Source organism: Cavia porcellus, unplaced genomic scaffold, assembly GCF_034190915.1.
Source record: "Cavia porcellus strain 051 isolate PalLab524CR breed Dunkin Hartley unplaced genomic scaffold, mCavPor4.1 scaffold_1, whole genome shotgun sequence".
Taxonomy (NCBI): Eukaryota; Metazoa; Chordata; class Mammalia; order Rodentia; family Caviidae; genus Cavia; species Cavia porcellus.
In genome coordinates, this window is record NW_026947484.1 from 35,144,956 (window position 1) to 35,268,872 (window position 123,917).

The 123,917-nt window shown below is 41.9% G+C and overlaps 6 protein-coding genes and 1 long non-coding RNA gene across 10 annotated transcripts; 4 read left to right on the forward strand and 3 right to left on the reverse strand.

Annotated features, from left to right (window-relative positions):
* The first annotated feature begins 35,236 nt into the window (after positions 1 to 35,236).
* Positions 35,237 to 36,694, forward strand: LOC100732394 (heterogeneous nuclear ribonucleoprotein A1-like). Its single transcript, XM_063227731.1, has one exon. It carries the CDS (start codon positions 35,418 to 35,420, stop codon positions 36,375 to 36,377), a length of 960 nt encoding a protein of 319 aa, XP_063083801.1. The 5' UTR covers positions 35,237 to 35,417; the 3' UTR covers positions 36,378 to 36,694.
* A 1,238-nt stretch (positions 36,695 to 37,932) lies between these two features.
* Positions 37,933 to 58,141, forward strand: Gemin2 (gem nuclear organelle associated protein 2). The gene is made up of 10 exons (XM_063246810.1): positions 37,933 to 38,110; positions 38,498 to 38,582; positions 41,458 to 41,547; positions 41,752 to 41,811; positions 43,166 to 43,276; positions 46,019 to 46,063; positions 48,264 to 48,332; positions 50,959 to 51,069; positions 51,969 to 52,027; positions 57,673 to 58,141. Exons 1-10 carry the CDS (start codon positions 37,941 to 37,943, stop codon positions 57,710 to 57,712), a joined length of 840 nt encoding a protein of 279 aa, XP_063102880.1. The 5' UTR covers positions 37,933 to 37,940; the 3' UTR covers positions 57,713 to 58,141.
* A 1,069-nt stretch (positions 58,142 to 59,210) lies between these two features.
* On the reverse strand, positions 59,211 to 80,948 carry Trappc6b (trafficking protein particle complex subunit 6B). Of its 4 annotated transcripts, none has more exons than XM_003471908.5 (6): positions 80,759 to 80,948; positions 72,540 to 72,607; positions 70,323 to 70,440; positions 67,915 to 67,998; positions 65,271 to 65,364; positions 59,211 to 64,312 (listed from the first exon to the last, which is right to left on the reverse strand). In XM_003471908.5, exons 1-6 carry the CDS (start codon positions 80,837 to 80,839, stop codon positions 64,281 to 64,283), a joined length of 477 nt encoding a protein of 158 aa, XP_003471956.1. In that variant the 5' UTR covers positions 80,840 to 80,948; the 3' UTR covers positions 59,211 to 64,280. The 4 variants fall into 4 exon arrangements, with proteins under 4 accessions (XP_003471956.1, XP_023421672.1, XP_023421670.1 ...); XM_023565904.2 differs by lacking the exon at positions 80,759 to 80,948 and adding an exon at positions 80,571 to 80,698; XM_023565903.2 differs by lacking the exon at positions 59,211 to 64,312 and adding an exon at positions 67,255 to 67,338.
* Positions 80,949 to 81,372: 424 nt separating this feature from the next.
* On the forward strand, positions 81,373 to 82,276 carry LOC100713941 (phosphatidylinositol N-acetylglucosaminyltransferase subunit P-like). The gene has a single exon (XM_063246839.1). The coding sequence runs from the start codon at positions 81,508 to 81,510 to the stop codon at positions 81,910 to 81,912; it is 405 nt and encodes a 134-aa protein (XP_063102909.1). The 5' UTR covers positions 81,373 to 81,507; the 3' UTR covers positions 81,913 to 82,276.
* Positions 82,277 to 82,938: 662 nt separating this feature from the next.
* On the reverse strand, positions 82,939 to 87,971 carry LOC134475669 (uncharacterized). The gene is made up of 2 exons (XR_010046852.1): positions 87,500 to 87,971; positions 82,939 to 83,287 (listed from the first exon to the last, which is right to left on the reverse strand). It is a non-coding gene; the product is annotated as an uncharacterized LOC134475669 (long non-coding RNA).
* Pnn (pinin, desmosome associated protein) lies at positions 87,320 to 95,149 on the forward strand. Its single transcript, XM_003471913.5, has 9 exons — positions 87,320 to 87,523; positions 88,094 to 88,165; positions 88,752 to 88,820; positions 89,595 to 89,667; positions 90,070 to 90,164; positions 90,302 to 90,377; positions 91,747 to 91,902; positions 91,980 to 92,118; positions 92,637 to 95,149. The coding sequence occupies exons 1-9, from the start codon at positions 87,411 to 87,413 to the stop codon at positions 94,067 to 94,069; spliced, it is 2,226 nt and encodes a 741-aa protein (XP_003471961.1). The 5' UTR covers positions 87,320 to 87,410; the 3' UTR covers positions 94,070 to 95,149.
* A 14,926-nt stretch (positions 95,150 to 110,075) lies between these two features.
* LOC100732951 (heterogeneous nuclear ribonucleoprotein A1-like) lies at positions 110,076 to 114,222 on the reverse strand. Its single transcript, XM_013154580.2, is given in 4 exon segments — positions 110,076 to 110,966; positions 110,969 to 111,388; positions 111,391 to 111,473; positions 113,831 to 114,222. Coding segments are annotated over 4 exon segments (1,323 nt in total). The 3' UTR covers positions 110,076 to 110,538.
* Between the last annotated feature and the right edge of the window lie 9,695 nt (positions 114,223 to 123,917).

A 123,917-nucleotide genomic window follows, 5' to 3' on the forward strand; every position in this document is an offset into this window, starting at 1 on the left:
GTGAAATGAGTCACATTGTACCATCCTTCAGTTCCTTGTTTTTAGGGTAACATGAGGCTGATTTACTATATTCTCCAAAGGAAAAAGATACCTTGCTAATAGTAGAGGAGGGTACAAAGGTGTCATTCTTTGGAAGCACATTCTTCTTTCTGCATGTCCTTCTTTTTTTTTTGCACCAGAGATTGAACTCAACCTCACTCTTGCCAGGCAGGTACTTATGCCACTGAGCTAAATCCCTGGCCCTTTTTTTTTTTTTTTTCCAGTACCAGGAATTGAACTTGTGACTGCGTGCTTGCAAGGCAGGCTCTTATGCCTTTGAACTAAATCCCCAACCTCTTCATCTCTTTTTTAAAGGTCAGTCATATTTATAAAGATTTGTTGAAGCTGAATGTGATGTAATGCCAGCACTCAAGAGACTAAGGCAGGATGACTTCACGTTCAGCCTGAACTACAGAGCAAGACCTTTACACAAAGAGAGAGAGAGAGAGAGAGAAGAAAAGAAAGAAAGAAAGAAAGAAAGAAAGAAAGAAAGAAAGAAAGAAAGAAAGAAAGAGAAAAAGTAAGCTTCATTTTGGCGAATGGGTATAGAAAGTGAAAGGTCAAGAGGCCACATCAGGTGATGACCTTGCTGGCAGGGACATCATGTGGTAAGAGACTAGGAACACGTGTATGTCTCCAACCTTTAGTTTTCTTTATGCAAAGTACTAAGCAGCTTTCACTGCATCATACTTTGACCTTTCATTACACCTAGTTAAGAATTCAGAATTCAAAAGATCAATGCAACAAGGCAGAGGGCAGCATTCTTGATCCCAATGATAAGCATGAAATCCACGGGTCTTTAGTGATCATATTCTAGATGAATTTCCAAAACTCAAAACCAATAATGAAAAATGAATTCTTCAAAGTAAAATAGGAAATATGATATTATTCTCATCATGTTATTCAACAGGAAGAACTTTATGACAAGGTTTTTGAAGAATCTGATTATTCTGCTTAAGAGCATGAATTACAAAAGTCTTTCATCCTCTACAATATTTTATGTATAAATTTATTTGTTATGATTCTTAAGTGGATGAATATCAGTGTCAGTTATGCTGTGAAGATGATTGGAAATACATGATCTAGAAGTTAAAGTTTATTTGGATCAATCACCTATAAAATTTAAATCAAATGTTTTACACATATGAGTCCTCAAAGGTTATAAAACAGTATTCAGATCTTGTGTTCTGATGATGTTAATGCAAAACAAGTAAGAATTAACAATAAACTGGGACCTGGTAGTGATGTGTTTAAAACGTCCATTATTTTTTAATTATTATTTTTATCAGTACATGTTTGCTGTATATGATTACATTCTTCATGGGAGATTAGTACACATGCATAAATTATACTAGAAATGTAATTTGGGGCTGGGGATTTAGCTCAGCGGCATAAGCGCCTGCCTTGCAAGCAGGCAGTCGTGAGTTCGATCCCTGGTACCGATAAAAAGGAAAAAGACAAAAAAGAGAAACGGGGACTGGGCCAAGTAGGCAGCAACATCTCATTCCCAATAAATTGAAGAGGTAAGATCTTGCGATAGACTCAAAACCAAAAGCCAGCTATATCTGGAAGACACTTCTGAAAAGTAGTCATTTCTTAAGGATTCTAAATACTACCAATGAAGCTACTTGCTACAAGCAATTTATAAGCATCAACCCAGGAGATAAACTAAAAAAAGAAAAAAAAATGAGAGGACACTTAAGAAAGATGCAACCTCAGACTTCTAGCTCACCAAAGGCAAACCATGGGAGCAATGAGGTGGAAAAAATCCAAAAACCATCACCTAGACTCTCCCAAGTGCTAGAATTACAGATATGCACCATCATATCTGGCTCACAAACAGAGATTTTGACCTGAGGATGCATAGAAACAGAATGGAAAATATTTTAAGCTCCTGAGAGAAATCAGACTGAAAAGTATAAAACGAGTGGACTCTTCAAAAACAACCTTCTTTGGCTTTCTAAATTAATTTAGAAACAAACCAAGACCAAAGCATTTGAGATCAATCTGTGAATCGGAAGGATATTTGTTGTTAAGTATTTCCCTGATGATTATACACAACTGATTATAATTGTTTGCTTAGTTACAACTCCTGAGCAAGTTCTGCCACAAAATAATTGTTCTTTTTTATTTTTTTATTTTAAGAAGAATAAAACAAAGCAGAGCAGAGCAGAGTAAAACAATGCAAATAACAGGATTTCAGAAAGAGACAGCAGGAAATCAACAATGGCTTACCATAAACTCTCTTGTTTTCTTCAAAATAGTTGTTCATAAAATGACTGTTCTCTTAACTATTCATGAATGAGCATAAACACATAGAAGAAATTTTATTACCATCTTTACATTTTAAAGGATTGGTTGTAAAATATCCAAGTTCTCTCTTCTAGAAATTTTTTTTAACGAATTGCCCTTAAGATCATTACTTTTTCAAACCAGTCATTTCTCAAAATTGTGATGAATAAAAAAGTAAAGAAGGAAAGCCAGGCGTGGTAGCTCACACCTGTAATCCCAGCATTTGGGAGACTGAGGAGGAGGACCGTTGCAAGTTCGAGACCAGCCTAGACTATAAAGTGAGCTCAAGGCCAGCCTGAACTGCATAGTGAGATCCTGTCTCAAAAAGACAAAAATAAATAAAGAGGGAGAGGATCTATAAGTCTAAAGTAAAATAAAGTCAAGAAACACCAAGTTAAATTGTGTAAAATAGGCCTCTGCACTTGCCAGGAGTTTAAACATGCTGATATTCACTGTGAATTTGCGAGGGTAGCATTTAAGTGTACCTCCCAAAAATATTCAATCTTCAAACTTTTCTTTGCCAAGAACCATCTTAGTGCAACTATTGTAAACATCCTATGAAAGACTTTGTCTTTTACCATTAATTACTTTAAATATTCCTTAACATAGAACAAAACCCACAGTTGTGTCTAAATCGCTGGATTCAATATTGCAACTATAAATACCTGATAAATTGTGTTAACCACCAGATGGCGCTTTCATCTCCACTTTTTTTTTTTTTTTGATTACTGTTACCGGTCCTTTTTCTTAGAGATTCTCCGCCATTTATTCTTATGGTAACAGACTAAGGCAATACACAATTATTTCTGGAGTATTCACTACAAAAAGTTGATGCTCTTCTAATTTTGAGTTTTCAGCATTAAAACTGGATCGAGTTAAATGGAAGGGGAAAGACATAAATGACAGGAAAGAGATTGAAATCAATTATGTTTCATACTAAGCCCCATCATCTTGTAATATTAAGATGCATTACTAAAATATAATTTTAAATTGTGTCGAATCATATATATAGGCAAATATATGATATTTGCTGTTCTAGTCTGCATTCCCCATAAGAATAATTACATTAGATGTAAAAATAAAGAATTGGTTAATAAATGCCATGTGAAAATCATAAATTCTAAACTCAAATAAGACTTTAGTGCTCATGTAGTCTAGTCCTGTACACGAATTATGCATGAGGACAAGAATCGGGTAGTATAAAAGAGGTCTTTTCCTCTTAAATGGTGACATGACCAGGCATTGAATTTTTTAACTCTTTGTTCAAATAGCAATTCTCTTTTTCAGAGTTTATATAGTAGCAGACATGAATATCTCTTCCTTTTGTCATTCTTACCAATTGTAGAATTATTAGTAAGAGTTCCTTTACTAAAACTAAAGAAATTATATCCTTCAATCAGCTCTTAAATGATTAACAAAAGAAATTAAATCCTTCAATCAGCTCTTTTTTTTTTTTTTTAATCGGTACCAGGGATCGAACTCACGACTGCCTGCTTGCAAGGCAGGCGCTTATGCCGCTGAGCTAAATCCCCAACCCTTCAATTAGCTCTTAAACGATTAACAAAAGAAATTAAATCCTTCAATCAGCTCTTAAACGATTAACCAAAGAACAAAATATGGTCACCTACTGGTAGTTTTTTTCTTATGTAACATTTATTTGACTTGTAAAAAACATATTAATGTTTTTTAGTGGCACTAGAGATTGAACCCAGAGAGTCACACATGCTAGGCAAGTACTTTACCACTGAGCTACATCTCCATATTTTTTATTTAGTTAAATTTTCAAAATATGATTATACTTTGTTATGACTTGTACCTAGATGTACTTCTCCAAGCCTCAAACATTCATAGGTAGGGTTTTAGAGGTTGTTGAATCTAGGGTCTGTGAATGTAGGTTAAGGTGTGATACTAGGTTAAGTGTGTGTGATACTGGTTTAGTCTATTAATTGGTCTATCGTAGTTCTGTGTGTGGGCTATGGGAAGCCCCAAACTGGAAGTCTGTGGCACCACCCGACAGATTTGTAACCTGGGTGGGATAAAAGTGAAAGGGAGGCTTGCTGCTGTTGCTTGTTGCTTGCTGCCCTCTTCCTGCCCCACCATAAACTGTTTCTCCTCTGCTCTACTCCTCTGCCATGCTTCCCTGCCTTGGAGGCAGCCAACTATGGACTAAAATCTCTGCAAACTGTAAGCTAAAGTAAACCCTTCTTCCCTTAACTTTGGGTGTCTAGTGTTTTGTCTCAGTGATGAGAAAATAACTAAGAACTACTTTGTTACTCACCTCTTCTTTTGGAAAATAATTTATTTCCTAGGACAAATTTTGTCCCATTCTTCTATTTAGTTCTGACACCTAGCTATGCAGAGAATCTGATGTTAAGCAATATTCCATTGGCAGCTGGTTGACTATTTAATCACCTTTTATTCCCCAAGAAAAGTGCAGGAAAACTGCTAATAACTTACAATTTCAAAAACATAAAGTATTTATGGCCAGGAATGCTGATCATGCTCATAATCTCACCATTCAGAAAGCTGAGACAGGATGACAGAAAGTTTGAACATACCCAAGGCAACTTGGTAAGACCCTCTCTCAAAAAAAAAGGCTGGAGGGTAGAGTATGTAGCTCAGTGGAAAGACCCTGTGTTCAATCTTCAGTATTCCTGAAAAAGAATTCGTCAGAAAATCCAGAAATGAAGGCACATCTACTTTTTCAATTTTTTTCTTTTTAAATAACTTCTTCCTGCATATTCTGAGCTGGTCTCTGGTTTCCACTCCCTGCATAAGTCTCTTGAGTGCTAGGATTTTCAATTTTTTTCTTGATTATCACCTAAATTTGGGATGAGAGTATTTCTGCATATTTTTTAAGTTTGTTTGTGTTGTACTCTAAGAAAGTAGCTTCATCATTTTGTGTATTATAGCAAACCTGTACCGCGGCTTACTAAATGTTTTCTTTTCTTAACTGATATGTTAAGTGACCCAATTGATATGTTGAGCAATACTCTCCCCTGTAAAGAATTGCAAGAATTTCACTTAATTGAAATGTTAATCACGGAGCGGCCCTCTACAAACAAGAAGAGTGGTGCTAAAACAAGCTAACAAGGGCTGTTAATCACGGGTAGGCGCCTCTAGTCTTCGCTAAAGAACTAAAGAAGACAAGAAGGCCCACTAATTTACACATTGTTTGAAGTAGTGTGTTTATATGCAGGGAGATTTGCCCATGAGTTTAACCTTTTTACCTAACCTTAGTTACTCTTCCCACAAGATAGATACTCGCCGTTTTCCTGTTCTGTAGCGCGCCTTATTGCCTCCCCCCACCCACCTATCTGGGCCATAAAGAATTTGGGTTTCTGGTGACCTCTCCCCGACCTGGTGATGATCTGTCATAAAATGAGCCTGCCCCAATTTTAAGAACTGTTTAGCTTCAAAGAAATTACCGGGAAATACTGTGGCCCAAACCCCGATCGGTGCTTTCCTTTTGTTCTGTATGTACCAATGGGTTAGATATCAGATCTTTGTAAAACTTAAGTTCCAGCATCTCATAACTCGTGACCCCTTCGCACTCACTGGCGAAGACAAGCTGTCCTAGGATAATTAACTCTCCACTTTCTTCCCCAAATATTGCTGCAGATGTGCCACTCTGAGATAATGTCAGTCTGCAGGATGGGAGTAATTTGAGCAACACCAGGAACTCCCGGGACTGTCAGAGCTAAGTGGACAGCAATACAGTTTCCAGATGCGGGTCAACAGGTTTAATGGCCTTACAGGTTTCCTCCCCACTTTCCCTTACTTTTAAAAACCCCTTTCCCCAGTCTTGGGCGCGCAGTCTTTGGTTTGATCTAGGAGAGACTGTGCCGCCAGGACTGGCTCAATAAAGCCTTTGCCACTTAAGTTTTGGACTCTTGTTTCCGTGGACTTTATACCGGGGCCCACGTTATAACATTTGGGGGCTCGTCCGGGATGGAAGCAAGACTCCAGACTCATTTCCGAACATCTGAAAGTAAGTGCTCTGGAGGTTTTGTTTGGGCCGCGGTCAATTTGTAATTTTGAGGGGACGCCCTCAATTTGGGAGTGGGAACCACCCGAGGACAGAGTCAGTTGGTTTGTCGGACAAATTCTGTCCATCTGTGAATCTGCCCCGGGTGAGGAACCACTCCGTTCGGAAGGGGACGCCCTTAATTTGGGAAGTGAAGCCCCCGAGGATGAAGTCAATTGGTTTTTGCCATTTGTGACTCCGCCTGGGTGGGGAACCACTTCATTAGTTAAATTTGTTAATTCCTCCAGATCCCAAAATTTGACTAATTTTTGAGCAAAGGCCATTCTGCTGCAGCTTGTCTTGTCCTGTCTCGTCTTGTGTGTCGGTCTGTGTGTTCATTTGTTCTAATTGTTCCCCTTTTTGGTCACCTAACTCTAACAGAGCCTTCTTTCTTAGGAGCTCCTTCCTGGAATTCGGAGTGGGCAAAGGTGATTCCGACCGTTTGCCTAGTCTCTGTAGTTTTTCTGTTTAACCCTAACTTTGCCTTTTAAGTTTTTTTTCCAGCAAAACCAGCGACACCACCAGCTATGGGTCAGAACGAGTCCATTATGGGTCGGAACGAATCTGTTCCCAGCACTCCCCTTAGCCTTGTCATTGACCACTTTAAAGAATTCCAGAGGCGAGGTGGGAGATATGGGGAAAGGGTTCGCAAAGCCAGACTAACAACCTTTGTCACACAGGAGTGGCCCCTGGGGACCCAAGGAGTCTGGCCCCCTTTTGGGTCCTTTGATATGGAGACAGCTCGAGCGGTCCGCCAGTATGTATTTGGGCCCCCCGCTCACCCCGATCAGATTGTCTATATCCAGGCTTGGATAGATACAATCTATGATGCTCCCCCTTGGATTGAGCCACTTCCGAATGGAGTCCTAGCAGCCCTCAAACCGAAATCCAAGGCTGAAGAGGAGACCTCCAAGCCCAACGCACCTCCAGTCTTACCTCCGAGCGAAGACTTCTCCGACCCGCTAGACATCCTTCCCTTACCCCCTCCCCCGTATCCTGCCCCTGAGCCACAACCTGACTCCACCTCGCCCTCCCCGCCTCGGCCCATTCGAACCCGCCGCCACGCTCGACCAGAGGGACCTCTGGAACAGGGCCACGAGGCAGCGCCACTGTGTCCTCTGCGGGAGGTCCCAGCCCCGAGTGGGGGCTCCATGTTTGTGTACACCCCCTTTTCTTTCTCTGACCTCTATAACTGGAAAAGTCAGAACCCCCCTTTCTCGAAGGACCCAGAATCTCTGATTAGCCTTATAGAGTCTGTTTTCTCCACCCACCTTCCCACTTGGGATGACTGCCAGCAGATCTTACGCATCCTTTTCACGGCTGAGGAAAGGATGCGAATCTGCGCTTTGGGGCAAAAGGGAGTCCGAGAACCGGATGGATCTCCATCCACTGATCGGCAACGAATTGAGCACTTGTTCCCCTCCTCCCGACCCGAGTGGGACCCTAACACGGATGCAGGTAAGAAGGCTCTCGATGAGTATCGCCTGAGGCTCTTAGATGCACTTCGTGCGGCTGCTAAGAAGCCCACCAACCTTTCCCGAGTGAGTGCAGTGCAGCAGTTAGCCGATGAGTCTCCAGCGGTGTTCTTAGAGCGCCTTTTAGAGACCTATAGATTATATACTCCAATCAATCCGATGGCACCCGAGAACGCACGAGCAATTAATATTGCTTTCGTGTCCCAGTCGGCCCCTGATATTAGGAGAAAGTTACAAAAGCTTGAGGGATTCGAGGGAATGCCTCTCAGCCAGTTGGTCGAGGTCGCACAAAAGGTTTTCAACAATAGGGAAACCTTGCAAGAAACAACAACCAAAAGGATGACTAAAGTACTGGAATTACTTTGCGAAAAAGAAGCCAAGAGGTCAGCTAACCCTAGGAAAAAGGAAGCTCGAGGTAAGCGACCTCCTCTAGACAAAGAGCAATGTGCGTACTGTAAGGAGATGGGACATTGGCGTAAGGATTGTCCAAAGTTAAAGCCTAAGACAGAACGAGAGACTAAGGCCCTGTTGTCTCAGAAATGAGGAGGTCAGGGCTCGCCGCCACCCCCCGAGCCCCGGATAACTCTCCAAGTGGGGGGGCAACCGGTGGACTTCCTAGTCGATACAGGAGCTACCTATTCTGTGCTGACTCAACCATTAGGAAAACTGACCAAGCAATCTGTCAATGTGATAGGAGCTACAGGGGGCCGAAAATCGTACCCAAAGGTGACAGCTAGTCTGGCTCGACCTGGACATAGACTGGTCCAACATGATTTTCTCTGGGTCCCTGAGTGCCCGGATCCCCTTTTAGGGCGGGACCTTCTACATAAATTACAGGTACAAATTGACTTTGTTACGAATGAACCTAGACTGAAGTTAGGGACTGATACCCCCTCAAAATCAGAGGGTATTAGAGTGTTGGCTCTTGTCCCAGAAGGAGAAAGTTACCGCCTGCTGGGAAGTTTGTCTGGTGCACCCGAGTTGTCACGGACTGACTTAGAATTAGAACTGCTGAACAAATGGAAACAGGAGATTCCAGAAGTCTGGGCAGAAAACAACCCTCCAGGGCTAGCAGTCAACCAAGTCCCCCATGTGGTAGAACTCTTGCCTCAGGCACGCCCCATCTGCTTAAGGCAATACCCAATAAGCCTGCAAGCCCGGAAAGGAATTAAAGTCCACATACAGAGACTAAGAGACAATAATATTCTCATTCCTTGTGTCTCTCCCTGGAACTCGCCCTTGCTCCCAGTTCAGAAACCGGGGACGAATGACTATCGCCCTGTACAGGATCTCCGAGAGGTTAATAGACGAGTGCTGACTCTACACCCAACAGTGCCAAATCCTTACACCCTGCTCAGCCTCCTTAATCCGGAGAACACCTGGTACTCTGTCCTGGACTTGAAGGATGCCTTCTTCACCCTGCCTCTTGCTCCGGTGAGTCAACCCCTATTTGCCTTCGAGTGGACTGACCCAGATACAGGGGTAAAGGAACAGCTGACCTGGACACGTTTACCTCAGGGCTACAAGAACTCTCCCACCCTTTTTGACGAGGCGTTAGCAAGAGATCTCTTAGGATTTAGAGAGGAACACCCCGAGATAGTGCTCCTTCAATATGTAGATGATTTGTTGATAGCCTCAACGTCCCTAGAAACATGTCAAGAGGCAACTGAGGAGTTGTTAAAGACTTTGGGACGATTAGGCTATAAAGTCTCGGCTAAAAAGGCTCAACTGTGTCGCCAGGCCGTGACTTACCTGGGCTATAAATTACAAAAAGGAAAGAGGACTTTATCAAAAGAAAGAATCCAGGCCATATTACAAATCCCATCCCCAGAAACTAAGAAACAGGTGCGGGAGTTTCTGGGAGCTGTCGGATACTGCAGACTATGGATTCTAAACTTTACTGAAATCGCTCGCCCATTGTATGACTCTTTAAAGGGAGAGACTCAAAAGTCGCTCGACTGGACAGATGAGTGCGAGCAGGCTTTCCAACAGCTCAAGCGAGCTCTGACTGAGGCTCCAGCCCTGGGGCTCCCTGATGTTACTAAACCCTTCACCTTGTTCGTAGATGAACTCAGAGGCATAGCAAAAGGGGTTCTGACTCAAGATATTGGCCCTTGGAAGAGACCTATAGCCTATCTTTCTAAAAGACTCGACCCAGTGGCAGGAGGGTGGCCTCCGTGCCTGAGAATTTTGGCCGCTGTGGCAATGCTACTCAAAGAGGCTAAGAAGCTCACTTTTGGACAAAAGATTTCTGTGGTAACCTCCCACAGCCTAGAGACTCTTATTAAAACCCCCCCAGAAAAATGGCTTTCAAATGCCAGAATTCTACACTATCAGGCCTTGCTTCTAGACCCAGAATCAGTAGTTTTCAAGACCTCCTCAGCTCTAAACCCAGCCACTCTCATGCCCGACGATAACCCAGAAAACCAACAGATGCCTCTCCATGAGTGTGCTGACATTCTCGAGTTACAGCAGAACTTGCGAGCTGATCTAACCGACCAGCCTTTTAAGGACGCTTACAATTATTTCACCGACGGAAGCAGTTTCATTCAGGACGGGAGGCGAGTGGCCGGCGCAGCAGTGACCACCGAGAAAGAGGTACTCTGGGCTAAGCAGTTAGAGCCTGGCACTTCTGCCCAAAAGGCAGAGCTCATTGCTCTGACAGAGGCATTAAAGCTAGCCTCAGGAAAGAGGGTAAACATCTACACAGACAGCAGATATGCTTTTGCTACTGTACATGTACATGGAGCTATTTACCATGAACGCGGTCTCTTGACCTCGGCCGGGACTAAGATTAAAAATGCCCCACAGATCCTAGACTTGCTAGCAGCTGTCTGGCTACCTCAGCAAGTCGCTATTATTCATTGCAAGGCACACCAAGTGGGAGATGACCCCATCATCATAGGAAACAATTTGGCCGATCAGGCTGCCCGAAAAATAGCAACCACATCAGAGGGGCCTGCAGAGGAAATGACTGCCCTGATGCTAGTCCCTCAAGCCTTGTCAGAGCCTGTTTATTCGAAGACAGATTTACAGCTAGCATCTCAACTTGGAGCCAAACCCCGCACTCCAGGGGGCTGGTATCAGCTGCCCGACAAGCGAGTGCTGTTACCCGAAGCACTAGGACGAGAGCTTTTGCAGCAAGCTCATCAGGCTACTCATTTAGGAGGAACTAAACTAGCAGAATTGTTCAGAGATCGATTTTTCATTCCAAAGCTCTCCAAACTAACTGCCTCTCTGAGCTCTAGATGTCCACAGTGTTTGTTGGTCAACCCAACCAGGAAACCTCCACTGGAAACCACCCGGTATCGAGGAACCTCCCCAGGAGAACACTGGGAAGTGGACTTCACGGATATGGTAAAACCTGGCTTGCAGGGACACCGCTATCTCCTGGTGATGGTAGACACATTCACTGGCTGGGTAGAGGCCTTCCCCACTAAGTCTGAGTCAGCCCTGGTTATAGTTAAAAAGCTACTACATGAGATTATACCCCGATTTGGCCTCCCATTATCAATGGGGTCCGACAATGGCCCGGCTTTTATAGCCCAAGTTACTCAAAAGTTAGCCCAAGTATTGAAAATCAGTTGGAAACTCCATTGTGCCTATCGGCCACAAAGCTCGGGACAAGTAGAGCGCATGAACCGGACCATTAAGGACGCTTTGACTAAGCTGTCTTTAGAAACTGGTGACAATTGGGTGAGCCTTCTTCCCTTTGCATTGCTGAGGGCCAGATGCACCCCATATATTTCTGGGATCTCCCCCTTTGAGGCTATGTTCGGGAGACCCCCACCTATAGTTCCTAAGTTGTCAGAAGACAAATTAGCCGAAGTAACTAACCAAGATCTCATTAAGTCCTTACAGAGTCTCCAGCCTGTACTGACCTCAATTCACCGGCTGTTCAGACAAAAACATCCGAACCCCCCCTTGGGAACGCTGCCCCAAGCGTCAATTGAGCCAGGAACGTCGGTCCTGGTGCGACGACACCACCGGGATTCGCTTGAGCCGCGCTGGGAGGGACCGTTCACCGTGGTGCTCAGCACTCCCACCTCCGTCAAGGTAGCAGGAAAGACTGCGTGGATCCACCACACACAAGTCAAACCACTGGAAGCTACAGACGACGAAAAGGGTCCCCGATGGACAGTACAACGGACTGGTAACCCATTAAAGTTAAAGTTTGTAAAGGACTCTCAGCCATAAAATTATGTCTGTACTATGGTATTTGGCTTGGTGCTCGATTATAATTGTAAACCCCGGGAATGGGGACTGGATTGTTTCAGACGAGAAAACTAAAAGGGAACTAGGGAGAGCTAAAGGCACGATAAATCAAGTCACCATTGACCTATGTATACTTTTCAATGGGATAATAATTAATGATGACAGCCCAACTGGCAGGGTAGGTGGGTCGGTCCACCGTAACCTCTGCTCGGGCCGTGGGCCTAAAGCTCTGCAAGTTATGTTCCAACTCAAGCAGGCATCCCTGTATGTATGTCCTAAAAACCAGCCTGACCCCAATTATAATGTGTACTGTGCCTCCGATCCAAAACATCAATATTGTTATTCGTGGTCATGTGTCACAGGAGGCCTAGATGGATACTATAACTCTGAAAAGTATCTCGCTGTCAAGTACATAGGAAACAAAAACTGTTATGGTGTTTATACTTGTAACCCAGTCCAGCTGACCTTTCTAAATCCAACGGATTTTAGGTGGCTGGGGCAGGGACTTACTTACGCTGTTAAAATTTATAAATCTGGACATGATCCTGGAATTAGTATCAATATCTTATACAAGCCACCTAGAAAGCCTCCTGTAGTCATTTACAGGAGAGGACGCCGCCCAGTGACAGCCCCCACTCAGAAGGCACCCATTAATTTCCCACTCAGTCGACCCCGGAGGCACACTCCGACGACTAAAGTGACTGAGGCCACATACAATGGGAGCATTTACCACACAGACCAGCCCCAGATAAAGCTGTGTAAATGGAGGGGGGAAGGGGGCATCCCGTACTGGATAGAGATTAGAGTGCCTAGCCTCGATCCAACCTCGATGCAACCTTCAACGAGGGCTACAAAAACTGGTTTGAGAAGGTCTAGACGGGCACAGACTGAGCCCAAAGCCTCCGCCCCACCTTCAATGATAGCGGAAATATTCCAACCTTTGGAAGTAGCAGCTGAGCTACTTAACAGTTCCCTTGATAGCGATTTAAAAATCCCATGCTGGCTGTGCATGTCCCCAGAGCCCCCCTTCTATGAGGGCTACATCACGGTCACTGATAAACTAGCCTCCGATCCCTCTAGATGCAAAATGCTCCTTCCCCAATCGCTATGGAAAGGCACCAGTTTAGAGGGGATAACTGGTACCTGCATATATCATTTTAGCCACACAGCCCCTGAGTATTGCGACCTTTCTCACTCTTATCGCATCACAGGAGCTGGTGACGCTACTCCCCTAATAGCCCCGGCCAGCCATTGGTGGGCTTGTACTTCAGGATGGTTCCCTTGTATGATTTCAAAAAAGTTCGTTGTTGACCAGGATGAGGTGTGTGTACTAACCCAGGTTCTGCCTAGAATCTACTGGCACTCCGAGGAAGAAGGGAACCGGGCTCTCATCTCAGCCAGTCACCAGATCAATAAGAGAAGTCCAGCCCTCCCTATTATGGCTGGGATCAGTGTATTCTCAGCCCTCGGGATGAGTGCTGCGTCCATGGGAGTTAGCATACACCAATACAATATGCTATCTCAACAGGTAGATGAAGAAATAAAAAGAGTCCAAAATGCTATTGAGGCCTTAGAGAGTTCAATGGACTCATTAGCTGAAGTAGCTCTCCAAAATCGCAGAGGACTAGACCTCTTGCTTGCTGAAAAAGGAGGACTGTGCTTGGCCCTGGGAGAGCAATGCTGCTTGTACGCCAATAAGTCTGGGGTAGTTAGACAAAACTTAGCGGAACTCCAAAGAGGCATACAAGAAAGAGAGAGACTAAGACAAGGAGCTCTAGGGTGGGCGGAGCAAATGTTCTCCTTCCCACCGTGGATAACCAACATAATAGCGACCGTAGCCGGTCCTATCATTGTGATTCTAGTGCTAGCCACTTTGGGCCCCTGCATAGTAAATAGGCTGACTGCATATGTCAAGCGTCAGGTACAAAGTATAAAATTAATGATGGTCAGGCAACAAGCGTATGAGCTTGTCCCCAGCAGACCTTAAGTACGGCCAAGGATTTGGCCCAGAAGTCACAACATCAGAGGGGAATGTTGTACTCTAAGAAAGTAGCTTCATCATTTTGTGTATTATAGCAAACCTGTACCGCGGCTTACTAAATGTTTTCTTTTCTTAACTGATATGTTAAGTGACCCAATTGATATGTTGAGCAATACTCTCCCCTGTAAAGAATTGCAAGAATTTCACTTAATTGAAATGTTAATCACGGAGCGGCCCTCTACAAACAAGAAGAGTGGTGCTAAAACAAGCTAACAAGGGCTGTTAATCACGGGTAGGCGCCTCTAGTCTTCGCTAAAGAACTAAAGAAGACAAGAAGGCCCACTAATTTACACATTGTTTGAAGTAGTGTGTTTATATGCAGGGAGATTTGCCCATGAGTTTAACCTTTTTACCTAACCTTAGTTACTCTTCCCACAAGATAGATACTCGCCGTTTTCCTGTTCTGTAGCGCGCCTTATTGCCTCCCCCCACCCACCTATCTGGGCCATAAAGAATTTGGGTTTCTGGTGACCTCTCCCCGACCTGGTGATGATCTGTCATAAAATGAGCCTGCCCCAATTTTAAGAACTGTTTAGCTTCAAAGAAATTACCGGGAAATACTGTGGCCCAAACCCCGATCGGTGCTTTCCTTTTGTTCTGTATGTACCAATGGGTTAGATATCAGATCTTTGTAAAACTTAAGTTCCAGCATCTCATAACTCGTGACCCCTTCGCACTCACTGGCGAAGACAAGCTGTCCTAGGATAATTAACTCTCCACTTTCTTCCCCAAATATTGCTGCAGATGTGCCACTCTGAGATAATGTCAGTCTGCAGGATGGGAGTAATTTGAGCAACACCAGGAACTCCCGGGACTGTCAGAGCTAAGTGGACAGCAATACAGTTTCCAGATGCGGGTCAACAGGTTTAATGGCCTTACAGGTTTCCTCCCCACTTTCCCTTACTTTTAAAAACCCCTTTCCCCAGTCTTGGGCGCGCAGTCTTTGGTTTGATCTAGGAGAGACTGTGCCGCCAGGACTGGCTCAATAAAGCCTTTGCCACTTAAGTTTTGGACTCTTGTTTCCGTGGACTTTATACCGGGGCCCACGTTATAACAGTTTGCCCCCAAAAATTTAACCAAATAACTTTCTAGTTTGACTACAGCCCAGAATTGTCTAAGCCTTTCAATGATCTTATTACAGTTCATAAGCAATAATTGCTTCACTCTTTATCTAAGGACTTTTCTCACTTTGTCTTTAAAGACTTACATTCTAACTTGAAATAATTCCTTGCAAATTATAGGGAGTGCTTTAAAAGAAAAAGCCTTAAAAATAAACATTAGGGCCAAGGATATAGCTCAGCGGCACAAAATGCCTGCCTGGCAAGCACAAGGTCCTGAGTTTGAGTCCTAGTACCAAAAAATAAATGAATAAATACAATTTAAAAATAAATAAATAGAGCTGGGGATTTAGTTCAGCGGTATCAGTGCCTGCTTTACAAGCTTGTAGTCCTGAGTTTGATCCCTGGTACCAAAAACAAGCAAATAAGTAAATAAATAAATAAACATTAAGAAATACAGTAGAGGTCAACTGTATTCACTCAGAGTTTGTTTAGAGAGAATTAGATATATTTCCATTGTTTTCAATTTGTCACCCAACAAATTATCTAATCAATTTTTGCTTTGTTTTCTCATCAGTAAAATGAACGTGATAATAGTACCTAACTCACAAGATTGACCCACTATAATACAGATATTCTTCATTTAACAAACAAATTATGCTCCCATGGGTAGGTCATTAAATGAGTTGGTTGCTAAATGAGTTGTATACAGTATTACACTACAATATTCACAAAAAAGAAATGGTCAAAGGAAACTTCAACCTGATGATTCTATTTTTATTTATGTAATTCTTATATGCAGTACTGTAATGTATAACAGAACATAAAACTACAGTGCTGTATTGTGCAATCAGCAAAAATTAAAGTACTATATAAAAAGCATGCATTATACCAAAAGAAGACACTGAACCTCTATAAACAAGATATGCAGAACTATACAAAAAGAGAGACAGCTCACAAGTCCAAGCAGTGGGTTGTATGTCCACACAGCATGAATTGGTCAATTGCAGCAAGGCCTAGAAAGGGACTCTGCCAGCTTGAATGAGTCCACCCGCCATCTTGGAGGAACATAGACTTCATTTTACTGAGAACACAGAGGACCCATCAGCCGGCGTCAGGCCGCCCTTGAGGACATGTCAGGAGGTTTCAGAGGACACATCAGTAAGTCCACAGGTATGATGAGACCCTATCTCAAAAAGTAAATGAATAAAGTTAAAATAACCTTATATTTACTATAATTCAAATGTTTTCATGTTCTGTCGGGCTTTAAAGGATACTAAAAAGTAGTTGCAGGGAAGGATTACTCCTATAAAACACCATCCATTAAACTTCTCTACATACTAAATTATATATGCAAAAGTTTAAGGAAAATGTTTACTCATAAAAATATTACTCATAAATTGTTTATGTCTATACTAATACTACTTTGCATTTTAATTTTTGGGAGGGTAGTGGGCATCAAACTCATGACCCTGCACTGCCAGTCAAGTGCTTATGTCACTGAACTAAATCCCTGACCCTTTATTTTATTTTATTAAGAATAAAACCATTTAAAACAAGCCAGGGTAAGAGATACAGGACTTCAAAACATTATGAAATCAACAATAGTTACCATAATGCCTCTTGATGTCTTCAAACTAGCTGCAGATAACTTCACACATAGTAAAAATCAAACCGAAAAGAATAGAATAGAAACAATAAAAACAAAACAATAAGGCAATAAAGGACTTCAAAACAAGCCAATAGTAAATCCAAAATTACTACCATAACACATCTTGCTATCTTTGAAATCGCTGCTCCTGCCATCAGATTTGACATAATCAAACAAAACTAAAGAAAATGAAACCCAACGAAACAATGGAAACAATATAGGACTTTCAAAACAAGACCATACAGAATCAATGATGGCTACAACCCTCAGGTGGAGATCCCCCTAGATGCTACACTGTGTACTGATGTCCTCTGAACCTGTGATCAGACCATCAGCCCTAGCCCTGCACTGTTAGTGATACACCAAAGCACCACAAGCATCCAATTGCATTTCACCTCGATAGCTATCATCACAGCCTTTGTTTCTCCAGATGAGCTGGTCACTTATGGTGGCGGGGTGGGGTGGAGAAATGATGCTTCTTGTTTGACAGTCCGTGAACCTGAAGGGGCTGGAGTCTGGCAATTCCTAGTCTGGCAGCAGCCCAAGTGTGGCACTGATTCCCTAACTTGCTTTGTTCTCTCTACTCCCAGTCTGTAAATGGCACTAACTCACGGGAAGAGGCTGAGGTCTGGCTGGCCAGTCCAGCAGCAGCCCGTGTATTCTGGCCAAGTATTTTAAATCCTTATGTTGCAAATTAGAAATGATACACATCTTGGAAAGACAAAACTTCTTTATAGCAACAAATCACCCAAAGGAAAACCCTTCAAAATCACTGCAGACTTCTCAACAAAAACACTGAAGGCAAGGAGAACTTGAGGGCCAGGGACGAAGTTCAGCAGTATAAGCACTTGCCTAGCAAGGTCCTGAGTTCGATTCCTGTACAAAAAAAGCAGTTTGGAGTCAAGTATTTCAAGTCCTAAAAGAAAACAATTTCCAAATCAGATTGATACACCCTACAAAACTATCTTTCAAAATTAATGGAGATAAATACTTCTCCATAACAAAAAACACCTGAAGGAATTGATAACTGTAAAGTTAGCACTCTGAAATGTTCCAAAGAATATTCTACAAAGAGTTAAATAATACTATAGTCCCATGATCCTGAATAAAATGAATCCACCAAGTGAGGCAAGCAATTAAACAGAGGAAAAAAAAGAGGACCCAAAAACAAGAAAATAACACAAGGATAACTCCATACATACCAGTTATAACTGATTCAAACAGTTTCAGTCTAACAGTTTCATAACAGTTATGTAATCAGTTACATATCAATGTAAATGGTCTTAATTCACCAATTGAAAGAAATGGATGGACAAAAATGAATCAAGAAACAAGATCCAACAACATGCTGCATACAAGAAATACATTTAGTGGGGTACAGTGATACATGCATGGAATCTCAGCACTTGGAGAGCTAAGTAAGAAGACTGCTACAAGTTCAATGCCAGCCTGGGCTACACAGTGAGTTCAAGACCAGCCTGAACTGAATAGTGAGGCCCTGCTTCAAAACGTAAGAAAGAAGAACAAAGACAGGCATTTAATTCAAAACAAAATCAACAGGCTCAAAATCAAAGTATGAAAAATAATAGACCATGAGACAGGAACACAGGTGTTATGGGTTAAGAACTGGTGGTCAACTTAACGCCAGCTGGATTATATCAGCATGGCATTGAGTGAAGATGCTCCACCTGAGGAAAGTTGCCAGGATAAATAGATGGAAAAGAAAGGAGGTGTTGAGACATTGAGGCATTAATGCATTGTTGCATTGAGGCATTGTGGGTTCTCCCACGAGTTGCTGTTTGAGCCCCTTGGTTCTCCTGGAGAAGCTCTGGTCTTCACATCGAGCGTTGCTTCTTGGCTCCAGAGGGGAAGATGTGTACTGCTTGGTCTCCAGGATGAACTCATCACTCTGGCTTCCTGGCATGTGCCCAACTGTGCTTGTCATCAGAGGAGACTGGGGCCTCCATGTTGCTGAGGATGGCTGTGGTGCCTTTCAGGACAGCCCTGGTCTTTGTTGTGAGTGTGACTTCTCTGCTCCAGCGTAGAACCCTCATCCCAATAGCACAGCTCCTTCACCCCTCTGGCACAGACTTTCTGGCTTCCACCACTGACCTTTGGGCCTTCCAGGCATGGATTCGTAAAAGAGATGGGCGTGAGTCCTTCTTGTGGGCTCTGGACCTCCAGTTGGAGTTGTAGGAGGCATTGTCATGAGCTCTGGGTTTTTATCTAGATTCATGTGGGACATTGCTGTGAGATTTAGGCTCTTGACTATGTTTTTGGTGTTGTAGATTTCCTGCATTTTCTTGTGTTAACTCCCGGTGACCATTATAAAAATAATATTATAAAATATATAAATAATATTATATAATAATATTATAAAATCCATGTCCTGATCCTAATTGTTCTCTGTGCACAAGCCCTGAATACAACAACAGGAAAAAGAAGGACTAGCTATTTTATTTGCAGACAAAGTAAATTTCAAGCCAAGACTGATCAAGAGAGACAAAGAGTCACTACCTACTTGTTAAGAAAACAGTCATAAATAGTATATATGCACCAAGTACCAACACATTCAACTATATAAAATAAACTACTAATGGATATGAAAAATCAAATAAGCATTTATACAATTATAAAGAGGAACTTCAATACCATGCTGACACAAATGGATCAGATTTTCCATTTCCCAGGGAACAATAAGAGCACCTGCACGCTGGGAGCACCAGAAGAGGATGCAGCCTGGTTGGACAAATCCCAGGAAACCCTTCAGGGAGTGCCTGTATGCCCTGTCTGCCAGGATTTCTTCTGCCAATGTTGTACTTACCTGGCTGCCAGACAAAGAAGATGGAGATGGCCAAGATGAGGAAAAAAATGAATGGGAAGAGGAAGAGGAAAACCTAGAGGGAATGGAGGACATCAACAATGGTGGATGAGACAACTTCGTATTCATGGAAGCCTGATGTGGTCAGGTTCCAGGACCAACAGGATGGTGAGCTCTGGATTGGTGATGATACAGAGAATAGGTGATACAGTGTAGACTATATATGGAGCTGTGAGGAAGAGAAGAACTACTAGAACTACTACCTAGACAGTATGCATGATTTAGAATTTTACTGAACAAAATTCATACTAGTCAATATTACAAGGAACTATTTTGGAACAAATGATCAACACTCAACATTGCATGGTTGTGCTGCTGTAAATTCTCTCTCACTGGCAACTGATTCAACACAAACTTTTTATCTACTTTGTAATCTAGCTCTTTTGGTTTTAGGGGCACTGAGCAGAGAGTTTGGTACTAGCAGACTTAAGGAATATGTCAGTGATTTTCAAGAATATATGGGAAAGGCATTTTTCTTCTAATCCTCACAAATACCAGCAGGGTGTGGGGACAGTATGGCTTCTAAAATCATATTTACTGTTTTAAAAATGCTTAATTTTTACAATATGTGATACAAAATTGAAAAAAATTTTTTAAAAAGTAAGAAACTCTAGAGTTATCGCTAAATCCATAATACATTTACATGGTAAAAGGCTATTCTTGGGTTGGTAATGTAGTGCTCTGGTAGAGCATTTGGATAGCATGCACAAGGCCTTAGATTCAATCCCCAGAAGTCCCACTACTGTTGGGGGCTTTTAGCCAGATTTATGTTGAGAGACAAAAAACAAAGAACCCAGCAGAATGATTTAAAATATTTTGAGTTTGACCAGAAAACATGCTTCAGTAGAGTTGTGGCCTGCAAAGATGGAACAGAGGAAAAATTGGTCACTGAAAAATCTAGAAAGTCAAGTATTTCAGAAAAGGACAACAGGAAAGATGGCCCAAGGACATCACAATAACCAGAAGGACTCCATCCTTTGAAGTTTCAGAATTGCAGAAGTAAAAGACTTTGCTTTGAGAAGAGACCGTCAGAGCACCGTGTTCTACAATGGCAGTTGCCTCGGAAAGTTTTTCTCAGGATTTGGTTCATAAGCACTCGACCCCTACAGCCAAAAGAGAAGAAAGCCTGGCCACTGTGCCAGCTGCTGTCAGGCCTTGGCATCATCCACGTGGTGCTGGTTCTGGATATATGCAGAATGCAGTGGGGTTGGGAAGGCTTTCACCTAGATTCCAGGCAGTGTGTCCCTGAGAGAACAGGATGGGAAGCTGTGAATGTGAAGCCGAAAGTGCAATGGAGACCTCAGAAGTTTAGAGAAGCCAGGAACATAGATCATCTGAGGAAAACAGCAAGGAGAGAGCAGAGCCAGCCCAAAGAAAAGCCATACAGGGCTCCAATCACCAGTGGTGTCATATGGATGCAGCCACCCAAGCTCTTTGGAATTTACATCTTTCCACAGACTGCCTCAGATGCTAGATGTGGAATTATGGGATTTAATGTCTGCCCTGCTGGAGTTTGCTCTTGCTTTCTTCCCATTCTTTTTATACCCCTTTTATAACTTTTGGAATGCAAATGTTTATCTTGTGACATTGAAGGTGAGGAGTGTTTCACTTTGTTTTCACTTGCACAGGAACTTGCAGCTAAGAGTTTTTGCCTTAAATCTCAGAGATGTTGGACGAGGACTTTTTAGCAGTGCTGAAGCTATTAAGAATTTGGCAACTCAGGGGGCTGGGGATTTAGCTCAGCGGCATAAGCACCTGCCTTGCAAGCAGGCGGTCATGAGTTTGATCCCCAGTACCGGTTAAAAAAAAAAAAAAGAATTTGGCAACTCCTAGAGATGGACTAAATACCTTTTGCATACAGGGGTATATGTCAGGCTTTGGGGACCAGGGGGAGAAAGTTATGACTTGGATCTAGATGTCCCACAAAAGCCTCATACTGTCATAGGTGGGGCTTTTCCGAGGTAGCATCATGCAAGGTGCTTGGGCTGATTCTCTGTACTATGCTAGGATTAACAGTGAGTACTATCTGCCATAAGGGTAGGTAGCCTGGACAAGATATGAGGGACAGTTACAAGGTCATCACTTGTAGCTTGCTGCTTTGCTGACTTCTGCCTTCCGCCTGACATGAACTGTTTCTCCTCTGTGATGCTACTCTGCCATGTCTCTGCTTGCAGCAAGGCAACTTTGAACTGAAAGCTCTATAAACTATGAATTAAAATACCCTTTCTTTCTTTCTTTAAAAAAAAGAATGAATAGGTCAACTAGACAAAAAAATTCCAGAACTGAACCAAAGCTTTGAACAAATGGACTTAGCATTTATCGACAGAGTATTTCACTCACAACATCAGAATACACATTCCTATCAGTTGCACACAGAATTTTCTGCAGAATAGACCATGTACTAGTTCATAGAACATGACTAAGTAAATATAAAGAATTGAAATCATCCCATTCCTATTATTAGACCATAGTGCAATAGAATTAGAAATCAATGGCAAAAGAAGTCACAAAAACTGCATAAACATGTGGAACTTACATATTCTCCTGAACAATCAATGGGTTACAGATAAAATTAAAGAAGAAATTATACAATTTCTACAATTAAATGATTATGTTAACAAAACATAAAACTACCTACAGAATGCAATGAAAGCAGTCCTTTGAGGGAAATTTATACCAGTGAATTTCCACATTGGAAAAACAGAATAAACTCAGGTAAGCAATCTAATGTTGAACCTCAAGCTACTAGAAAGTTAAGAACAAATTAAATCCAAAGCATATACAAGGGAAAAAAATTACAAAAATCAAAGCACAAAATAATGTATGTGAGACTAGTAACAATACAAAGAATCAATTAATTAAAGAGTTGGTTCTTTGAAAGATTAGATAAAACAGTCAGCCTTTTCAGAAAAGGAAACAGAAGACTCAAATCCATAAAATTAGAAATAAAAAACTAGAAAACACAGCAGAAAATCAACTTTCTTCACTAAGTCAAAAGAAAAGGGTTTGGAGTTTTCAACCCTCGATATCTACATTTCTCTAGCAATTTTCAGGCTTGAGAAATAACACACTCTATTCCTGATCCCGGTGTCAGGTATACAAATTACATGAAGGTTTAATACTTAACAGGGATTTGGAGTTGGACTAATGGCTCATACTCATGGCCTGTATAAAGTTGTCTTGTTTAAAGGCATCTTGCATTCCACAGGACAATTCTTTTTTGTGTTGATTTTTGGGGTACTGGGAATTGAACCCACAGCCTCTGCACTGAGCTATACCACCCCCTTTTTAAATGTTTTAAGTTTTGAGACAGGGTCCCCTAAGTCACAGGGTCCCCTAAGTCACTCAGCCTCCCAGAATGCTGGGGTTACAGGTGTGAAACACCAGGCCAGCCCACACCATGGTACTCAGCAGGCCTTCAGAGAAAAGTGGCTAATCTCTGTATCAGTCTTCAGATACATCAGCCAACAAGCACAAAGTATTGCTAAATGCAAATTCTAGCTTCAAATTGTGTATAGGCAAAGTAATACATAGCTGTATGCAGAAAGAGAAATAATTCATGTTAAAACTCTGGTTATGAAACGATGCAAAGTATTTGACGAAATATTGCACTTCAATATTTAAAATATTTTTCATGTTACTACGAAGTTAAAAATAGTCAAATGTAGTACCCAGTTACTATGCCCTGTGTATTATCTCAAGTATGTAGAGCTATGATCTGATGTAACATTATACCAACTCTGAAGGGCAAGCAATGCTATTGCATATGAAGAAACTGAGGCACATAGATTCAGTCACTTACCCACAATCACATAGAAGTAGAGAAATTCCGGCCTAGGCACTAGGATGCACTATCCTTGTAACCACCCTGTTTACCATCAAGGGCCAGGATTTCTGCTCAGACTACAACAGTACTATTCTAGACCTGCCAAATAGAGTATTGTTCCATGTACTGTTTAAAATTATGTGTATTTTCCTGTAAGTGCAGGGAGAATGAGAGAGAAACTGAAAAATTCCCTCAATGGCAGGAGTCTCCATTGTGATTATAAGTGATATAAATATATATATATATGTATATAAGTGATATATATGTGATATAAAGCAACAAAGAATATGTATATATATATTAATCTTTGTTGCTTTCCATATTATATAACTTTCTTTTTCTAAAATCAAGGAGCATATGCCATTTAAAATAACAATAAAGCTATGCAAATCAAGTCATCTGAATATTACTGTCTCTTATAAAAGAACCAAAGTCCTGTGCTGGAAATTGTGTGAAACACTAGACCTGCAGGTTCTCAGGCCAGAACCCTGAACCTTTATGACATCATATTCCCCTCTAGTACCTGACACAAATAAGACAAATACCAAGCACTTGGCAAAGCTGACGTGAAGGACCTCAGCTTTCAAAGTCTTAAAGGAGGAAATATATTTTCTGGCATTTTTTTCAAAACCAGTAATCAGCAGGAAGCCTGCACTCTCAGAGCTGAGATGTTGCATCCTCCAAAAGAATCTAAAAAAGAGCTTGAATGTCAAAGAGATTTGGCTTTCAAAAGACCACTGGATAATTACAGACACCAATGCATACACACGTACACACATACACGGAGTAAGTTTGTTTCTTCAATACCTTTCCAAACCTGTAAGCTATACTGTCAAAGACATTTAGAGAATAATCAGTCAGCTCCTAGACTTCAAATGCTGGCACAAGGTTGTTTCCATAATTTGTATTATTGAATCTAGCAATAAATGAAGAACTTTTAATGATTAATGCAATCTAACTGTCCTTGTTTCTTATTCAGTATTAAAGATATTACAGCTAAATCCAGAACTAATTAATTTAATTTTACTCTAAATGGAGAGCAACATGAGCCCATTACTATTTACATTCATCTACTTCTAAACAAAATTTGAACAGAGAAAATCTTTTGCCTATGGTTAGATCCTAGACAGCTTTGCTCCTTACAAAAAAAGAATCCCACACCCTCACTGTTTAAGGCAAATTCCATGATGCTTTTTTGTGTTCAGATTGTTTAAGCAAACAAGCTATTAGGAAAGGTGGTAGAATAATGTTGATTTCCCTAGCAGCAAGGGGGAGAGATAGTCCATGAAGAGAACAAGAACTTTCTGTTTAAAGAAATCAAAGAGTGTTATTTCACAATTAAGTAACTCACATTAATTTAACCAGATAATACTTAATTGCTGATGTAGCTTGTAGATTAAATACAGCAATATTCAGATATAAAGCTCACACTGAAGAAGAAGGTTCCATGGTAACATGAGCCAGCCAAGAACACTGACTGGATGGCTGCCAGTGGTCTCCCCAAATCAGAGGTAAGACACCCATGGCAGAAAGCTAAAGAGTGAGTTATCAAAGCCAGTCACGGTATCTTAGAAATGAAGAAGAAAGAAGGAGCAGGAAAACAAGAAGGCAGAGGAGAAAGAAAAGAGAGGAGGACTACGGAGGCCAAGAGAGGAGGAGGAGAATCACAGTGCTAGTAGTGGTGAGAGAGGAAACCATCTCCTATAATGAAATTGGCCAACTGTGTGTCAATTGAACAGCTACGCTCCCGAGGGAACTGATGGTTAAGACCCCGGCTATGCACAGGTGCAGCCATAATGTAACTTCAGTGGAGCACAGCAGACTTGGAAAGTTCCCACTCTCCCTTCTCCTTGACCACAGTTCATCCCTTTAATCACTTCTCTGCTTCTAAAGCCTCACTGTGCTGATTTGCAACGCAAGATGGCCACATAGAGAAGAAGCAATGTAAAAGGACAGACAAAGCTTCATTAGGGATTTTCAGAAAGAGGTAAGTCCTTTGCTAAGAGGCTGGCAAATGTCAGTCCTCTTTTTCTCCTGCTTCCTGTCTCAGTGGCTTGGTCTGGAACCTGTTTCTCTCCCTCTCTAGGGTCACACACTGAGATCCCAGCTACTGGCACAGGAGGATCACAGGTTCAAGGCTAGCCTGAGCAAATCACTGAGACCTCATCTCAAAACTAACTAAATCAACAAATAGACTAAGAGGCAGTTCAGTGATGCAATGCATGCAGTGTATGTGCATGGCCCTATGATCAGTTTGCATCCCCCAAATACACACAGAAAATTCATCACAGAGCGCTCTTTCCCCTGAGAATAAGTGTGCACAGTTATTCTTAGTTTTAAAATTTTACCTGATTAACAGCTGTTCTGTCTTCAGACCCGTGGCTGAGACTTAACACCCACATCAGCACCCAGGATGTGGGACGTAGGTGGTAGTGGAGCCCTGTGCTGGCTTCTTCCACAGTGCAGTGCCGTCATTTCTGCTGATCGGCCACACAGTGCTGTGTTTCCTGCTGCTGTACATTACAGCACTGCTTGTCAGAGTGATGCAGATGAAAGCAAAGCCACCAAGTTGGCGTTGCTTTGCCCATTTCCCTGTCCTGAGTACTGTCATGTGCACACCATGTTTAACCACCTCATTTAACCACACAGCCGCAGACAGGGACCTGGGCTTCTGTAACCGTGAGGGCTTCACTTCTCCTGTTTGGAGCTGACACTGCACTGCTCTCTCTCTCCGTAGTGCAGATTTCCTAAAGTGGAAACACACTTCCTTCAACCATGTGCCTGCTACTCTGGCAATTTATATGATAGAAAAGCTTTTCTGGGAGGTACTTGGGCTCAGCAGAACTCATTAATCTGAGGAGGGTGGTTAACTAGGATGGAGCTGAGAAGCTGCCCTTGGAAACAATCCCCGAATATGTGCAGCAAGAGAGGCAGCCCAGGAGACTTTGCACAATTAAATATGTAAAAGAAGGTGCAGGTAGAGATTGAGATTCACATTGATGTGGAGCATATGAAGGTATCATGGCTCATGCCTGTAATCCCAGCTAGGGAGGCTGAGACAGGAGGATCACTGAGGTTTTGAGGCCAGGCTGGGCTACATAGCAAGAAAAAAAAAAAAAAACAGGCCAAAATACCCTACATATTATTACATGTGTTTTTATTTGTTCATTTGTAAATTTTTTTTGAGACAGGGTCTCACTACGTGTTTCAGACTGGCCTTGAACTCACTGTGTAGCCAGGAGCCAGGCTGGCCTCAAACTCAAGGAGATCCTCCCATCTGAACCACCACACACTCAGCAGCAGGGTCACCACTGTTACATCAACTTTACTATTCCTAATAGCTTTGTGACTCTGCATTTTCCTTCTGGAGTAGGCACTTTTCTTTAATAGGAGGAGCACCTATTTCTAACTCCAGTTAACCTCATAAACAATGTGATTGTTAAGGGATATTTGAATATGGAGCATATTGTGAGATCCAGGGAAATAGCTGTTACTACTTTTCTAGTGACTTTTTTCCGAGGCAGATTCCATGTAGTTCAGACTGACCTTAAAGTCACTACATAGCGAGGCTGGCCTCAGGCTCCCAAGTGCTGGGATTTTGGCTGTGAGCCACCACATTCAGCTAACATTTTTTATGAAATTCATATTAAAATAGAGTTTTTTACAGTAGAGGTTGAACCCAGGACATTTATACTGAGCAACATCCTCAGCCCCCTTTCTCTTCACACAGAGGAATATGTCCAGGAATATCTCTAGTCAGGGTTTTGTTTTGTTTTGTTTTTTCTGAGACAGGTTCTCACTAAGTCCACAGATTGCCCATGCTAGGTTTGTACTTGCAATCCTCTTACCTCAGTCTCCCAAAATTCTGGGATTACAGGCATGTACTACTTTCATTTCTGGCATTAAAATGAATTATTTCTAAATTTCAGTACAGTCAAAAACTGCCACCTAATCTCCCAGAAGAAATTTGTTACTCCAACCAATCAGCTGTTTCCTCCCTTGTTTCCATGAACATTGTGTAAATTCCCTCTCTGGTCCTTCAATGCAACATAGTCCTGTACAGATCTCATAAATGTCTGAATGCTCAAATAAACTCTTAAAAGGCTTAAAAAAAAAAAAGGAGGGCAGATTAATTCTCAAAGTGGGTGTGGTGACACACTCCTATAATCCCAGCATTTTGGGAGGTTGATGTAAGAGGATTGCCATGAATTTATTTATGGCCAGCCCAAGATAGATAGTGAGTTCAAAGCCAGCCTGGACTACATAATGAAACCCAGGCTCAAAAAAAAACCACCTCTCTTTACATTGAATTGATGGCAGGAAGAACTAGCTGGAACATATTTTTTGGATCAGGAAAAATTGGATGGAATTTTAATTTTTCTGTAAATAACTACAGAAGTCAACATTCATAGAACAACTAATATGGAACTATGCCCAAGCTTCTCTATTAAAACACCTCGTATCTTTCCAAGATCTTATACAAATGCCATCTCAAATAGCTTATTCCTAGAGCTCACAGTTTAAAAATTTTCTCCTTTTTACCAGTAAGAGATCTTGCATTGTACTCTTATACTTTAAGTATGTGAAATATTTAAAGTAGTCCAAATCCAGGCCTGATGGGTATGCTTGAAATCCCAATTACTCCAGAGGATAAGGCAAGACAATTGCACACCTGAAGGAGCCTGGTCAACTATGTCAAGACTTTGTCTGAAAATAAAAAATAAACTGGGGGCTGGGAAGAACCAGGAATGAAGAAGGCACACAGCCCCCTGTGCACCGTCAGTGGCCTTTTTGTTTTCTTTTTTGTGACAAGTTCTCACTGTGTAGCAGAGGCTGGCCTCAAACTCAACCTTTCTCCTGTCTTCGTGTCCTGATTGCTGGAGTTCTTGTCTCTTCTTTTCTTTTAGATGCTGGGATCAAAACCAGGGTCTTGTTCTGACTAGCTAGTCATGTGCATTCCCACCGCACTACATCCTCAGTCTTACAAATTGATTTTATTCACATATTTCAGGGGAATCTCAAGAAAATGTCCTCATCAACTTACGTAAAGAATATAGAACAGTGATGCCAAACATTTTACCGCTTTCAACAGCCCTTCTCAGCCACATGCCTCAGGTTTGCCTCCACTGATTTACAGATTTTAAAAGCTTCTGTACTGGAATTGGATTTCATCTATTATTAAAATTATGGAAGCCAGGCGTGGTGGCACACGCCTGTAATCCCAGCTCTGGGGAGGCTGAGACAGAAGGATCACTCCAAATTTGAGGAAGACTTACACAGTGAACTGAAAGCCAACCTGGAGTACATAGTAAAACACTGTCTCAAAAACAAAGAACAGCCAGGTGTGGTGGTTCACGCCTATAATCCCAGCCCTCTCAAGGCTGATGCAGGAGGATCACTGGGAGTTTGCAGCCAGCCTGAGCTACACAATGGGTTCAAGGCCAGTCTGCTTTGCACAATGAGACCTTGTCTCAAAACAAAAACAAAATATAAAAACCCAGCAATTTTATAAACAAACAAAAGTGAAGCTATCTGTTCTATTTTTGTTTAATAGTGCAAGTACCCAGTTTCTAGTAGATCGCTAAACTTCTAGTTCACAGTTATCTCAAACTTCATCATGCTTATGACAGGAAATTTGTTTTCAAATTCATTTTATTCAATAAAAAGAAAGAAAAAAAGAAGAAAACTACAATAAAGTTTCAAAGCACATCAATCAGGGATTAAAAATGGTACACACGTTTGGGTATTGTCATCCCCAAATCACTCACCAGAGCAAAAGACATCTGCCTTCCATTGCCTGAACAATGCCAGTACAAATCTTTCTCTTCAGTGAACTCAAGAGAAATCAGTAGTATAAATACCTGTTTTATATACATATACTTACACATATGGATATGTCTTTCCTTTCAGCTGGTCACACTAATGAAACAATATGATGTTCACACACGTGTGTCTTATTTATTTCACTAATGAGTATGTTCTCAAGTGCCATCCATTTACCTATACAAGTGTCCAGTCTATTGTTTTTTATGGCTGAGTAGTACTCCATTATATAAAAATACCACATCTTTTTTATCAACTCATCAGTCGATGGGCATTTAGGTAGTTTCCAGGAACTGGCTATTATAAACTGAGCTGCTATAAACATGGGTACACATATATTACTGTGATATGATGCTTTTAATTCTTTTGGGAAGATACCCATAATGGGAATAGCTGGATTGAATAGGACATCCAATCCTAGATTTTTGAGGAGTCTCCACACTGATTTTCACAGTGGTTGCACCAGTCTGCATTCCCAGTGGCAAAGGGTTCCTTTTTCTCCACAGCCTCTTGGGTGTTTGTTATTCATTGATTTCCTGATCTAGCCTTTCTCTGGGGTGAGGTGGAATTTCAGTATTGTCTTAATTTGCATCTCTCGGATGACCAATGATGTTGAACACTTTTGGCATATTTTTTGCTGTTTGTATTTCATCTGAGAAGTGTGTGTTCATTTTAAATGCCCATTTTTGGACTGGGTCTTTAAAAATGGGAGGACTGATTTTTTTTTTTTAAGTTCTTCCTATGTTCTTGGTAGTAATCCTTTTTCTGAGGAACAGCTGGCAAACATTTTCTCATGCGTTGTGAGTTGCCTCTTCACTCTGTTGGTGGTTTCTCTTGTCGTACAAAAGCTTTTTAATAGGGTGAGATCACATTTGTTGATTCTTTGTGATAGTTCCTGTGCACCCTGGGTTTTGTTCATAAAGTCTTTGCCTGTCAATTTTTGACAGTAATTTTAGAAGGAGCACATCAGTCTCCAAAGACCCAAGGACTATTCCATATTTTACATTAGGTATAACGTAAGGAGAATTCACCTGCTGAATGATGGGAATATGAATTTTGTAAATTACAGCCATTATGTGGAATTGGAGATAAATTTACCCATGTGGTTCCCTGAATCAAGTAAATCCTACCAAGTCACTACTAAGTAGAACTAAATTGTTAGGGTGAGCTCAGACATGGCATGGCCAGAAACCCTCAAAACCTGTGACTCAGACAACACCAGCTCATCTTCACTCACCAAGCCCCACAGCTCTGCTTGGTGACTTCCTGCCAGATCATGGTCCAGAATCCTCCCAAGACGTGACTTTGCCCCTCGACCGACAGAGTGGCCTCTGAGTTCCTTGAGAGCGTGTGCAATCCCACAAGGACTCCTGCAGTCAGACCGGGAAACACTAGGCCTTAGCCAGGGAGCCAGGGAGCCAGGGAGCAGACCCCAGTCCCAAGCTACAACCAAGCTGCCAAGAGGGGTGAGGAAAGAAAAGTATTTGGTACCCCCTAGCTACTTCCCCACAAGAACTCTGAGGGCATGGTTTTGTGCAAAGCTCTACTGATACTTCTGTTATTTGGGTTTTGTTTCGGTTTTTGGTTTTTTAGCCGGTCTCACTTTGTAGTACAGGCTGCTCCTGAACTCACCATGTAGCCCAGTTTGGTCCTCAGTTTGGGGCAATCCTCCTGTGTCAGCCTCCAGAGTGCCAGAATTATAAGCATGCACCACCATACCCAGCTGCACTGCTAAGTCTGAACTAGCCCCAAAGAAAGACTCACAGCACTTGTTTTTCAGTAATAGTCATGATTTCTTTAAATTAACAGTGAAATGTGATTAGTTCAAATTGGTAAATACTAAATAAACAACTGAGTCTTAGTACATACTTCCAGGTGATGTGGACAATGTACTTTCTATATCGTCTGTTAAGTGCTGAACCATGTGTCTAAAACTCAGTGAAGCAGGGTGTGGTGATTCACGCCTGTAATCCCAGAATTTGGGAGATTGAGGCATGAGGATGACTGCAAATTGGAGGCTAATCTGGGCTACATGGCAAAACTGTCTTAATGCTGGGTGTGGTGGCTCACGCCTCTAATCCCAGCACTCGGGAGGCTTAGGCAGGAGGATCCTTGCAAGTTCTAGACCAGCCTGGGCTACAAAGTGAGCACAAGGCCAGCCTGAACTACATAGCAAGACCCTGTCTCAAAAAAAGACAAAAAAAAAAAAAAAAAACCTTGTCTTAAAAAAAAAAAAACAAACAATCTCAGTAGATGGAAGACAAGACTACAGGCTCTTATGAAAGCTGAAGAGTTCAAGAGGACAAATGACTAAATAGAAAATAAACTTCCAGCAGGTTTGGTGGTCTGTGCCTATAATTCCAGCACTCGAAGATGAGGCAGGAGGATGGCCAAAGTCAGAGACCGTCCTAGACTACATGTGAGACCCTGTCTCAAAGAAAAACTAAAAAATAAATAAATCACATCTACTCCCACTCGGAAAACAAGCTAACAGAGAGCTGAGCAGATTCTATGTGTCCTCTAAAAAATAATTTTTGTTTGATTGTCTTGTGTGGTACTGAGGATTAAAACCGAGATCTTCAAATTGAGTGACATTCCAGCTCCCATCCCCCCTTTTTAAATTTTGGTTTTATTTTATTTTGAGACAGATTCGTGCTAAGTCACTCCAGTTGTCCAGGTTGGATACAAACTTGTGAGTCTCCTGCCCCAGACTCTCAGATTGCTGTGCTTAGAACCTTGGGCCACCAGGCCAACCTAAAAAACATAATTTTGCATTTCCTACAACACATAGAATGATCATGTGTTTTCAATCATCACTTTACAACAGGAATAGAGAGTGAACTAGTAGGTAATTTGGGTTTTATTTTGTATTGTTTGGACATGGCCTTGCTATGAATTTCAGGCTGGCCTCCAACTCTCAGCCTCCCAACTGCCATGATTATGGGCATGTGACACCAAGTCTGGGTGTAATTTTCTAGAACCTACATTTTAAAAAGTGAAAACCAGATAATATCCAACAATATATTTTATGTAAGTCAATACATCCAAAATACAGTAATGCCTTCTTCATGGACAATTCTATTTGTGAATAACCAAGTTAGCAAACTCCTCATCAGGTAACTACCATGACCTCGGCCTTCTCCTGCACACACTCACAAACGCAGTCATCTTCCCAAAGTTGGAAAACAATTTAAGATCATAAATCGAGGCCCACTCTGTCAGTAATTCCATACAGCAGTCAAATTCATTTTCAGCTCCACGCTGGAACAACTACCACTCCCAGGAGCTCATGGAAATTCACTCCTTCACTCCATCTTGTGTCTGCCATGTACTAGAGTTATACCCATGGCCCTAGCCTGGGCCACATCCCAGACTCTTTTCCTTCTTAAAAGTTTGAGACAGCAGCTTGAAAATCCAAGTGTGCGGGGCTGGGGATTTAGCTCAGCGGCATAAGCGCCTGCCTTGCAAGCAGGCAGTCGTGAGTTCGATCCCTAGTACCCATAAAAAACGAAAAAGACAAAAAAAAAAAAAATCCAAGTGTGCGACAGCTAACTCATGGAGTCAACTTGAGTGAGAAGGACCCAAGCAATTGGCTCAGCGAGCTGTGGGTGGGAGGACCCACCCTAGGGTGCAGTGCCCAGGCTGCTATAAAAGGGAAACCAAGAAGGAAGGAAGGCAGTGTCTGCTCCAGGACAGCTGCAGTCCCCTCTTCTCCTTGGAGTCCCTGCCTGGCTTCCAGCACAGCCCCTTCCTCTTCTGGTACCGACTCCCTCCGGGATCCCACTGGGGCCTCCACCTCCACCTCCAGTCCCAGACGGACCTGTGCTGCTCCACACCAGCTCTGCAGGCGGCCCTGTGAGCCACCCAGGTGAGTTTTCCTTATACATTTGTATGTCTCACATCAGGTCTTCTCAGCAAGCAGTGATGCATACAGACGGGATGCAGAGTGGCACCGTCCTCCTGTCTCAGCCTCCCCAGGGCTGCAGCTGGGAGACAGCCACCCCACGCTGGGATTCTACTTCTTGTTTTCTGTAGTGATATCTCCCTTTCCAGTTACTTTCTTCCTTTCATTTTTGCTGTTGCTGTTTTTGGAAGTAGGGTTTTGCTGTGTGGTTCAGGCTGTCCTTTACCTCAGATGTCAGTATGTAGTCAAGGCCAGCTTAGAGTGAGACAGGATCCTCCTGCCTCAGCTTCCTGGGCGCTGGAGTGACAGGCGTGTGCCACCAAGCTCACTCAGAACTGAAACTTTACTCCACTCCCTCCCTTACTTTGGCTTGGTGCCCTTTAGCACCACAGCCAGCGTGAGGAATGTAGCTCAGTGGTGGAGTGCTTGCCCTCAGAGGTGGGGCTGGGGGTTCAATCCCCAGTACTGAAAAAAGAAAGATAATTAGCAGAAGTGCGACTAGGGTTGGAAGAGTCACTGACACTTTGAAAGTGAGCCTTCGATGGCTGTCCTCGGCCCACTGAGCTGAGCAGCTCTCTAGACATGGGCAAAGCAAACCTGCGAGTGTCGGTGTGTGTGTTCTTCCCGTTTCCTGCTGTCCTGGAGAAAACAGCGGCAGTGCAGATGTGTCTCTGAAGTGTTTTGGAGACTAAAGCTTGTTAGAAACACTGCTCTCCACTTTTAGTGGGTTCACAATTAAATTTTTATGGAAAGTCAATTAAATTACTTAAGTGCATGCTTTGAATCTTCTCATCTTGACAGCACTACTAGGTCACGCTGCTCAAATTAAGATGCTCTCGGAATGATTTCATATTCAACAAAACAAAAAATAGGACGACCAAGAGGAGCTCGTGGTCACCACACTTTTGGCATGAACACGCTGTTGTCCTGTCTTTTACACGTGCTGTCCAGCGTGGCATCCTCTCGTTACTGTGGCCAGTGGGTGTTCATCTTGTGACCAGTTGATCAAAGGACAAAATTTAATTTAAATTAAATGCCTTGGATCGGCTGGGCAGGGGTGGGGGGCCCACACGCCTGTAATCCCAGCACTCTGGAGGCTGAGGCAGGAGGATCCTTGTGAGTTTGAGACCAGCCTGGGTTACAAAGTGAGCTCAGGACCAGCCTGTAATTAAAATACAATTCTGGGCAACACAGTTCACAAAATGCTCATAATTATTACTATTCTATCCCATAGTGGGACCACCCTTCCCTTGAAATGTGAGCTGATATGTGGCTGTATGGATAAAATACAGGTTAGATTTTAGAGACAGATCGGGAAGACCCTGTGGAAGAGCTGACTCATCTTTATGCGAGTCACTGGTACAGGGTGCAGCAGCCCCAGATGATCTCCACGTTCCAGTACTGAGGACTTGTCTCTTACCTGTGTTAACTGGCAAAGGGCAACAATCATGCCAGGAGGAAATAAGGTTGCAAATTCTACTGATTTTAAAATAGAGATAATGGGCATAGGATTTAGCTCAGTGGCATAAGCCCCTTTCTGGCTAGCATGCTGTCCTCAGTTCAAAACAAACAAACAAAATAGAGATAACAGCCTGGGTTATCTGGAATGGCCTAAGGTAATCACAGAATAATCTAAAGAAGTGAGCCTGGGTGTGGTGATGAGCGCCTGTAATCCCAGCACTGGGGAGGCTGAGGCAGGAATAGGGCTCTGAGTTTGAGGAAAAATTTCAATACAGTGTGTTGTCTTGGCTTGTCACTTTAACTGCAATTTGAAGGCCTCTTTTTTATGTCGTATTTCCTAAGTAAACTCTTGGTATCCACTGCTGTATATTCCTGAAATGCCAAAGGGCAGCAATATTGTTTCTGCAGTGAGTAATGGCAGGGGAGAGTTGGTTCTTTTAGGATTTCAGGCTCCCTGGGGATGTTAGTGCCCCACTCACAGTGAGGAGCATGAAGGGCAGGGGAGGGTGAAGATGGTACTAAGACCACGTGGCATGGGGAATGAGCTGGAATGCTCCTCAGTTGGGTGCCCAGTGGGATTTCTGCGAGGGGAGTTTGCCACATTCTAGGCCAGGATTTTTGTATGTTTCACTAGGAGAGAAGCACACCACTGCTTCCTCCACATCTGGTCAACCATGAGCACTAAAGCCGCATCACATATTTTTCCTATTAAAAGGTTCTCATCATGTCCAAGTCAGCATCTCCTAAGTCAGCGTCTCCTAAGTCAGAGTCTCCCAAGGAGCCAGAGCAGCTGTGCAAGCTCTTCATCAGAGGGCTGGGCCTCAGCACCACCAAGGAGAGTCTTAGAAGGCACTTTGAGCAGTGGGGAACACTCACCGACTGTGTGGTGATAAGAGATCCAAACACCAAGCGCTCCAGGGGCTTTGGGTTCGTCACTTATGCCAGCGTGGAGGAGGTGGAGGCAGCCATGAAGGCCAGGCCACACCAGGTAGATGGCAGAGTGGTGCTAACCAAGAGAGCTGTATCCAGGGAAGACTCCCAAAGACCGGGTGCCTACCTCACTGTGAAGAAGATCTTTGTCGGTGGCATTAAAGATACTGACGAACATCACCTACGAGGTCATTTTGAACAATATGGAGAAATCGAAGTCATTGAAATCATGACTGACCGAAACACTGGAAAGAAAAGGGGCTTCGCTTTTGTAACCTTTGTTGACTATGATTCTGCAGACAAGGCTGTGATTCACAGATACCAGACTATCAACGGCTACAGGTGTGAGGTGAACAAAGCCCTGTCCAGGCAGAAGATGGCTAATGCTTCATCTAGCCCAAGAGGTCCACATGATGCTGGAAATTTTGGTGGTGGTCGTCGAGGTGGTTTTGGTGGCTCTGTCAGTTGTGGTCGAGGAGGAAACCGCAGTGTTCCAGGTTCCTTTGATGGCACAGGGATTCACTACACTGAAATTGGTAATGGAAGACATTTTCAAGTGGGCGGAAGCTACACTGGTTTTGTCAGTTACCACAGCCAACCTTCACACTATGAGCTCATGAAGAGAGGAGCATCTGGAGGCAGAAGCTCCGCACCCTGTGTTGGCAGAGGCCAATATTTTACCAAACCACGAAATCAAGGTGGCAATGGTAGCTCCAGCAATAACAAGAGCGTTAGCAGAGGCAGAAGGTGTTAAATACTGCTGGCAGCAAAGCTCAGCAGAAGAGAGCTTGAGAAGTGAGAGAGAAGCCACAGCTTACAACAGACAGCTGAACTCGACCAGGCATAGTGGTGGCAGAGCCTTGCTGCTAAGAAGACATGTTGTAGACAAGGCTCATGAGTATGGACAGGACACTCACGATATGACTATCTGCAGAACAGGTTATTTTAGTTTCTGCTCTGGAAAGTGTAAAGCATTCCAACAATGGGTTTCCATGCAGACTGTTTTCGTACCTGTGTTGTTGATTGCTACATGTAACAGTCTTATCATGACACTAAATAAATGTCTTTAAAAAAAAACTTTCCTATGGCAAAGAGTATGAATATTTATAAAGGTTACATAAAGCAGGAGTTAATACATTATCTCTAATAGAGCAGGACAGGGGCACTGTGGTTGGAATGATCCCATCCACCATTTTAAGAAACATAGGTTTCATTTTACTTAGGTCCGAGCGGAGCCACCAGTAGGTCACAGAGGACACAGGGTATATCAGCAAGCCACAGGCCCTCTTTCTCTGTCCCACCCACTCAAAAGCATGCCAAAAATGCTATCTTTAAAAGCCTCTTAGCCTATAAGAGCCACTTTTTTTCCGTATTGAAGTCTCTCATATTTAGCAATAAACCTGCTTGGACTGTTGGGTTCCTATTTCTATTCCCTTTTCTGCTCTCTAAAGCCTATTAGTTGAACAGGTAGATTGTTAAACAAGGAACACTTGTAAAGATATTTTGTGAGCGCTGGTATTGGCTTTATAATTTGCGCTATATGCATGTAAATATTTTTCTTTAAACTAGAAAAAATGGCCACCACAGGAGTAACATTCACTTTAAATACCTTAGAAGTGACCAACAACAAAGTGGGTATTGCTTTATAACATATGTGTTATAAAGCAACACGATTATGACTTCAAGACTAAATATTAAGGGTAGCCTGGACTACACAGTGGGAGAAAACCAACAAAATAGAGGCCAGGCACAACAAATGCCAGCAGAAAATTAATTTTTTTTTTTTAGCCAATTGTCATGAGCTAAACCTAGGTTGGGCTTGCCTTTCTCTTTGGCAGTGACACAGTTTTAGTGCCCAACCATTCTGTCAATTTCTTTCCCTCCAAACCAGAAAATGCCACTCCCCCCACCCCCGCAAAAAAAATCCATTTTACTTCAAGGAGAAAAAAAAAATTTCAAAACACATCAATCACGGGGAAATGCTACTTTTAAGTCACTGTAAGAATTAAATGTAACGTGTAAATGTAGTGCTCCATAAGTGATCCTTATATTGTTCATTACTTTTAAAAAATTATTAGGGCTGCTTAAGTTAACCCGCAGTCAAAAGATAGTTCTAAACTCTTAGAGAAGAAAGGGCACAAGAATCACTTCAGGTAGGAATTGAACTCGCAGTCTGTTGTTACACCACCGGAGCCTTAGTATTGGTGCAAGCACCACGTTTGCTCATGCGCACTTATGACCCTTTAGCCAGGACTTGTACTCAACTACGCGCCAAAGGCGCTTACTTTGCGCCTGCGCTGTGACCTACGATCTGCGCATGCGTCCTTTGGGACTGGCGGGATCTGGGACTATGGCGTGGGTACCGGAGGAGTCAGCTTTGGAAGAGTTGATGCCCCGGCTGTTGCCGGTGGAGCCCTGCGACTTGACGGAAAGTTTCGATCCCTCAGTACCTCCCAGGACGCCTCAGGAATACCTGAGGCGGGTCCAGTGAGTGATTTGGCCTCGAGTGGGTGGGCTTTTCGTCCTCTCGGCCTCTGGACTGTGCGCTTAGTGCCGGGCTGAAAGCGCTATGCGAGATAAACCCCGCCTCCGTTTCCGTCCCAGCCTATCGCAAGATCCGATCTGCTGCGGATCGAAGGATGACAGCCTCACGAAAGCGTGTTTCTTTAGAACTTGATTGCACACATCAAAACCTATCAAGATGTGTGCTCTTAGCTGCTTTCCTGAAATCAATTCAGGCATGCAATGATCAGCACCTCAATTTGAAACCTGAATTATTTTTCTGATTTCAAAATGAACTGAAATGAATCGCTTGCATCGATACATGCGTAAAAGCACAACTGTAATTAAATTTCTTGCATTTATTATTTGTAGGATCGAAGCAGCTCGGTGTCCAGATGTTGTGGTAGCTCAAATTGACCCAAAGAAATTGAAAAGGAAGCAAAGTGTGAATGTTTCTGTGAGTTTTATTAATCATCTGGGGATTTCTCACCCACATGCACTCAAATTAAAGACAAAGTACCCAGCAGCATCTTCCTGTAGTTCCCAACAGTGTTAAGTTACAGTGTGGGTAAGATTTGGTTGCTCCCTACAAAGTTAGATCAACATACTTTTGTACATTCGCTTGTATTTTTTGTTTCAGAAAGATAGTTGACATTTAGTGCCTTCGGAGTCTTTCAGTAGCCCTAATAATTGTAGAGATTTGTCCATCTCTTTTTAGGCATATAATGTAGTCCTAAAGGAGCTTTTTAATTTGCTACTTATGCTACTGGGGAGGGGGGCATTGGTGTCTTTTGACAATTATTATTGGACAGGTGTTTAATCTTAATGTAGTTTGCACATTCTGAATTTTCCCTGGAAACCTAAATGTGTTATACCTTTCTATCTACTTGCACATTGGGGACATTTTTATTAATTTATTTATCCAGTATACTTTTCTTAAATGACCGGATTGTACCAAGCGCTAAGAATACCACAGAGGGTAAAAGTGGAAAAGGTGTTTTGCTCCATAGAGTTTGTCTTCTACATGGGCAAAAATATAAATAAAAAAAATTTTTTAAAAATATTTTGAGTAGAGTTGTCACAGAAGATCCCTCTGAGGAGGTTGTATTTAAGGTCCTAAGAAAGTGACACTTGGGGCTGGGGATTTTTCTCAGCGGCATAAGCACCTGCCTTGCAAGCAGGTAGTCATGAGTTCGATCCCTGGCACCGAAAAAAACAGAAAAAAAAGAAAGAAAGTGACACTTAAAATAAAAAGTTGCTAATAATTTTGTTTGTATATCTAAGCAGTTCCATTATCTGATATTTATAATCAGGAAAGTTTCAGATGTTATAATGTTTTATAAACTTTCTTTTCAGACTTTTTTTTTGCATGTCTGTGTGTGTGTTTTGAGATAGGGACTTGCTCTGTAACTCAAACTGGTCTTCAACTCACTGTATAGCCCAGGCTGGCCTCAATCTCAAGGAAGTCCTCCTGTTTCAGCCTTCCAAATTCTGGGATTATAGGCGTGTGTCACCGCGCACAGCCCAGATATTTTTAATTGATGAACTTTAAAAATTGCACCTTTTAAAAAATTAGTTCATATCAGTTATATAGAGATTATTGGGTTTTCTTTTGCCTATTTGCGTGTGTTGTGGGTTAAGTTTCATAGCACTATAAAACTGGTCTGCTTAGCATAATCGCCACCATGTTGAACTGTGACTAAACTTTGTGGTTAGGGGCTTCTTGCCAAAACTAGGTTGTTCTGAAACTAGGTCTATGAGTAAATAACAGGAAATATCTGTCTGAAAACTGCCCTGGAAACTGAGGTAAACATGTTCCAGAGGGACAAACTGAAAAAAAAAATAGCCACCTGTTTTTTGTGAAATTTTACCATAAAGCCTTCAATAGCAATACAAGCTTCACTTAGGGGCCAGTTGGTTGGGTCGTACCCATTGTTAGTGGACGCTGCTGCTGGCCATTGAGCTCAATTATTAATAAATATTAATTGATTACTGTTCAGTTTGGCCTGTTTAATCTGAGTCTCCTTCGGGAAGCCACCACACACGCATTTACATTGCATTCTTTATCATTCCCTTCCCTATGACCTTTGCTCCACTTTTCTCCCCTCTCTCAATTCCCATCCTCTTCTCTAAAGGTCTCATTTCTACTTTCTTGTTATTTTTTATTTTTTGGTATCAGGGATCAAACTCACGACATTGTACTTGCCAGGCAGGCACTTATAACCGCAGAGCTAGGTCTCCAGCCTTCTCCTTTCTACTTTCAAGAACATGATATTTTACATATTATGTATATATGCCCCTAATGTTTGAAGCTTTATTATAAGTCTGTACATGATCAATTGTTTGTTTCTGGTTTTTTGTCACTTTGAAAGTGCTTCACTATGCAGTCTAGGCTGGCCTCGAACTCACTTTGTAGCCCAGGCTGGCCTGAACTCGAAGTGATCCTGCTAACTCAGCTTCCCAAAGAGCGCTGGATTGCAGGTGTATGCCACCATACGCAGCTGATCAATTATGAATTATGCTTTTTTTTTTTAACTTTAGTAGTACATAATGATAATGATTACCTTCATGGTAGGGGTTAGGTACATTTACATAACACATTTCAGTTCCCTTCCCCTCTTCACACCAATGTACTATTTTAAGTTTGAGTCTGGCGCCTTAGACCACTTGGCCATCCTGACATGCTCAATGTGCTGTTTTAGAAAACAGAGGTGGACCTTTCCAAATCATGTGTCTAAATTATTTATGCACATTATATAGGAGATTGGTAAATCTACATAACGCATTTCAATTCCCTTCCCCCACCACCACCAATGTGCTATTTTAGAAGACAGAGATAGACCTCTAAATTATTTGAGCAAGGGGCTGAGGATTTAACTCAGTGGCATAAGCGCCTGCCTTGTAAGTGCGCAGTCGTGAGTTCGATCCCTGGTACTGGTTTTTTAAAAAAATGAATTATTTGAGCATGTGTTACCCACACCAGAATTCTTTATGTAGGGCTTACCTCTCTTTGTTTCTGTTTTTTAATTATAGAAAGGTCAAATTAGATTATATCTTCAGGGTTATGTCATTTAGATTTCTTAAAAATTCCAGCTATAAGACATCGGAGAATCCTCTTATTGAAATGATTATCTTTTCCTACCACTTTTAATTGAGACATAAATAGTAAAGTGAAATGCCTACTTTCTGTACCTACAAAAATACCTTTTTTCTTGAATAGCCTTAATTTTTCACTCTTGCTAGTTACTCTTCACCTTGGTTTTTCTTTGCAGAGGCGAGATTCCAGCTGTAACACTGAACATTGATCCTAACATTTGTGAACTGATTTCTAGCTTTCAGGATGCCAGCCTGCCCCTGAAGGTTATTCCCCAACACTTCAATGGCAACAGCAACAAGTGGCACAGTTTTCAGCTGTTCGGCAGGTAAATGTCACATTTAATCAAGTCCCCTTCACATCAGTTTCTGTTATAATTCTAAAGCAACAATATTTATGGATAATTACACTATTAACGTTGTAACCATGAGACATATTGCTGTTTGTAACATATTGCCCAAGTTTTAGTATGATTAGAGTTTTGTGCAGCTTTTTTAACTCATCTAAAGGTCACTAACTTTTCTTCCTTTAGAATGTGAATAAACATAGAAGTCACTGGAAATCACAGCAGTTGGATAGCAATGTGACTCTGGTATGTAAACTTCTCGATTTCAGTTGTGCAACATAACCTGATTGAAATAGTCTGTGTTAACTTGCAGTCTTTAAAGATTCACTTTTCTAGTTCATTTTATTTTTGTTTGCTTTCCATATTACCATTATGTCATAGTAACAGTTCCATTATATGAGTAGCTCAAAAGTATATAACCAGTCATACAAGTTGTTATTTTCATGACTTTTAATCCATTGGATTGGGATACTTTGGATATGTGTCATATTTTGGAAATGTGTGTGTTGTCAAAATCAAAATAGAGTCACTTGTGTCATCACTAACCAAAAAAGTAAATAAAACTGGAAAGTAATAAAGGGTAGGTTGTGTTAAGCATGATTGCCTGATATTTACATCACAAAGACTGCAAACCCTTGCCTGGGCTAAGCATCTCACTGCAGCCTTACACAATAGGACTTCTGCAGGGCATCTGCCCAGCAACTCTGCTCAGCCTCAAACTGAGAAGATTACTGCTTCAAAATATCTGACGCAACTCACATTTCTGTCTTGAAAAGCTTCCACTTGATTCAATCTCTTTGAATGCCCCGGATTCTTTATTTTTTAGGAGATACATTTGCGGGCTGGAAGTTTAGCTCAGCGGCATAAGCATCTGCCTTGGAAGCAGGCAGCCGTGAGTTCGATCCCCGGTACCGATACAAAGGGAAAAAACAGGAAAAAAACAAACAAACAAAAAAAAGGAAATACATTTGCAATGTTTAAAAAGCCCGAATAAAGGCTGAATTGTAATTTCCTGTTGTGATAGTGGGACCCTGTAGTAAACTGCATATATATGGAGCGTCACTTCTGCTTTACAGTAATGGTGACATAACAGTGAAGCCTGTTGTGCTCCTACAAAGTAGTATTTCCTACATTTTATCAATTTAGACATAATGTTAAGCTTTTTCAGGAGCTATATGAGCTCTCCAAGTGAAAATAGGAGTTGGTAAAGAGGTAAGACACACTGTTCTATACAATTGTTTTTAACCTTTTGGGGAGAACATGTTTCTGAGAATCTAATGAAAATTATTTGTCTTCACAAGGGAAAAAATGTACTTTCTGTGTATCCAGATTTTCCCCAATAACAATGCCAGTCAGGTTAGATCAGAGCCTCTTTCGTGGTCTTTTTTAAATTTAATCACCAAATACAGTCACAGCCTAAGTTGCTCTGGAGGTTAGGGCTTCAACATACAAATTTCCAGAACACCCCACTTTGTCCAGAGTGGGCACTGTGTGGAGGTAGTAGCAATGTGGGGTATCCTTGGTGAGTTTTATATTTTGTTTTTTACTGTTCAGTATAAAAATAAAAACATATATAAAAGTACACTTTTTTCCTTTTCAGCCAAAATCTGAAGATGAAGAAGGCTGGAAAAAATTTTGTCTAGGAGAAAGATTATGCGCTGACGTTGTTGGGCCAACTGTAAATGAAAGTCCTGGGATTGATTATGTCCAAGTAGGTGATACATGGATAAACAGAACAAAGACTGTTGTAATTTTGGTACTTCACTTATTATATGCAAACTGTGTGAGCCAGAAATTCACGATATTGTCTGATTTTGAACACTTCATGGGCTAAGAATGGTTTTTACATTTTTAAAGAGTGTATAAGAAGAAACAAAATATAACTCACTTCGAAGTCTAAAATATTTATTGTTTGGCTCTTTAAAAAAAGTATTTGCTAACCCTGACTTCTTTTATTGGTTGCTTAACTTACAAAGTGTCAGCCCAGTTTCTAAAGCAATTTACTATGACTTATTTTAGGTTGCCTCCATTTCTTTAATGGTTGAGCTGTGTAGTAGTTTTACATATTGATAGAATTTGTTTTTTTGTTTATTTTGTTGGGGTGTTTCATTTTGTTTTCTTTTTGAGACAGGATCTCACTGTGTGGCAAGACCCTGTCTCAAAAAAATTAAAAAAAGCAATCCTGAATTTCGTGGCCTACTCCTTGTACATTATTCACTTGCCCCAAAGTTTGCTGATCTTTCTGTAGAAATACCTATACCAGTGCATATACCTATATTACTATTATACTTCTTGTTTTTATTTTTTGTCTTTTTGAGACAGGCTATCACTGTACAGTTCAGGGTGGCCTTGAACTCATTTTATGCCCCAGGCTGGCCTTGACCTTTCAGTGATCTTCCTGCTGCAGCAGCAAACCAAAACAAAACTCAGGATTTGGAGGCAGATTTATTTAAACATTGCACGGGCACTGACTAGGAATCAGTTGTTCCTCAAACTGTCAGGCTCTGATCTCTAGTGATCAGGGATTTAGACGGGATAAGCAAGCAGGAAGTACATAGGCAGAATGGCTTGTCAATTGGGATTGTTTCTTATAATATGCTTCACAGTGGCCGGGTGTGGTGGTTCACACCTGTAATCCCAGAGCTCGGGAGGCTGAGGCAGGTGGATTGTTGTGGGTTCGAGACCAGCCTGAGCTACAGAGTGAAGCTGAACTGCATAGAGGGACCCTGTCTCAAAAAGCCAAAAAAAATGCTTCATGGTGACCAGCCCTTTCTAAGAAACAAAAGTAACAGAAACTATAACCAAAGCTATTTCCTGGGCAACTAAAAATTGACAAATATGGGGGAAGGGGTGTCTTCTGCCACACTGCCTTAGCTTCCCCAGTGTTCTTCATGTATTATGCCATTCTGTTCAACAGATATGTATTGTTTACTATGTGATACCATATTGTGTTTTTCCCTTTTATTGGAGAAAAATTAATTTACCCCCAAAATGTAAGGATCTTCAAGTTCACTGAAGTCCAAGAACATTACCCCCACCAAGAAAAAAAAAAGAAAATTAGGCAAAGGATAAAGATATCTCATGGAAAGAAAGAACACACTGTATTCTAAGAATATGTTCAGCCTCACTCACAGCAAAGCGGTAACTTACAGCTTGTCAGGTCATGTCTGGCAAAGTTTGGTGTGCTGAGCTGGGAGACAGGCACTCTTACACAGGTGTGGGAGTATAAATTTCAAGTCTCCAGAGAAGCTCATTTTGGCATTATTTTGCACCATATATATATTTTTGTTTGTTTGTTAGTCTGTTTCTTTAGGTACTGGGGATTGAATCCAAGGCCACCCTCTAAGTGACATCCCGATCTCTTTTTTATTCTGTTAATTTGGGATTAGGGTTTTTCTAAGTCGCTAAACTGCCAGGCATGGCTCAAACTTGCATAGTCCTGCCTCAGCCTCCTGGAATGCTGGGGTTATAGGAATGTGGTACTGTGCTTGACTTGCAGCCTGTTCCTTTAGATAAATACTTAATGCAAGCCACATTTCAAAATGTTCTAATGAAAAATACCTATTTAGCTTGTTACCACAGAATATAAACAAGTAAAGTATACCGTGTTTAAAAGACCAAATAAGGACATAAGAATTTAGTGTATGCTTCTAGACGTGGTGGTACATACCTGTAATCCCAGCACTCAGGAGGCTGAGGCAAGAGGATTGCTGCCAGTTGAGGCCAGCCTGAACTACATAGTGAGACCCTCTGTCAAAAAAAAAGTTCTTTAAAACATTCTAGGGTGCCAGGGATTTAGCTCAGCAGCAAAAGCACCTGTCTGGCAAGCGCGAGGTCATGAGTTTTAAAAAAAAAACCAACATTGTAGGGCTGGGGATTTAGCTCAGCAGCATAAGCGCTTGCCTGTCATGTGCAAGGTCATGAGTCTGATCCCCAGTACCAAAAAACAAAAAAATAAAAAAAACATAAATAAATAAATATATTCAAATTCAGGTACTCTTAATTCCTGAAAACAATAGCTGTTTTAAATGGTGTATCAACATATTAATAGTATCCATATATCATAATTTATTGAAAATACTTGATGTTAATTTTTTTTTTTTTCTGGTATAGGGTTGAACTCTGACCTTGCACTTGCCAGGCAGGCACTTGTGCCACTGAGTTAAATCCCTGGCCCCTGATGTTAACTTTTAAGCCGTTTTTATTTCATAAATATTTTAATTACTAAAATCATACTTTATTTTTAAATTTATATATCCAAATTTCAAGATATATTTTGTTGAGCCTTGTCAACATAATAATTCCAGGAAGTCTCATTATAGTGGGCAATAAAGAAATTTCCTTTTATCTGTTTTTATTTCTAAATTGCAGTTTAACAAGGAAATGTATAGTTTGGAAAAAAGCCCGTCTTAAAATATCATTTAGTGAATGTCACTGTTACTTTTTCTTTCAGATTGGATTTCCTCCCTTGCTTAGTATTGTCAGCCGAATGAATCAGGTAAAATCTATCAAATATTAAGGATGTCTGCATGATTTTGTTTGTAATGTGTGAAGTATTAGAATACATTTACTTGCATATTACAGTGTATAAGACTGTGTACTAATTGCTTCAGAAGTTTTACAGATTTTTGTTTTTTGTGATGGGGGTTTTGTCTCATTGTCCATGCTGGCCTGGAACTTGCAATCCTCCTAGTTCTATGTACCTGGCTGTTCTAAACTCTTTTCTGCTTGTTTGTTTGTTTGTTTGTTTTAACACTACTAGGAATTGAACTGAAGGCCTTCATGCTGAGCTTGATCGCCAGCATTATCTATAATTCTTTACTTTGAGACAGGGTCTCACCAAGTCACTGAGTTGCTCAGGTTGGGCTCAGAATTTCAACCCTCCTGCCTCGTCCTCCCTGAGTGCTAGGACTGGAGCTGTGTGCCACTACACATGGATAATAACCATTTTCTGTAAACCAGGACCCAAAATCTAAGTTTAAGTGACTTTCAGGTAGTTTTTTAGAAAGTCGGGGAAAGCACTGAGATTTAATAGCAGGCGGATTCAGCTGCTGAACTCATGCTCTTAATATGGTGCCAAAGTATTTATTCCTAGAGCCAGTTCAAATTGAATATTGAGGTCAGAGTGCCACTTCTAGTTCGCAGATGTCCCACACATGACATTAAGATTGAAATTTGCTGAGTGTGATAATTCCAGCAGTCTGGGAGGCTGGCGCAGGAAGATCACAAGTTCAAACCCATTCTGGGTGACTTAGTGAGATCCTGTCTAAAATAAAAACTAAAAACGTGTGCTCAGGATATATCTCAGTGCCAAGGCCATAGATTCACTGACCAGAGAAGAAGAAAAACTAGAATAAAAGCGATTTCCAGGACCAAAAGGGAAGAAATACAGAATTTGGTTCGTAGGGTTTTTACGAGTAGAGATTCTGTTACCTACTTACGAAGCAAAAAAGCTGATTCTGCTTTTATGTAGATAGTGTTAAGTGCCATGGGAAGAATTTTTTTTTTTTTTGAAGGTCATACACTATGTTGGAAGTCATATACAGGATGATAGTTTCACTTACTTTATCATTTGGGTTAAAATACTGTCACTGAGCCAGGTGTGGTGGCATACATGCCTGTAATCCCAACACGGGAGGTTGAGGCTGGAGGATTGCTGTGAGTTTGAGACCAACCTGAGCTACATAGTAAGACCCTGTCTCAAAAAAAAAAAAAAAAAAGATCCTGTCACAGTCACATTAAATTCTTTTTTTTTTTTTTTGTAAGAACCTAAGTGTAGTTGAATAAGCTAAAGAATGCTTTCAAAGTATTGCTAGTTTTGTCTGGAAAATTTTGGGGTTTTCTGTTGGTTTAATTTTGTTTTCTTCAGTGCCTTGCAGGCTAGGCAAGTGCTTTTACCAGCAAACTACAACCCTGTGTAATGTTTTTGGGGTAGGGAGATTTTTCGTTTGGTTGGTTGGTTGGTGGGGTTTTTATTCTTTGGAGACAAGGTCTCACTGTGAGTTCAGGTTGGCCTTGAACTCATTTTGTAGACCAGCTGGAGCAAACCTCCCGCCTCAGCCTCCCAAGTAGTGGTATTACAGCGATGTGTGTGTGCCACCATGCCCTGTGTAATTTTAAAACCAGTCCTTTTCTAGTTTTTTCTTTAGATTTCTACTTTCATTTAATTGAATTGGGAAATAAACTGAAGATATTTATACAGAGATTCAATTTTTTTGGGTACCAGGAATCAAACTTAGGGTCCTTGTGCTTGCCAGGCAGGCACTGTGCCACTGAGCTTTAGCTGCAGCCCTACAGAGATTCAGTTTAAGAGCATGTGAAGTTTTTTCAATAGTTACAAACTAAATTAGTAGTTATTAACTAAATCTAGGATCAAAACCAAAGCCTTAGTTGATAATAGAGGTTTTGTTTTGTTTTGGTTTTTTAAGGTCCTAGGGATTGGACTCAGCCCCACACTTACCAGGCAGGCAAACGTCAAGCTAAATCCTTGACGTTTTTTTTTGGTTTGTTTGTTTGTTTGTTTGTTTGTTTGTTTTTGGATACTTGAAATTTTGCCTTACTTTTTCTTGGAAGTCTAAGAATTTGGCCATTTTAAACATCAGAATGCTTTTTTAACTAGACTTCATGAAACTCACATTGAACTTGTCAGTATTTTATTACTAATATAACTCTTCTCCACCCCATCTTTTTTTTTTCAGGCAACAGTAACTAGTGTCTTGGAATATTTGAGTAATTGGTTTGGAGAAAGAGACTTTACTCCAGAATTGGTAGTGTTGCATTTTTTTATCTTCATAATGCACAAACAGTTGTATGTATACTGCTTACAAGATGTGACTAATTATTATATTTATAATTAGAATATTCTTGTTTCAACCTCATAGTGTGGGTTTTGGTTATTTAAGTTTGGGCTTTTCAGTATTATCACAGTGTGCTATTGAGTTTAAGCAAAGAATTCTTCAGTGTAAAATTTTAGACTGTCAGTAGCGGTTTAAGCAACTTTTAAGTGTAGAAGCCCTTTGAATGCTTGAATGGTAACTTTGCTTAGTAAATACAGCGGAGCCTCAGTTTACAAACTAAATTTGTTTTATGATTTTGGGGACGATGGCTGCATTTGTGGTTGTGTGGGGAAGATGGCCGTGTCACATTTGTCACCCAATAAGGATTTTTCCAGTACTAGCAAAATTTTGCCTAACACTTGTTTACATACAAACTTGAATCATATTTTAACGGGTGATCTTTTAATATGGAAAATTCTATTTGCAAAAGAAACCAGGATGTGGATCTGTTTAAGGAAAACTCTTACTACCAATTCAGGGTTGTCTGAGGAACTAACTTAGTATGTTGTCAAGTTGCTGTTTCAGCTTTACTCTGATATTCTTTAGGTTTCTCCCAAGTGATAGGTTGCTCAGAATTAAACTAAAGTTAAGCTACTAGCTTTCCATGGTAGCCCACTTGTACTTTTTTTTTCTTTAAAGAGCAAGTTAGACAATGGGTTGATTGTACTTTTTTTATTTTCTATTTTTTGTTCTTTTTGAGACAAGGTCTTACGACACAGCTCAGGCTGGCCTTGAGTTCACTTTGTAACCCAGGCTGATCTCAAACCCACCAGGATCCTCCTGCCTCAGCCTCCCAAGTGTTGGGATTACGGGCATGCACCACCACACCCAGCACCCCGCTGTATTTTTATCTTTGTTCCTACCCTCTCATTCTCTTTATTCAGCCTAAGCTTGCTCTATAGAGCCAGTTTCTCTCCCACTCTTCACTTTTACTTTCTCAGATGCACTTTGCCACAAAACAAAAACCAAAAACAAAACAACCCAGCAAAACAAAAAAACTAAGTTATATATTGCCAGTGGAACTAATTTTGTGTAACTGTCTTAGTACAGCCCAGTGATTGTGTCTCAGAAACTTTTAGAATGTAAATACTGTCATATTTCTTGTAATATATAGTAAAATTTTCCTTGTTGCATGGGGTTAACAAGGAAATATTACATCTATTTAATAACAGCTCCTTAATAATCCTGAGGAACAACATGGGAGATGTTTATTATTATATCATCAATAAAGGTGGCTACAAGATGGTATTATAATGATGAAACTTTATATAGGAGAAAAACATTTAAAACAATTAATAGAATTTTTCTGGATAATAAAGTGTTAGTGTTATATCACTATGAGCAGATACCTGAGAAAAACAACTTAAAAGAGGAAGGATCAGGCCAAGGACATAGCTCAGCATTACAGTACCTGCCTGGCAAGCACAAGGTTGTACATTCGATCCGTAGTACAAGAAAAAAGGAGGAAAGATTCACTTTGGCTGACAGTGTTGGAGGCTTCAGTCTGTGGTTGGCTGGTTCTAGTGCTGTGGACCTGAGGTGAGGCAGAGCACCTTGCAAAAGGGTGCAATGGAGAAGAGCTGCTTACCGCATGTCAGCCTTGAAGCAGAGATGAAGGGACCAGATTCAGCCCCAGTGTCATGCCCCATGGCCCACTCCTTTCAGCCAGACCCCCGTCCTATTTCCATGAGCTCCCCTAACGCCATCAGGTTGTGCTCTCATCAGTGGACGAGATGGTCAAGTGAGTACCCTCATGATCCAGTCACCTTCTAAAACCCTGCTCTCTGAACACTAAGACTTTTTCTTTCTTTGGTGCAGGGTCTTGCTCTGTAGTTCAGGCAGGCCTTGAACACATTTTTTAGCCTAGGCTGCTGTCGAACTCACAGTGACCCTCCTGCCCCATCCTGATGAGTACTGGGCTTATAGGCACGTACCACCACACTCATCCACATGAGACAGTAACAGTGTGACTGCAGGTTTGTTTTTGGTATTTTTCGTATTTTTTCCTACACTGAGTGAATATTATTTTATAATTGAAAAAACCCATTTAAAAAAGAATGACAGTGAATTGAGCTTCTGTTTATAGAAGTGTCAAAACTATTTTGTTTACAATATTTTTTCATATGGACCTGGGTACAAATTATAGAATTATAAAATGACTCATGTATCTGTTAAGGGGGGAAGTATCTTCATTCTTGTAAGGATTTTTATATATCTTAATTTAGTTTCTTGCTTATAAATTGAGACTCCAGTTATGGTAAGAATCTCTGAAATAAAAGCAGGTAGGTTGGTTCACACCTGTAATCCCAGCACTAGGGAAGCTGAACCAGGGGGATATCAGTTCGGGGTCAACATGGACAATATAGCAAGACCTTGTTTCAAAAAACTCCCAAGAATTGCTGAAATGAACTCTTTGGGAATCTGAGAATATTTTGAAGTGTCTAATATCCTGTATAAATACTCATAAAATCTAGGAGAAGTGGATATGGTGGTATACTCCTGTGATCCCAGAGCCCAGGAGGCTTGTCTCCTAACTACTTTTTAAAATTCTTTTTAGGGAAGATGGTTTTATGCTTTATTGGCTTGTCTTGAGAAACCTTTACTCCCCGAAGCTCACTCCCTGATCCGGCAGCTTGCAAGAAGATGCTCTGAAGTGAGGCTGTCAGTGGTGAGTTGTACGTTTCTATTGCACATTGAAAGCACTGTTTCTGAGTAATAGAAGGCAATTCCAATGAAATAGAAAAATGTGGAAGGATGTCATGAGTCGGGCTTGGGTTAGGCTACAGAGTGGGAAAGTACAAAATAGTAATAGTTCAAATAAAATGAAGATGTAGGCCAGGCACATGCAAGTGCAGTAAGTGGTGCATGTGGAAGAGGGGCCATGCCAGGCCCACATTAAAATACCACCACCACCACCACCCCAATTCTAATCAAGCCCCAGGACAGTTAGAGCCACTGCTAGACAGCTTTAATCTTTAATCTCTCTGAACGAGGATCTTTCTTTGAGAGATGATCTCACCCTGGGGATTTAGCTCAGCAGCAAAGCACCTACTTAGCAAGCACGAGGTCTTAAGTTCAATCCCCAGTACCAAAAAAAGAAAGAAAGAAGAATGATCTTAAAAGCCAGGCATGGTGGTAATACCTGTAATCCTAGCTACTTGAAGGCTGAGGCAGGAGGATTACAAATTCAAGGCCAGCCTGGACAATTTAGTGAAAATCTGTCTCAAAGTTAGAAAGAGAAATTAAAGCAGGGCTGCAGTGTAGCTCAGTGGCCTGGGTTCAATCCTCAGCACTACCAAACACAAACATATTTCTTAAGAAATCATTAACTAAGGGGCTGGGGATTTAGCTCAGCAGCATAAGCACCTGCCTTGCAAGCAGGCAGTCACGAGTTCGATCCCTGGTACCGATAAAAAAGAACAAGACCAAAAAAAAGAAAGAAAGAAATCATTAACTCTAACATTTCCTATTTTCATGTTTTGTGTCTGTTTTGTAACTTATCAAAAAATAATACAGGAAAAAAAAACTTGTTTAAAGTTTTGTTTTGTTTTCTTTTCTTTTCTTTAGGACACCAAAGATGATGAAAGGGTTCCTGCTTTGAATTTATTAATCTGCTTGGTTAGCAGGTATAGTTAAGTAAATGCTAGCTTCTTATTTATCTGTGGAGTAAAACAGTTTTATTGCATTTTTATTAATTACCTGGATCCCTTATTCTTTTTCAATTCAGGTATATTTTTAGTGTATATTTGGTTTAATTTTTTGTATCACTGTTCCACCTAGAATTTCTTTGAAAAATTTTAACTCTATATTCTAAATTCTGGTGACCCACATACCTACTTGTGTTAGGTCTCTTCTGGACATATTTTTGTTCCATTGATCTGTGTTCTTATTACAATGCCAGTACCTTTTGAAGCTGTATATTTAAATATCAGGAAGGTAAAGAGTCCTCAGTCTAGGGGCTGGGGATTTAGCTCGGCAGCATAAGCGCCTGCCTTGCAAGCACACAGTTGTGAGTTCGATCCCTGTACCAAAAAAAAGTCCTCAGTCCATTCTTCTGTCTTTGAAACAAGACACTCCTGCAGAATACACAGACTCTACAGCTGGTTTCTTGGTCTGCAGTAATTCTGCTGCTTCTCCTAATCCACATTTCCTGGGTTTGTGCCAAGCATTTTTCCTAGCTTCTCATGCTAGGAACTCATTTGCTCATTCCTCATAATGTAGAGGCACATTATTCATACAAATGAGGAAGCAAGAGAGAGGGATTTCATCACATTCATAGTGTCACATCTGGTAAATCATAGGAATAGCATCCAAACTTCAGCGGCTCCACTTCACCAGACACATCCGACATGCAGCCTGGCTTCTCCAGACAGGGGCTCACTGGGTAGGGCAGGCTAGACGAGAACTCACTTTGTTGTAGCCCAGGCTGGCCTCAGACTCACAATGATCCTCCTGCCTCCACCTCCCAGGTGCTGGGATTACAGGTATGTGCCACCTCATCTGACTTGGTTTTTGTTTTTTGTTTTCTCTTTTCTTTTCCTTTTTCTTTTTTGAAACAAGGTCTCACTGTTCAGTGCAGGCTGGCCTTGAGGTCACTATGTAGCCCAGGCTGATCTCTTACTCATGGCAATTTTGCCTCAACCTCCCAAGTGCAGGGATTAGTGGATGCACCACTACACTTGGCTTCAACAGAAGTATCAGATACTGTTGTTTCGTTTTCAAATCCATTTTATTTCAAAGAGGAAAAAAAAAGAAAATTTCAAAACACATGAATCAGGGCGACAGTGGTACATACATTGCACATTGTCATCCCCAATCATTCATCCAGAGCACGAGACATGTGCATTCAGTTGTCCAAACAACACCAGACAAATCTTTCTCTTCAGTAGATTCAGAGAAATCAGTAGTTTAACTATCTTTAACTATTTTTATATACATATACACATATATGTTGTTTCAGCTTCTCTTACTAGTGAGACATGATGTTTACACGTTTGTGTCTTATTTCATTTATGAGTATGGTCTCAACTTGTATCCATTACCTATAAAAGTCTCTAGTTTATCTTTTGGCTGAGTAGTACTCCATTATTAAAAAAAAAATACATCTTTTTTATCCATTCCTCAGTGGATGAGCATTTAGGTTGTTTCCAAGATCAGATACTGTTTTCAGTCTATGTTCTTGTTAATTTTGTTTCTTTTGGTAGCATAAAGAACTCTTAATTTAACTTGCTCATATAAGTTTGTGAATTAAAATGCTTCTTTTAGGAAATTCATCCCTGTGGCACATTTAAAGCTCTTTTGACTGATTCGTTTATAATTGAAGCTTACTCTGATAATAATGACTCAAATACATCAATCTCTTAATTTTTTTTAATGGTTTGGGGAATTGAACCCAGGACCTTTGCACTTAGATATAGTGCAAAGAGGACACCTTTTAAAAATTGTTTTGAGGCAGGGTCTCACTAAGTTGTTAAGTTGCTGGGACTGGGCTGGAATTTGTGATCCTCTTGTTTCAGCTTGCTAGAATGTGAGGGCTATAGATGTGCACCACCACACCCGGCTTCAGTTTCCTAATTCTTTTTTTTTTTTTTTTGGTACCAGGGATTGAACTCATGACCTCACACTTGCCAGGCAGGCGCTTATGCCACTGAGTTAAATCCCCGACCCAGTTTCCTAATTCTTATCACACTTAAGAATAAATCAAGCATAGCATTCTTTATTTCAGATAACAAGACCAGCATAATGAAGTTTTTGTTCATTCATATAATAGGTATTTATTGAGCACCTTTTTCTACGTGCTGCCAAAGCATTAATAATAAAACATTTGAAGAAACAAATTGGGCGTGGCATGAGATTATGCCTGTGATCCCAGCACACCGGGAGACTGATGCAGGGGGATTGCAAGTTTGAGCCTCACCTGGACAATTTAGCAAATTACTAAAATCTTGTTTCAAAAAATTATTAGTAGGGTGTAATGGTGCATGCCTTTAATCTGAGCACTTGAGAGCTGGAGGCAAGAGGATTACCATGAGTTCAAGGTTAGCCTGAGCTGCATAGTGAGACCCTGTCTCAAAAAAACCCCAAATTTTATAAGGTGAAGCTCTGGGTTCAATCCTTAAAAATAAATAAATAAATAAATAAAAACAAAGAAGAAAACCAACAACAACAACAAAAAGCAGTAACTACTAATGCGTAACAATAATCTCTTGACTAGAGTCCCATTCAGCTAGGATCATATTTGCTACCTGCCTTGTGCTTCCACTGGGTGAATGATTTGAGAAAGATAGTTTGTAATATATGTACCCTTGTTGCTTCCGATTGACATGTTTTGAAATTTTGTTGTAGTTTTTTTTTTTCTTCTTAGCCTTGAAATAAAATGGATTTGGGGGAAAAAATGTTTTTAACCTTAATTATTTAACCAATGATAATTATCTTTTTAAAACTTCTTATGGAGATTTTCACATACAAACATAAAACTAATCCCCAGGCTCACCTAATGCCTAGCTTCAGCTTCAGCAGGAATGGTGTTTTATTTCTCCTCATCTCCTTAAGTGTGCTTTACACAAATTCTCCTGTTTCGGGTATGTGTCTAACCAATCAGTGCTTTTCAAAAACATGACAGTAATACTGATAGCCACCCTAATGAATTTAATAATTCCTCAGTATTATCTGCTGTCCAATACATTTCATATCTATCTAGTTGTTCCTAAAATATATTTTTACATTTAAGTTTCTAAACCAGGACCCATTTATTGCATTAGTGTGATAATATCTCATCTGTCTCTCTACCAACCCCCTAGTTTTTGGTTACTTAGGTATGGAAATAAGTGGGTTGGGTGATGGCAGCTCTTCCCGTCATGGGTGACTGACTCAGGGCAGCGTTACCGTGTTCCTCTAACCCCACGCGTGCTGTGCAGCAGGAGGCAGGTCTGGAAAGACCCATGGCACCAAGTGTGGATGTTGATGGGACCTTACTGGTGTGCTCAGGTGCTGCAGGCCCAGGTGTGCAGCCATTCACAGAATGCTGGGAGCAGCAGTGGGGATCACTGTTCCCTTCTGATTATCTGCTGACTATGGCAGCTACTGATTCATGCTTTAAACTTACTTCATTAAAGATTTTTAAATGCTGGGCTTTTCATCATTTCTTATTCACTGATTAGCCAGAATTATTTGGTATTTTTAAAAACCTTCTAATTGTTTCTTTACACTCAGGTACAGTTTATACCAAAAAACATTACTTACTAATTTTTAGATGACTGAGAGTTGGCATAACAATTTCTAAAGGTGATCAGTAAGGTTGTAGTTTGGTTTATCATTTTGAATTGAGGAATTTTAACAAATCAGAGCTATGTCCATTATAGGGTTTTTTTGTTTTTTATAAATGATGAAATTGTTCCATCTTTGACCTGTTGGAGCACTTGAAGTCAATTCCTCTGTCTGTGTGTGTGTGTGTGTGTGTGTGTGTGTGTGTGTGTGTGTGTGTGGTGTTACGGCTCAACCAAGGTGCTAGGCAAACACCCTACCACCGACCCCTTCCCAAGACCTTCTGTCTCCATTTAACCAATCCTTAGCAGTCTTTTATTATTATTAATTTATTGGTACATTTTAGGTATGCAAAATGATCACATTCAGTGTAGGAAAATGATATATCTTGATGATTTTTTTTTTTTTTTTTTTTTGCCCAATCCCCTTCTCTCCCCTCAAGTCTTTTCCTCTCTGGAAACAGATTTGTTTCCTTTTTTTTTTTTTTTCTTTAAAGTCGTGCTATATACTGTATATGGCTGACCTTGAACTAACTGTGCAGCCCAGGCTTGGCTCAAACTCACTGAATCCTCCTATCCCAGCCTCCCCAGTGCTGGTATTACAGGTGTGTACCACCATCCCTGGCTTTGAAATCAGTCCTTTATATGGGAATGCTGGTTCCTTTTTTTTTTTTTTAAAGTAGAGAAAGGCTCTTAAAGACCATGATTTGAAAACTAAAGAAACCTAGTTGTTGTAAGGTATAGTGGTGCACACCTTTTAGCTCAGCACTCAGGAAGCTGAGGCAGGAGGACTGCCAGGAGTTCAAGGCCAGCTAGGCTACACAGTGAGTTCACAGCCAGCCTGAAACACATAGTGAGACCTGTATCCAAAAAAAAAAAAAAAAAGAAAAAAGAAAAGAAACTAGTTGTTAACTTGGTCATTGTTTTTAGGCCTTTTGAATTAATAGAACTAAAATGTATGCCCTACTTATTTGTGGTACTAGGGATTGAACCCAAGGTGTGCCAATGCCAGCCAAGCACTCTGCCACTAAGCTGCATGCCCAACCCAGGGATGTACTTTTTAGAAAGAAAAAAAAAAATCCTGAGTTCAGATCAATATTTCAGTTGTAACAATGCCATTTGGCTTTGCTTGTTTGTATGTATAATACTGGAGAATGAATCTAGGGTCAGATTTTGTTAATTTTGAAACAAGCTCACAGGGCTGAGTTTCCCAGGCTGCCCTTGTGATCCTCAGACCTCAGCCTCCCAGAATGCTGAGATTCAGGTGTGCATTACCATACTCAGCTGATTTTCTCTTTAATGTTATATAATAAGTTCCTCCTTATCTTAAAGGAATACATTCCAAGACCCATGCAGAGTACCTGTAGTTTACTGCTTTCTCCAGCGTGACTGTTATTTTTGTAGTTTGAGTTGCCATAGCAAAACTAGTAGATTGTTTTTCCTTAATTTCATGGATAGAAAACTCATGCATACTGTGGATCCTGGCAACCTCAACACATGACGTTTTTCCCTTTCGTAACAGAGTTGAGAGATTGTACCTTTTCACTTGAAGGCAGCCAACATACAGCTTACTTTTGGCATTCTCAAACTGCCAGCATCATACCCTGGCATTTTTCAGCCATGTCTGAGAAAACACAAGCACTAAATACGACAACTAACAGGCAGGTGGTACATGGAGTAGGAGTACACTGGACAAAGGGACCAGTCACATGCTGGGTGGGGCAGAATGGGATAGCACAAGACCTTATCACACAGGTTTTTTTCCTCTAACATAGAGTCTTACTGTGCAGTCCAGGCTGGCCAACCTCTTGCCTCAGCCTCCCGAGTGCTGGAATTACAGGCACATACCACCACGCTCAGCTCATTTTTCCTTTTTCTATAGCTTCATACCCTCCCATCACATTGTGGCTTATTAGTTTCCATCAGGTCACGTGGGTTGTTTGTGCCTCTGTGTGGTTACTATACTGTAATTAGCATATTCATGCAAACTTTATGGATTTTTTAACTAGGTATTTTGACCAGCGTGATCTAGCTGATGAGCCATCCTGACACCGCTGACCGCAGAGCCAGATGGTGTTTCTGTTGAAGGCAGCCCAAGTCTGCGACGTGCAGTGCATTTCCATACACTGTACCATTTGCTTCACACAATGCAAGTGACACTTCTCTTAAGCTGTGCAGTTCAAGTTGATGGTCAGAATATGGATCGAATTTATTGGGATATCTGAAATATCAGTGGGAAGATACCACCTGGTATTTGACGAACAGTTTGAATAGTTTTCAGCAGGCACAAGCACTTAAAATAAATTGACTCCCATTTACTAGTGAAACAGCCTGCACAGAAACTGTATGATGGAATTTTATAGTGGTCCCTGGTGCTGTTTGTTTACATTGTACACAAAAATTTTGTTGAAAATGTTTTGGATACTAAACTTTTATTTGGATCTTGAACAAAATAAAAATACCCTTAGAATTTAAAAACCTAGTTTTGTTTGTTTGTTTATCCTTGGGGTATTAGAGATTGAGCACAGTATCTCTGAGCTGTGTCAGCCTTTTACATGTGGAGACAGGGTCTCCCTAAGTCACCCAGGCTGGCCTCCCTGAATTTGTGATCCTTTTGCTTCAGCCTCTCTGGTGGGTGGGATTGCAGAGATGTCTCCAAATGTTCAGCCAACAGTGACATTAGTCAAACATTTTCACTTTCAGCACAGTACTCTTCTGTATTGTACAGACCTTAACAAGTCACTGTCAGGGATAACCCTCATCACTAACAGTGCCCATAAGGGTTCTGATTTCTCTACTCCTCACTTGTCATTTTGTTTTTGACAGTGGTCATCTGTAGTTTTGATTTGCATTTTCCTGAGTAGGAATGGAGGGCATCCTGCTGGTCCTTTATTTGGATGCCTTCTTTGGAAAAAGATCTGTTCAGTCATTTGCCTATTTTTCAGTCAAATGTTTTTTTGCTATTGAGTTGTAGGAGTTTTATACTATTAGATATTACTAATTGGATACGTGACTGGCAGATAGCCTTTTATACATTTTCTTTTTGTTCCAGACTTTTGTTTTCCTTTTGCTGTGCAGCCTTTTAGCCTGACACTCATTTGTCTCTGCTTTTGTTGTTGTCAGTGGTTAAGAGTGTGATATACAAATTATTGTCAAGACCAGTGTTACAAAGCTTCCTGCTATGTTGTCTTTCGGAAATTTTCAGATTTTACTTTTTTTCCTCCCCCCATCCTGGAGATTAAATAAAGGGCCTTTATACTGACCTATGTCTCTGGTTCCTTTGTGTTTGTCTGAGACAGAGTCTGGCCAAAGTGTGAAATTTCCCAGGCTGGATAAAGGGTAAATTTGATTCATTTTTAGCAAATGGATGTACCCTGAGACTAAATTTTTTTTTTTTTTAAGACTAGTCAAGTGCAGTAGTGAGAAGGGGGGAAAGAGTAGAACGAGGAGTTCAATCTGTACTGACTGTGAACAATCAATTGAGATAACTCACTACCTTCGGGCCAGCCGAGACTAAAATTTAAATGAAATAAATCAGACACACAAGTTTGAACATCATAAAGTTTCTTTTACATGAGAAACTCAAAGCATAAATAAGGGGCAAATTAAAAGATAATGTCTTCTAGGAAGGAAGATCCGCGTGCAAATGGCAAGGAGAAGTAGAGCTGGGTGAGGGGAGGGAAGGGAGCAGGGGAAGTAGTAGAAATTAGTATTTCACATGCACGTACCAACCCCTCACAGGGAATGTAACCGGTATATAGCACAAATGTGCTAAGAAACATAAAAAATAAACAAAAACATAAACTGCCCAGGCTGGCTTGGATTGTAAGCTTCCCGCCTCGCCTCCCAGAGTGCCAACATGCGCAGGCCTGTCCACCGGGCCCAGCTAGCATCTGCAGTTCATTTTAAGCTGATTTGTCTGTACAGCGTCAATAGTGGTCTCCTGTCATTCTTCTGCATTTGTGTATTCAGTCTTTCCCAAAATCCCAATTTTAGGTCGTTTTGTTTTTTGCTATTTTCCTTTGCTTTTCTACTTTTGTGTGTTGCAAAGGCCTTCCTTACCATAAGATCTTAAATCATTTTCTTTAGTACTTTATGATTTTATTCATTTATTTGGTTTTTTGAGACAAAATCTCACTACATATGCCAGCCTGGCCTAAAACTTCCAATACTCAAACCTGGATTATAAGCATACACTACCACATCTGTAGTTCTTTGTGATTTTATTGCTTTACATGTAAACTTTTGTCTTCCCCTTAAAAATATGTCATTTCTTGGAAAACCTAATTTCCCCCTTGTATCTACTGAGAGGTTTCTTATGGCTTTAAGTAACAAAATACATATCCCTAAAATGGATAGAATGGTACAGTTATTTTTGTGTTACTGAAACAAAATGCCTGCTGACACGTCGAATTACCAGCAGGAAAGGCTTATTTTACTAATGGTTTTAAGAGTTCTGTCCAGGTCTGCTGGCTCCAAGCCAGAATCATCATGAAGGCTGTGGCAGAGGAAAGCTGCCCCAGTATGACGCCCAGGAAGCAAAATGAGAGAGAACCCAAGGCGAAGGAGGTAAGGGATATGTGGCCCCCAGGTCATGCTAAAAACCTACCCAGGTAACACCCAGGAGGGCACTGTTCTGATCCAGCCATCTCAAGTCAAACAAGTTGACAATCAAGGTTGCCCGTAACATAGGGAACTTAGTATCTCACATTTTAAAAATTCCATAGGTGAAAAAGAAAAAAAAAAATTCCATAGGGGAGTGGTGCCAAGACTGGTTATCAAGAAGCACCACTGAGGTGCTTTGTGGCTGCTATTCTCAGTGTGATGGCTTTCATCTTCATATGTTTTTTTAGGGTCATCAGAAGTCTGTTGCAGATTACCTCCAAACATTCACCATCATATACACGCACTAAAGAGAAAGGGACAAATCCCTATCTTGTATCTTTTTCTTTTCTCCTCCCTCAGGATTGGGATGCTTGAACCCAGGGCATGATGCATGTCAGGCCAAGTGCTCTACCACTGCTCTCCCCTAATACTGAGAGTTTAAGCTGGGATCATCATCCTAGCAAGTGACCTGTCACAGCTATATGCTGAGCACGTTTTAAAACTTTTAGCTGGGCATGGTGGTACACACCTGTAATCCTAACACTCAGGAGGCTGAGGCAGGAGGATCACTGCAGGGCCTGCCTGGGGCACAGTGAGCTCAGAGCAAGCCTGAACTCCACAGTGAAACCCTATCTCGAAAAGACAAATAATAACAAAACGCTGAGGTAGGGTTGCTTTTCCCTGGACTGCCCCCAATCTATAATCCTTCCACCTCAGCTCTGCTAAATAGCTGGGATTACAGGCATGCTGGCTGGCTATTTTATTTCTTTTTAAAAGCAACTAAGATTTTCCAAATTGTGCATGGTAGTACATTCCTGTAATCCCTGCTACAGAGGAGGCTGAGGCAGGATTGTAAATTTAAGGCCATTCTGGGCAATTGGGCAAGATCCTGTCTCAAAATAAATTACAAAAAAAGCATGGCATATAGTTTGGTGGTACGGCACTCTCTTAGCACCTGGAAGCCCCTTCAGTCAATCCCTAGTACTGAAAAGGAAAACCCAAAACCCTTCTGACCCCTCCCGCCCTTTCCTTCCCCCTTCTCCCTACTTTTTTTGCAGTGGGAGGAACTGAACCTAGGATCTTTGCAATTAATTACACGCTCGGTCCTTTTTTGTTTTTCTTAATTTTGAAACAAAATCTCACTAAATTACTAAATCCCAAACTAGATTCAAGCCTGAGCTGCTCCTGCCTCAGGCTCCAATACAGCCTGCATGATAGGCGTGTCCCACCACACCCAGACATAATGACCTTTTTAACTGCTACATTTTACATATTTTTATATTTGGTAGGGTCTTTCCTGAATTTATATAATTTTTCAGAATCTGAAAAAAATCTGTTCTAAATCATCTGAGACTGCAGGGTGTAGTGGTACACACCTATAATCCCAGCATTCAGAAGCTAAGACAGGAGGATAACTGAGTTTGAGGCTAGCCTGCGCTATGCAGCAAAACCCTGTCTCAAAAAGGAAAAAAAGAAAAACAAAAAACAAAAAAATCATCTGAGAATTAAGAATACTTTAATAAATTAAAGTAACTTTTTATAATGCTGCTCCTTCCTATGAAAGGAAAATGATATACACTAATTCCCTGATTTAGGAGCATTCAAGTTGTGAACTTTCACAAATAGGGATGGACCTGGCCTCATGAACCTTCACAGAAGTACCTCAAGTGTCTGCCGGACGCTGCCCCAGGGGTGCTGCTGTGTGCATTCTGCACAGTGCAATAGCTACTACTGGAGGACAGCGAGAGGTCTCGCTAAATAAAAGAATGAAATAAAAAAAGTTATTACTGGAAGAGGGAGTTGAGGACGGAGATGGTGGAGATGAAGGGTCATCAGGACACGAGATGTGGGCAAGAGGGAATTTCACTCCCATCTGCTGTTCTACCAAAGGTTTGACAGACTGTTTTGTCTACAATGCTGAGAAAATGTCATCTGAGCAGTAACCCTCTTATCATCATAGAAGATGCTACCTTACCCACCCCTCAGTAACTCTCGCCAGTACACTGCACGCAATCCCCTACGTGCCGAGTATACCCTACCACACTGTAAAAGTAAACACAGATTACCGTATTTGTGTGTGCGTATTTTCTTATGCTTTACCCTGCATATATATGTCAAAGGTATACACAACTCATTTGCGACTTAATTCTCCCAGACAGAACTTGTTTGCAAATTAGGGATTCACTGTACCTCTAACTCAATAGAATTTGATTTTGTCTTATGTCCTAAAGTTTACTGTGTTGTGTTGTTTTGTTTTGTTTTGAGACAAGGTCTCACTATGTGGTTCACGCTGGCCTTGAACTCATGGTGAACCTCCTGCCTCAGTCCCCTGAGTACTGGGTTACAGGTGTGTGGCAGCACACCCAGCTCTAGAAATTTTTTTTTACACTTTTTACTTCATGTTTTCAATAAAATGTTTTGCAAACCAGGAGTGGTGGTACACTCATGAGGCTGACACAGGAGGACAGCTGTGAGTTCAAGACCAGCCGACACTGCATCAACCGTAGTTTCGGTTCATTTTATTATGAATAGCCATTCTTTAATCTGCCATCTTCATCCAGTTTTTTTTTGGTTTCAGTTATCCACTTCTACAGTGCTGTCAGATAAATATATACCCAAGGGTTATCACTGAATGAGACAGTACAGTTTCAATAGTCAAAGAACAAGGGGCTGGGGATTTAGCTCAGCGGCGTAAGCGCCTGCCTTGCAAGCAGGCAGTCATGAGTTCGATCCCCGGTACCGATAAAAAAGAAAAAGACAAAAAAAAAAAAAAAAAAAAAGTCAAAGAACAGATACCCTAAAATGCTGAGTTCTCACAAAATCTTAAGAGATACCTTCTCACATCAAATAACTAAAGCAAGTAATGGAAGAGGTGCTAAGACAGACACCAGCTGAACACTGAACCCACCCACAAAAGATATGAGTCTAGGAATACTCATCTAATTATCTACCCTCTACCTTTGTGGAAGAGTAAATAAGAGAATCTTAGAACCTTCACTAGGACTTCATGCATGGGGAGAAGCTGAAAGTCATAGGTAAGTAACAAGTCAAGCATGGTGTGCTGTGCACTCCTGTAATCCCAGACCTGGAGGCTGAAGGTGGAAGATCACAACTTTGAGGCCATCCCTGGGTAATCAATCTAGAAACTTAGCAGAACTCTGTCTCAAAACAAAAATAAAAAGGGGCTGGGGATGTAGTTCACTGCAAAGGTGCTGGATTCAATCCCCAATACCAAAACATAAATTAAAAATAAATTTAAAAATTCCTCCCAACATACCTAATAGGCTTTGGCTCTCGAATCACTGAATTGACATTTAAATTAATATATTTCACTTTTATTGCATGGATGGCACTCTCCAGACTAAAATGTATTAAAATGAAATTACATTTTCAAGCAATTTAATGTCATTTTTGTTTTTTGGGTTTTTTGTACCAGAAATCAAACTCAGGATCTTGTACTTGCCAGGCACACACTTGTGCCACTGAGTTACATCCCCGGCCCCATTTTCTATTTACATATATATGCACACATATACATACAATGTATACATAAAATCCTTACAAAGTCATAAAAATAAATTATAAGCAATGAAAGTTAAACTTAATTTAGACTGCTGTTTACTTTTTTAAAATAACTAAAATAAATTCACACTTTATCTAATGTCAGTCACTCTTAACACAAATGATCCTGACTGGTGCATATTCTTCTTTATGCCACTTCAACAAACCCCAAGTTCCATCTGTGGTTACCACTCTAATAAAAAATATTTAAAATCGATTTTGGTGTCCAGTTATTTGAAATCAAGTGTCCATTTTGAATAGTTTCATTAAAGTTTATCCCATGGTAGAATGACCCTTTATCTACTTTAAATTGGTCTACATTAAATTGATAAAATACAATCTTACTGCTGTACAAATATCCAACAATGTAATTAAATCACTGTTACTTGAAATGATTTACACATGAATAACTTATGTTTTTACACTGTGGAAGTCTTGCATTTCGGTATGCTTATAGTTTCTGTATCATCACCTGAAATTTGCCTAAAAAAGAAAACAAAAATCATTTTATATTTTAGGTACAACAAAAGCCTATATATCATTTTTTTTGGTTCTACTTAGTAAGTTATTTCAATTAAACTTGTCAAGTCAGACATCTTTTCACACTCCTTACAATATGAAATTGTCAACTCCATTTTCATTAGATGATTTTCTGATTTGTATACAGGTACCTTTGTTTTAGTGATTCCTACCTTCTGGGTGTTTCATTGTTAATAATCACTGAAGCTCAAGTAAATCTTATTTGTACTTGGTAAGGGGATCTTTGGGAAAGAGTTTAATAACAACAAGAAAAACTAGTTGGCTTTATTTAGCATCATAATGCATATATTCTAAACAACTGCTCAACAACAGAAGATTTCAATACTATACAGAAAGCTGTTATATTAAAGGATGACTTTAATATAAGCAGGGGTATGGCTCGGCTATACAGCCTTTGCTAGTGTGAAGTCCTGGGTTTGGCTCCTAGTGCTTCAAAAAGAAATCCAAAAACAAAAAAATGACAGTAAATTTTCCCTTAAAAGTTAAAATTCCCTTAAATTGTCTTACAAATTTGGATTTCTTTAGTGGATTTTCTTACATCATTCTTTTTGTTTGTTTTAGGGTTTTTTTAGACAGGGTCTTGCTATGTAATTCAAGCTGGCCTTGAACTCATTATGTAGCCCAGACTGCCGTTGAACTGGCAGTGATCCTCCTGTCTCAGCTTCCCAAGCACTGGAATTACAGGTGTGCACCACCACATCTGGTTTAAATCACTCTGAATCAAAAATTCCTGCATATACTGTTGCATGCTACATAGTGTTCACTAAATGTTGAACTGATAACACTAAAATGAAAAAGTTTCAGTATTTGTAATGTCCTCTATGTCTTAAAAAACCTTTTAAAAATCCACACATGAAAAATATCAACAAAAATATTTGTTGTAAATGTGAATTCAACTTACAAGCAGGCATTGAAGACACTTCGGCAGTTACAATACTTTTTATTCCCAAATTGGATAAGCCACCTCTGATTAAGCCACATGTAAATGCTAGATACTAAAAAGAAAAAACTGATTAAAAAATAGTAAAACTATCAAATAGATACATCATTTTAGTTAAACCATGGTATTAATAAGTCACCGCTGTTGAAAAGCCAGAAAGTTCTAGTGGTAATACACACATGCCTGGAGGGTGAGGCAGATCACCTGAGCCAAGGAGGTGGAGGACAGACTGAGCAATGTAGCTAGATCTCAAAAAAACCAAGCAAACAAAAAGGACAGGTGTGAGGAGGGAAAAGGTGGGGAGATGACGACTGTGAAGAACTGCTCTTCTTGGCCCCAAAGTACAGTGACTGAAGTCTGGCCAATTGGGCACTCCAATGCAGTGAGTATCATACACACTAGGACAAAGGTAGATTTCATTCTGGAGACAGGAAAGGTAGCTTGTGTCTACTGACTATGCTGCCTATAGGATTCTAACTGGACCCCTGCCCCCCACCCCACCCTGTAACAGCAGTTTGGGTGCTTCCTGGATGCTTTCACTTCCTGTGGTTTTTTCCTGTTTTCTGAGCCAGAATCAACTGTGTCTGCACTTTCTACCACCAAGAACCCCTACTTGTTCAACACTTACAGCTGCTGCAACACAAAAATATCAACAGCAGCCAGTGTTAGGGTGCAGTGCTGCAAACCCCAACCCTTGGGAGGCCAAGGCCAGACTGTGAGCTCCAAGCACCCTGCACAACACACAATGAGACTCTTCTCGAAAAACAGGAAAAACTCACAATGAATGTAACGATTTTGTACTACAAAAGTGTACCAATAAAATTTTTAAAAACAAATGAGATATTCGTCTAAAAAAACCATAAAAATATAACAGCCTAGATATCTCTATAATACAGACATAAGCAATCATGAATCAGTGAAATAAAATTATGGAAAGTATGATGCCCACCTCTTGCCCCCCTCCTGTGAACAAAGCACCATGTTAACTCTGTTCATTTCTTTGAGATGAGATCTGCTGTAGCGACCAGCCCAGCCTGACTCCTGAGATCAAGCAGCACCCTGCCTCACTCGCCCCAAGTTGCTGAGCTGTGCAGCACTGTGCAGCCTGCTGTACCTGTGGTTTACTTCTTTTTTCTTTTTTTTATACCGGGGATCGTACTCATGACCTCACACTTGCCAGGCAGGTGCTTATGCCGCTCGCTGAGCTAAATCCCCAGCAGTTTACTTTTTTTTTTTTTTTTTTTGTCTTTTTCGTTTTTATCGGTACCAGGGATCAAACTCACAACTGCCTGCCTGCAAGGCAGGTGCTTATGCCGCTCAGCTAAATCCCCAGCCCCCTACTTATTTTCAGTACTGGGGATTGAACCAGGGAGTGTTGAACTGCACCCCCATCCCTGTTTTTTTGTTGTTGCTGTTTTTCTTTTAGGGTGGAGGGACCTAAAATTCTGAGGCAAGGACATCTTAATAAACTGTGCAGGCTGGCCTTGAACTTGTGAATCTCTTGCCTCAGTCTCACAAACAGCCGCAAATACAACTGTCCAGCATGTTAAGTACTTCGTTTGCTTCATTTTGTCTTTTTGAGATAGGGTCTTCCTATGCAGTTCAGGTTGGCCTTGAGCTCACTTTGTACCCCGGGTTGGCTTTGAACTTGCAGTGATCCTCCTACCTCAACCTCCCAAGTGCTGGGATTATAGGCATGCACATTAAAATGTAACTCTCAAGACAATCATATAACTGTGCTCATACTCATGTTATTAAATACGAAAAATAGAGTTATATAAAAAAGAGAGTTATATATAACAATCACAAATCTCTAAATTGTAGAGCTTAAACTTAAGACCTAAATTTATTTACTCCCATGACCATAATTACACTGTAACTACATTGCTTTTCATTAGATTTTGTCTTTGTTTTGAGACAGTCGCACCAAGTTCCTCAGACTGACCTTAAACTAGCAATTCTCCTTCTACAGCCTCCCAAATTGCTGGGTTTACAGATAAAAATCTCTGCCCAATGCTGCCTTTTGGCTCTGTAATTTAGATAGGAAGAATATTTTACGGCTAAGGAACAACTTATACTACCATTAATATTTTGATCACTTCAAAAAATTCTTATGTTAAAATTTGTTAAGACATCTATTTACTCATGAATCTCTACAAAACTAAAAACAAAAACTATACAAAACCCAGAAACACAGATATATACTTAGCATGAAACACATATTCCTAGAATCAAATGTTAAATTACACGTTAAATGTTTTAATCTACTAAAAGACATTGCAAACCCAGAAATTAGTAACTGTGCACAGGAAATACCAGTTTTTAAGTATCTTTACTGATATATCTATACTATATTAAAGAATACTATAAATCTCTGCATTCATTGGCATTTAGTAGTAGTGTTTCTCTAGTTACTGTGGGCCTTCATTACAGTTTAATATATATAACTCACCATGAACATGTTTCCTATTTCACAGAAAACAGCTATACAAAAAAATACAACTTTAAAACTACTATTTTTGAGTCTATTGTGATTGGCACTGAAATTATCTCTGTAATTCTATTCATTTTTTAGTAGAAAATTCAAATCTATTATATTAAATACCTTAGATGCATGTTCTAAATACTGTTTTCCTGCAGACATCTGAGTAAGCAGACGAAATTTGTTGTCCTGAAGTACATAGATGCCCTATTTCAAAAATACACAAAACACCCAAGTCAGTGTAGTCTGCCCTCCTTAAAAGTTATTTTATTCCTATAAAACAATTTAAGAGCATTATAAAGTAATTAACGGTCTCCATTTCCTTGGTCAATTTTTCTTTTTTTTTCCTTTTTAAGGCAGGTCTCATTCTATAATTCAGACTGGCCTCAGACTCCAAGTGCTGGGATTACAAGCATGTGCCACCACACCCAGCTCAATTTTTCTTTAAGTGAAAGAATTTTGCAGTGTTCAGTCTTTAGAGCTGTGAGTTCAACTGCACATGTGTATAATCCCTGCATTCTGAGAGGCTGAGGCAGAAGGACCACCTCAAGTTGAGCCCAGGCTATCCTACACAGTGAGTTCAAAGCCAGACTGAACTACATGCTGAGACACTGCAAACCACACACACACACAAAAAGTTATGAGTTCAGTATTCCATAGCACTAACACCTCCTACATATAAGTATGCAATGAAGATACAAAGATGCATAAGGCATAGTCTATATTAAAGAACTCAGAATTAAGATGGGGGTGTGGCCAAGTGGTACAGCTCTTGCCTAGGCATGTGTGAGGTACTGGGTTCAATCATCAGTACATTGAAAATAAATAAATACATACATACATACATAAAAAACCAGGCATGGGGGCACACAGTTGTAATCCCAGCACTCAGGAGGCTAAGGCAAGAGAATCACAAGTTCAAGCCAGGCCTGGGCAATTTAGCTTGGTGAGACTCTGTCTCAAAAAAATCATGTGTGGGTTAAGTAGGCATGTAACCCAGTGTGAAAGCCCTGGGGTGAACCTGCAGTACCAAAAAAAAAAAAGGTACTAGTATATATTCACATGAAATTGTTATTTATTATTAGAATAGGTCTAAAAAGTCAGTCAGATTTCAAATAATTACAGTTAAGGTCAGCATTATATGAAAAAGTGAATTCTACTCATAGTATTAGATACATTATTATCATTTTTAAAACTTACTCAAAATGCCAAATCTACTCAAAAAGGGATGGGGATATAGCTCAGTGGCACAGCACCTGCTTGGCAAGCGCAAGGTTCTGAGTTCGATTTCTAGTACCAAAAAGAACAAAAAAATCTATTTAAAAGTAGTCCTATAGATCTATAAAAGAAAATCAGTCTGTTCAAATACATAGTTTTGTAGGTAATTTACTAATTTTTTACCTACTAATTTTGTAGTAAAAAAATTGTTAAGGATAGAAATGACAGCAGTAATAACACAAGAGTTATCTGAGCTGATCACAGAAGCACAACCCCAGAATCCCAAAACTCTGGAAGACTGATGCAAGACAGCTACAAATCTGAAGCCAGCCTGGGCAACTTAGTAACTCAGGAAAATGGGGTTTCAAAATGAATAAATAAACAATGGGCCAGGGTCGTAGTTCACTGCCAAGGCCTTCACTTCAATCTCGAGTACTGCAAAACAAAATTTTAAAAATAAAGAAAAAAAGATTTCAGAGGTAAATGTGAGCTGTACACGGTGGTACACGCCTGTAATCCAGCACTTGGGAGGATGAGGCAGGAAGATCACAAGGTCAAGGCCAGCCTGGATTACACAGCAAATTTGAAGCCAGTCTGAACTACATAGTGACATCCTGCCTCAAAAAAAAAGAAAAAAAAAAAGAGTTAAATATGATCTTAAACTAGACTTCTGCAACCAGGCATGGTAGCAAAACACTATAATCCCAGCGTTCAAGGAGGCTGGATAGGAGATCACCACCAGTTCAAAGACAGCCTGGCCAACATAGTAATACCTTGTCTCAAAAAAACATCCAAAAAATTAGACTTTAGAAGTTATTCTAGGGTCCGGGATATAGCTCAGTGCCACAGCAGCTACCTGGCAAGCAGGAGGCCATAAGTTCTATTCATGAAAAAGCTATTCCAAAGAAAAAAACATGTGACCTATCTCTGGTTCTGCATTTCATCACCATTTAGTAATAAGGAACTAAAGCCTTAAATCAATAATTCTGACATTTGCTACACTTAAAATTTTATATAATGTGTAAATGAAGGAAACACCTAGGGACTAGGGATTTACCTCAGTGGCATAAGCACCTGGTTCAATCCCCAGTACCAAAAAACAAAAAAGGAAACACCTGTAGTTACTGATAACTGCCAATTTGCCTTAATTCACTTTAACCTAAGAGAGTAAAAACTAATGTCTTATTAATAATATCAGTGATACATCTAAGATTAATCAGAAATTACTTTGTTTTAAATGAGTAAACTACTAAACTAGAACATTTATATTATGATAAAAGACTAAAAAAAAAAGGCCATAATTATCTAAATACCTGATGATTTGTCCTTAGATTGTCGATTTGTTTCTTGAATACTGTGGTCCAAAAATCTTTACAAATGAACTTCATGATGTCTAACTCATCCTTGAACCTTGCAGTATCTTTTGTAAACCTAAAAAGATCAACTGGAAGTAATACAATTTTTTTTTCAAAGAAAGCAAAAGAGGCAAATATTTTTTCTCATTCTCTCCAAGACACTTAGGCTGTTAAGTAATTTCCAAATGCCACAACCACACTGGATGTTTATTTAGTCATAAAATAAGCACCAAGCAAAGCAGATCCCAATTTAACACTGCTTCTCTTATGTGAGACCTAAGAGTTTACTAGTTATTAACTAGTTAACAATATGGCAAATAATTCAGGTACACACAAATCTAGTACTTAAAAAGAGCTAGGGGCTGGGGATTTAGCTCAGCGGCATAAGCACCTGCCTTGCAAGCAGGCGGTCGTGAGTTCGATCCCTGGTACCGATAAAAATGAAAAAGACAAAAAAAAAAAAAAAAAAAAAAAGAGCTAAGCATGATCATAGTACTGTTATATAAAATACAACCAGGAATGAACTATTCAGCTTTGTTTGTTTGTTGTTCTTCTGAGACAGGGTCTCGCTGTGTAATCAGGCTGGCTTGAACTCCCGATGCAGCCCAGGCTGGCCTTGAACTTTTGGTGATCCTCCTGCCTCAGCCTCTGAGTGCTGAGACTGATTACAGGTGTGCAGCACCACACCTGCCTGGCCAGATATTCATAAAACATTTTTTTAAAAAAATTGATCCACAGCTGTGCACAATAATCACAGCTACTCAGCTGTCTGAGGCAGGAAGATTGCAAACTCAGGGCTTCATGGGCAATTTAATGAGACCTTGACTCAAAAATAATGTAGACCAGTGGTACAATGTTTGCCTAGCATGCATGAGGTCTTGAGTTCAATCACCAGTCCTACAAATTTTAAAAATAAAAACCAAGTGGAGCATCATACATCTGTGATCTCAGCACTCTAGCAGGCTAGGGCACTGCCAGGGCAATTTAATCGCTTATGGAGGCCCCATCTCAAAAGACAAAGCCAGGCATGGTAGTACACCCCTGTAATCACTCAAGAGGCTGAGGCAAGAAAATCACCAGTTTAAGGCCAGAGTGGGCTACCTAGTAACTTCAAGCCTAACTTATAGCCTAAACTATATGGCAAGAGCCTAACTTATAGCCTAAACTATATGGCAAGACCCTATCTCAAAAAACAAAACAAAAAAAAATTTTTTTTGATTAAAAACAAAAAGAGCTGGGGATATATTCAGTGAAAAGGCCTTGTGTTCAAGCCCTAGTAACATACACATTATATGAAAAATGAAAAACTGATCTATAAATGGAAAATGATTACATGCATAAACATAGACTTTAAGGTATTTTTTATTCCATGACTTTTGTCTGTTTGCCTTTTGGTTTTTTGAGACATGGTCTCACTCTGCAGTTCAGGCTGGCTTCAAACATGGTGATCCTCCTGCTTCAGCCTTTTGAGTGCTTGGATCACAGGCATGTGCCATCATGACCAGTTTCCTTTGACTCTAAACAAAATTCCATTCAGGTTAACCTACTAGCTGAGTGGTGGCAAAGCTATGGCATGCACGCCAAGCAGGCTACTTGTATCATTAAAAGCTCTAAAAGGTTTGCTATCACTGTACTAGATTTTAGGTAGAAAATCTAAGCCAGGCATGATGGTGTACATCTGTAACCCCAGCAGTCGGGAGGCTGAGGCAGGAGGACTGCCATGAGTTTGAGGGTACACAGTGAGTTCAAGACCAGCCTGAATTACAGAGAGACCCTGTGAAAGTAGAAAATGTAAGGAGATTTTAAATAGTTGTTTCAGTAGACCAATGTTTTCAGAAAAAAAAAAAGAAACCTTAATTGTATAAAATGTTTTCTTCAAATGTTAAAACACAGAATTTGAGCAATGATTAAACTAAACTTGCATCAGACTTAAAAAGAAATCTCTCTTTTATAATTTGGTGCTGAGAATAGAACCCAGGGTCTTGTATGTACTAAGCATAAATTGAATGGCTGTGCGGCACCCCCAGATCTACAAAGAGAAATTTCAATCCGTAATTAAAGAACAAGAACTAAAACTTGGGAATTAAAAATCTCAAGTTTTATGAAATCTTTTGAAACAGATCATTTTTATTTATAACCTACCTGGAAGAAAATTTTCAAATCCATTCTGCTCACCTTTCTATCAATCCTTGTCCCACTCGAAACCCCATGTTTTCCAGCTTAGTTATACACCGCCCATTTTCCTATTAAAAATAAAAAATAAAAATAAAAACTTTGAATACTTTTAGAATGCAAGAATGTTAGTATTCAAAAATTTTGGCTAAAAACATGACAATACACTGTGGATGGAAATTCTACTAATCTGAGAAACATAACAGAGTTTTCCTCTTTAATAAATATAATCAGTTGGATTTAGTGGCCCACACCTATAATCCCAGCACTTGGGAGGCTGAGGCAAATTCAAGACCAGCCTGAACTATATTAGGGAGACCCTTATCTGAAAAACCAAAAATAAATAAACTCAAAATACTTGAAAACTCCCACTAAAGTGAATACTACACATTATGGTTTGTGTCCAGATGTCCCCCAAAAGCCTCATTTAGTCATAGGAGCAGGCATCTAGAATTGTATTGATTCATGAGCCAATGCAGAGATTATGAGTGCTACCCCCACCCTAGAGTGGACAGTGTAATACAATATAAGGCACAGGAAGAGTCTGCAGTGCTCCTCCCTTTTTGGCTCTTGTTTTTGCTGTTTTCCACCACCATGAACAGTTGCTCCTCTGCCACACGACCCTGACTTGAAGCCAGTTAATTATGGACTGAAACCTCCTTCCTTCATTTTGGGCATCAGGTATTTTGTCTCAACTACAAGAGAAAAGTAACCAAGACAGAATTCACTATCAGAGAAGTGGGATCATTCCTGTGACCATGTGGTTCCAGAGCCTTTGGGAATGCTTGTAGAAGAGTTTGGAAAGGTTCAGAGATGTTGCCTGAAAAAGTAGCACTGGAACACCTTAGACTGCTCTGTATGTGAGATTCGGGTTAGAGCTCAGAAGACCAGAAAACCAGTAAAGTCCAAGTTCAGGTTTCTGCTGGGAAGAAGGACTGCACTGGCTGCTGGAGTCCAGACAATATATGTTATGGCTTGGCAGAAAGTTTGTCTGCATTTTGCTCATGTTCAGAGACTTTTGCCTGAGACTAAGATTAAGGGCTATGGGCTAATTAATCTGGCAGAAGAAATTTCAAGGCAGTTAAATGTTGAGGCAGTGGCATGGCTACTGTTGAGGACTTTAGCTGTGAGGACACAGCTACAGGTTTATATTGTGAATCAAAAGCAAAGAACCCAGCAGGATGATTTAAAATGTAAGTTTGGCCAGAAAGGAAGCTCCAGTAAAGCTGTGGACTGTAAAGACAGAGCTGAGATCTTAATTGCTGACAAGGAACAGACTATAAAAGATGGCCTGCAGGCATCACAGAACCAAAAAGGATCCAGTCTTAGCAGTCTCAAAACTGTGAAAGACTTTGAACACTATGATCCAGAAGGATGGCAGGGGCCAAAACCAGGTTCTACAATGGTGGCAGCCTAAAGAATTTGTTCCTCAGAATTTGATTCTGAGAGTCCAGTGATTCAGGCACTCAATCCCTACAGAAAGAGAAGAAAGCCTGGCTAGTGCTCCAGCTGGCAGCAGACCTTGGCATCATCCACGTGGCACTAGTTTTAGGTGCATGCAGAATGCAAGAGTTCTGAGGTTAAAAAGGCTTCTACCTAGATTTCAGAAGAAGGCCTGGGAGACCAGGCTGTGTGTTCCTAAGAGAGCAGTGTGTGAAGCTGTGAGGGTGTAGCCAAAGGTGCAGTGAAGACCCCAGAAGTCTGGAGAGGCCAGGAGTGTGGATCATCTCAGGAAACCTGCAAGAAGGGAACAAAGCAGGTCCAAGAGAAAGGCCATGAAGCTACAACCACCAGAAGCACTGTAAGCAGCCATGCAAACCATTTGGAGTTCATAACCTGCCAGATTGCTTTGGATGTTCCAGGATCTAACTCTGCCACAGATTGCTTTGGATGTAAAGGATCTAAAGCTTGCCCTGCTAAGTTTTGGACTTGTTTTGGTCCCATTCCTTTGTATTCCCATTTCTAACTTTCAAAATGGAAATGTTCATCTTGTGCTGCTGAATGCTGGAATGTTTAACTTTCATTTGTACAGGGGCTCACAGCTAAAAGTTTGCCTTAAATCTCAGAGGAAACTTTGGACTTGGACTTTTCAGCAATGCTGAAACTGCTGGGACTTTGACAACTCTTGGAGATGCACTAATGGTCGTTTGCATTAAGGATGTGCATGAGTCTTTGGGGGGCAATGGGGTGGAATATTATGGTTTGAGTCAGATGTCTCCACAAAGCCTCAATCAGTCATGGGAACAGTCTTCTAAAATTTGTGACTCATGGCCCAATGCTGGAATTATGGGTGTGAGTGCCTGATATAAGGGACAGAAAGAGTCTTCTCTCCATACTCCTCCCTTTTTGGCTCTCCATTTTGCTGTTTTCCACCACCATAAATGGTTGTTCCTTTGCCATGTGACACCCTGCCTTGGAGTCAGCCGATTGTGGACTGAAACTGTCACAAATTATGAGCTAAATAAACTTTTCCTTCCTTAATTTTGGATGTCAGGTAGTCTGTCCCAGCAAGGACAAAAAAAGTAACCAACACACTACAAAAAAATACAAGTAAATGGGAAACTCAACATAATGTCATATGTTGCAAAAATTTGACAATGTGAAAAAAAATTACGAAAATGTGTATTTATTGCTAAAGTTTCATTTTATCTAAAGTACATTTCTGATTTGCTTCTTTTGGCAAGAAATACTGAGGTGAAATGATTCTGTTAAGTACACCTAAAGCAGTAGTTCATAAGTTTAATGTTTTTATGTTGTTGTTAAGTCTGTTATTAAAATTTTACCCTTTCCATTTTGAAGTTTATTGGATCCATTGGTGAAGTGAAAGTGCTATGGTTTGGATATGACTTTTGGGTACCCAAGGGTGCCTGTGCTGAGATTTAATTTTCTTTGTGAGAAGTTAAGGTGAGGGCTGGGGAATAGCTTAGTGGTAAAGAGCTTGTGTAGTGGGGGCTGGGGATTTAGCTTAGCAGCATAAGCGCCTGCCTTGCAAGCAGGCAGTCGTGAGTTCGATCCCTGGTACTGATAAAAACGAAAAAGACCAAAAAAAGAACTTGCCTAGTGTGTACAGGTTTTAGAAAGTATTCTCAAACCCACCATCAACTACTAAAGCTCACCATACATATGTGTGTGGTACTGGGAATTGATCCCAGGGTCTTCACAGTGATCTGTCTTCCCAGTTCTTTATTTTTAATTTTGAAAAAGGTCTTCTTGCTAAATCATTGAGTTGCCCAGGGTGGGCTCAAACTTAGGCTTTCATTAACTGCTTTTAAACCCATTCTCCACAGATTGGGAAATGTACAATTATTCAATTTTTAGAGGTTTAATTCCTCTTCAAGCATATTTTGAAAATCAGTGATTTGAAAGGATAAGAACACTGATTCTTTATGCCAAGCATTGTAGTGCATGCCTGTAATCCCAACACTCAGGAGGCTGAGGCAAGAGAATTAAAGCAAGTTGGAGACTAGCATGGGCTACATAGTAAGTTCAAGGCCAACATGAGCTGACTGCATTGTAAGCCCTTGTCTCAAAAAAATTACAAAGCAAAAATAAATAAATAACAAAGCAAAACAGAAACACTGATTTTTTTTTTAATTTTTTTTTTTTTTGGTCTTTTTCATTTTTAGTGGTACCGGGGATCAAACTCACGACCGCCTGCTTGCAAGGCAGGTGCTTATGCCGCTGAGCTAAACCTCCAGCCCCGAAACACTGATTCTTTAATGCCACAACTTATAAAAGTTTACTTTTGAAAGTCAAAAGTAAACTTACTATGTAATCTTACTAATAAGATTATGAAAGTCTTATTTCCCTTACTCTTTTCATAATAAAAAATGGAAAAGACACATATCCTATTACCCAGAAATAATTTTAGTCTGAAAAGATTTATAAAAATCATTTCTGGATTTTTAAAATTTTTTATTATGAAAATTTTAAATGCATTGAAAGTAAAGATATTAATACAATGACTCTTTCATACATCTAGATTCCAATATGGATTCTGATTTATCAAAACTGCCATATACCTGATTCCTAAAACCATTTTTGCTATATGCATTTTCAATTTTTCTCCAACACAAACATATTGCAATAGGAATGAAAAATTATTTTTAATCCCATTTCAAAACTTATGAGAAGGCCAGAAATGTAGCTCAGTGGCACAGTGCCTGCCTGGCAAGTGTGAGGTCCTGAGTTTAATTCCTGGTACAAAAAAAAAAAAGCTTATGGGAAGCACATCTCTTACAATCATCAGCCAAGAGAACTTTTTTACTTTGGATTAACCTACTGGAAAAAAAGACAAGGTTGTAAGAAAAAGGGCAATTTGTAAAGTCATCAGGATTGTGTGGATTGAAAATCCATCTAATTGAGAAGAAAATAATTCATATAAATTTTTGTAAACAAAAATTTAAGGTCTTCAATAGTAAAATAACTCCATATAGAGTGATTCTTTTAGTTCAGGCATTTTTTTATTTTATATTGACTTCATATATTTATATAATACATAAATATAGCTTGTTATTGGAATGTTGAAGTATATACTTTACGTAAAAAAAAAGGTAGATGGGTAAGACTTGGAAAAGGGAAAGCAAGGAGAGGAGAAGACAGGGAGTATAATTTTATGATAAGTAAAAGGACTATGCTGCTAACTGTTCTTTGAGAAGAATAAGAAACATCGGGCTAGCTTTGCACAAACAGATAGCATTGATGATGATGATGATGATGGTGACGATAAAGATAGTAATAAAAATTGTAACTTATAAAATATCTAAGAGCCAGGTATATAGCTCTATGGTACAGTACCTGCCTAGCAAGTACATGGTCCCGAGTTCGATTTCCAGTACCCTCTCCCAAAGTATTAGAGCTAGGTCTCAATATGAATACAACTTGCAGCAAGATGTAGTGGCACACTGCTACAATCTTAGCACTAAGGGAAGAAAGCTGTGGCAGGTGGGTGACAAGTTCAAGTCCCATCTGGGCAGCTTAAGAGAAACCTAGCCTTAAAAAGAAAAAGAGCTGAGTATGTAGCCCAGTGGTATAAGGCCTCTGGGTTTATCTCCAATACCACACACACAAAAAAAATTACTTCATTTCCAATGGTTATTCCTCATGTGTCTTCAAAATAATATATTTAAAGGTATCATACAGTCAAGTATGGTGGCACACACCTGTAATTCCAGCATTTAGGAAACTGAGGCAGGAAAATCACTTGTGAGTTCTAAGACAGCCTGGGCTATATAGTGAACTCAAGACCAGCCTAAACTACATAGCTAGATCCTGTCTCAAAAAAAAAGTAACATACCCAGCTGGATGTGGTAGCACACACCTGTGATCCACACACTCACACTTGGGAGACTGACATGGGAGGATCATCATGCATTTGAGATCAGTCTGGCCTACACAGTGAGGCTGAAACAAGCCTAAACTTTATAGAGAAACTCGGTCTCAAAAAAAAATTAAGGTTAGGGGGATTTTCAATGAAAAAGAAAAAATAAAGCCTCAGGTTTCTCCAGGAGAATCCAAAGAATTTTGTCATCCTTCTGGTACTTCAAAATCTGGCAGCATATGTTCTTAAGATGTCATACAAACGCCTCAAAAATTAAAACTGACCCCAAATAATTCATTATTTTCACCACCTTATCTGTTTTCTCTTAGTCTTATTCTCTTATTCTGTTTTCTGAGTAACAACACTACCACCTCACCCAGCTCCTCCAGTTAAAAAATCTGAGAATAATTTTTGACTCTCATTCTCATACTTAATAGATTTGCCAACAGATATTACCTCCAACCCCCAAACCTGTTCTTTCTTCTCACTATCCCTGTCTTCAGATCTTTATTACCTCCTGCTGTGACTCCTGCAGGTCTTCTCACTAACAAGGATCTTCCAATCCACTCTGTCACTGGATTATCTTCCTAACACCCATAGGAACCCATCACCCCCTAAATCCTCCACTGAGAAGGTTAAAATTTTCAATCATACAAGGCTCTGACTTCAGCTTTCATTTGTCTTCTTATCTGTCACCATCCGGTCTAGCCTCAGTGAGAACTTCATACTTCAATCTACTGCTCTTTCAAACCTTTTACCTATGATGCTCTTTCTACCTCTCTCTCCACTCAACTTCATTAATAGCATTAAAGGGCTCTTGACTTGGCACATGACTGTGGAATATCGCATATTACTACAACTACATTCCATTACAACTCCGTGATATCTTATACCTAATTACCCAGCAGTACTAACTACTCATTAATTGCAGATTCTCCAAAGACTGAGGCAAGGGTTTCATCTCATTTATCAAGGATAATGTCAAGCCTACAAAGCATCCACACCCCTGCACTTGGGATTGAACCCAGGGCCTTTGCATAGAGCTACATTCCCAGTGCTTTTTATTTTTAGACATTGGTCTGGTTAAATTGCCAAACTTGTGATCCTCTTGTCTCAGTCGCACCCAGTGCTGGGTTTTAGGTGTGCCCTGGTTAAAGAATACATGATAAAAGTTTCCTGTAAGAATCAACGAGGGATTGTTATGTTGTTATGCCCTCTTTTATCTCAACCTCTCCCTTATTCATTAAAAAAATTATTTAATTTTTTTCTTTTTTAAACTAAGGGGAAAAAAAAATCAAAAAAACTAGCAGGATATATTATAGTAACCTTCTTGATTTCCTATTAACTTGATTTGAAGTCCTGTAATACTCTCACTATCTTGTTTTGACTGATTAGACTGATTAGGCTCTGTATGATAGTATTAAGTATCAGAGTATAGGAAACTACTTTGAAGGCAATAAGATTCACTTGATGCCCATTCTGGTTTGAAGTTCTGTAAGGTTTACAATGTTTAGGTTTTATTGGACTTGTTCTCTACTGTTTTGTTCAACTTTATAATACCTAATGAGATGGACAATTCTTCTTAAGGAAGCAAGAGGCATTATGGTAACCATTGTTGATAACCTTGTACTCTTTTTATATCATGTGCTATGTCTATCCTTGGTTTTGACTGACAGCTTTGTTTTATCATGTTTGATTTTATTCTCTTACAAAAAAAAGTAATAAGATCTATGGGAGCAATAAAACCCAAAATGTGTAAACTTTGTTGTATAAAGAGAGAGGGAAAAAAAAGTGCCCAAAAGGATACAACAGCAAGTGTGTTTAGGTGTGTTAAATAGATGACCATATTAATATTTTTGATTGGCTCATTGAACACAACTATTTGTAGTCTCACTATTTGAATGTTCACTTTGTATGCTTTGATCCTGTGACCTGAATCACTGTTTCAAAGATGATAGTGTGTAATCTATTAACTGGTGATATCTTACTGTTTTTTTTTTTCTTTTTGTAGTTCTGTATTACTTGTACCCTTACACTGTTTTGTTCTGTTTTTTTTTTCTCTTTTTCCATTTAAATTAAAAAAAAAAAAAAAAAAAAAAAGAATCAACGAGGGGAAAAAAAAAAAATCAACGAGGGGGCCAGAGATAAGAGTTCGGCCGCAAAATGCTTGCCTGGCAAGAACAAGGAAGGTCCTGAGTTCAAATCCTAGTACCAAAAAAGAGTAAAGGCTAGGGATGTATTTCAGTGGTAGAACACCTGATTGGCATGCTTAAGATTTCAATCCTCAGCACCAAAAACAAGAATCAGTGAATGAATGAATAAGAACTTTCACTTATTAGAAGTAACTCCAATAGAATAAGGCCTTTGTTTCACTCTCACATTCTCGGTTCCTAAAACCAGCTGACATAATAAGCACTAAATAGTTCCTCAGTTAATGTAAATTTTTTCTAATTATCGTTAACAGCTGCAAATTTTACTTTGCCTTCAAATCCCATTAGGCTCTGTCTTCAAATTGTATCCAGTGGTACCGAGGATTAGGGTTGGGCAAAGAGGGCGCAGTCTCAAACAGGCGCAGGTCTGTCCGGTGGACCAAAGCGCCAGCAAAAGTAAACAGGATGTCAAACTCGGATCTGCCATTAACAGTGCTGTAAATCATACTAAGCACAACGCTGAAAGAAATCTGTGACCTGCTCGACAAAGGTATAGCCACTCACCAAATAAATGCAATAAGACACGAGATGAAGGAGAAAAGGATGACGGACAAAGCATTAAAGAAGGCAGCCGACGATTCCTAGAGCCTGGGACACACAGAAGTGAACCAGTTTGGTCTACACCACACGAGGCGCTGGGTGGGGAGGAGACAGGGCTGAGAAAGGACTTCAAGGCGTGGGACAGCACTTACCACCTCCCCCTGCTCCGCGGATTTGTATACTCCCGACACCATCTCGTTATGCAGAAGCAAAAACAACGCCTCGTCCGCCATTTCCGGCTACTCTTCTGAGCCCCGGGTATCTGCTCCCTTTTGGGCCGGGCCGGTGGTTCCGGCCAGCGCTGCAGCTACGAGGCTGGCGCCGCACTTCCTCACACTGCGACTCTGTTCCCCGTTGCTAGGAGATTGAAAATTACACAGCGCCTTCCAGAAGCCGCGACCGCGTATGCCCAGCACCAGGGGGAAATCACCCTGAGGGAACTAAGCCCTAGGGCCCAAAGGAAGGTTCTGACAGCGAGCAGCTCGAACTAAACCCGGACAGCCGAGACCCAAGCTGGCCCCTGGGCGGGGGGCTAAGAAGCCACTTCCGGTCCGCTCTACGCCGGCAGTCCACCAGCTCTATGGTCGCGGAGTTCCGCCGCCAGGCTGCAGGAAAAGGAGGAGGACCGGCTCTTTACAAGCGCACCGGCTCGGTAAGGCTTAAGAAGCGCCTGCTGCAGTCTGTGTTAAACGGCTATAAAACTTAGAGAATTTGACAAGAATTTATCCCGGCCTCCCGGCCGCCCGCAAAACCTACCCACCGACCCCAAGCTCGCGGGCTCCCCACTTCCCCGCAAGGGTCGCGGGGTGCCAGCGTCGGGCCGAGGTCCTCGTCGCGCCTGGGTCTCGCTCTCAGTTCGCCGTGGACGGACGGCCCGAGGAGGTCGAGAGCCACAGGGAAGATGGAGAAGTCACCATCGCCATTGCCGGAAAGAGCGATTTACGGCTTTGTGCTTTTCCTGAGCTCGCAGTTTGGCTTCATACTTTACCTTGTGTGGGCTTTCCTTCCAGAATCCTGGCTGTGCTCCTTCGGCTTAACCTACTGGCCTCAAAAATACTGGGCTGTCGCACTGCCAGTCTACTTACTTATTGCCGTGGTCATCGCTTACGTGCTCCTGTTTGCAATCAACATGATGAGTACCTCTCCACTCAGCTCCACTCACACGATCACGGATAGCTACGCTAAAAACCAGCTGCAGAAGGATTACCAAGAAGACTCCGTCCCAGCACTTAGGGATATTCCAATTACTGAAGTAAATCACATGTTTTTTCTTGGAGACAAAACTTTACACCAAAACCCGACCTGAACTGTATGCAGACATACTAACATCAAGCATTTATTTATGTTTTTGACAACAATTTTAATCATAATTATATTGACTCGCTTTTATTAGTACCAAGTACTGAAGTGTAAAAAGTGAAAGTTGATCTCTTTAATAAAAAAAGTTCAACTGAATATTGTTTAAAAGAAAAAGGTGCTGTCAAGTTTGGAAAAAGCTGGCCTGGTAAACTGTTGAATTGCCACTGTACTGAAATTAACAGCCATGCTGGTCTAAAAAATGTTAAATGTTTTCCATTTGTACAGGGTTAACATACTGTATTAATTATGTAAGGTCTTATCTATGTGAGTTCAGTTACCGAAACCAATAAAGTATTCTCTAATGACAATAATGTCTAGTGACCATAAAATCTTCTGTTTTCTGCCATGTGTTCTATAGTATGAAGTTTTACAAAGAAGCAGGGCACAGCCTGTAATCCCAGCAGTGTGGGAGACTGGGGCAGGAAAGTTGCTATGAGTTTAAGGCCATCCAGATCCTGTCCCAAGAAGACCAGCGGGGTGTGGGGAGATTCTTACAGTGATTGATACTTTTTTGAGTTTTATTTTGAGACAAGATCTTGTTAAATTGCCCAAATTGGGCTTGAATTTGTAGTCCTTCTGCTTCAGCCTCCTAGAGTGCTGGATTACAGATTTGTGCCACATCAGGCTAAGGCTACACTTTTCTAAATTCTTTAGCATTTTTCAATTCTTAATCCTTTGATTACCTTTTCTTGATTTTTTTTTCACCCTACTGGGATTATAATTTCAAATGCTGGAATTATAGATGTGCACCATGGCTAGCCCACTGTGAGAATTTCTAAGAATCTATGACAGGTATGGGAATTACGTCTTATAGGAGGGCAAATATAATACACCATCAAAAGTATGGTAAATGTTAAATTTTTAAAAAATTCACTATAATGGGGCTGGGAATTCAGCTCAGCGGCATAAAGCGCCTGCCTTGTGCTAGGGTTATTTCCAAAAGATGAAAAATATTAACAAAAGATGAGAAATATAAAATAAAAAGCGGCCTTTATTCTGAGAACACGGAGAGAGATGACCGGCACCCCCACCGCAGGCATCCTGCGATCTCTCCGGGGACACATGGCGTGGGGGCCTCTAAATAGCCTCGGTTTGGGGTGGAACCTAAGGCGAGCATTAGGGATACACAGGTAGCCCATTTGGCGCCATATGTAAATTTCCAGGGGCGGGAAGATGACATCACAGGTAACTTCCTAGGGGCAGGGGAGATAGGGCTTCCTGCTTCCGGTTGAGGTTTTCCTGGCTACAGTGTCCTGTCTGGGCCAAAACCCTTTCACCTTGCAAGCAGGCAGTCGTGAGTCGTGAGTCGATCCCTGGTACAGCTAAAAACGAAAAAGACAAAAAAAAAAAAAAAAAAAAATTCACTACAACAAAAGACACATTGCCATTAATCCCACTCAGAATACTCCCTCACTTAGGGCACAATTGCCTCATCTTTCATGCCACTTTGTTTGGTTTTGGTTTTTGGTTTTTGGGTTGTTTGTTTTTTTGAGACAAGGTGTCACTACAGTTCAAACTGTCCTTGAATTTACTATGTAATCAAAGTTGGCCTTGATTAATCATGTTTTCTAAATTGAACCTCTTAAAGACTTTGTCTTAGTTACTTTTCTTGTTGCTGAAACAAAATACCCGACATCCAAAGATAAAACTGGAAATGTTCATTTGGCCCAACTTTGTGCAAGTTTCAGTTTACAGTTGGCTAGCTCTGAGACAGGGTGGCATGGCAGAGAAGAACCAGTTCTTGGTAGACAGAAAGCAGCAATGACACTCTTTCTGTCCCGTATATTTCATCCAGGCTACCTGCCCTTTGGTAGGTAGCACGCACCCAGAGTGGGACAGTCTTAATCCTATCCAGAACAATGCCAATCAGTGGACTAATTTAGCAATCACACATCTTAATCCCAACAGCACACACTCTAGATCCGCTACCTATGAAAGGTCCCACCTGTGACTGTAGGAGGCTTTACAGGGGGCATTTAAATATAAAACAATAGGCAGTGGTCCCCCATGATGAATGTAATAATAGGTACTGCAAATATGTACCAGGTAAAATTTTAAAATGGAGACTCATCAGATACCACTTCCAGAACTGCTAGTAAGAACGGGGCTGAAGGTATAGCTCAGCAGCACAGCGCCTACCTGACAAAAGACAGTAGCAAGAACAATGGGGTGTTTTTGAAGCAAGGGAGTATTTAAAAGGAAATTAATGGCAATGTGTCTTTTACTGAATACATTTTTCATTGAAATACACACCATACATTTGGTTCACCTCTTGTACATGTTTCATCATATTTATGTATTTATTTTTTGGTTGTATTAGGTTTGATCCCAGCCTCTTCACATAGCTAAGCAAGCACTCTGCCACTTACCTATACCCCTAGTCCCAGTATTACATTTTAATATGCTATCTGTTTAGCCTGAGATTAGTTCTGTTTTTGTTTTTGTTTCTGTCTTTTTTGTTGTTTTATTTTTGGTTCCAGGGATCGAACTCACAGCCTCATGCTTGCTAGGCAGGTGCTTATGCCGCTGAGCTAAATCCCTGGCCCCTGTTTTTGTCTTTTTGAAACAGGGTCTCACTATGCAGTTCAGGCTGGCCTTGAGCTCACTTTGCAGCCTAGGCTGGTGTTGAACTCACAACAATCCTCCTGCCTCAGCCTCCCGAGTGCTGGGATTACAGGCATGAGCCCCATACCCAGCTCCTGTGATTAGTTCTTTTCTTGGTAATTTGTAAAACAGATTTTTATCCCAAGTGTTCATTGCTTTCCACAAAGTAACTTGATAGTCTTTACTCAATCTGTTAACAATAACATCCCACTTTTTCACATTCTGTCACAGGGACTGAAGATGATATTCCATAATTATGTTTTTTTAACATGTCCCATCTAACATCTGTATCAGCTTAACCATTAATCACATAACTCAAGAGAAAAAACAAAAGCTGTATCTGAATTTTTTGTGTCTGTGTGTGATAGGGTCTTCCTACATGGTCCAGCTTTGCAGTCCAGGCTGGAGTTCAGTTTACACTACAACCTAGGTCTACCTCAAGATCACAATCTTCTGTACTGGGATTACAGGTGTGCACCCCCCACTCCAGGCTCCAAATAAATACTGAAATTAATTTTGTTACAGAAGATTGAATTGCTGTGGGCCTTCAACTGTGTTACACTCAAAAATTTCTTTTTTTTTTTTTTTTTGAGATAGTTTCATTATGTAGTTCAGACTGCCTTGAACTCACACATTGTAGTTCAGTCTGGCCTCAAACTCAAAGTGATCCTCTTGCCTCAGCTTCCCAAATGCTAGGGTTACAGGTATGTGCCACCACACCCAGCTAGGTTCTTCAAGTTTTGAACAAAGAATTGTATGAAACATGCTCAAAAAGCAAGGTTTTACATTTATTGAAAGTAGGAAAATAAACAGGCTCTGCAGAGAGTTTGGGCCACATAAAAGTCAGAAAAGGACTATAATGGGGGCTGGGGATTTAGCTCAGCGGCATAAGAGCCTGCCTTGCAAGCAGGCAGGCAGTCATGAGTGAGTTCGATCCCCAGTACCGATAAAACGGAAAAAGACAAAAAAAAAAAGAAAAGAAAAGGGCTATTATTCTGAGAGGAGACTACTATGAAAGAGAGAATGCAATAGCACAAAGGTCCTTGAGGACTTTTTGTGCCTCCCAGTCCTCAGGCCTTCAATTTAAGGCTGTCCTATATAAAACCAGCTGAGTGCCCACTAGAGGAGCTGAAAATGGTGCTCTCTGATGGGGTCCACGTGTAGGGTTTTGAGAAGTGTTCTGCACTGCTCTTGGATTTTGTAGCTGGTAGACTGTTATTTTTTTCATTGCTGAGACAAAATACTCAATACCCACAAGTTAAGGGTGGAAAGGTTTACTCAGTTCACATCTGTAGCAGTTTTAGTCTATAATCAACTGGCTCCAAGGCAGGGTGGCACATAGCAAAGGGGCAACAATTCATGGTGCCCGAAAACAGCAAAAGCAACAAGGGAGAAACAAGACTCTTTCTGTCCCTTAAATGGTATGCAGGCTACCCACCCTAGGGTAGGTGTAGCAGAGCACTTACTCGCTTAATCTCAGCATTTGACCATAAATCCATCACAAACTCTAGATTCGGCTACCTCCAAAAAATGCCCATCTAATAATGTATGAGGCTTTGGGGCGATCTAGACACAAATCATAAAACAGGTCATGTCCACTCCCCAGCCAGCTGTACCATTCCCTCAGAATCATAAATTTAAAACCAAACTGGGCAATCTAACCACATAGGGAGAGGCTGTCTCTAAAAGTGAAAATAGCTGGGCATGATGACACAGCCTGCAATCCCAGCGCTGGGGAGACTGAGGCAGGATGAACACTGTAGAAAGCTGAAGCAGGAAGATGCCTGTTAAGTACAAGGCCAGCTGGGCTACATAGTGAGTTCAAAGCCAGCCTGGACTACACAGTAAGACCCTGTTGTTTTTTTTTTTTTTAATTTAATTTAAAAAGTAAACTAAAAAATAAGTATCTAAAGAGTTGGGCTGTAGCTCAGTGGGAAGCCCTGCGTTTAATTTCCAATATCAAAAAAGAATGGTAAAAACTTAAGGACACACATACCACACACGGAGCTGCCGTCCCAGACTTCCTATCAAATCAACAAAACTAGACCAATCAAAGAGAGTAAAGCGTACATCGCTGCCTCCCCTCTCCCCCGCCCCCATCCTCAGTACAGCTTTGCACAGGGTCTGATCAGTCAGTAATTCCACCTGTATGACCTAGGGGCAGTTACACTACGTCCAGTCTCAATTTTCTTGTCAGGCAATCACAAGCATTTTATGTAAGCTTTCAGTGTGAAGAATAAGCCATGTAAAGCGTCTCACGCAGCACCCACAACAAAACCAGCCCACCTCAATGGTCAGCCGTTACGACAGAATTTTCCTATTCGCCCTGCCCTCGCTTCCTTCAATCTAATCCACTGGCGTGCGGGCCCTTCCCTTTGAGCATGCGCACCAAGATAATGGCCGCGCCCCTTCCCAAGGAAATCACTGAGGGAAAGAGGTGAGGGTATGTTATTATTATGTATTAAAACAATTTAAAGCAGGTCACATCCTAGGCTTAAAAAGCTAGAAAGCTCTGCGTTCTCCTTTGCAGAACCGCAAACCTGCGCACTCACAGCTCGGAAGAGCAAGGACTCTCCAAGCCCTCCCCATTTCTGCGCCAGAAACCAGGCCCAGCCACCCGCAGCTAACTGAGGAGGGAGGCGGCCACCTGGCCAACTTTTCATTGGCCCACGGTCACAAGACCTCGCCTCTTCACCCCCTTCCGGTAGCCTTGTGGTTGAGGCCGGAAGATAACGCCTACGGTGATTGGCTGAACCTCTCTGTCAGTCTTTTGGGCTCTCGCGGCGCGGTACAGCTCGGCAAGGCCTGTGGAGCCGTCTCGAATCCTGCTGCAGGGGGAAGATGGCGGTCGCGGTTAGAACTTTGCAGGAGCAGCTAGAAAAGGCCAAAGAGAGCCTAAAAAACGTGGATGAGAATATTCGCAAGCTCACCGGGCGAGATCCAAATGACGTGAGGTAAGGACCGTACGGCAACCACGCGCTCGGAGAGACAGCCCTCAAACCGGGTGGGCCGGGGACGCGAAGGGCGGCCTGCCCGCCCGCCCGGAGAAGGTGGGAGCCTCGAGGCCTGTTGCTCGGGTGGCAGTGCAAACGCGGGCCGGGCGACGTGGGGAGGTCGCAGGCTGCAGGAGGAAGGGGTCGAGGCCCGGCCGCGCTCTAAGGAGGCCCTGACTGCCGCTTCCCTCTCTGGGCGCTGCGGGCCCGGAACTGCAGCACAAAGCGCCTTCCCGCCCGGCCGCTTCCTCCGCGGGGACGCGGGAGCGACCGGGCCGGAGTGTGGCGGCGGCGGCGGTGTCCAGGGCAATGCGATTTCTGTGATGCCCTGGGAAAAAGCAGAACATGAAATCGCGGTCCTGTTGAGTTCCAGACACGTGCAGGAGAAACCGTCATTTCAGACCTGCAGTTCCCTTTTCCTCTATGGTGAACCGTACCTGTGGGAGGACCGGGTGCCCTTAGATGGGATTTCTGAGAATTCTAAGTGACTGCATATGTGTGATTTCTGTGTGGATTGTCAATCTTTTGTAGACCCATCCAAGCCAGGTTGCTGGCCCTTTCTGGTCCTGGTGGAGGTAGAGGACGTGGTAGTTTACTGCTGAGGTAAGATTTTCATAAGCCTTAATTCCTGTTAAAACTGTTGGTATTGTTTGTATTAACATGCTGGTTTGAATGAACTGTGATAGAGCTAATGTTAAAATAAACGTGTGTGTTACTTTTGTTTAATGTTGTCATTCATCTCCTAGTTATCAATATAAGTATAATTATCCTGGAGCTTTATGTGTAAAACTGAAATTAAAAGATATATTTTTTTCCTTTTGTCTTGTTTGGTATCAGAAATCAAACCCTAGGCCTCTGGCTCTGGCTCTGGCTTGGTAGCATCTACATATCCCCAGCCTTACGAAGAATATATTAACTGTAGCATTTGGTACAAACCTAGTTGTGGTTTAAAAAATAACCATAGAAGGTTTTTTGAGCTGTAGAGATGAAGCTTGGTGCTCAAGTACTTGATACACTAGGCTGAGTTGAGTTCCTGGTGTCACGAAAATAAATGCAGACTTTTTGAAGTGAGTACCTTTGTAAAGTTACTTCAGTTGGAAGATTTTTAAAGTCAGCTAAGTTCTCTTGCAAGGTGGATGTACTTTATCTTATACTTTAAATGCTTTCTGATGAACATTTTAAATTGCAGGCGTGGATTCTCAGATAGTGGAGGAGGACCCCCAGCCAAACAGAGAGACCTTGAAGGGGCAGTCAGTAGGTATGTTTTGCAGGGGGAAAAGGTCCTAAAGGCATCCTTGTATTATCTGGGATAGTACAGAAAATATATAACTATGGTTGGGTTGAGGATTTTTTTCTTTTTGAGATGGGATTTCTCTATGTAGTTCAGACTGGCCTTGAATTCACTATGTAGCCCAGGCTGGCCTCAAACTTGGAAGTGATCCTCCTGCCTCAGCCTCATGAGTTTGTGGCTTATAGGTATGCACCACCATACTCTGCAGGTTGAGTTACATTAGAATTTAGTGCAGTACCCTTCTCCCTTGGAGATTCGTTGATATTTGACTGAAGTGGGACCACCTCTCCCAAAAGTCAGTTACTTTGATATCAAAATGTTATCAATATAAGGATCTTGAAAGAATTGTCAGTTTGTACTACTTTTTCTGTTTTGTAGTACTTTGAAGACCTTATTAACCTGAGAAATATTTAAACTTAGAGGAACACAAAGTTTGAATTGGACATTAGCTGCTATTTTATCCTTTTGCTACCATAGGGAAGAGTAAAATGACACTAGTGGCACATGCCTGTAATCTCAACACTTGGGCAGCTGAGGCACAATTTTGAGGCCAACCTGAAATACATAGCCAAGAACTTGTTTCAAAAAAAAAAAAACAACAACAACAGGAAAAAGTAAAATGAGATGAATACTGATAGAATGAGTTCTAGAGGGACTCTTGAAGAAAGAAGAGATTTGCCTTTGGTGTGAGCTTTACCTCGAATTCTGTAGCCATTATTTAAATTATTTTTTCTATGACAGGCTGGGTGGAGAGCGTCGGACAAGAAGAGAATCACGCCAAGAAAGCGACCCAGAGGATGATGATGTTAAAAAGGTACAAAGATTAAGAATTTATTAGAAGCCAGACTTAGTGTGGGTATCACAGGTCTCAGCACTTGGGAGGCTTGGCAAGAGGATCACTGGAAGTTCAAGACCAGCGTGGGTTACAAAGAGCTCTAGGCCAGCCTGAACTACATAGTGAGACCCTGTCTCAAAAAAAAAAAAAAAAAAAAGCCTGAACCTAGTGGCATGTACCAATAATTCCAGCTCTAGAAGCTATGGTAGAATAATTGCTCTGAATTCAAGGCCAGCCTAAAGTGCATAGCAAAACCCTGTCTTAAAAAGATTTAAAAAAAAAAAAAAAAAAACCTTTAAAGTTGTAAACACTATTATTTTTACCTTGTTACATTTGAAATCTGCTACCTATATGCTAAATTACTGAAATTTTCTTTTGTAGCCAGCATTGCAGTCTTCGGTTGTAGCTACCTCCAAAGAGCGTACACGCAGAGACCTTATCCAGGATCAAAATATGGATGAAAAGGGGAAGCAAAGGTATCTGTTAGACACTCCCCTGTGGAAAAATCTGTCAAGAAAAATTATAGTATTTATACATGCCTTTGCTATGTCTTCGAAAATGGCCGTTGTAATGAAACGCATTTTATTAAAATTGTTTTTTATTTTTCTCTTAGGAACCGGCGAATATTTGGCTTGTTGATGGGTACTCTTCAGAAATTTAAACAAGAATCCACTGTTGCTACTGAAAGGGTATATATGCAATTTTATTTTTGTGTTAACGTATGCATCTGTTTTTCATGGTATTGAAACTGGAACTCGGGGCCTTTGTCATACTACACAAGCACTCTTGTTACTGAGTTAGTCTGCCAGGTCCAGTTTAAAAGATTTAAAAAGCTTTCCTAAGACTTAATCACAAAGCTAAAATAAAGCCAGGTAAAATTTTACATAGAAACTTTGAGAATGTTATATTTTCAACTGTTTGGAGTTGCAGGTTGAGTAAATTTCTGTATATGGCACAAAGAACCCTGGCCTATACCTCTTGAGAACCTAGTTTTTGCTCTAAGTTCTTTAACCACCTTACAGTGTATGTAGTCTTAAATAAGTATATTTCTTAAGTGTTATAAGTGTTTCTTTTAAACAGTCCTCGATCTTGCAATTAGTTGAGTGATTCTAATTTTTAAGATTTCAGTACACACTCAAAGACACGTATAACTCAGTGGCACAGTACCAGTCTGGCAAGCAGAAAGTCCTGAATTCAATTCCTAGTACCAAAAAAAAAGGCAGTACTTCCTAGTGCTCTGGAAGTAAAAGTGTAAATATTCTCTGACCTTCAGTTTAACTGTCATCTGTCTTTTATGTTTTATTATGATGAAGCTTATAAAATTACATCTAGAATTCAACCCCAGGTTATTGCTTATAGAGAGTTATACTAGAGAAGTAATAATTTGATTGTAGGAGATTGCTTAAATATTCCAACACTTATAAGTTAATGCAGAATAAAAGTATGTTAATGTTTGAAGAATTGGATAGTTTTTTTGAAATAGGAAGATATGACTAGTAGGCCTTTTGACTTGGAAAGAATAACTTAGTAACCTGAGACCCTTTTGTAGATTAACTTTTATGAAAACTTACTGAAGTTTAATGAATGGAATGGGTTGTTTTATGATTAATGGCCTAAACTTTTAGGTTATTATGTGAAAATGCCAAGGACCTGGCACTGTGTTCTCTCTTGTATGGTGGCCTGTCCTCATGCTGTAGAGTGTACTGGAGTGTACTTTTTCTACTTTTACTTGTCCCAAACTTGCTCTGCAGAGCCTTTTTCCTGCCATTAGTAAAACTACATTATTACTTTTTAAAAAAATGAAAAGCTTCACTCCCTATTTCTGAAAGATTGTAATCGGTCCCAAATGAAAAGTACTACATTGAGTTAATAGTACCCTGAATAAAAAATGAAGCATGTTTGCAGATAACTTTACATAGTAAAACTGTAATGTCTCACATACTTAGGTTATATAATAAGCTTTTACTATAATTGAACTGACAAACTGACACCAAGTAAAACGTATTTTTTTACCTGTTATGTAATACATAGTCATTAAATTAGCTAACTTACTTTTAGCAAAAGAGGCGCCAAGAAATTGAACAAAAACTTGAAGTTCAAGCAGAAGAAGAGAGAAAGCAGGTTGAAAATGAGAGGAGAGAGCTATTTGAAGAGAGGCGTGCTAAACAGACAGAGCTGCGGCTTTTGGAGCAGAAAGTTGAGCTTGCGCAACTGGTGAGTAGTATTTTGGACTTTGAAGATTGGTAACCCTTTATGTTGACAAAAGCACTGACTTTACGCTTTTTCTTTAGCAAGAAGAATGGAATGAGCATAATGCCAAGATAATTAAATATATAAGAACTAAGACAAAGCCCCATTTGTTTTATATTCCTGGAAGAATGTGTCCAGCTACCCAAAAATTAATAGAAGAATCACAGAGAAAAATGAATGGTAAGTACATAAAAGAAGTCCATAGCATTTCTTAAAGAGTAACATAATATATTTATAAATATCAGTTTGTATGTATGTAAGATTTCTTATGCTTGCTAGTAGTAAAACTTCTAGTTATACAAGGATACCATTTGTATAGTTTTTGGAGGGTGCCCACAAGGAAGGGTAGACACTGAGGGTAATTTTTTTTTTCCTGGGATTAGAAAAATTAATGCATATGTTAAAAACTGATTCTGCTTTTAAAACAGCTTTGTTAATTTTCTTCTACCATAGATATAAATAACAAAAGATTGATTTCTTTTTAATCAATAAAAAGTAGTCTAGTTTTCCTTGCTAATTTCTTAGTGTGTAGGTTTCTGGTGGTTTTTTGTTACTGGGTATCAATTTGTACTTGTTACAATAACTGTTTGTCCCGTCTCTTTACATAGACATTTACTTGAAGCTAGTAACAGCTTATGACTGCAAAATGTGCAAAATGCTGACATTTCTTGGTTACACATGTACATTTTTATTCTTAGCTTTATTTGAAGGTAGACGCATCGAATTTGCAGAACAAATAAATAAAATGGAGGCTAGGCCTAGAAGACAATCAATGAAGGAAAAAGAGCATCAGGTGGTGCGTAATGAAGAACCCAAGGCGGAACAAGAAGAGGGTAAGGTGGCTCAGCGAGAGGAAGAGTTGGAGGAGACAGGTAATCAGCACAATGATGTAGAAATAGAGGAAGCAGGAGAGGAAGAGGAAAAAGAAGTAGGTATAGTTCATAGTGATGCAGAAAAAGAACAGGAAGAGGAGGAACAGAAACAGGAAATGGAGGTTAAGATGGAGGAGGAAACTGAGGTAAGAGAGAGTGAGAAGCAGCAGGATAGTCAGGCTGAAGAGGTTATAGATGTGCTAGAGATGGTTGAGAATGTCAAAAGTGTAGTTGCTGAGCAGGAGGTAATGGAAACTAACCAAGTTGAAAGTATGGAGCCTTCAGAAAATGAAACTAGCAAAGAATTGGAGCCAGAGATGGAATTTGAAGTTGAGCCAGATAAAGAATGTAAATCTCTTTCTCCTGGAAAAGAAAATATTAGTGCTGTAGAAATGGAAAAGGAATCTGAGGAAAAAGAAGGAAAAGAATCTGAGCCTCAACTTGAGCCTGTGGTTCAGCCTCAGCCCCTGCCTCAGCCCCAGTCCCAGCTTCAGCCCCAGCCTCCAACCCAGCCCACAACCCAGTCCCAGCCCCAGCCCCAGCCCCAGTCCCAGCCCCAGCCCCAGCCGCAGTCCCAGCCAGTACTCCAGCCCCAGCCTGTTTCTCAGCCTGAAACTTTGCCATTAGCTGTCTTACAGCCATCACCTCAGGTTATTCAGGATCAAGGAAACTTATTACCTGAGCGGAAGGAATTTGCTGTAGAATCTGTGAAGCCCACTGAGGTGCCAGTAGAGCCAGTCTTGACGATACTTGCAGAAAGTAAAAGCAAAACCAAAACTAGGAGCAGGAGTAGAGGTCGTGCCAGAAATAAAACAAGCAAGAGCAGAAGTCGAAGCAGTAGCAGTAGTAGTTCGAGTAGCAGCTCAACTAGTAGCAGCAGTGGAAGCAGTTCCAGCAGTGGCAGCAGTAGTAGTCGTAGCAGCTCCAGCAGCAGCTCCAGCACAAGCGGTAGCAGCAGCAGAGACAGTAGCAGCAGTACTACTAGTAGTAGTGAAAGTAGGAGTCGAAGTAGAGGCCGGGGACATAACAGAGATAGAAAGCACAGAAGGAGCGTGGATCGGAAGCGGAGGGATACTTCAGGACTAGAAAGAAGTCACAAATCTTCAAAAGGTGGTAGTAGTAGAGATGCAAAAGGATCAAAGGATAAGAGTTCCCGGTCCGACAGAAAGAGGTCTATATCAGAGAGTAGTCGAACAGGCAAAAGATCTTCAAGAAGTGAAAGAGACCGAAAATCAGACAGGAAAGACAAAAGGCGTTAATGGAAGAAGCCAGGCTTTCTTAGCCTATTTGCAGCAGAAGATTTCTTGATGAGTAAAAGGATTACCTTTCCTTGTAAGGAGGATGCTGCCTTAAGAAATGCATGTTGTAAAAAGTCTTTTTGGAAAATACAGACTGTTTGTTTACCAGACATTCTTGTACTTTTTGCATAATTTTGTAAGAGTTATTTATCAAAATTATGTGAGGTTCCAAAATATGTAAAAATAATAATAATAAAAAAGATTAACATCCCTTGTCATCTTTTTTAAGTATCATACACTCTTCAGTAAGAATCTGTATATTTTAATAGGTAAATCTTTTAAGTCTGTTCCCTTGTACCGTAATTCTGTATCATATATTGCTTTTGTAGAAATAAATGTGCATTTCTTTCATTATTTTTGGGATGTTCTTGTTGACAATAGTATAATAAATAATCTCGATATCATTTTCAGCTTTTATCATTAGATGCTAAACATAATTAGAATGTTATTAAGGTTTCCTCACTTTTATTTGCCTTAGACAATTACAATTTTGAGTTGTCAGAATCAGGTTTCTGCGTCTGTGAGGGAATTGTTTTTTAAAAATCACTATTTCCTAATTTCCCTTGTTTTAATCTAAGCATTTTCTTGTTTTCTTAAACCATATGGTTGGTAGATAAAAGAATATGATTTGGTTGTCATTTTCTTCCTAACTATGGGAACATCATTCTTTTGTCTTCATGGTTACTTGTGTGATAACAGCATATATAAACTGTTAAAATAATCACTTCTTTCTAGGGAAAGGAGTTAGAAGTACAGTATCTCCTAAACTTTTGGTTTTTGGGTTTGTGGTCTTGTCTTAACCTTTGTGTTGGCTCTAACTGAAACATGCCAATCTGTGGTTTCAAGAATTTTTCTGTTTAAGGAAGTATTGTATGGAAGTTTACAAAATGAAGGAAGTTCATCTATACTTGAATATGTAAGCAAGATAGCACACAAGTGTACCAAGTGATTATTAACTTTGGTGTTTTATGAATTTGTATGAACCTGGAGTGTCTGTTGCCCATTACTATATATGTGCAAATAAATGTGGCTTAGACTTTCTGTGACTGCTTAAGACTAGTACTTGTTTTAACTTTCTGATGCTTTGTATGAGAGAGCACTTAAATTGTAAATGGCCTTTGAGTTCATAATTAATGTAGCTTTAGGCTTGATTTTCAATATTCATTATGCCTTCCCTAGACAAGTAAATGTTTACAGTAAAAAGGTGAATGACCATTTCCATTTAGTTTTTGTGTCCATACAATTCATTTGTAGGGAACCAGGGACATAACTCAGTAGTAGAGTGTGCCTACACATGAAGACCCTGGGCTTGATCACTAGCACCACCACCAACTTGGAAAAGTTGTATATGGCTTATGTAACTGTAGGCATACATGTTTACAGAACTCTAAAAATTCTTTCTGGGGCTGGGGATATAGCTCAGTGGCGCACTACCTGCCTGGCGAGTGCAAGGATGTGAGTTCAATTCCTGGTATCCAAAAAAATCCTTTTGTTGGCCAGGCATTGTGGTACACACCTATAATCCCAGCACTAGCGGGGGCCAATGCAGGAGGATTGCCCGAAGTTTGAGGCCAACCTGAATTAATAGCAGGACCCTTGTCTCAAGGAAAAAAAATCCTTTTCTTGGAATGATAATTAAAACAGCCAATGAACAGAGAACCATAGAGCCACTTGCATCCCTGAATTACAGATAGTAATTCTTCTACAATTTACAGTACTTGCCACCAAAATGTTACTTCCCAGTGTGTTGTGACAGGGAGCAAGTTGGTAATAAAGGGATTGATGACCTTAGGTGATCATGATGTCCCAGACCTGTATTCACAGGGCTGTGGGAGACCAAGGCGGAAGACTGCAAGTTCAAGCCCAGCCTGGGCACCTTCGGGTAATACCTTGTCTTCAGAGAAAGTGCTGGTGATGTACTCGGTGTTAAGGCCTTGGGATCATTCCTCCCTGCCAAAGGAGATGACTAATTTAATGTGGTAGAAAACAAAGCTTGCTAACTGCATGTATTGAAAAGAGATTCTTTGCACAGGAATAAGGTTGTAGCTCACTGCTAGAGTATTGCTTAGCATGCGCAAGGTTCTGGTTTTGATCCCCAGCACCACACACACAATTTCTTTTTTCTGTTTATGATGCTCTAATCAGCTCCAGGACCTTGCATGTGCTATACTCTCTTCTCACTAAGCTGTTCCTAAGCTATTCACTAACCTATTCCTCACTAAGCTAAATCCTATTAGATTTGGGTTTTTTGGGTACCGGTGGTCAAACGCACAATGTCGTGCTTGCAAAGCAGGCCCTTACGGTACTGAGCTAAATCCCTGGCCTCTTGGTTTTGGTTTTTGAGACTGTCTTACTATGTAATACAGGCTGGCATTGAACTTGCTTATGAAGTTTAGTATTGTTGAACCATTATTCCTAATGATGGAAATCTTAATTTTTAAAATTTAGGTTCTAGATATTTTGATGATTCTAATTGATGCTTTATCCTTAGAAGTGAGATTTTGTGGAACTTAATGAAGAACCATAATCTTGTTTACCTGCAAAGTAGAATGAGAATATAAAGGTAATAAGTTTTCCAGGAGGAAAAACACACAAAACTTATATTAAACATTACAACTTAGTGTTTATTGCCTAGTGTGACATACCCGTAATCCCAGCACTGGGGAGGCTGAGGTAAGAGGATCACTGAGTTCAAGGCCAGTTTGAACTACATAGCAAAACTCTGTCTTAAATTTTTAAAAAAGTGGAGCTGGGTGTGGTGGCACCTGCGTATAATCCCAGCACACAGGAGGTTGAGGCAGGAGGATCATTTTGAGTTCTAGACCAGACTGGGCTATAAAGTGAGCTCAAAGCAAGCCTGAACCATATAGCAAGACCTTGTCTCAAAAAGACCAAAAAAAAAAAACAAAACAAAAAAAAGTGGTTACCAAAAACGTAGGAGCCAAAATGATAAGATTGTTTACTAAGCCCTGAAAGAGTTTGGAGCTTTGTTAATCAATAAGCTATATTCCAGTTTAGGGTCTGAACATACTCTGGACCCTGGTAGCTTCACCTGATTTGGTAATTTAGGTTTAGTGAAACCCACCAAAGCACTGTCTTGACGGTGAAAGTACTAAGGGCTGGGAAAGTAGCTCGAGGTAGCAGTTGTCTGGCACCTTTAAGCTGTGGGTGATAGCACTATTACCATCATAAAAGACAGGATAAAAGAGTTGGGGATGTGGGTCAACGCTATTAGCACAAATCAAGTGTTTTGGGGCTTAAAGTACTTAAATGTAGGATTTAATTTTATGAAATCAGACCTGACAGCCATTTACTCTTGAGATAATGCTTGGGGGCAGGGGCGGTATTCTGAGCCAGGGTAGTCCAGGCTGGCCTTGAACTCACTGTGTAGCCCAGGCTGGCCTCCAACTCAAAGCAATCCACCTGCCTCAGGTTTCTGAGTGCTAGGATTATAAGCATGCACTACCACCCCTAGCTGTGAATGTTATTAAACAGTAAGTCTAAAAAACATGTCAGCTACTACATGGTTAAGGGACCCTTCCCCCCGCAAAAAAGGGAGAGTACAGCTTGGTAGAAATAAACCTGAGATCGCTGATTGTTTTTCCTTTGTGCTTTGTTTCACCCAGCAATCTTTTCAAAAAGGGTGTGCAGTGATACAAATGGCTGCAACCCTGCTTCTTGCCACTTGAAGATCCTGTGACAGTTGCCACTCCCTGTCTTCACAGTTGCATGTCCCTGCTTTATTTTCAAAATACAATTCTCTTGGGCAGTTACATTTTTGTTACCTGCTTCCCAGTGGAATGCATGCTCCATAGTAACAAAAGCTTTCTTTTTCCCCTCACTGCTCTCCCAGGAATAGAAACTTGTGCATGACAAATGTTATAATTTGTTACTAATTCATGATAGGTGATTGGATTGTCTTCAAAGGATAAAAGATGCTTCCAAAAGTTGAGGAGTATAAGATAAAAGAGGCCTTTATTCGGGGAACACGGGGAGAGGAGACTGTTGTACTGGCCACTGGAATCTGGCGATCTCTCTCTCGGACACGTGGCGTGGGGGAATATAAGTAGCCTAAGCTTAGGGCAGTGCCCTAAGGCCATTAGAGATGCACAGGTATTTCATTGGCAAACGTTTAGCGCCAGAAAGCAGGTTCCTAGGTGTCGATGTCGCTCCCGGCCGGCAGGAAGGACACACGACAAAGTCTGGCAGTGGACAACCTTTTCTTTTATTTTCCTTCTCCGTACAGCCTGCCCTGGGATCGCTCCCAGCCGAAGCCTCCTTTGGTCCGCTCCCCGCGGCTCCTTCTGGGCTTCTACTTCCGGGCTTCTTCTTCCCCCCCAGGGGTGGCACCAGTATATATACGGATACAGTGTCCAATCATGTTAAAGTAAGCAAGGCAAGCTGATTGGCTAACATCATCAGTTGCCAGGCAGACTATATTGTTGAGCGGGTTGCTTACGCGGTAAGCAGGAAACTAACGTGCTCGATGGGAGGGGTAATCTACCTCAGGCTTTACTCTTTACTACAGGCCTCACGTCCGCCAAGTGAGGCGACCGGGCTCGGGGCTGCGGCTCCCAACATCTCCCCCTTTTTTATTTTTTATGAATGTGCGCATCGTAGCCCTTCCTGGACTGGGTGCAGAGGCTTATGCCCTATGCGTAGGCCCACCGTAGGTCCTTGGCTTAGACCCTGGTCGGCCGTCCCATGGTCTGCCAAGGCCCTGAGGCCCTCGTCCTTTTTCTAGGGCCAGGCACAAACTGGACGGAACCTGGATGCACACAAGCTTGCACTCATTTCCTCTCCGTAAAGAAATCCCCTCGGAGAGAAATTTAGACCTGGGCAGCATCTAACAGTCCAGCGGCTTACGTGCAGGATGGGGTAGGGCCTGGCTTAGGTTGAGTCGCACCGGGGGAGTACGCTCTTACCCGTCATTGACTCTCCTACCCAGCTATGTCATAATTTTTTAGAGGAGGAGTGTGGGAAGCTCACCGTCCCTAGACTCGGTCGTAGGCTAGGCGAGCGAGCCATGCATATGCCTGAGGATCTTCTTGTCCATTTCGGGCTACCACTATTTCTATTCATCTTGTTGGTTGGTCTGTGATGGATCTCCGGTAGGGCAGGTCTGATCTTCAGTCGAGGGCTTTGTCGCCCGTGTCAGTCTCTCCGGTACCCACAGTGGTTCTCGTCCCGATTCCTGTGGGAAAACACAAACCGCGCCTCGGTTCCAGCTGACCACTGGATCCGGGCCCATCCATTGTCCTGTCAGGACATCTTTCCACTTCACCCACCCTTTATGGTTGGGGGAAGGGTTGCAGTGCTCCACGGCTGGGGAGCAATTATCATTATTTAAATTTAAAAAATTGTGTGTGAATAGTGCCATGGATAATCGTGCCTTTGGGGCCAGGCCTTGGCCTACTCCCCCTTTTTGTTTTTGTAAAATTTCTTTGAGGCTTCTATGAGCCCTCTCAATGATTCCTTGACCTTGGGGATTGTATGGGATACCATGTTTTAATTGAACCTCCATCATTTTGCAGAACTCATTGAAGGCTTTGCCTATATAGGCTGGTCCATTATCAGTTTTTAATATTTTTGGTTTGCCCCATGCGGCCCAAGCCGCCAGGCAATGATTGATCACATTAGACACTTTTTCACCTGTTTCTGCTGTTGCGAATATGACGTGAGAACAGGTGTCTGTGGAAACATGAACATATTTAAGAGTCCCAAACTCCTGTATATGTGTGATGTCCATCTGCCAAACATCACCAGGGATCAAACCTCGAGGGTTTACTCCCATCGGTATGGCAGGTTTGTATGTGGCACAGGAGTCACATAGTCGCACGATATCTCATGCATCTGCTCTGGAAACATGGAAATGGTTTGCTAGTGTCCTGGCATTGACATGAAACTTATCATGGAAGGCACGGGCTCGCTCGATTGGTGTTAGTAAGGTAAAAATCCATAACGGGCGAGTGGCAGTATCAGCAGCCGCATTCCCCTGTGCCATGGGCCCCGGCAGGGATGTATGTGCTCTTATGTGGGTGGTGAAGACCTTATGGTGTCTGTTCTGAAGCAATGTCTGGATAGACAGGAACAGCCCAGCCACTGTGGAAGTGGATCTAATTAAACCGGCAGTCTCAAGCACTTGCATAGCATTGACCACATACCTAGAATCGGAGACAATATTAATGGCTTCTGAGAACCGTTCAAGAGTCATTTTAACGATCTGTAGTTCTACCACCTGAGGCTGATCAGGTTTAAATTGTATGGTAACCAGGGGCTTGCCTAGGATCACATAGGCGCCTATCCCCGTCTTGGAGCCATCTGTATATATTGTAGTTGCTGGGACTAATGGCTCAGAGGCAGTAACCTTTGGAAAAATTATAGGGTGCTGAGTGACAAATGACAAGATAGGGTCTTTAGGGTATTGATTGTTTATATCCCCATGGAAAACACATCTCAGAATGGCCCACGTATCTATGCAGGCAGCCAGGGTCTTGATCTGGCTGGCGGTATAGGGTACTCGGATGGCTTGTGGTCCTGAGCCAAAATGTTGGACAGCTCTATCATGCGCTTCAAGGGCCAATGAAGCGACTGCCTCCGGGTAATGCTCTATGACTTTTGCAGGTGAGACCTTAGGGTGTATCCACAGTAATGGTCCTTTCTGCCAAATCACCGCTGTGGGCTGTAGACTAGTCTGTAGCAAACAGACATCAAAGGGTCACCCTGGTTCAATTCTGTGTAAGGTAGCCCCACCTAAGGCTTTTTCCACTCTCTGTAAGGCAGCTCTTGCCTCAGGAGTGAGCCTCCTGTGGGAGGCTATATCTGGGTCTCCCTTTAGAAGGTCGAACAGGGGTTTGAGATCTGAATTTGGTATATGTAAATATGGCCTAATCCAATTAATGTCTCCCAATAGCTTTTGCATGTCATTTAGGGTCCTAACGCCATCCGTCCTAATGGTGACCTTCTGCGGAGAGACTAGCATAGGGGAGATTCTCGCGCCTAAGTAGGTCACCATTTCTCCTCCCTGAATCTTGTCGGGGGCGACATGCAGATTAGCTTGTCTCAGGGCCTCGACCAACTGGCCGAGCATATTATTTAGCATGTCTGGGTCCCTGCCGCTGAGCAAAAGGTCGTCCATGTAATGCACACATCTTATCTTGGGAAAGGATTTCCGTAGGGGGGCCAGTAGGGAATCAAGGTAAATCTGACACATAGTGGGACTGTTGGCCATACCTTGGGGCAGCGTTATCCACTCGTATCTGAGATCAGGGCTTTCTTGGTTAATGGTGGGTAAAGTAAAGGCGAACCTATGAGTGTCCTCTGGATGCAGGGGGATTGAGAAGAAACAGTCTCTAAGATCTATAACATAAACTGGCCAGGACTGAGGGATGGCTGAGAGAGCTGGCAGCCCCCTCTGGACCGCCCCCAGGGACTGCATCTGCGCGTTGACCGCCCTTAGATCATGGAGCAGCCTCCATTTGCCAGACTTTTTCTTAATTATAAAAATGGGGGTGTTCCATGGGGAGGTTGACGGCTTAATGTGTCCTAATCTAAGTTGTGTACTGACTATTTCTGACAAGGCTAATAGCTTCTCCTTAGGCAGGGGCCACTGAGGTACCCAAACCGGATCATTTGACCTCCAGGTGATTTTGATCGAAGTGGGTAGGAGAGCTTCTTCAGCGGCCCCTAAGAAAAACCCAGCCCTTGCCTACCTTTTTTGTTCTCTACTGGTATTGGGGATGTCCGACCCTGTAGGGCATTGCCCAAGCCTTTGCCGGGGGTATATCCCTGGTTCCTGAGTATATCCTTAGCCTGGGGGGAGCAGTTTGACGTAAGCGTGACATCCATCTGAGTGAGGATGTCCCTTCCCCATAGAGACACTGGCAACTGCAACACAAATGGTTGGAAATGGCCCTGATGACCCTCCTCATCACACCAGAACAGGGTTGAAGCACTAACCTGAGGAGCTGACACCATCCCCAGGCCCTGCAGCGTGTTATCTGCAGTGTTGGTGGGCCAGTTGGAGGGCCAATCCTTTCTAGAGATAATGGAACGGTCAGCTCCTGTGTCTAGGAGCCCTGTTATATCCTTGCCATTGACCTTAAGTGAGAGCATGGGCCTTTTATCAAGTATTATATGGAGTCCCTCGAAGACTTCCCCTGAGGAACCGAAACCTTGACTTTCTCTAATTTTCTGCTTTGAGGGGAATCTCTTGTGGAGACTGGGGAGCAGCAAGAGCTGCGCTATCTTGTCTCCTTTATTGATTACCATAGTACCCACAAGAGATTGAACCATAATTTTAATATGTCCTGTGTAGTCTGAGTCTATGACCCCCGGGACTACTATGAGACCCCGAAGGGCCGTGGAGGATCTCCCGATCACCAGACCCACGGAATTTTCGGGTAACGGTCCCTTAAAGGTGGTTTCAACCACTTGAACACCCATGTCAGGCACTAATATAAGTCTGGAGGCGACACTGAGGTCCACATCTGCTGACCCAGGGGTGGCCCTTGTTGAAGGCTGCCATCCTGAGCTGTCCTGTCTCTGGGGCGGGGGCCCGCCTGTGAAGGGGGCCCCCTCTGGCCGTTTTTTGGCCCTCTAGCATCTCGTCCACAAATACGGTTGCCCTGAGCATCAAAGACCGACCTACACTCCTCAGCTTTGTGTGATCCCCTCTTGCATCGCCCACAAACATATGGTTCTTCATTCCTAGGGCGAGGCCTAGCATCTGCATTGTTTGGGCAATGACGTTTAATGTGTCCTGGCTCCCCGCAGGCAAAACACCCTTTAGCCTTACATTCCCCTTCTAACCCGCGAGGTCCCCTCTGCTGTACAGCCGCGGCCAGGAGAGCAGCCACTCCCGAGTTGGAGAGCGGCCCCCCTATCTCTCTACATATCCTAATCCAGGCGTTGAGGTCCTTGTTCTTATGAGGAGCTATCGCTGCCTTGCACTCCTTTGTACATTGCTCAAAAATCAGCTGCCTTACCAGCGGTCGAGCCACTCCCGGATCAGAAAATATCTTATCGGCAGCATCTTGCATTCGGGCCACAAAGTCAACAAATGGCTCTGTGGTACCCTGAATTATTTTTGAAAGACACAAGGAGGCTGTTCCGGCACCACTTACCTGCTTCCAGGCGCGGAGCCCTATGGCATTGATTTGTTCATAAACAGCGCCGGGGAACTGAGTCTGATCATCAGCGTGCCGACCTTCTCCCATAAGCATTTCCTTGTTCCACCCCCAGTTTCCCCGACTGGCGTTTCTCTCAGCCTGCTCTGCAGAGAACTCTGCGTACCAGGCTCGCCAATCCAGGTAACTACCCGAGGGCAGACACGCCTTTGCCAGCTGAATCCAGTCCGCGGGGGTGAGGGGCCCAGAAGACAGGTTCTCCAGCATGGCAATGGTGTAAGGCGCAGTCGGCCCAAAGGTTGTAACTGCATTTTTAAGTTCTCTAATCTGCTTTATCTCAAAAGGCTCCCATGCATTACGTCCCTGGCCCATAGCTACTTGTACAGGAAATATCCCGTAGGGGCCACTATCTATCCCAGGTGGTGGATGTACCTCATGAGACAAACGTCCCCCCTGCCATAGCCGCCTGTAAAAATACCGACCCGCCGGCGGCGGAGCATAAGACGGCGGCCATGATTGGGCGGAAAATGGGGGCCCGTGCATCACTTCCTGTTCTGGCGAAGGGGAAGGGAGCTCCCGGGCGGCCGCCTCGCGGCGAGGGATCGCCTCCGGGAACAGCCCCCAAGGTGGGGCGGAAGGCTTCGCCTCCCTCTCGCGCTGGGGAGCGCTCAGGAGCTCTCTACTCCTCCGCAGACCAAGTTGAGCGGAGCGCAATTCACGGCGCAACGCTGGGAAAGAACCCTGGGACTCCTTATCGAGCGACTTAGGCTCCTGACAGCTGGTCTCTTTGGCCTCCTTGCCATTCAACTTTCCCTCGTCCTCGGAGTCAGACGACTCCGAGGCTAGAGCCCCGTCCTTCTCCTTAGCATCTTTGTTCCCCTTGACGGGCCCCTCTCGGGAGCTCCCCGACTGGGCCTGCTCAAATACCCTGCGTACTTTTGTAAGCTCTTGAGAGCTTTCTCCACAACCACCCTCGCTCTTAGTGTTGCTACCTAGCATGTTTCCCATCTTTTAATATGTTACTCACCGCGTGAGGCCCAAGGAATCCGCCACTTACGCGTGAGCCTGAGGGGAGTCTAAAAGCCCTGTAGGTGCGCGCCACCCAGAGCCCAGGCTTATCCCCAACTCACCTGTCTCGCAGCTCTGTACTGGAGTGTTGTCCGCTGTCACGTCTCGGGGGTGATCAGTCCCCGTGCGGGCCTCCAAATGTCGATGTCGCTCCCGGCCGGCAGGAAGGACACACGACAAAGTCTGGCAGTGGACAACCTTTTCTTTTATTTTCCTTCTCCGTACAGCCTGCCCTGGGATCGCTCCCAGCCGAAGCCTCCTTTGGTCCGCTCCCCGCGGCTCCTTCTGGGCTTCTACTTCCGGGCTTCTTCTTCCCCCCCAGGGGTGGCACCAGTATATATACGGATACAGTGTCCAATCATGTTAAAGTAAGCAAGGCAAGCTGATTGGCTAACATCATCAGTTGCCAGGCAGACTATATTGTTGAGCGGGTTGCTTACGCGGTAAGCAGGAAACTAACGTGCTCGATGGGAGGGGTAATCTACCTCAGGCTTTACTCTTTACTACAGGCCTCACGTCCGCCAAGTGAGGCGACCGGGCTCGGGGCTGCGGCTCCCAACACCTAGGGAGGGGGTATAGGGTTACAGTTAAATCTATAGGGGGTGGGGGAGTCAGGAGGCCCCTAACTTGGCCGCAGCTTTTCCTGGTTAAAGTGTCCGGTTTGGGCCAGCAACTCTTTCATATCCCGTCTTATGATTATTAGGAAAAGGGGCGAAGATTTCTCTCTGTAACTACTTCCTGCTGGCTGAGGGCACTGTATTGGGGTCTAGGGGAGTTCGACGGGATGAAGGTTGATGCCCAGGTAGACACTGATGCCAGGTGTTTTAGCCAGGACAACTTCACTGGTGAATGTACGTATATCAGACTGGAAAAACAAAGAGACATAATGTTATTAGGAGACATGGCACTATTATATTTAAGGACCCAGGTGAGGTAGATAGGAAGGTGACTTTGATTTTGAGATGGTATTTTATCAGGGTGACATTGAGGTAGGAGCATCATCATGGTGAGGTAGAATTCTGAAAAATAAGTGTGAGGTTATTGAAATTATGAGAGGTGATTACTCCCCCATCTGAAAGCATAAAAGTTAGGAGGGTAGGTGTGTAAAACTTGTTTCTGGTCTAGGAGTTGAGCCGGATAAAATAGGGGGAGTATGGGAGACGGTGGCTGTACCAATATAGGGAAGGTGAGAGCTTAGGCTTTCAGGGATGTCACGTTTAACCAGACAGCTGAGGGTGGAAAGAACCATGACAGTTATCACATAGAACATAATAAAGATGATCTTACGCATGATGTGGGAGTCTCTAGGAAAGACTGTCAAGAGTCCTGCTGCAAAAATGATCATTAATAGAGCGTAAGAAATTAGGAACCAAATCGGATAACAAAACATGACTTAGCCTGTTAACTGCGGCTGTGAGGCCTTTGTGAAACGGAGACGGGTGGGTGACAGAAGATGAGATGACTGCCTCACAATGCGTCACAAAGCCATTCCCCCCTCTTCCTCCTTCTTTGGTTGACCCCACGGTCTGGGACACATCCAATCCCGCTCTGGCTACACATGCCACGCCTGTTTTAATCCGTCTCAAGGATCCCTCAATTTTTCCCTGCGTTCCCCAATGCCCCATAGCCCCCCAACATTTAAGGGGGCTTAAACCCATCATTAAGCGGCTTTTAGACAATGGATTTTTTAAACCTACCCATTCACCCCACAATACTCCCATTCTCCCGGTGCTCAAGGCTGATGGGTCCTATCGCCTGGTACAGGACCTTAGGGTGATCAACAGTGCCGTTACCCCAACTTACCCAGTGGTGCCAAATCCTTATACCATGCTCTCTCATATCCCTTCCTCCACTACTCACTTTACAGTTATAGATCTTAAAGATGCCTTCTTCACTATCCCCCTACACCCTGATTGCCAGAACCTCTTTGCGTTTACATGGACTGACCCAGACACCCTCAGGTCTCAACAACTTACTTGGACAGTACTCCCCCAGGGGTTCAGGGATAATCCCCACTTCTTTAGTCAGGCTCTTGCTACTGACCTCACAGAACTCAATCTCAAACCTAGTGTTCTGCTCTAATACATAGACGACCTCCTATTATGCTCTCCATCCCATATGTTAGCCATACGCCACTCAGCCAGTCTTCTTAATTTCCTTGCTAGCCGTGGATACAGGGTGTCTCCCACCAAAGCCCAGATAGCCTCCCCAAAAGTCAAATACCTAGGTCTTGCTCTCACCCCCACCACTCGCTCCATCACCTCAGATCGTAAGGCAATTCTTCATGATCTCCAGGTGCCCACAACTAAACGGCAGGTTACATCTTTCCTGGGTTTAGCTAATTTCTTTGTCTTTGGATTCCTAATTTTGCAGCCCTAGCTCAACCTCTCTACAAGGCTGCTAAGGGTTCCTTATCAGAACCCCTGGACCCTACTAGGCCCATACATGCCTCCTTTCAAAAACTAAAAGAGGCCTTTATTCCGGGAACACGGGGAGAGGAGACTGTTGTACTGGCCACTGGAATCTGGCGATCTCTCTCTCGGACACGTGGCGTGGGGGAATATAAGTAGCCTAAGCTTAGGGCAGTGCCCTAAGGCCATTAGAGATGCACAGGTATTTCATTGGCAAACGTTTAGCGCCAGAAAGCAGGTTCCTAGGGAGGGGGTTAGGGTTACAGTTAAATCTATATAGGGTGCCGGGGAGTCAGGAGGCCCCTAACTTGGCCACAGCTTTTCCTGGTTAAAGTGTCCGGTTTGGGCCAGCAACTCTTTCAATAGGTTCTTAACATCATAGCTTTTGTGACTTCTCTCTACTTGTATTTCTCATGCGTTTTTGCCTCTTCCAGTACATTCAGATGTGTTTGAAACAAGTGCTCAAATTTGTCCTTAGTTTTTGATTCCAAATTATAGACCATGTCATGACTAGTTTTGTAAATTTGTGTATGGTATAACTAAAGGATGACTAGAGTGTTATCCAAACACATAGCAAAATGCATCTGTAAAGGAATGTGGGGGGATCAAAATCAGGGCCCTTGTTAAAATACCGAGCATTTCTGGAGATGAGACTGCCAGCTTCCCTATCGACTTATGCTGTCACCTGGGCATGGGAGCACCTACCTGTACTACTGGCAGTCTGGAAGCTTGAGGCAGGAGAACTGCAAGTTGGAGTTTAGCCTGGCCAGTTCATCAACTTAGTAAGGCCAAGTCTCAAAAAAAAATTAAAAAGGCTGGAGATACAGCTCGGTGTGAAAGACCGTAGCATTGCAGAATCTGTTTGATTGCTTGGTTTTTATAGCTAGGGTCTCACTGTAGTTCACACTGACCTTGAATTCATTCTGTAATCCAGGCCGGCTTCTAACAGTGATCTGTTTGGCTCACCCTCCTGAATGCTAGGAGTATAGGTGTATACCACCAAACCCAGTCACTAATATTTTTGGCTGGTAGCTCAGTGGAAATGCTCTAGGTTCATTCTCCAGTACCAAAGACAAAGAGCTTTGCTGTTTTGGCAGCAACCATGTAAATAAGAACAAAAAGTGGCGTTTAATGGGTAAGGACTTTTCACAACTGAACCACAACAAACATGTGAGTTATAGGATAAAACCACACTTGGGGCACATCATGGTAAAACTTGAAAGCCAAATACAAACCCCAAGTGGTGTTTTTTTTGTTTGTTTTTTGGGGCTGAGGATTGAAACCAGAGTCTTGTACATCCTAAGTGGATTCTCTACTGCCAAGCTACATCCAGAAACCTCCAAATGTTTTAATTGAAAAAATAATTTGGAGAATTTATTTATGGTACTTAAGATTGAACCTGGGGCCTTTGCACTGAGCTACATTCCCATACCTTTTTTTAAATTATTATTATTATTTATTTATTTATTTTGGTACCAGGGATCAAACTCTTCTTGTGTTTGTAAGCAGCAGGCACTTATGCCACTGAGCTAAATCCCCAGCCCCTTGGAATTTTTTTATTTGAAGAAAAAGGTCACTCTTAGCCCGGGCTGGTTCCAAACTTCTAATCCTCCTACCTGAGCTTCCCAAATAGTGGAGTCACAAGCATGAGCCACCACACCTGACGCTAAATTTCAAATAAATATGAAATCCATCCTCTATGCCTTTTGGATTACATAATGGTTAATTCTATGTGCTGATTTGACTGGGCTACAGAGAACCCAGATAATTCAGTCTAACAATATTCTGAGTGACTATGAGGACTACCTCCCTCCGTGCATCTTGCTGAATCACCCCAGCTGGACTCCAATTTCCAGGCCTGCCTGAGCCTCCCAGTGTGATATGTGTCACTGTGTCTCCCTGTAAGAATGAGATTAATGGGGCTGGGGATTTAGCTCAGCGGCATAAGCGCCTGCCTTGCAAGCAGGCAGTCGTGAGTTCGATCCCCGGTACCGATAAAAAGGAAAAAGACAAAAAAAAAAAAAAAAATGAGATTAACATGTGAATCAGGACATTGAGTGAAACAGATGGGTCTCTTCCTCCCTATCTCCCCCTCGATTCACCATTGAACTCAAGACATATGCACTGAGCTACATCCCCAATCTCATTTTGCCTTTTTTTAGTTTTTAATTTTGAGACAAGTTCTCAGGAAATCGGTAAGTTTGGGGTCCTCTTGTTTTAGCCTCCCAGCATACTGGAATTATAGACATAACTGCACCCAGCTCAGATAACTCCAAAGCAGCCATTCTCATGTAATAGTTGAAGGCACGTCTAGAAACAAAGGTTGACCCTTAAGAGTGAACTTTTACCTCAGCGCTTGGACTGGGTGGAACATTAGCTTTGTCTGGCCTTCAGACTCCAGCTGAAAAGTCAACTCTTCTAACCTGCTGGCTTTGGCACCGGAAGTACATCCTTGGCTATACTGGCTCTTAATGCATTCAGACTCCAGCAGGAACTACATGTGGCTCTCCTTGGTCTTCAGCTTGACCGCTGCAAATATTGACGCTTCTCAGCATTCCTTGTTGCATAAACCAATGCATTATGATCTGGGTCCCACCGACTTTCTCTTTGTGAAGAAATCTAGCTAATACAGATCAAATTCTTTGCCATCCCTTCATTAGTTGAGCAGCTAAGGGAACATTGTATCTATTACAATTTTTTGGTCTTTTTGAGACAGTCTCTCTGTGCAGTTCAGGTTGGCCTTGAACTCACTTTGTAGCCCAGGCTGACCTTGGGCTCACAGCAATCCCCTTGCCTCAGCCCTCTGAGTGCTGGGATTGTGCCACCACCCATGGCTGCTATCATTAATCTTCATGAATTTAGGTGGTTTTCCTTTGTATTTTAATCCCTGATCCTTACCTATTAAAAATAAGAATGAAAATATAGTTCACATTAGAATGATAATCAGATAAATGGAATCAAGGTTTGTGAAAAAATACCCCAGTGAATGTGTTAAAGATATCTTGCAGCACGTTATGCTTCATATGCTGTAAGGGTAACACCCAGAGGGCCAAGTGCCTATGTGTCAGAATCAAAGCTGTATTAATCATTGTCCCTCTGAAGACAGGAACACAAAATTTCTCTGTCTCCTCCCACTTGCAGTTAGGTGGAGCCATATACTTGTTTGACCAATAGCACTTGAACAGGAGTAACATAAACCACTTCCAGACCTGGTGTTTAACAGCACTGAGGGCCAGCTTTCTTCTGCTGTGGTGACGGTGTAGGCCTTATCTTATTCTGGGTAGTTTAGGCAGGCGTTAGAAACCTGAAGATCAGTCCACACAAGGACATCGTGTGAACAAGAAGTATTCTTTTGTGTTAAGCCATTAAAATTTGTGGGTTTCATACAGCCTTAGCTAATGACCACTATGTTAAGTACACACCAGGGATAATGCTATGTTAACTGCTACTTTATGTAAGCTTTGTAAATATTCATACTTTTTGCCATAAAGAAAGGTTTAAAAAGAAGTTTATTTAGTGCCGTGATGACACTAATACATTTAGCAATCAACAACATGGGTACAAAAAAAGAGTCTGCATGGAAACCCTTTGCTGGAATGCTTTACACTTTCCACAGAGAAGAAACTAAAATAACCTGTTCTGCAGTTAGTCACATCCTGAGTGTCCTGTCCATACACATGAGCCTCATCTACAACATGTCTTCTTAGCAGTGAGGCCCTGCCACCACTGTGCCTGGCCAAGCTCAGCTGTCTGTTGTAAGCTGTGGCTTCTCTGTCACTTGTCTGGCTCTGCTGCTTTGCTGAACTTTTTTTCCCAGCAGGACTTAAAAGCTTCTGCCTCTGCCTCTGCCATAGCTTCCATTACTGCTGGAGCCACGGTTGCCACCTTGATTTCGTGGCTTGGCAAAGTATTGGTCTCCACCCCCATATAGCCCAGAGCTTCTGCCTCCAGACTTTCCTCCTTTCATGGGCCCATAATGTAAACACTGATTATGGTAATTGCCAAAATCAATGTAGCTTCCGCCCACTTGAAAATTGCTTCCATTACCAATTTCAGTGTACTGATTCCCAGTGCCACCAAAGCCACGTGGAACATTGAAGTTTCCTCCTCGACCACAATTGCCATAGCCACCAAAACCACCTCGACGACCACCACCAAAATTTCCAGCACCATGTGGACCTCTTTGGCTAGATGAAGCATTAGCCATCTTCTGCCTGGACAGGGCTTTATTCACCTCACACCTGTAGCCTTGACAGTCTGGTATCTGTGAATCACAGCCTTGTCTGCAGAATCATAGTCAACAAAGGTTACAAAAGCGAAGCCCCTTTTCTTTCCAGTGTTTCGGTCAGTCATGATTTCAATAACTTCGATTTCTCTATATTGTTCAAAATGATCTCGTAGGTGATGTTCATCAGTATCTTTAATGCCACCGACAAAGATCTTCACAGTGAGGTAGGCACCCGGTCTTTGGGAGTCTTCCCTGGATACAGCTCTCTTGGTTAGCACCACTCTGCCATCTACCTGGTGTGGCCTGGCCTTCATGGCTGCCTCCACCTCCTCCACGCTGGCATAAGTGACGAACCCAAAGCCCCTGGAGCGCTTGGTGTTCGGATTTCTCATTACCATACAGTCGGTGAGTGTTCCCCACTGCTCAAAGTGGCTCCTGAGACTAGGTGGTGGCTCAGCCCTCTGATGAAGAGCTTGCAGCGCTGCTCTTCAGTCTCCTTGGGAGATGCCGACTTGGACAAGAAGGCAGCCCTTTAATAGGAAAAATGTGTGATGCGGCTTTAGTGCTCATGGTTGACCAGATGTGGAGGAAGCTGTGGTGTGCTTCTCTCCTAGTGAAACATACAGAAATCCTGGCCTAGAATGTGGCAAACTCCCCTTGCAGAAATCCCACTGGGCACCCAACTGAGGAGCATTCCAGCTCATTCCCCATGCCACGTGGTCTTAGTACCATCTTCACCCTCCCCTGCCCTTCATGCTCCTCACTGTGAGTGGGGCACTAACATCCCCGGGGAGCCTGAAATCCTAAAAGAACCAACTCTCCCCTGCCATTACTCACTGCAGAAACAATATTGCTGCCCTTTGGCATTTCAGGAATATACAGCAGTGGATACCAAGAATTTACTTAGGAAATACGACATAAAAAAGAGGCCTTCAAATTGCAGTTAAAGTGACAAGCCAAGACAACACACTGTATTGAAATTTTTCCTCAAACTCAGAGCCCTATTCCTGCCTCAGCCTCCCCAGTGCTGGGATTACAGGCGCTCATCACCACACCCAGGTTCCCCTCTTTAGATTCTTCTGTGAGTACCTTAGGCCATTCCAGATAACCCAGGCTGTTATCTCTATTTTACTTGTTTGTTTTTGGTGCTGGGGATTGAACTGAGGATAGCAGGCTTGCTGGCAGGGGCTTATGCCACTGAGCTAAATCTCCGGCACGTTACTTCTATTTTAAAATCAGTAGATTTTGCAACCTTAATTCCTCCTGGCATGAGTGTTGCACTTTGCCAGTTAACACAGGTAAGAGACAAGTTCCTCAGTACTGGAATGTGGAGGTCATCTGGAGCTGCTGCACCCTGTACCACAGTGACCCCACATAAAGATGATGAGTCAGCTCTTTCATAGGGTCTTCCTGATCTGTCTCTAAAATCTAACCTGTATTTTATCCATACAGCCACATGTTGGCTCACATTTCAAGGGAAGGGTGGTCCCACTATGGGATAGAATAGTAATAATTATGAGCATTTTGTGAACTGTGTTGCCCAGAATTACATATATATATATATATATATATATATATATATATATATACATTTTTTTTGTATTTTTCTTTTTTATCGGTACCGGGGATTGAACTCACGACTGCCTGCTTGCAAGGCAGGCACTTATGCTGCTGAGCTAAACCCTCAGCCCCCCAGAATTATATTTTAATTACAGGCTGGTCTCAAACTCACAAGGATCCTCCTGCCTCAGCCTCCAGAGCGCTGGGAATACAGGCGTGTGCCCCCATGCCCAGCCGATCCCAGGCATTTAATTTAAATAAAATTTTGTCCTTTGATCAACTGGTCACAAGATGAACACCTACTGGCCACAGTAACAAGAAGATGCCGCGCTGGACAGCACATGTAAAAGACAGCAGCAGCGGTTCATGCCAAAAGTGTGGTGACCACGTGCTCCTCTTGGTCGTCCTATTTTTTGTTTTGTTGAATATGAAATCATTCCAAGAGCATCTTAATTTGAGCAGCGTGACCTAGTAGTGCTGTCAAGATGAGAAGATTCAAAGCATGCACTTAAGTAATTTAATTGACTTTCCATAAAAATTTAATTGTGAACCCACTAAAAGTGGAGAGCAGTGTTTCTAACAAGCTTTAGTCTCCAAAACACTTCAGAGACGCATCTGCACTGCCACTGTTTTCTCCAGGACAGCAGGAAACGGGAAGAACACACACACCGACACTCGCAGGTTTGCTTTGCCCATGTCTAGAGAGCTGCTCAGCTCAGTAGACCGAGGACAGCCATCGAAGGCTCACTTTCAAAGTGTCAGTGACTCTTCCAACCCTAGTCGCACTTCTGCTAATTATCTTTCTTTTTTCAGTACTGGGGATTGAACCCCCAGCCCCACCTGTGAGGGCAAGCACTCCACCACTGAGCTACATTCCTCACGCTGGCTGTGGTGCTAAAGGGCACCAAGCCAAAGTAAGGGAGGGAGTGGAGTAAAGTTTCAGTTCTGAGTGAGCTTGGTGGCACACGCCTGTAACTCCAGCGCCCAGGAAGCTGAGGCAGGAGGATCCTGTCTCACTCTAAGCTGGCCTTGACTACATACTGACATCTGAGGTAAAGGACAGCCTGAACCACACAGCAACACCCTACTTCCAAAAACAGCAACAGCAAAAATGAAAGGAAGAAAGTAACTGGAAAGGGAGATATCACTACAGAAAACAAGAAGTAGAATCCCAGCGTGGGGTGGCTGTCTCCCAGCTGCAGCCCTGGGGAGGCTGAGACAGGAGGACGGTGCCACTCTGCATCCCATCTGTATGCATCACTGTTTGCTGAGAAGACCTGATGCGAGACATACAAATGTATAAGGAGAACTCACCAGGGTGGCTCACAGGGCCGCCTGCAGCGCTGGTGTGGAGCAGCACAGGTCCGTCTGGGACTGGAGGTGGAGGTGGAGGCCCCAGTGGAATCCTGGAGGGAGTCGGTACCAGGAGAGGAAGGGGCTGTGCTGGAAGCCAGGCAGGGACTCCAAGGAGAGGGAGGGGACTGCAGCTGTCCTGGAGCAGACACTGCCTTCCTTCCTTCTTAGTTTCCCTTTTATAGCAGCCTGGGCATTGCACCCTAGGGTGGGTCCTCCCACCCACAGCTCGCTGAGCCAATTGCTTGGGTCTTTCTCACTCAAGTTGACCCCATGAGTCAGCTGTTGCACACTTGGATTTTCAAGCTGCTGTCTCAAACTTTTAAGAAGGAAAAGAGTCTGGGATGTGGCCCAGGCTAGGGCCATGGGTATAACTCTAGTACATGGCAGACACAAGATGGAGTGAAGGAGTGAATTTCCATGAGCTCCCGGGAGTGGTAGTTGTTACAGCGTGGAGCTGAAAATGAGTCTGACTGCTGTATGGAATTACTGACAGAGTGGGCCTCGGTTTATGATCTTAAATTGTTTTACGACTTTGGGAAGATGGCCGTGTTTGTGTGTGTGTTCAGGAGATGGCCGAGGTCATGGTAGTTACCTGATGAGGAGTTTGCCAACTGGTTTATTCACAAATAGAATTGTTCATGAATCAGACACTGGTATATTTTGGTTATATTGGTTTAAATAAAGTATATTGTTGTTTTACCTGTTTTTTTTTTTTTTTTTCGTGACAGGATCTTGCTGGCTGTGTAGTTCAGCTTGGCCTCGAACTTACTGTGCAGTTTGGCCTTGCTCACAGTAATCCTTCTGCCCCAGCCTCTAGTGTGCTGAGATTACAGGTGTGTGCCACCAGGCCGGGCTTTCTTTTTACTTTTTAAAGTAGCTTCTAGAAAATTGTAGCTAACCATGGTGTCCCATGCCCGTGATCCCAGCACTGAGGAGATTGAGGCAGGAGGATCGCCAAGAGTTGAAGACCAATTCAAACTACACAGCAGAATCATATCTCAAAAAAAAAAAAAAAAAAAAAACAAAATAAAAAACGTATGAGGTTCACTCTATTGCTTTTGTACAATGCTTATTTAGAATGCTATGGCATGATCATTTTATGTGTTGTAGCAAAGGCAAAATTAGTTTTTGGATGGGCATGCTGGTCTATGCTTGTAACTGCAGGATTTGGGGAGACTGAGGAAGGAGATATAAGTTTGAGTACAACCCAGAGATGTCAGTGTCTGAATTGGTTTCTTTTTTCTCATTGCTGAGACCAAATACTTGATACCCAAAATAAGGGAAGGAAAGGTTTATTTAGCTTACAGTTTTTGGAGGTTTTAGTCTACCCAGCTGGCTCCAAGGCAGGATGTTATGGCTAACGGGTAGCTGTCATGGCAGCTCCAAGTGACAAGACTGAAAAGGGCTAAAAAGGGTGAGAGCACGGCTTCTTCCCTCTCATATTGTGGGCTGGCTCCCCGCCCCCGGTGGGTTTACACTCACACTGCCAATCTAGCAATGAACCAGTCACAACCACTAGACTCAGCCACCTCCATGGCTGTGTGATGCTTTGGGGAAACATTTAAACATAAAGCATAAGAGTGGTTTAGGAAGACTCTGTGTCTAAATAAAAATATTAAAAAGGGCGGTGAGAGGTAGGGATGTAGCTCAATTAAAGGCCTTGGCTTCAATGCTCAGTGCCACCCAAAGAAGCAAACAAATAAAAATTCTCTTTTAGAAGGCACACGGGATATCCTCAGTCCTTGTTGGCTTATTTTCAGAGTGATACTGGAAGAAAGGGGTTTCCTTTTTTTTTTTTTTTTTTGAGATAGAGTCTCACTGTGTAGCCCAGGTGGCCTGGAACTGGGCAGCCCTCCAGCCTCTGCCTCCTGATTGCTGCAATCACAGTCCTAGGATACCAGACCTTGCAGGAGGCTGATTTTCTTTTTTTTTTTGTCTTTTTCTTTTTCATCGGTACTGGGGATTGAACTCACGACTGCCTGCTTGCAAGGCAGGTGCTTATGCCGCTGAGCTAAATCCCCAGCCCCCCGGAGGCTGATTTTCTACTTAGTTATTTGGTCTCGTGCTCCTGAGCTTTCGTAAAAGCCTATCAGTCTTGTCTCCACTCTGTTGAGATTCATTCATTTATTTATGAATGATACGGGGACTCACTGTGGAGTTAGACTGACCTTGAACTGTCTGTGTAGCACAGGTTGGCTCTGAATTTGCAGCGACATTCCTGCCGCAGCCCCTAGATGCTGGGATTGCAGGCATGAGCCACCACACCCAGCTCTACTGAGATTTAAAGCGTATGATTCAGCACTTAACAGACAGCATGAAAGGTACATTCTCCATATCATCTGGAAATACGACCTCAGAGTCATGGTTGTTTAGTACTTAGCACTTTGAACAAAGTCACATTTCATCTTCATTTACAGAAGCGATTATTATTGAGACTCGGAAGGCCTGGTTGAGAACTATAGGCAGACTTTTGCACAAAACCATGCCTCGAGGTTCTGTGGGGAGGTGGCTGGACAGATGCCAAGTGCTCCTCTTTCCTCAGCCTTCTCGGCAGGGAGGTTGCAGCTCGGGACTGGAGTCTGCTCCCTGGCCGCAGGCTAAGGCCCAGTGTGTCCACGTCTGACCACAGGAGTCCTTGTGGGATTGCACACGCTCTCACAAGAGCTCAGAGGCCACTCCGTCGGTCTAGGTGGCAAAGTCACGTCTTGGGAGGATTCTGAACCATGAGTCACTGCCTGGCAGGAAGTCATCAAGCAGAGCTGCGGGGCTGACTTTGTGAGTGAGGAGGAGCTAGCGTTGTCTGAGTCACGGATTTTGAGGGTTTCTGGCCGTGCCATGTCTGAGCTCACCTTAACAATTTATTTTCACTTAGCAATGACCTGGTAGGATGTATTTCTGTATTTCATCGCCCAGCTACAGTGATGACTAACTTTTGGTCCACAATCCTAGATCCATGTCCAGGCCATAAAGACAGAGGGAGGAGGCAGGAAAGGTGGAGGAGGAGGAACAAAGTCATGAAGAAGGATAACGAAGCAAAACTCATCTGTCGCACAATTCATTGCTGTCTCATGACTTTAGAGGAATATCTCTGTACTTTGTCTTCTTGAACTGAGTCATGAAATATACCTCCCAGGCATGTGTATGTGTGTGTGTGTACCATCCTGACTCTATATTTTCCCCACCCCTACTGAGATTGATTGTAGGATATTCATATACTAGGCAAACCTGATACCACTGAGCCACATCCAAAGTCTCTTTAATTTTTTATTCTTTTTTCTTAATTTTGAAGATAGTAAATGACAACAGAACAATTCAGAAAAAAGCCAATTGAGACAGTGCAGTGAAATTGGTACAGAACTTGAGGGCAGGATGCGAGGATAACAGCAATAGATACCATAATATATCTCGTTATCTTTGCAACAGTTGTCCATTCCATCTGGTATAGCAGAGTCAAACCAAAAACAGAACACTATAAAACCTATCAAAACAGAATATTGAATAGAGCAAAACAACTAATCAGAATAAAGCAAAAACAGTGAAAATAGTATTTGCCTTCAAAGAGCAGGTAGAAGGAAACCCCCCAAATTTGCTATATTGCATGCTATCATCCTCCCAAGAGATGCTCAGACCTCTGGCCCCAGGTCAGCATAATCAACCCAACAATACAAGTAGTTGCTTTATGTGCCTTGGTTGCTATCAACTCCAGTTGCCCTCGGAACCATCCAATTGCTGAGAGCAGTGGGGGAGCACATTAGATTCTCAGCCTGCGTGGGGGTGGGCTCATGGGAGACACTGACTTAACTTCTTCCTGGCACACTTGCTGCTCACTAGTGCCACCACCACTTACCAGGACGGAGGGCTCTTTGCTTTCTTGGGAGACACAGATTTGTTCTCTTCCTATTGCGCCTGCTGCTCCTATTCTCATTTTTAAAATTTTAAATTGTGTGTGTGTGTGTGTGTGTGTGTGTGTGTGAGAGAGAGAGAGAGAGAGAGAGAGAGAGAGAGAGAGAGAGAGAGAAAGAGAATCTTACTATGTAGTCTAGGCTGATCTTGAATTCCCTGTGTCACCAAAATTGGAAATTGGCCTTTGAACCTGCAGAAACCCTCCTGCCTCAGCCTCCTAAGTGCTGGGATTACAGGTATGCACCACCATGCCTCATTTATTTTTTATTTTCAGACAAAATCTTGCCAAGTTTACCAGGCTCCTTCAAACTTGCAATTTTCCTACCTCAGGCTCCCGAGTAGTTGAGATTTCAGTCATATACTACCATTCCTGGCTTTGTGCTGTTTTCTTTCTTTCTTTATCTTTGTACTGCTTTAAGTAATGCACATATTTAAAGTATAAAATATAAGTATGATCGCAAGGACTTTAAAACTGAAAAGTAGAGTTTTTTTGTTTTGTTGGTACCAGGGATCAAACTTACAACCACACGCTTGCAAGGGAGGCACTTATTCCATTAAGCTAAATCCTCAGCCCAAAAAGCAGTTTTTGATTGATGACCTCTAAGAATGAGCTTTTTGAGTTGGTATATGTACAAGATCTTGGCGAGATATTAGAAGTTATAATGGAGTTAAACTAGGCATAGTACCTAATACTTGAATGAAGTCAACTATGAATGCTGACTTCTGTGGTTATCTGTAGAAAAATTAATATCCCAGCCAATTTTCCCCGATCCCAAGAGTATCTTCAGGCCGGTTCATGCTGCCATTAGTTCAGATGTGAAGTGAAATATAATTTGTTTTGGCACAGGGCCTCACTATGTAGTCCAGGCTCCCCTTACACTCACTGGGATCCTCTTCCCAAAGTGACGGGGTTACTGGGGTACATGAAAAACCACACCCAGTTTGAGAAATGATTCATTTTAAACCAAGGTGTGGTGGCAAATGCCTCTAATCCCAGAACTCTGGGAGGCTGAGACAAGAGGGTTGTAATTTCAAGCCCAGGGTGGGCAACTTGGTAATTTAATGAGAGCCTATCTCAAAATAAATAAGGACTGGAGCTGTTCCTCAGTGGGAAGACCCCAGGTTTAATCTGTAGTACCAAAAAAGGGGCAATGGGGACTGGGGATGCTGCTCAGTATGAAGGTCCTGGGGTCAATCCCTACTGTAAAAAAATTCATTTTAACCTAAATTTAATAAAATAAAAATGTTCCTAGTTTCCATGGTTCTCATAATATGTTCTACATCCAAATCTCTACTAACTATTCACATTGTTAATGAGATTAACCAGAGTTAATAATAGGTGCTCCTCCTGTTGAAGGAGAGTGCTTAGTCCAGAAGGAAAACACATGTAAAATCAGAAAGACATTAGGAATAGTAAAGTTGATATAACAATGTAATTACAACTCTTGGGAGGCTGAGGCAGAAGGATCAGAGAGTTAAGGCCATCCTGGGCTATATAGTAAGTCAAACCCAGCCTACACTGCGTAACTTGACCCTGTAAAAAAACAAAAAAACTCTCGAAGTCATAGATGTAAAAAAAGGCTTTCTATCTTTGTTTCTCTCTCTGGTTTTTTTTTTTTGTTTTTTTTTTTTTTTTTTTTTTTTTTGGTACTGGGGCAAGTCAATATCATGTACAGGCTACTGCTTGGGGCAGAACCAGACACCAGCCCTTTCACCATTCACAGACTGTGGGAGAGGAGAACAAAAAGCCAAGAAGCCAAGCCCTCCCTGCGAGTTGTGGGCTGGGAGACAAGAAGAGCCAAGGAGTACCCCATCCCCCTATAAGCGACCTGCTGATCCAGAGAAACACAGGCTGCTATGATAGCTACTGAGGTAAAATACAACTTAATGCTTATAGTATGTAGTGTTTCACGGAGTTTGCAGGTCTAAAGCTGATAATCTGATCATCTATTCAGGGGATAACAATATGCAATGTAGCGTCTACAGTGGATCTCCTGAAGGTGGTGGCCATTGTTAATTCCCTATTATCTTTTTTTGAAGTCCTGTATTATTCCCATTATTTTGTTTGGTTGGGTTTTATTATTTTATCTTCTTTAATTTTGCTGTATCTGATGGCATGGGCAGCTATTTTGAAGATGACAAGATACATTATTGTAGCCATTTTGGATTTACCATTATCTTGTTTTGAAGTCCTTTATTGTGTACCAAAAAGGTTTCTTTTTATTGGTTCTATTCTGTTCTATTTGATTTTTACTGTTTCTGATGTTATAGGAAGCTATGTTTTTTGGGGGGCGGAGGGTACCGAAGATCGAACTCACAGCTTTGTGCACTGCTGAGCTAAACCCACACCCCTAGGCAGCTATTTTGACGACAACAGGAGGCGTTATGGTAACCACTGTTGATTTCCTATTACCTTGTTTTGAAGTCCTGTGTCATTTACACTGTTTTGTTTCAATTGGTTTGATTCTGTTTTATTTTGCTTGGTTGTTTTTTCTCTTAAAAATAAAAGTTACTGAAAAAACACAAAAGATAGCGAGGTTTTACATTTATTAAACCGTACAAAAAGAAACTTGCTCTACAGAGAGTGAGGGGCCAAGCAAAAGTAGGAAAATGAATTCCCCGTCCAGGGTGGGGGCCCACTGGGAGGTGGAGAGCTCAGTGGCCACTGTCCTTGCTGTGTCCTGCATCTCAGCTGACAGCAGGGCGAGGCTGTCCGATCCCTAACTTGAAGGTCCTGAGGGAAGGACTGAAGGCAGGGCTCGCCATGGGCTCAGGAGCAGCATGGTGGGAAATGCTCTGCCAGTGTCCTGGAACTTGGTAGCTGGTGGTCACAGCTCCCTCCCCGGCCAGCTCAGTGGACTCTGTCTCCTGCCTCCACAGCCTAATGTTGACTTACTGTTTTTTGTTTGTTTTGAGACAGAGTTTCACTATGTAGTTCAGGCTGGCCTTGAACTCACAGTGATCTGCCTCAGCTTCCTGAGTACTAGGATTACAGGTATGTGCTCTGTTGACTTTTACTTTTACTTTTTATTTCTCTCTCTCTCTCTCTCTCTCTCTCTCTCTCTCTCTCTCTCTCTCTCTCTCTCTCTCTCAGCAGTCCTGGGAATTGAACCCAAGGTCTCCCAGGTGCCAAGCCAGCACTGAACCTGGAGATGTCCTCTATTCTATTCTGAGACAGCCTGAGTCTCCCTAAGCTGCCCAGGCTGGCCTCCAATTTGCAGTCTTCCCAACTCAGCCTGTCAACTAGCTGGGATTCCACTCAGGTGCTACCACACTAAACACAGTGACTTGGTGAGAACTGATTGTAAGTAAATACATAATAAATTAATTAAAGAAAGGGCTGGAGACGCAGCTCAGTGCAAAGGCCTTGAGTGCAATCTCTGGTACAGCCACCAATACCAAGAAAAAAGAGGCCGGGTAATGAGGTTTCCAGGATATGGACACAAACACAAGTTAGGGAGGAAAGGCCGTGTGAAGAGGGAAGGGACGGCAGCTGGGGTTGGAGGGCACCTGAGAGAGGATGGTGTCAGGATGGACTGACCTGGATTCACCTACGTGAATGGTTCCCAGACCCGCAGGCTACTGATCATTGGATCAGTGGGAATAGTATTTCTGGTCACTCATTATCCTACCACATATAGCGACTTTGCAAGTATTCCCTGAAATATTTGGCAATCCAAAGGTTTTTGCTTCCTGAATCTTTTCTTTTTCTTTCTTTCTTTTTTTTGGTACTGGGTATGGAACTCACAAACTCACGCTTGCCAAGCAGTTGCTTATGCCACTGAGCTGAGTCCCCAGCCATATTTTCTGACTCTACTGTCAACCCAACAGCAAGTATATGTGAAAAACTGTATCCTATGTTTTTCGCATGAATGTTTTACAAAAAAGAAGGCGATTAAAATGACAGCAGCTGGTCTCCCCAGCTGAGTACAGGATTTCAATGCAGCCATCAGAGGATTTCTTTTTCTCTGTCTTTTGTTTGTGTTTTTGTTTTTCTGAGCTAAGGTCTTCTGATATCATCCAGGCTGACACTGAACTCACCGTGTAAGCCAGGCTGGCCTCAAACTCTCAGCAGTCTTCCTGCCTCGAACTCCTGAGTACTGCGATTACACGCAGGGACCACCACACCTGACAGTTAAGTCTTGAAATCCAGTTAATTTACTTGTTCATGTCTGCATTCTTTATTCATCTAATAAAGATTTTTGAGCACTATATTTTACTAAATGATTTAACCCAAAGAACAAGTAGGGATTAGCAAGGCCAAATAGTGAAGTTATATGATAAAAATACAAATCACATCACTCTTTCCCTTAAAAGTTCCTATGGAAAAATAAATAAATAAATAAATAAATAAATTTTTAAAAGGTTCCTATGGCTCTCCAAGGCGCTTAGAATAAAACTCACAGTACACACTGCTGTGGCCAAAAGTTCCTCCACGTCTGGACGCTTACTTTCCCATTACTCTTCACCTGCCTTGATACATCCGAGTTTATATTCATCCTTCCATAGCTGTGGAGCCTGGCTCCCGTATCCCCTCCAGGATACATTATATAAGTCGTCCCTTATAGAAAATGACCTAATATTTGGCTCCAACCTACATGCACCATATACTCCCGTGTTTGCACGACTTAGGACATGCGAAACAAAGTAAATGCCACGTAAATTGTTGCTCTGCAGTGTTATTTAGAAATTAGTGGCAAAATACATGTGCAATTTTTCCCCAAATATTTTTGGTTTGTAGTTGATTGAATGCATGAATGTGAACCCCACAGGAAGAGAGGGCCCACTATCGAGTTATGTCGAGTTAGTGTCCACCATAGGGCTCTGTTCTGGCCTACAGGGCCGCGTCTGGCTGCTTTGTTTTTTATTTTTAGGTTTATGACTACTACCACCAGTATTATTTTCTGGTGCTGGAATTGAACCCAGGGGCTTTGCAACCAACTACATCCCCAGCTCTCATTTTTGTTTTTTATACCTTGAGGCAAGGTCTTACTAAATTGCTGTGCTGCCCAGGCTGGGCTCAGACTTGCAGTCCTCCTGCCTCAGCGTCCCAGAGTGCTGGGATTAAAGGTGCATGTTACCATCCCTGCTGTTTCCTGTAGTTTTGATTTTAAATCTGTAGTAGCCAGGCGCTGTGGCAGACTCCTGTCATCGCAGCAGCACTGAGGGAGGCCGAGTGGGGAGGACAGCCAGTTCAAGTACTGTCTGGGAAATTAAGTGAAGCCCTGTCTCAAAATTAAAAATGGAAAAGGTTGGGGATGCAGCTCAGTGGTTAAACAACCCTAAGTGTGGTCTCCAGTACCACCCACACACATACGCATGCATGTGCGCACACACATGCACACAATCTACTAAGGAAGCTTCACGTGATGGGCGATGACTTCCTCCTCCCCACTAATCCCTCCCTGCCCAGCATGTGCTGTCCCCCACGCCCCGTCCCCAGTGTAGCAGGCCCCTCCCTCTCCAGAGGTCCCTCCAGACAACCTTGTCTGAGTAGACGTGAGCCCTGGTGCCACCTGAAGCCATCTCCATCACTGGTTTGCAGGCTTCTGTCTGTCTGCCCTCAGCGTGCCAGGGTCTGCAGGGCCAGGAACTCTGGCCTGTTGGCCCCATTGTCTCAGCTCACAGAAGAGCGCCTAACCCAGGACGGTGCCCAGCATGCCCTGCTCCAAAGTGGGAGATTCCCATGAGAAACGCTCAGTGCGCTGGCCCCAAGCTGGTGCTCAGAAAACACCAGTCTCTTTCCTCACTGCAAATTAGTGAGCTGAATTAATTTGCTTTCCTGATCCGCAAATATCATACGCGTATCTTTTTGGATGTAGAAGATATTACATAGTATGATTCTAAAATACAGAGTATAGCTCCAGGTAAAGCTCCTAAAGGTTACTTGCTTAGCATTTTGAGGCCCGGGTTCAATCACCTATACTAAATAACAAATAAAAATAAAAGCTAGATATGGTGGCACACATGCTTGCAATTCCAGAATTTGGGAGGCTGAGGCAGGAGGATCACCATGAGGTTGAGGCCAACCTGACCACACAGTGAGTTCAGGGCTAGTCTGAAATGCATAGCAAGATCCCATCTCAATCGAACAAACAAATAAAACAAAATAACAAAAAATTATTAAAACCAAAAGAAATTAAAATTCATATAAC

Bases quoted from the DNA above. Each gene is read 5' to 3' on its own strand.
- LOC100732394 (XM_063227731.1), top strand. From the start codon at position 35,418: ATGTCCAAGTCAGCATCTCCTAAGTCAGCGTCTCCTAAGTCAGAGTCT.
- Gemin2 (XM_063246810.1), top strand. From the start codon at position 37,941: ATGCGTCCTTTGGGACTGGCGGGATCTGGGACTATGGCGTGGGTACCG. The intron at 38,111-38,497 runs GTGAGTGATTTG...TATTATTTGTAG, and splicing joins GAATACCTGAGGCGGGTCCA to GATCGAAGCAGCTCGGTGTC. The intron at 38,583-41,457 runs GTGAGTTTTATT...ACTGATTTCTAG, and splicing joins AGCAAAGTGTGAATGTTTCT to CTTTCAGGATGCCAGCCTGC.
- Trappc6b (XM_003471908.5), bottom strand. From the start codon at position 80,839: ATGGCGGACGAGGCGTTGTTTTTGCTTCTGCATAACGAGATGGTGTCG. The intron at 67,999-70,322 runs GTATTTAGATAA...TTTTTGAAATAG, and splicing joins ATCTAAGGACAAATCATCAG to GGCATCTATGTACTTCAGGA. The intron at 64,313-65,270 runs GTAAGTTGAATT...TTTCTTTTTTAG, and splicing joins AGTGTCTTCAATGCCTGCTT to GCAAATTTCAGGTGATGATA.
- LOC100713941 (XM_063246839.1), top strand. From the start codon at position 81,508: ATGGAGAAGTCACCATCGCCATTGCCGGAAAGAGCGATTTACGGCTTT.
- Pnn (XM_003471913.5), top strand. From the start codon at position 87,411: ATGGCGGTCGCGGTTAGAACTTTGCAGGAGCAGCTAGAAAAGGCCAAA. The intron at 88,166-88,751 runs GTAAGATTTTCA...TTTAAATTGCAG, and splicing joins CGTGGTAGTTTACTGCTGAG to GCGTGGATTCTCAGATAGTG. The intron at 89,668-90,069 runs GTACAAAGATTA...TTTCTTTTGTAG, and splicing joins AGGATGATGATGTTAAAAAG to CCAGCATTGCAGTCTTCGGT.